Source organism: Dicentrarchus labrax, unplaced genomic scaffold (genome assembly GCF_905237075.1).
Source record: "Dicentrarchus labrax unplaced genomic scaffold, dlabrax2021, whole genome shotgun sequence".
Taxonomy (NCBI): Eukaryota; Metazoa; Chordata; class Actinopteri; family Moronidae; genus Dicentrarchus; species Dicentrarchus labrax.
The window spans coordinates 19258493-19392948 of record NW_026136703.1 but is presented as its reverse complement, the minus strand read 5'-3'; the positions used below and the strand labels follow the sequence as shown (position 1 = coordinate 19392948).

At 41.6% G+C, this 134456-nt stretch overlaps 1 protein-coding gene and 1 long non-coding RNA gene across 6 annotated transcripts; one reads left to right on the top strand and one right to left on the bottom strand.

Annotated features, from left to right (window-relative positions):
- Nucleotides 1-51879: 51879 nt before the first annotated feature.
- Nucleotides 51880-56666, top strand: zfp36l1a (zinc finger protein 36, C3H type-like 1a). The gene is made up of 2 exons (XM_051389486.1): nt 51880-52152; nt 53351-56666. The coding sequence occupies exons 1-2, from the start codon at nt 52102-52104 to the stop codon at nt 54404-54406; spliced, it is 1107 nt and encodes a 368-aa protein (XP_051245446.1). The 5' UTR covers nt 51880-52101; the 3' UTR covers nt 54407-56666.
- LOC127357405 (uncharacterized) lies at nt 55526-121315 on the bottom strand. 5 transcript variants are annotated; one of them, XR_007882254.1, is made up of 4 exons: nt 68697-69230; nt 61625-61703; nt 59133-59225; nt 55526-58225 (listed from the first exon to the last, which is right to left on the bottom strand). It is a non-coding gene; the product is annotated as an uncharacterized LOC127357405 (long non-coding RNA). The 5 variants fall into 5 exon arrangements; XR_007882253.1 differs by lacking the exons at nt 55526-58225; nt 68697-69230 and adding exons at nt 107894-107974; nt 121158-121315 and having other exon boundaries at nt 58715-59225; XR_007882255.1 differs by lacking the exons at nt 55526-58225; nt 68697-69230 and adding exons at nt 107894-107974; nt 118988-119112 and having other exon boundaries at nt 58715-59225.
- Between the last annotated feature and the right edge of the window lie 13141 nt (nt 121316-134456).

Below are 134456 nucleotides of genomic sequence, written 5' to 3'. Positions count from 1 at the left end.
GTTCCTGCACAGCTGTCCCGCTGCATTAATCACACATTCTCCACAGCAACCAAGACTAATATAAGAACAGAGGGGGCTAAGCAGGGATGGTGCTCTCTGTTCATAGTGATTTTTTAATTAGTCAGATCTACATGTGTTGGGTAGTTTGTAGAGGAAACATTTTAACTTGAATACTTTCTAATTCTATGAAAAGATAGTTCTTCAACTTCTTATCTTCTTTTAATACTTTTGGACATAATTTCTATCAATTACTTTAACACTGTGACTGAAAGTAAGTGTAGAGATCTGGGAACACAACATGACAGGTTGTGAAGACGCCAACAGTTTATATCTGGAGGTAAATCCAAAAGTAAAAAGTCAAAATAATGACAAATTAGAGAGACTACGATCAGTTTGGTAGGACAAAGTTGGGCATAAGGGTATGACAGATGTTTAAGTGTGGACATTTGGGTAATCATTTTGATATAACTATGAAAATAAGATGCAAGTTATAACAAACTTAGTTCTCACAACTTGTCAGCCATGTAAATTAACAAGATATTACAGTTTGGGCTTTGAAGTACAGTCCTTTGTTCTGTAGCTCAAAGACAAAAGTATAAAATGTCTTTTGGGGGCAAGTAAAGTATTAAAACTGTACGCACTCAGTTCATTCAATGGGCAACTATAGTACATCATAGAATATTTTTCTCCATATCAGATGTGACAAATGTGGGAGCAGAGAAGGTTAGGCTTGGAAGACTTCGTTCTGTAGGGCTGGGCCGCCACACAGGGCAGCCAGTGTCTCCCTCCCGCCAGGGCCGGAGTTTTCTCTCACCACCTGATTCAGCACCCGCACATCAGCCCTGAATTAGCATGCTAACAGTCGAACCCAAACCATTGGAGTCAGCCAACAAGGGGCCGAGGCAAACAGATCCCCATGACACACAGACTAATGCAGCCAGACGGACGGCCCACAGGAACGCTTCACATGTTCCACAGAGGGAATGCAAAACATCCTGTGCTCAGCAGCACCTCAGAGTACAGCGCAACATCTGGGCTGCAGATGTACCGTCAGCATTAAAAAGAGGCGAAAAAGGCTGCTGTATGGTTCTGCATGTGTGCTTGGATGCTGGTCTGTATGAGTGACTGTGTGTATCCATATTTACACAGCACACATTCGTTTTGTATATGGAGGCCGTGCACACACGTGTCTATGTATATAACCAAATGGGCCGTAGCCGAAGCAGCAGTTTTGTGGGTGGAAGGAGAGAGGGTCAGAGGCGTAACTTCACAGGAGCAGATACAATCAGCCATTGAGAGCTGGATTCTGTTTAGAAAGGCGTGGAGGCTTGACATCTATGAAGGAAGAGGAGTTGTTTCAGGTCAATGGAAGACAAACAGACAGATGGAGGCAGATGTTCTGACCACTACATACACTCTCTGTAAAACCCACCAAAAAAAGGGAAGCAAAAGGGAGGAGACGTGAACAGAAAAATATAAACAAATATTAATGTCTAATGAATAGTAGGCCCGCCCTGTGCCTTCACACAGTCTTGAAATATGCATGATGTTATATTGGACTGATCTTCAAGAAGGAAAGCTTCGAATTCGTGGAAATCTGATGTGTCAGGAGGCCATAGAGGGCATCTTACTTCATCGTAGTTCTTCATGGAACAAGTTTATAATTTGTTTTGCAACATTTATGAGGCCAATAGCATCTCACAACATCATGAGAGCAGAGCAGCGTTCGCGGCATTGGCTTCATCTGGAGTGACTGTTATATGACCATGAAGAAAAACAGGACCTAATAGCTCATGACTCATCTCATGACCCGAGTTGGCTGTCAGCAGCATCACTTTCATGTTTAAGAGTTGACACTGTTGGCTGAAGGGGACCACTCGTCTTTCTTTAAATGTAAATTCATCGTTACGTAAGGGGGGGGGTAAATGAGGGGTAATCAGACCACATTATGTCCTCTTGTTTGTGCTTCTTATGTCAGGTTGTGTCTCATCATTTCTGAATGGCAGCTTCGTCACATCAGAGCTCTACAGCACAAATTAAACAAATGAGATATAATGTGGTAATTAGCTAGCTTTAGATGTGCTGTAGGATTTTGTTACATTTGCACAGAGCCAAGCTACCTGTTTCCCCCTGTTTACAGTCTTTGTGCTAAGCTAAGCTAACGGACTGCTAGCTGCAGGTTCATATTTAGCAAACAACAATAGCCGTGGCATCAATCTTCTCATCTAAATAACTACTTGTAACAAACTAGATGTATTTCTTTAAACCTTCACTAGTGCAGTTTGTCTGTGATTGATTTTGATTGGTCAGTTTTAACATTATTCCCCCCGATATATTGGATAATTTTACAGCATATGTTTGGTTTTTTTACCTTTATTTGTGCTAAAAAATATTTACTTCCATATCTACATGGCTTTCAATAAAGCTATTATGGTTTACTATGATTATAACTCTTAAGTGCTTTACAACTGGGTGAACAACACACAGCAATTATATGCTACAGGCAGTCCTGCAGAAGAATAAAGGTCAACTAGAAAGTAATAAAACAAAAGAGAGTATGTTGCTCAGGTTTATGTCTTACCAAGTGAGGGAGTGAGAAAGCAAGCAACAAACAGTGCTAATGTCAGCGAGGGTGCAGTACTACTGATGTCCACTAGGTGCCACTTGTGCTCTGTCTCTGTGCTGGTTGAGAACAGATTCACTCATCCTCTCCAGATGAGTTTAAAATCTGGTGCTCTGTGAAAAATCAGATTTCTTCCTGAGACCGAGACCCATGACCTACACTAACACACACGATGTAAGCAAACACCAAATCACAACCGAGCACTGTCTGCTTCTCCTCTGTGACAAAATCTAAAAGTTATCTTTTGGGTATCTTTTAAGTTATTTTTAAGTAGAAATGTTACATAAAATTTTTTATATTATGTCTTATTTTATTGAAAGGAGCACATGCACGCCACAAACCACACACACTGTACATAAAACACCTAATACACACTTCTGCAAACATCCACACATGTATATGTATGTTTCTACTCAGTATCACGTGTTTTGTACTTTCCTATGCATCTACAGGATCATATTTCTAAATGAATGCTACAGGGTGCCTGAGGCTTATTTCCTGGCATGGATGAAAACACCTGTAGGTCTCATGAATGACTGGAAACAGCTTCGGCAGTAACCCCGGCAGACTCTGGCCTGCTAGGTGAACTTTCAAGGCATTGTTGTTGTTGTTGTCCTCAGATCACATTAGGCTACTGTTTCCCTTCCTCTTTCCAGCACGTTTGTTTCCCCGGAGGAACACCCAGGGCAGTGTTTAAGTAAGTCCTGAGGGACACGGAGATGAAAGTAAGGTAAACACATTGAGGGGTGGCTGTAAAAAGGCGAGGGGCTAGAAGCGGTGGTCACAAAGTGAGTCACCTTACTCCAGAAAATTGAGATGGAGAGATAGTTTAGGGATCTGTAAAACCAGCCTTCTTCTTAGTTATGTTTTTTCTGCAATGAGAGGTCAAAAAGGTTGACTGTGTATATCATTTGAAATTCAAGGGTACGAAAAAGGGGTCACATCTTCCTTTCTAATCAGTCACTTTGTTTATCGACTAAAAAATCAACAACTTGAAAAACATGCAAAAATCGATAGCACCCTCATATGTTAAATATAAAGCTAGTTAGCTTAACTTAGTATAAAGACTGGAATCAGAAATAAAGTGGCTCTACAGTATTAAACAAATGAGATTGAATAATTAGAGAGCTTTAGAGGTGCTACTAGCTGGATTTTGTTGCCCAGGTTCGCTCTTTACTGTTTTCCAGTCTTTGTGCTAAGCTAAGCTAAGTTAAGCTAACAGCTGATTTAAACTTGAAATAACTGATATTTTTTGGCTCTTCGGGCGAGCGAGAACAGCTGTGAACATCAACACATGACATTTCTTTTGAGTAAATATTGCTAACTTGCTAGCAAAAAAAAAAAAAAAACATCAAGGAGAATAGTAGCATTTATTTTGGTCGTGTTTCTGGCCAATAGTCCAATATTCACTCTTTTATCTCTGTTTTTGGTCTCTACCAACTCCTGCCAGCAATACCTGACTCTTTAGTTGCTAAATGCTTCACTATGCTACCCAGCTAGCCACTAACTAAACAACCGTATGAGAGCAATAAGTTGTGAACGGGAAAATCAAAATAATGAGCTAAAAGGAAGCTACAAAGCTTTGTTGAGCTCAGTCAGAAGATAATTCTCTGTAGCTTTACCACTAAGACTGCTGCCTTTCATATTACAAGTGGTTATTTGATACATTGTTATCATAAAAGTATTGATTACAGCTGCTTTAAAGCACAGATACGAGAGTAGGATCGGTCTTCTCATCACATCCTGGCAAGAAAGAAAATAAGTGCCTTTCCTAAAATGTTCCTTTCATTCCTGTAAGTGATCCAATAAGCTGTCCTGATTGAAACGCAAGGACAAAAACAACAAAGTAAGAAATGTTTATCTGGTAGTCAAACACTGTTCTGCTTTGGAGGTATAATGAGTAAAGCGAGGTGGAGAAGGACAGCATGACTCAGGGCAGGGAGGGAAAATAAATACCGTGATGAAGACACTTACGACAGGCCTGTCATAGCGCATTTCATTTACTGACACAAACTGCATCACTCTAACCGATTAAAGAACCCCCCTGCAATGTGTGTTGTGTGTGTTCTTCTCTATGAACGTGTTTATGTGTGTGTGTGAGTGCTTATTTGAAGGAAGAAACAGGACAAGTTATCTCCCAGCGTGTGGTAAACACCTCTGTGGGCAAGTTTAATCTCTCCTCTCCCTCCTTTCTTTTCTGCTCTCCTACCCGCTGAATGAAAGAGTAAGTGGGCTCAGGTTGTAATTACAGTAATGAATGATTTTGTTCTACCTTTCCACCCATGTTACATGTTCTCTGATCCCCCCACACCTCCCCTTTGCTTGAGCCCCTTTCACCCCTCCCTGTTCCGCTGGATGTGGGTTGGCTGCTCAGGCCTCTTTGTTTTTGGTAAGGAGATCCCCGTGTTTATGTGGAGGTGGGTGTCCCTGGGTGTTCTTTTTTAACCACATTCTCTTTGATCTGCTCCTCCCACTCTTGCCTCAACTGTGTGTGAGTGTGCGCATTTAGTTCTGATAAGAGCATCGGCCTAAAAAAATGAGTACTACACTGTCTCCACGTACGCACAACGTGTGGTTTTTTCGTGTGTCTGCGCTTGTGTGTGCTCAGGTTTGTGTCTTGCAATGGAGGTCCGGTATGTGAGCGGTTTTGGTGGCTCTGGGAGTCTGCAGGAGTGTAATAATGTGGTGTTGGACGACTTTATAATTGAAATGTCACTTGAAAAATCGACTTCAATCTGCCCCTACTCTCTTCACACACACATGATCACACAAGTCTGTACCTCTAAAACCTGGGAATAGCACTGTATCCACACACATATGGCAAAAGTCATGTTTGCATATGGTTATTATTACATGCAGACTTCACATTTTAACCCCTCAGCTCCCTCAAGGCGCTTTACAGCTGCTTTAAAGGTGCCATATGTAAGATACTGAAGCATTTTAAATATTATTTTTATGCATTCATCACTTTTTATTGCCAATTTGTGAGTGGGTAAAGGTGGGTAAAGTGAGTATGTAAAGGTTTCAGGGTGTATTTTCTGTGAAAATCCAAAGGATGTGACGTTTAGTTTGTATGTTAGCTTATAAATTGTGTCTGCTAACGTCTACAAACAACTGACTCCCACCAAAACACGCAAAGTCAAAGCTGACATTAATGCAATATTGCTGGTAATTCGACTGGCTGTTTGCAGGTTACCTTGTCGGCTGCTGTTGCGTGCAGCCAGCGCCGGATAATGTTTTTCAGCATGGCTGGGTTGCAGCTGCCTGGCTAACCTTAGCTTGCTTGCTAATCTTATCACTTGCAAAATGCTATCTAAATGAATTCTTCATTTGGGTCATGTAAGCTTGTAAAATTACAACAACAAAAAAATTCCTCTCCAACTTCTGTTTTCGGTTTCACACCAGGTGCTCAAAATCACAACGTTACAAATCATCACTAATTCATCTGATTCAGCAAATTAATTTTGCTATTAGCAAACCCCATGTTCTATTGGGGAAGTAAAAGTACACATTTAGCAAGTTTGCACAAAGAATGCAATAAAAAGTTCCTCTACAGAGCCCACTACTTGATTTTTTATTAGAGGAAGGAAGACAGAAGTTGCACAGTTGGACAGAGAAAAGGAAACTGTCTGCAAAAACAAATAATACTGAAAAATATTGAGTGGTGAAATACCACAACATTAGCATTATCGGGAGACATCTGTCGCAACTAAGCAGATAATTTATGTTTTTATTTTTCCCACAACCACTTTAATTATAAAATCTAAAACACAAGTGAACATGGCAGAGGTCTAATGCTTTACACCTAACTCTTGTCTGCCCTTTCGCCCTCACACCTCCTCACTCTCTGGGTCACAGCTGGGCCGCTCCTGCAGGCGTGTTGAGCGTTATCTGTCAGACAAAACGAGCAGTCAGACTCTGAGCTCTGCTGGGATCAGGAGCTGAGAGCCTTCCTGCTTCCCCGGCCCTCCTCGACTCACCCCCAGCAAAAACAGCCGAGTAGTGGGAGGGAAAAATGATATGAAACCCGGAGTTGTTGACCCCTAGTTCCACAAGCAGCTCACAGAGAGTTGAGTCAGAGGACAGCTAGTTAATTCCTCTCTTCCTCAGTGGGCTCCAGTGTGAGTTTGCATACAGTATTATCCTCTACAATTACAGTACACGAGGTAGAGCTGGAGTGAAAGCGGATATCCTGTTTAATTAAGAGTAAAGTTGACTTTTGGATACAAAATGTAAAGCTGTCACTGTGCAAATACATTATATCTTGTGTTTTCATTAAAGCAGTAGTTCTCAAACTATGGTACTTGTACCACTGGTGGTATCACTGACAGTATATATAATGGACAAAAATGATACCATGCACTCTTACGGAGAAATGACCAAACTTCTCACTTGATTTATGAGCTCAGTAAGCAGTTTCCTAATGAGTTTAAGGTCTCAATATCTTGTTTCAAGTCTTCTTCCATACAGCAAGATGTTCATTTTGTAAATTATGGTCCAATTCAGAGTAAAACAGATGATAAAGTAAGGTGGGCGTGGCTACCTCGTGACTGACAACTCATTCTCAGTGAGTCAGTCCAGGCAGTGCTGATAAAATATGAATCATGATTCTGTTACTGTGTTGTCTATTGCTCGCCTAAAATTGTTCCAGAAACATATAACAACTGTCATGGTATAATATATAATCATAACGCAACAACTTGAGGTTTCAAAATGGTACTCCACAAACCACTTGGGTGGTACGTGAGTTCCCCTGAAATAAATTCATTTAAAAACATATTACACTATCAAAATACAAAAATTTTGAATGAAAATACTTAAGCTATGATATCGCTGAAATGTCATTTGAAATAAGTTTTGCCTTTTCCTGTAACATTGTGTTTCAGTATGAGCCTCCTACATAGTCTAATCTACATCCAAGATTAGCTCTGGTTCTTGAAGAGCAGTCTACAATAAATAATCTTATTAGGAATAAACTGGTCAACCGGGAAACCTCAATCTGGTAGGTGAGGTGTGTACTTATGTTTGGTATCTGGAATGAGAAACCACCATGTTTACATGTTGCAGCCAATGTAGAAGTACCTTGGGTTGCAGTTCCTCTACTGGCCACTATAAAAACCACGGACTGTAGGGAAGTGCCTGGAAAAATGTCCAAATTATTATTATTATGAAAAACAATCTGATTCATTTTCACAAGAAATTATAGTGCAACTTCCTGAAAGAGTGTCTGTGGCTATTTTGAAATTGTTTGGCGTGTGGTGGCCTTTCTAGGCCTGTGTCTTACACAAAAGTGGCTATCACACCACATGGTTGTTATTTCCTCATCCCACTTCAGCTTTACTCAGAATCCATCTCATTGCCCTAAATTAGATTATCTGGCTCTAAGCAGCGAACAAAATGTCATGGGCGGTAAACCCATGGATGTATTATGAGAGCTGAATACCAGACTCCAAGATGGCACCCGTTCTTTCCAATGAAAGTTGCTCAATGTTGATCCGACATGATCCAAAAAAAGTTTGTTCTCCCTCTGATTTTGCATCTGCATGGTGCAGTCCAGTGAACATGAACATTACTGTCTCTGCCCGTCAGCCCATAATCCTTAGAGTGAGGTGACATCATTCATAAAAATAAAAATAAATTCTAGGCTCTGGGAAAGTTTCACAAATATTTAACCTTTATAGTTTAAAAAAAAGATTCATATTATCAAAATCAAGCTTGTTTGCAGTTGGAGGTGTCCTGTCAACAGTGTCACAGACGTCTGTTTTAATGGTTGTCTATGAGAAAAATGCCTTTTGAGCTCCAGGGGATTTTTTTGGTTGAAGGACTGTGGTTAGCCACCGAGGCACATTGACAGCAAGGCTGACTTGCTTTCTTAAAGGGCTACTCCAGTGATTCACCCTTCCACTTCCATAAAGTTGTGGAATTAACAAGAAACAGATTTTGGAGTCAAACTCCAATTTCCAATAAAGCAATGACCAGTGGCTTTCCTTAAATCCCCTACAAGGAACTTTCATTTTATGTTGATTATAAAGTGATAGTGTTTCTACTGCTTTGTTTCATTTATTTCAAGGGGAATCTGATCAAATTCGAGCCACTGGCAGACAAGAATACTTACATAGAAATAACCAGTCTTTTCGCTGATGGCTGATGTTTATGTAGTCCATTTAGAGCCGTTAGAGAGTATAGTATAACGTTTTTCTAACCCTTAGAAAGCTCCCGAAGATATTATACAAATGTTTTCACAGGCGATGTAAACGTCATGTGTGAAATTAGTGGAATGTCCCTTTAATACATCCATGGATAAACTCAATTCCAGGCTATAAAATGTTATATATAAAATCACAGATCCACGTTTTTTTGTCTTTGGTTTCACGACATTTCTCAAAATGCCTTTAAAAAAAGAACAGGCCTTGAATTTTGTTGCCATCTTTTGTTGGTGATACTGCAGCTTACGTGGAACACTTGGGACAATGATAGTGATACAGAGAGCAAAAGGTTTTCCAAAATAAGTGAATTATGACTCTTACAATAAACTCTGTCCTGTGGCTGTATTTCCCTCTTCTTTCTAACGAGCCTACCGTCAGCAGATAAAATGGCATCGCTTTATATTGCAATAGATTTCTGTCAGTCTGATTATTGAACACAGTTGAAACATGTCTGGAAAGAGGTCCAATGTGCTTTGACTGTAATATACTGTCAAAAAAGTCTGACATTTAATGGTGATGTTTTATATACATGGAAAATCCTCTGTTATTAAATACAGCATCTCATCATGGTGTCACATTGTTTCTGCTTGGCCAAATATCAATATTATCTGTCTATATAGGCCTATCGTAGATGTATCGTTATTGGAGTATATATCATTTGGTATATTTTACAAGAATATTTAACTTAAATATTCTTTAATAAAGTTATTTATTTAGGAAATCAGCCTTCTGAGTCCCTTTGCATAGTCAAATTGGTGCAAAATTGGCCTGTTTTCATTCCAGCTCAATGATTTACTATATTGGCTGTCATTAATTGGTGAATTTTTCCCCTCTAAAACTTTCAGACAGCAATAGAAGTTGACCACAGATAGAACTTTGGGTTCCCTCATGTTAACTGTAATATAAAGCCTGAGTTGGGTATGACTCCCTACTGTGTTTTGTGTACGTGTGTCTGTGCACGTCGATGTTTTTGTGTCTCTACGTGTGTGAGTACAGCACATTATGTTACTGCTTACATAAACCAGATCGGGTTAAAAAATTACATAACCTTCGCCGTATGTCATCACAGAAGATGCAGGGAGCGAGCTGTGAGAGCAGGGATCCATCGGCTCACACCAACCCTGTCAATAAGAACGACGGGGCTTAAAATGAAACACCCCAGTTAATGGAGGGACTGTTTCTAATTAGGATCGCAAGCTGGTAAGCAGGAATGCTCCACATGAAACTGAAGGCCACATAATGGACCAGAAGGTGGACTCCATGTGAAACCACCTTTCCTCTCCCGCTCTGTGTCGCCCCCATAGCCAGTGAAAATGCCTCCATCTCGTCCCCTCAGCCCACTTATCCCATCCTTCTCAGCTCCCTCTAGCCGAGCTTCACAGCAGCCCAGGGAGAGGAGAGGCATGTAAATCTGGCCCCCTTTGAGCGAGCAACAGGCTCCGGAGAAAATAAATCTGCAGAGGTTCACAGTGAGTTCAGCCAAGCCACAGCTCGAGGCTTTCTCTCTCTTATTCCCTCCTTCTCTCTCTCTCTCTCTCTCTCTCTCCAAAACTGCTGCTGTCTCTGTCAATGCATCCTTCTTCTTCCCATCTCCAACTTTCCCCCTCTCTCTTGCTCTCGGTCTCTCTTCTGCTCTTTTTTCCCCAATCCTCGCCACATATTTGGTAATGTCACAGACGGACAACACCACAGTGATGTCATTGTTCTGATAACGACCTCAGGGAGGAAGAGGGACAGTCCCCTCACATGTGTTGTGTCTGGTCTGGTTTGATTAAATGTCTGATTCAATCTAGTTTGGTCTAGTTTGGATCTAGTTTGATGCACCACTGTAGGCCTCGGTTTCCCGAACTTCAGACTGAAACCCAGGAGGTTCTCCATGGTGGGAGCCACATTACAAGAGTAATCATGTTTCTGTGACTCATCTAAAAAGGACAAGAGAATAAAGTTTGCATTTAGTGGCTTTGGAGGACTGCTTTGACATTTTAGAAAATAGGATCTGCATGTGACCGTACTTCCACAGCAGCTGTTTTGAGCTTATGTATGTAACAGTCCGGACTGAAAATCCAAAGTAGCAGCGGAACAACTGCTCAAAGCTCTTTTCATAGTGAAACAGTGTCTTTTAGTAAACATCTACAAAGTGGAACAAAGATTTTAGTCAAAAGGAATAGCTTGACATTTTGGGAAGTACTTGACATCGCTTTCTTGCTGAGAGTTTGATGAGAAGATAAATATGAAGCTATTGCCAGCAGCCGGTTTTCTTAACTTACCATAAAGACAGGAAACAGCTAGCCCAGCTCTGTCTGAAGGCAATAAAACCCACCTATATGCACTTTTGAAGATCACTAATTAGCATGTTACATCTTGTTTGCTTTTTATTATATTTGCTGAAACTTTCACTATATCCTGACAGTAGTGCAGGAGACAGATAATCTATGAAAAGCTCCTTTTCCTTCCAAGGTTTGTCAAATGCCGACACTTTAGGACCTGTGAACGAGACTCATGGATCAACTATCTTTGCTCTGACTGGTTGTCTTTGTTCAGATGTGGTGAATTCTTGCAAATGCTATTAGGAACACTGATTATTACAGTCAGGATAAAGCGAAAGTTTCAGCAAATATTACAAAAAGTTACCTACTGCAGCTTTAATCTATACAAGTATAACACAAATAAGTATAAGTGAGTGTTGGCAATTTGTGCTTTCATGGGAGGTTTTATTAGTGTTCTTATCTAACTCTCTGCAAGAAAGCAAAAAAGCTTTCAATGTTTCTCCAAATGTCCAACTATTCCTTGAACTTACTGAAAAAACCTTCAGATTATCCTATTTTGATCTATAGTGTGCAGTGATACACTGGTGTGCAGTTGTCAGCAAGTGATGTATTTTTTTGTTTATAATGCCAAACACATCCCACATGTCACCACATTGAGCAGCGCATGATTGTTTACTGTCTAATGTCACCAACAAAATGCAACAAACTGTAGTCACAAAGTCTGAGTTTCTTTCCAAAGTGTCTCTTTTTTGCAGAGCTTCCAAAACATTTTTGCTTGTGACCCCATAATGAAGCAAAGTCTCCCTGACTCCCTGACACAGGTGTGCAGTCAGCAGCTGGCTGAAGACTGAAGACTTTCGCTCTACTGCATTATTTGAGTCAGTTTCAGAGGACCAAAGAGGTAAAACTATCCAATATTAGAGAAATGTGAATTATGAACAAATTTTGTGTAGCAGGACTTAGATATTCTAATTTCTTACTCTAATTTCTTTCATAATCATCTTGTGGCCCCTTGTGGGGCTGCAAACCCTGGTTTGGAACCACTGGCTAAATGCTAAATGGCTCTATTTTTAACATTAATTTGTTTCTAAAATATTTCTTATTTGGTGTATGCATATGCACAGTTCACCTGTTCATGCTCAGGTTCCCACCCATGTCTGTGATATAGCAGCTGTTAGCAGTTCAGGTAGCAGATCTTTACCCAAATTTGCAGTCACATTTGTTTGTTGAAGAGTTATTTCATTTCAAAACGTGTGTAATAGAGCAGCATTTATATGATGTTTTAGTAAAACTTGTTGAGCTGCAAGACAGACAGGGACAAGAGCAGTTGTAAAAGTTTTTTATGTGTAAAATTTATAACACCCCATTATCGTTGTCTGTGCTAAATCACAAATTGTAGTCTGATGTGAAATAAAGAGAAAAAAAACTCACAGCTTGTGTCTCTTAAGGAAATCCTTTTCTACTTCTTAAGGAAGTCCTTTTCTACTTTTATAAGTTACACTACTGGTATTTAACTGACTCTTTTGAGCAGGCGGGCTCTGCTGATGGACAATTGGCTGGTTGCAGTGTATTAATTTCAGGGCTAAAACAAGGCTGAAATATGCTGTCATCACCATCTATCTCCAATAGTGTAAGCAATGCATCATCTAAACCTGCTCCCAGGCAAATATAAAGTAATTACAGATGAAAATCTGAGTGACTCATTTCATGAATTAAATCTTTTTTTCACCACAGAGATTGCATCTTGGAGCGAGTAAGTGTTGTTTACTGCAGAGTGAGTCTCACTGGTGGATCGTGTCAGGCAGCTCTGTGTTGACACTGCTAAGCCCTGCCGTCTGATGTAGCGGTTTATCAGAAATGGACAGATAGTTTCAAAAGAAAGAGGAGGAGGCGGAGACGGAGGAGGTCTGGTCACTGAGTACTTCCAGACCTCTAATGAAGACGGATGTGAGGACACAGTGTCCACTCTAACCCTGTAAACTTTGACCTGTGACACAGCATATCACAGAGGTCTAGCTATATAAAAAAAAAAATAGAGCTTTGGCAGGAGAAGATGGCTTCATGTTTGCTGCGTAATTATGTGACATCCATCCAACACATTTGCAGTTTCACTATCCCACTGGAAGAAACATTTTCACACCATAAACCAGCTCAAATTGTGGAAAATATCAGCTTGCAGTAAACAAGCAAGAAAACAAAGGTCTCATTGTAGCTCCCAGGCCCGTTTCAGATCAGATATATGAAGAGAGTCTCTGACCACGCATGTGCACAATGTCTCCACATTATACTGATATACAATACTGTTCATTATTTCAAATCACTGCTTCTCTGTTTATGCTTCCACGACAAATTGTGTGAGTAATTGTAGGTAACCCCTCTTTGTCTGTCATTAACTGCCCTGTCTCCTTATCTCTGGGTCTTAGACAAACCCCAATCCTCTGATATTATTGATGTCTCCCTGACTGAGTGTTAAGGGTGTCTCAGAGTAATGTGCAGCTCATTCAGCAAGGCCTCGTTCTTAATCCCTGACCCAGAAGAGGGAGGATTCTCAGTTTACACAGCGAGTGGTGGGAGTGTTAGATTACACTAAGACTGTAATTATAAGGCCCCAAGACTGATAAATAGAGGCAAACACTAAGGCACATTAATGCATGAATGTGCACGCTCATGCACACACATGAAAGAAGTGAGACCCCTGAGATTCTATAGCTCTGTCCTCTTTTCAGGGCTTTTTTAAACCTGTGTTGTTTAGTTGGGTTGAAATGGTTCGTTCTCCACTTTGGTGCAACTCTTTTGGGAAGATCTGAACACAGCAATCGAACCAAAGCAACCACACCAAGATCCTTTATACATAACCTTTATTTAACCTGGACTAACTACGGAGTATATTCCCGGCTAGATGTTTGTTTGCTTCTTCTGGGGCCTTCTTCCTATGCTTAATTCCCCGTCCCAACGTATCTAACCAATGAGCTGAGTTCCGACGTGGCTTTAAGTGATGCATTTTGGTTAAAAAATATTTTTTCTGTGTAAAACCGAACCAAAGGGAAAACAGCTTTTACAAAATCGGACCAGAGCAAAGAAGCTACAGGACTGAAAGTGTCTTTTGATCTGCGCTCAAAGTCACTGCAATTCTAATTCTAATTGTGTAATCTCTGGCTGCTGCTACCAGGATTTTCTTGATTAGATGATGATGCAACAAACTAATCAGCTGGACATGCTGTTGCTAATTGACCTTATAAATAATATCCAGGGGATAACGATTAGAATGAGTTGGCGTTATCAATGTCAAAAGCGGAGAAGGATGGATGGTGATACTGTAGTTTGATGAACATGAAGGTCAGACATTACAATTATTAATGTCAAAGACAATAAATGTTTGTTCTAATCACAGAACATTCTTAAGCTGTAATTGATATTTTGGTTATTCTTAAAGGACCAGTGTGTAGAATTTAGTGCCACCTAGTGGTGTAATTGCAGATTGCAACACCGTAGCTGCAAAGTAAAAAAGTATGGTGGCTGTGAAACACACAAAAAACGGAAAACACCCCTATGTGGAGCCCGTGTTTGGTTTGTCCTCTCTGGGCTACTGTAGACACATGGCAGTTCAACATGGAAGGCGTCCCGCGGTGTCTGTAGATATAAACAGCTAATTTTAAGGTAACAAAAACCTAACAATTCCTATATTCAGGTGATTATACACTAATAAAAACATTCCTGATTAATATTATATTCAATCTTTGCCAATAGATCCTCCTAAATGTTACACACTGGACCTTTAAAAAGCACCTAACATACTCAATGTTTTGGTCTTTTTGTGCATTTGTGTAACGTTACACTAATTGTACTGGTTCATGGTAAAGGCTGATTGATGTTAGTTATATCCAGTGCAGAAATAATTTGTAGTTCTATAATGTTTGAATCATTTAAATTAAATACCAACTGCTTCATATTCACCACTGTTGATTCATCTCATACAGATCATCAGGTCAGCTTTGTCCACAGTTTCTGCAGAAAACACAGAGACCTGCATAGACCCCACCAGTAACATTACATGGGATTAAAGTAAGCAGGACGTCTGTGATCAGTAAAAATATTGGTAGAAACATTCAAGCAGCACATTTACATTAGTCCTACGCCTGTGGTAGATGTGCATGAACTCAACAAATCCCCTTAAGCTTCATGGCTACAAAAGGAAAATGACCTGCACATTAGCTTTAAAAGAAGCTTACAAGCAAAAAGACAAAGTGAAAGGGGTCTGAGGGGTCTATGATGTCCATTAGTGAAAATCAAAGAGAGCGCTGTCAGAGACAACGCTGATCTGAGCGCTGCAGCATCACCAAAGCCACAGGGGTTGAAACTGACATAACAAACAGAACCATACGGACTTGATCCAATCCTCTTCAAACAACCACTGATTTCATGTTGCATCTTTGAGCGTGAATGCCCAACTGTGTTTGCTCTGTGTGCACTCTGACCCCTGTCCCTCATCCTCATAACCCCCTCCTCATCCTGCCGAGCTCAGCCCAGCTTAGGCCGGCCCAGTCAACAGGACAAACTGCAGGCCCCCTAATCAGCTCATTTGGGGCAGATCAATGGCACTGATGACAAGAGCCTAAGCGGAGACTGTGGACCAAATGAGGGCTGAACAAAACACCCTTCTTAAACGATGGCCTCGCAGCAAATAACCCCCGGGTGAGGGGGTCAGGGGGTTGGTGACCTGTGTGGGTGCGGCGGTGGAGGTGTCCGACTGGGCCCGAGTGGGGGGGTTTTGAGTCCCTGGTGTCCCCGCTGGTGGGCCAGCTGAACAAACAGCTGGGAACAAGGCTGGGCTTCACCGTGCAGAAACACAGAGCTCCAGCCATACAGGCCCGGTCTCAGACCGGACTAGGCCAGACTTTAGACCCAGGACAGGGTGAGGACAGTGAGCTGCTTTCTTCTCCAGAGAAAAGGCCACATCTGATCGGCACACATACCAAAATGGACACATGCACATGCTATTGAACCCACGCACATGCACAGAAATGCAGGCACACATCCACATTAACACATACAATGTTTGCACGCAGGCATTCATGCATGTGCACACACAGAAGTAGATACACACACACACCATCTCATGCAAACTCCATGAATTCACACAGCCTCAGTTGCTCTCTCATCTTTAACACAAAAGGCCTGTGTCTATCTGCCTCAAAATAACACTACTCTATCTCCAAGCTATTGATCTCTGTTCCTCCATAGGACATCCATTGTTTCTACTCACTCTACTGTTCTCCAGCAACTCCTAAAAATCTGGCCCTGTTGACATCACCCCAAGGGTAGTCACATTCCAGGAACTGTTCCATATCTGCACAGCGTTTTTCAGGACGTACGTGCTTTTGCAACACTGATATGTAAAAGCTTGGAGCACAGACAGCTGGAAATAGCTGAAAAGATGCTAACTGTGGTTATTATAGGCTTGGGAAAGCAAGAGTAAAACTACGGCGAGTGATTGAGGCTGTCCAGATAAAACAGACGAGGACATTCATTTTGCCGTTCCTGCTGCCCCTCTTTGATGCCAAACAAAACACAGTCGAGCTTCGATCAGCTCAGGTCGACCTGAGACGGATTCCCAATTGTATGCGCTCCAGTTCTGGCAAAACAGGGTCACTGGAAGATATAAAGAGGTTTTTTTGGTAAATTACACACACTCACACACTCACAACCGTACACAGACAGCCTTGTTTGGGGCAGCGGGGGGCACAAGCTCTGATAATGAGTGGCACACATGAAAGGGTGGCTCTTCACTAGAAAACAAACTTCACTAGTGGAGCCGTTATTAGCGGGCTGACCTCTGAGCCTCTGAGTGGGCACATTGTCCCCCGATGGATCCCCTCTGACAGCCCGTCACTCAACTCAACTGGCTCCATCAACCAATCAGGGCCCAGCTTTGGCAACCCTCTGGGAAAACTCCGCCCACCAAGTGGATTTAAGAACTTGGTGTGACGCCATGTTTAGACGGCAGTGGAAAAATGTTGCTCCGTGGCTATTACTGAAGTGCAATCATGAGAGTGATGACCCTCTGCAATAAGTAACGTAACATAAACAGATTCAGTCAGTGAACTAATTATAGGATTACACTATGATTTATATTCTATAACTTAAAATAACTTAACTTTAAAAGGTCAGTTCACAAATGTTACGAAAAAACAACATTTCTCAGTTACTGTTTGTGGTATCTTGCCATTTCTGGTTTGTGGCTCAAAGCCTTGAAAGGTGAGATTTGAATAAGCAAACTGGGGTTCGAGGACCAAAAGGGGTCCTTCAGGGATTTGTAAGGGTTCTCAGCAAAAGAAGAATACTTTTATTTAATTTTTTGGAAGTAAAAATTATCTTCAAACTTACTTACTTACCTACTTCAAATTGGGGGTCTGTGGTCTAATGGGCATCTGTTAGGGTCCTTGACATGAACGAGTTTGAGAACATTATTATTATTCGTATGATCAAGTCCTGCCAGAGCAGTGTGATAAAACCTGTCTCAAGTTTAATTCCAACAGGTTAATATAATCTTTTTCTCATATTTTTAAAGCAACAATAACTGATTTTGTGGCCACTTGGTCGCAGGGCAGTAAACTGTAAACACAACACTCACATATTATCATCTTATAAAGATGATAGAGTGAATGTGAAAACAGCTGTCTGCAACATGCAACACTAGCAATAATTTGAGGTTTGTTGTTGCAAACAAACAAATGTCAAATACTCACTCTTTAACCTTCAGCTTAACCTTTAAGGGAAATAATTGGATATGTAACTGCTAAATTCTCCACTATGTTCACCAGGTAGTCACTAAAATAGCAACAAGTAGAAAAAAAGCTGTGAAACAACAAGATAAAAGACATTTCACACACATATAGCTGAGGGGAACTGCAGAGTTGTGTGATTATTTTCTGTGGGCACGTCACCTTTCACATTACAGACACAATTGTTTGACAAGATGCAGATTCTTTTTTAAGGGTCAGCATTTTTCAGGTATTACTTTCTACTGAAGACAAAGACCTAATTAAAAGAGTGTTTTTTACTTCACTACCCTTCACATCTGCACTTTATATAGGAAGAAAATGTGTCATGGCCAGTGTGACTTATGAAAAGTCAAACAAAAAGAGGTTGAATGCAGGTAAAAAAAACAAACACTGCCAGACAGACACACACGCACACACACACACACACACACACACACACACACACACACACCCAGAGCTCCAAAAGCTCTAGCCTTTCCCTGAGGATCTATGCAAAGAATCTGTTCACTGTTCACTCACTGTACTCGCTCCACATTGTGAGGAGACAAAGGACAGGGAGTGGGGATGACGGGGTAGAGGTTCACTCCTGCTGACTGCGTCTCCAGTTACAGGTCCTCTGAGGGTGGCCGTGGGCGCACGGCGTAGGAGGAGATGGAGGTAGATTGTATCTCGTGAGCTGGGAGGGGGAGTGTGCGGCCTGGGCACTGCATTCAGGATTTTCACGTGTCATGAACAGTATTTCGAGAATTCCGTGTGGATGGCGTGGTACGCGGCGCCAGTGCCCCCTTCCTCCCCGATGCACACACACACTCAGCTCCTCTTTCGCCTGTCATCACCCCGATGCCTCAGAGATGGATGAGAGGAACCCTCTGTGCTGCTAAGTGTACCAGTAAGATTTCTGTTTCTGCTTGCTAGAAGACCACAACAAAGATAAGTCTGACTCTAAAGTCGATATAATCAATATATAAATTGCTCGTCTGAACCTACAGAGAATTATCACTCCCAAAACTGCACTAAAACCACACTGTACAGTACTTGCTCAACACCAAATGGCAGACAGACACAGTTAGTGACTAGCTGGTGAGCACAGTGGAGCATTTAGTGATTAAAGACATAAACAGAGCTAAAAGAGAGTGAATATTGGACAGTAAAGCTTTGGCCTGTGACACTGAAACCAGCTAAAGAACTTCACACACAGAGCTGAGGGGAACTGCAGGGCTGAGTGATGATTTTCAGTGGGTGTGTCACTACAAGTCACACCTTTCAAACTGCAAACACAATTGTTTGACAAGATGCAGCTTTGAAGTGTGTCAGCATTCAAATAAGACCTAAATAAAACTGTTGACAAGAGTGTTTTTTACTTGTAATCTGGGTGAAATCACCCTTCGCGTCAGCAAATGTCATAAAAAGTAAAATAAATATAGGTTAAAAAACTGCAGCTTCAAAAAAAATGCCCTAAAAACCACAGTGGACACTACTTGCTCAACACCAAATGGCAGACACAGTTAGTGACTAGCTGGTGAGCACAGTGGCACAGTTAGCTATTAAAGAGCCAGATATTTCCCTCAGAAGTTGGTAGAGACCAAAAACAGACCTAAAAGAAAGGGAATATTGGACTTACTTTCACCACGCCAAAGGAATGATAATCTTTCTACAGTTCCCACTGCCCCCAAGTGGCCAGATTGAAAGAAGTATCGCAAAATGCAGTATTAATATTGGTATATAATCATAAATCAATTCATCATGAAGCATAAATTAACACATATGATCTCAGTGTAGTCTCAGTGGCGTGGCAAAGCAACAATTTGAAAGGCCTTGTGTTAAAATCCACACCAGAAGGGAGTGACTATGAACCAGATGCATGTAGATAACAGCTATATTTTATCATTTCAGCTCTGTATACACTGTCTACATATCACAGCACTTTCAAACTGGGAGTTTTTTTCTTTTACACTCCTTGATTGATTACATCTGTGTGACTTTTTCCCTACACACGCCTCCTCCTACAATCACAAACTGATCATATACAGTGCATTATTATCAAAAATGAAAATGAAAACAAAAAAACATCCACCAACAAAAACAGGATGTGTTTTGAAATCTTGCAAATGTCCTCAAAAGCTTGTTTAATACAAAGAGACGTGAGGAGTTTCACACTAAGACTATTAGTAAGTCGACCAGACGCCGATTGTGAAACATGATGAAATGGACAACAGCCTCCTCAATCCCTGATCAAGCTGTACTTCACCCCGAACTTCCCTTTCCATAAGTGGGGACTTCCTACATTTCACAACAACTTGTGCTTCACTCCTCTATCTTCAATCAGCACAACAAAATATGTCCTCCTGTAGAGCCACTAACATCTGATTCAGCTGTGTGAGAGCACCTAATCTGTGCTGCATGGATGAGAAAACTGAAAGGATTAAAAGGGAAATATTTTTCTCCATGGCTGCAGCGGGGGGAACTGGCCCTTTAAGTGTTGATGGTAGATAGGAGCTTTTTGTGTCTGCCTCCCATTGTCTTGTTACCTTATAAATCTTCCACACCGACACCTGATACCTGATATCAGGGCCCATTTGTCACCTGTGTTTACGTCTGGGATGTTGAGTGCTGTCGGGATGGGATGCTCCCTCCCACCCACCCGTGCAGCCCCCAAGGGTGTGGGTGCTGCTGGGACAGGCAACACTGTGAGCTGGGGGAGGGGGGAGGGGGTCAGCTTCAGGGTGGAGGAGGGCAGGGAGAGAGGGCCGGAGAAGTTAGGCCGACCCTTCTGAACCGCCCTCGGGAACTACAGGTCTTATCATGTCCCAGAAAGACAAGAAAAAAGATGCAGAGCAAGTTAATGAGTCACTAGATAGTGACAGATAGTGAGTCAGAATAAGTAAAGGAAAGGAAGTTTACCAAAATTAGAAAAAGAAATGAACTTCTATTGTATTTAACAGCACGCACATAGGTGTGGATTTGTTTGTCTAAGTTCAGCGATATGTGCCTTCACTGCAATATAATGCACAGGATTTAATTTGTGCATTGAAACAACCGCATTTTAAGAATTCACCAGCAAAGTCTCTGATGAAATCCCCTCCTCTATCCAATGTCAGAAAACTCATGTAGTGATTGGCCAGGTGTGTCTCAAACTCTCTCCTGTCATTCTTCACAAAACAACTTCGTTTGTACAACCAAGTGCAGCACCATGAATGACTTTAAGGAGAGGCTATTCGAAAGTGTGTGCCATTATCAAGTCACGATTGCAGAAATATAACCGTTGTCTAAACTTACACTGCTATGATTAAGGTTTATGATTAAGGGGACCTTCAAGTTGTCATCAGAAAACACAGCAATTCTTATTTTCAGGTGATTATACACTAATGAAAACAAACCTATCAAAATGATATTCCATTTCTGCCAATAGATCCTCTAAAATGTTACACACTGGACCTTTGCTGAAACATCTTAGGCATGAGTCACATTTCTTAAGAGCTTGTCTCATCTGTATGATTCACCTGCTCCTTTATGATATAGTGGTATCTAGCTGTGAAATTACAGATTGCAACTAACTCAATACAGCATGCCTTTCAAGCGTGAAGGAGAGACTATGGTGGCTGCAAAACTGAAACCTCTAAAAGGACTAGCACTGTCAAAGACTGACAGAAAAGAGGGAGAGAGAGAGAGCAGAAGACACGCAACAAAGGTCCACAGGTCAGATTTAAAACCAGCGGCCGCTGCAGTAAGGACTCAGCCTTGGTATATTGGGAAACACCTCTATCAGATGAGCCACCAGGGCGCCCAGTATGACGGGCAGTATGACGCAGCCAGGAGGAGTTTATGACTTCGAGTGTGACCATTAAGAACTGATATAGACACTCTTGCCTTAGGTGTGGTTGGATGACATATTTTACAAACTAATTAGCTTCAAGCATACTTACACAGGATACGCTAAAGATCTTGTCTTAGGGAGCATTTCTTCAGTAGAGTGTTCAGTATTCAGTGAGGTCTGGGGAATACCCAGAGTAGCAGGGATTTGATTTCGGAAAGAGATTTTGCTCACCACAAAAAAGAAATTAACCTCGATTGTATTAGGCCTTGGGCAAATAAAAGCAAAACTTTCTGCTTCACTAGAAACCACTGGAGGTACGTGACAAGGTAAAGGTTTTTTTGTTATTTGGCCAGCTTACTTTACTAAAAAGTAATGACCATATCTCAGATCTCTACTGTACAATATGCATGTCCTTGTTTATTCAGCAGCCTCAGCACCACCCCTCCACTCCGCCTCTTGCGTCACCATCCAGTCCCGCACACACAATAACCCTCAATGCCAGCGCATCGGTAAATACTCGCAGGCTCTCTGGCATAAAGAAAATAGCCGAGCAGGGAGAAGAAAAGAAAGAATGGAGGAGGGAGGGGAGCAAGAAAAGAAGCGCAGCAAAGAAAAGATTAGACTCCGGTGAAGTACAACTTTTCCAAAGCTGGCTCGGTTCTTGGCAGAAGGCCAGGCAAGGGAGACAATGCAACGCTGTACGGATCCAGGAATCTATAGACGCTCACTGGAGCATTGGGCTATTGGTAGGAGGGTTAGGGAGGGAAAGGGGGGGGACGTTAAGCGCTCTGTTTTCCAAAGCTAAGCACAGAGGACATGATGGGGCACTGTGGTGGCTGAAGCCAGTAGGGGTGCATGGTTGAATTGGTGCAGCAGAATTAGCAATGCAGTCGCAACATATAGAAAATATTGACCTGACAGACTCCATAAGGGGGTGTATAGAGCTCTAACCCCCTCCCCACCCCCAATCAAACTCCCATCCCTTAGACCTTAGAGCAAACCAAACCCTTCCATCACTGAGCCTCCATATCCCCGGCTCAAGTCTCACCCTGGCAGCACCTGCTCCGTGTAAGCAGAGATGAGGGGGCTGAACAATATACCACAAACAATCTGTCAAAGGGCCATCTCAGTACGTCCCTCGGGCCTTTTAATAAGGAGGAACAAGAGGAATATAACAACTGATTTTTGTTTTCCCTCCTCGCTTTGTATTCCGTCCTTCAGCCCTCTCTTCACTTCATTACATTTTCATTCATTTCAATCAGTGTTTCATTTCCTTTTTCTCCTCTCAGCCCTCTTGGCGGTACGTGGAGGGTCAAGGCTAATACTGGAGGGGAAAAAAAGTGAAAGAAACAAAGAAACAGAAGAGAGAAGAAGAGGAGAAGAGCGGAGTAGGAGGAGGAGGAGGAGGAAAGAGCGGAGGAGGAGGGATGGAAGAGACAGAGAGGAGAGAGGTGCACCCCTCTAAGATCAAAGGCTTGGTCCCATTGTGAGGACTGTACAATGGAGCAGTGCATGGAATATGCTCAGACAATCCAGCCGCTGCTCTGAACCACCACCACAAGCCCCCCCCCCGCGCGGGCCAACTGACAACATAGCTGGGAGGGGGCATCAGGGGTAATTGGAGGAATGAGTGGGACTGTGTACAGTAAAGTACAGTTATTTCAAATAGGCCACACACAGTTAGACTGTCTGAGGTATATATACACACACACACACATTTGTGCATACACACCAGGACAACTGATTAGGATTCAGGTCAAAAATGCACATTAAAGATAGAAAAAACTGCCTATAGGGCCAAAAGATGATGTTTAAATGCAAATAATATGCAAAAACTCAACTCACTCACAATGTTTTTTAATTAGTTTTCCCCTAAATCAGTCGCCCCTGACAACTTTAAACATTTTTATGGTCAACCTAACCCTATTTACACACCCAGCAGACACGGAGCAACATTATCACTCATATGGGGGCTGTGTTTCTGACCACCTGGTTGAATGCAAGTCCAATATTCCTGCTCTGTTCAGCTCTGTTTTGGTCTCCACCAACCCCCAGTGGGAAATAATTTGGCTCTTTAACTACTAAATGCTTCATTATGTTCACCAGCTAGTGTCTAACTTTGCCTGTCTGAGACGAATACTGTGGGTTTTTAAAACGTGGAAACAAGGTTGATGAGAGCCGTGAGACTGAAATAAAACAGCAAAGTTGCACACCGTAAACCTAAAACACTGAGCTGACATTAAAATGCATCCTAGAGCTGAAGTAGTGGAAATTCTCTGTGAATTAAATTCCGCCGGTGACACCTTTAACATCTGATCAATGTCTGATCAGTTGTAAATTTAAAAAATCTTGAATTGGGCAGATCAGGTAAAGATCATGGCCTTGGTTAAATATTGAAAAGTGACTCAGGACTTTAAACATGAGATGTGACACAATTAGTGAATTTGTAGTATATAAATGATGTATATGATGATGAAGGAAATTGTATTCAATTAATGATGTGAAGAGGCATTTTATTACTTAAAATAACACAAATAGGCCTATTCCTGTGTTATCTGCCAATAAATTAATAAAACATACCTTCTAAAACAAAAAACAAAAAGAATAAAACCACCAAAAATGATGTATCATGTAAATGGAAAAATACCACACTCTTAAAAAAGCCAAACCACAAGATTATTAATACATGAAGTAATTAAAGATGATTTTTTTTTAAGATAAGACCCCTCATATCTTTATACTTCTCTCTCTCTGTCGCATGCTGTGGTGAGAGTGTAACCACAATCTAGAGCACTGCAGTGACATGACATACAATATCCTGCCTTGACACAAGCTGCAGACGAAGTGGTTGGGAGCCGCCCCCATCGAATGTAAGATGCAATGACAGATAAACCATAGTGTCAAGGCTTGCATACGCTTCATGAAAATAAAAAGTCCCCAAAGATCCCCCACAGAGGAGGGCCGTGCTCTTACAGCTGTAACCAGTGAATGACCTGGGGGGTGGGAGAGTTTTTACATCCACACAATAGGAAGAGACAAAAACTTCTACAGTGCCTTAAAAGGTCCCATTGCTTTTAAATGTTACTCACTTTTCTCTTAACTTTTCAAGTGCTCAAGTGCACTTGTGGTTATTGCCCTCTTGTAAGTTTCTCTATTCTGAGTTAACTCCTTTTTTCTACCTTTTGCTTCCCTCTTCTCCAGTCCTCCTCCTCCTCCTCCTCCTCCCCCCTTCCTCCCCTCCTTCCCTAAGCCTGTGAGGCTTATCTGTGGGCATGAGGGAGAGAGGAGAATGGGGAAGACAGGCACTTTCATGGCTGAGTTGGGAGCCATTAGCCCCCTGTGTGCTCGGCCCTGTTCTACCTCCTCTCAGTATTAATCTGCAGTGACAGCTTCACTGTTTACCAAATCCACCCAGGATCCTGGGGGATGACTGCCCGGCGCCACTCTGCTCCATTAACCTCTGACCTCCAGCGTTACGGCACCAGAGCCAGGCCCGGGGCTCGGGGTTAACCCGGCCCGAGCAACCGGTTGGACACCTGTCTGATCTCCGAGACAGAGCCCCTGTTGCACAGAGACAATCTGTTCACAAAGATGTACCTCAGCTGGACTTTAAAGGATGGTGTCCATTATAGTTACACCTCATTCACCCTTTGTCTACATTTAGTTTACATTTGCCCCAAATAAGAAGATAGATGTGGAGTTGGTAAGAGGTTTTGGTGGTTTGAACATGGCAGAGATTGTGACACAAGATTGTGACTCTGTTAGATTAATCATTCTGTTTTTATATTAATCCTGCTATGTCTTTTGTATTCTGTAATATTATGGTTTTTTTAAAAAAAGATAAAACACAAAAAATGTAGACTGTTATAGCTGCTTATGTGACCCAGCAGCCTATTTGTCACACCTGTGAGCGCTCATGCGTTTTGTTACCTTGACAGAGTCAGGCTTTTGGTTTCCTCCAGTTTCCAGTCTTAATGCTAAGCTAAGCTACTGCAACTGGCTGCTGGCTGTAGTTACATATTTACCATCCAGCCTTGATGGTGGTATCAGTTTATTCATCAAATTCTTGCCAAGAAAGAAGAAATGCTTATTTCCCCAAATCACTAACTCTTCCTTGAATCTTTATTTCTGGGGATTTTGCGAACTGACCAAGACTGAATGGGAGCAAATGGCCTCGTATGGAAGACGTAAAATGACCTGAGGTGCCTGTACCATGACTGATCATGTCCAGACACCAGCGGGTATAATGTAAACAACAGAGTGACCCAAAGAGGCTAAAACAAACAACAGACTGACCCAAAGAGACTAAAATAAACTAAAGAGTGACCCAAAGAGGATAAAATAAAAAAAGAAAACATAATCAACTCAAGAAATCCAGAAGAAGTCAGCCAAACTCTGCATGGAGGCTGTAGTGCTGCTCCTTCTTTTGATTATAGCCATCCTTCTGACTTTCTTCTGACTTCCTTCTGATCCTCTTGCCGGGCTGAGCGCTGCGTGCGAGGAGTATTACATTCCCCTCCTTTGAAGAATCTGCTACAATCAATCTCGCCTAAGATCAATCTTATGTGCTACAGTAGTTGAGATAAAGAGTCTTGTTATAGGTTTGTCTCAAAGCTAGACTGCTGTATGTAACTTATGAAATTGCTCAATTCAGTGTTTTTTTGGTCCATAGATGGCAAATTAAGCCAACATGGATGTAACAAAACATGCAGTTTCGTCCACATGAGGCTGGCTACAAAAGTGAATCTCCATAAGGCCCCAGAGTAAAAAGCCCAACTTTACAGCAGAAAAAAACATGTTTACAACCCGGTAAAGGTATCTATGGCTATGTATCCAGTTCATGACAACTGTACAGGGGGAATTTTTTATATAACTCACCTGTTTAAATTATTTGAAGGCTTAAAGTTGCATCACCAAGGGAATGGCCACGTCCACATTCGCTCCACGTCTTTGCCCATTTTAGATCAGCCAACAAATGTCAAGATGGTCATGGTTATTTTCTAATTGATTAAAATCAATTTAAATGACCCCTTCATACACAATTAAAATAAAAACACAATTCTATTTTAAAAATGTATTTAGTGTGGTGTAAAATAATGTCAAAGGTTGCTTGGATATAAAAATATACAGAAACTGCTGTTTGCATGCTGTTTGCATGCTGTAATGGAAATATTTGATGAAATATTGCACTTTTCTTGTAGTACTTGAATGTGAGATGACACATCAGTGGCCACAGCCAACGTGAGTTTGAGACGCCTGATGTATGGGTATGACCGGTACCTTATGATGACTAATGTTAGAAAATTCTGGTTGGTTGCTGCTGTGTAAGCTGTACCTTCATTTAACTGTGAAGCAGATGTCACTTTGACACAGATAACACATGTTCTTCACACGTTTTTTCTTCACCACATGCTCTTGTAAAGCACAAGAGCTCTGACTAAGCCGCCCCAGTTGATCTTATAATGTTTACCTTGTGGTTTTTACATGGGTTCACTCTGGGCCAAACCAGGTCTCCGGACAACTGACTAAGCAGTAGTTCAACAGCGCCACACTGCAGTGTGAATGCAAAGCTTTTTACTGCTATTGTAAATAGAGCAAGTGTGCTCAGCAGAGTAAGAAATGTGCTGAGGTTCAGTTAAAGGCAAAACATATTTAAATAGAAGAGTAAAACTTTACCTTATCAAAAAAAACTCTTTAATAGGTAAAAGAGAAGAATTATTATTTTGTAAGCACTTCATTTCTACAGTATGATCTAAGAATGACATTGTTTCTGCTATCTAAGATGCAGCAGTGGTGGTTTAAGCTGAGAATTTAAGGCGAATTCGTTCAGAAACTTTAAAAAACAGTGTGATAAACTAATAAAATCACTAACTTATATTAGACCAAACATGGAGGTTTGAATGCTGAGGGTGCAGATCTGTGAGTGTGCACAATGTCACACTGTACAGTCATAACATACAAACACATTTCCCAGCAGTGTGTTGACTTGCAAAGCAACACAAGCACACACACTCAGAGGCACACGCAAACACACACACACACACACACACACACACTCATCAAGCCAAGCCAAACACACTCAGTCTTCCAACCAGACATGAGGAGTGACAAAGCACCACGTCCTTCCATCAGCAGTCCGCAGACTCACTCCCCCTCCTCATCTGACCTCTGACCTTGATGACAACAGACTGTCATCACCGTCACTCCTGCTAGGTAAACAGAGCGTCTTACAAAAACTAGCAGACAGACATGACGGTGTACTAAAGCTGTGTGTACGTATGCGTATGCTCACTTTTATGTGTATGTTCAGTCCATCCTCTTTAAACATTTGGTTTGATTTTGGTTTGTCCTCTACCCTGCTTTTTTGTTTAATTGTCATGTGCTTCGGGTTAAACGTACTCTGCCCTTTAAATAACTAATTCACAAATCCAGCCCACCTGCCGCCTCGACCAAAGCTCAGCTTGAGCCAACACTCTTTTTTGATTTTTCTGCTGAATGTTCAGGAAAAAGCGAGGGTTAGAGCACACAACTGTTGCCAAAAAGAGAAATATTTACCCCAAGGTGACGCAAGCAGTGCCCCGCTATTGAACCGCTCTCTGCTATATTTAGAAGTTCCTCACCAACAGACCAAAGTGCTGCACTCATCAAGATAACATGAAAGACACAAAATGAGTCTTAAGTATATAACCCCCCCCCAAACCCACTTTAAGTTAACCCTCTCAGCAGATTCCCAGTGGCAACCACTGACGTGTCACCACACACATTTTGAGGGCCAAAACCGCCCCACGCTAGCTAAGCTAACAGCTCATGTATTTGCCTTTATACCTCATAACCTCACCTTATCATTAAATACATTGGACGTAATCAGCATGTGAAATTTGAACTACAAATACTAACACATACACAGTCCTTCTGCTTGCACACTCCCCGTCAGTCGCTTTTCCACCATCCACAAATTAAACAAATAAGTAGTGGGGTGGGTCAGGGGAGCAGAAGGGAGAGGGTGGGGTGGGGGGGGGAGTTGAGCAAGGCTCTTTGACAATGTGCGAGTCAGATCCTGGAGCCAGCTGAGCGCTCCTCCTCTCCCAGGAGAACCGCCACGCCACGGCCAGCTGGAAACCATTGACAGGAGTTTGGGGCTAGTGAGCAAGAGAGGAGAGGGGCTTGATGGGGAACATCACGGGGTCTGTCTGTCTTGATGAATCCACTTTCCACAACCAAAGTCAGACCAGAAACCAAGGAGGAGAAGTACAAATATGTGTGTCATATATTTGTGTCATATATTTTTATGCAGGGAGTGAGGGAAAGGGAGAGAGAGACACAGAGAGACAGAGAGAGAGAGAGAGAGAGAGAGAGAGAGAGAGAGAGTTTAAAAATCATGAATCATCAGCTTCATTTCCCGAAAAAGGGCCCAAAGAAAAGCAAAAGGATTTTCTCCAAATGGGATGTATTGGTCATTCATGAAAATCCAAAGTTTACATGACTTTATGAGCTCCAGTCACAAGAAAACAATAAAATGTGCTCAAGTTCTTATAACATTTTTCATTAAACGACTTCTTTCGCACAAAAACCACCTCTGCAGACGTGTAGGACGAAGACATTATGCTGATCTGAGTCATGCAGCACTTGACACTTTGGCGCAATACATGAGCAACTCAAGCCTGTGTTGAATTATTGCCATTTTTGCACAAAAAAGAAATGGGGAAGTGGTTTTTGAAACTTTCTCAATACTCAATTCTTGATGGCTGCAAGGAGTATGTGGGTGTACCCTGGTGTTTTGAATTTATCTTTGACATTTTTAAGGTTGGAACCAAGAACCACTTCATCTTGCGTTTTGTCTCAAACTCTGTGGAAGAGGTGGGGAAAAATAAAGAGAGAAAGAAAGAAAGAGAGAGAGAGAGAAAGAGGCAGACCAGAACCATTTAACATCCCAACGATGAAGACATAGAGGTTTTACACAAAACATGACACAAACATCCTCCATCTGTAACACCTCAAACCAACACCACAACAGGCTGAGCAGTATGCAGCTTTATCCAGTCAGCTTTGTGATTACTAGATAAACAGAAGACAACTGCAACATCTACTCCCATGACGTCAGGCCTTTGCCATGCCGTACACTCGAACAACAATACTCAACACTTACAACATGCAAATTGGTTCCGTGTATCTTCTGGTCATCCAATTTTACTTCCAGAAACAGATTTTAAAAAACAAATGTAATGGGTGAATCACCAGTTTGAATAGAAGAAGTTGATGCTGCCTTGACGTAAATACAAGCTCCAAATAAATAAAGACCAGATAAGGTTACGTTCATTTAGTTTAAAAGGACAGAAGTTCCTCCTCAAGCACCTCTTTGTATGCTTTAGGTGTTAAAATGTTAAAAGTCAACCTCAAATGAAACTTTTCATATATTGAATAAAGTATTTAATTTTCTCCTGGACTGTAGGTGCACGTGTCTATTTTTACTGGTTTATCTGCACTTGAACAATGTGGACAGCTGGTTTTCATTTCCATTGGTCAAAGGGAGAAGGAGAACACAACTTTCCACCAACATAAGTGTTTCTTACAGAAAGTTAATTGTGAACTGTGTTTAAAACTATCAAGCGCAATCTAGGAGGAGAGTTGGGTGCGCTATAAGTTCATATAGCATGTGTAGCTTCAAAGATACAGGCTTATATAGACTAATCCTTACTTAGATTTGTACATGGACTTTTAAAATCTACTATAACTTAAACACAACTTTGATGTTTGATCCTTCATAGCAGATATATTATACATTTTTATATACACCTTAAAACAGACACAAGTTGTATCAAACATGTAAACACAAGTTTCACAGGGAAATGTGTCAAATGTGTTCAGTCAATTAAAGAAATAGTTTAACATTTTGGGAAATAATCCTTTTTGCTTTCTTGCAAAAAGTTATTGAGAAGAAGAACTCTTAGCTTAGTTTAGCTTAGCACAAAGTCTCTGGCTCTGTCTGAAGCCAACAAGAAAAAACATCCACCTGCCACCAACTTATTTTTCCACTTTAGTTTAAATTGTCAGAGGCAAACAGACTTAGTGCCGACAATCTTTTTGCTAAGCTTATGGTTTGAGCTTCATATTTATAGCCACTGGACAGAGCCAGGCTAGCTGTTTTCCTCCTGTATCCAGTCTTTACACTAAGCTAAGCTAAACGGCTGCTGGCTGTAGCCTTAAATTTAATAGGCAGATATCAGAGTGGTTTCAATAACAGTCACTAACTGGGCCTTTTGTCTACACAAATAGCAGAAGTACAAAACTACACCACAGGTAATGCATTAACCATCATTGTTAAAGCTTGGAGTGTCAATGAACTACTTAGGTTTTCTCTGATTTCGTTCTCCTTAAGCTGGGAGACTGACAGTCAACGATCGCATCACTTTTAGAAGCTCATTTCTTATTTTCCTTGCAAAATTGTAACTGCGTCTCTTCCTTAAGCCATCAGGCATTACAGTGACATTTATATTGTTTCCATCCACCGTTGTTCTTCTTCAAGGGGATATTCAATTCCTGAGTTCTCAAGACACACTAATCCCACAGCACAGCAAACACAGCTAACAAATGATTACAAGAATATAATCACAGCGTTTGGGTTTTCTACAGCCATGCCCCTGGGACAGTGGTCACAGCTTGGTGGGAGTCTAGTCATGTTTTAATTCCAACTGGCTTCCTCTCTTCGAGGCTGATTAGAAAGTCTGTTGTCCATTACAGATGTTTTTTGACGGGAAAACAAAGTGATCCTCCAACTGACTATTATGGTTTGCACACGACTGCAGCAACAACACAAAGATGTAAATCATCTCTATATGTCATGCTACACTGTGAGCGCACGTGTGCGCTTGCATGTGCACCTGAAATCAGATATGGCATTCAGTGTGAGTGGAAAAATACCCAACAGCAATGGCATCAAAAGGAAGTGCATGAGGAAGCTTGTCATGTTTTTTTTGTTGTTTTTTTTAGAGTTATTGCAACAGAACTTCAAACTGCTTAATCACCAGTGTCTATTCAGTCGTTTAGTAACATTATACATTCATAAAGCTCACCTTCATGACATCACCTGTTAGCACAAAAGGTGACTTCTTCAGGAATTCAGAGGAAATTACAAGGAAACCTGAGTTACTGCGACATCCTTAAGTATTAAGGGTATACCCGGTATCACACCATGCAGCAGCTGATGACATCAGGCTTTCAGAAGAATAAATAGGACTGACACACCTCAGCAGCGAGAAAAACATCTGGGGCAGGGTGTCGGTGTCCTGCACTCCTTCCCATAATGCCCTCATTCCTTTATATAATCATTAAATCACTGACGGATGTGCGAGAGGAGCAGCAGGGGGCTGGGAAAGAAAAGAGAGCAAGATGAAGACAGAAAAAGAAATAAACAGGAAGGTGCAAGGTGTTTTTCTGGCATCGCAGGCTTAGAGCGTAAGTCAGCACAAGTCTGACCTGCAGATAATGACGTGAGGTCTTGTAAAAGGCAGATGTTGCTTTAACATCACAAATATGGTCTGTTATGACTGTGTGTCTCCATGTGTTTGTGCTTCATAATTAAAACATTTACAGACCGTGAGAGCTGTGCTTCTAATTCAGCGTCATCCCTTCCAAAAATTACTCATCTAGCACTTGTTGAGTGCATGAGTAAAATATTCAAACACTCAAAGGGTTGCATATCTAAATCTGTAGGTGATGTTCTTGAAACAGGCAAACATGAGTTACATGTTTTGCTCACAGTCAAATATTCTAACTGTGATTAATTTATTTGTTGAGGTAAGAAAACCATACAATTGTTTTTTTTTTTATCACATCATTACATCGTCTCACACCAGATAAAATACTGTTTCAGTTTGATGCTGGTTGAGAAACTACTCTATGGCAGTGCTAAAAGTATAGATAGTTGACATTGGTTGACAGATTTCTTTGTTTAATGTAGTGATAAATGAACTCGACGTAAGGATTTTGTTTTGACAAGAGAAACAATGCACTTTTTATGAGACTAATATTCAACTTCCTGTGTAGTCCCTGAACTCAAGTCTATTGTCACGAGTCTAACTCGAGATGTTGTGACATAGTTTCCTTTGCTGAGCCAATTCAGCCCTTTTAAACTTGGGCGAGTGGCGAGCTGTGTCCACAGACGCGCAGCCCGCCACTAGAACCTGAAGTGCAGCACGTATGGAGGAAACCGCTCCAGTTGGAGAAATTGGATCCATCTATGGGGAATATCCCAAAATAAACCCCTCTGTTCTCCCATATCAGGTCTTGTATAAATAAGATAGCACTGCAGGCACACTGCACCATGGGAATTAGCCAATCCAGTCCTGTAAACATCAGCCAATGACTTCTGGCAGGCTGGCCGGCTCTCAGGAGGGGAGGTTCTGCACTGGAATTCATAAATAAATCACTTTTCTGGGAGGATTATGTGTCCACAGTCCCCGTCCTCCCCGTCCTCCCGGCCGCCTCCCCCCAAAAATAAACAGGGCCAAGCAGAAATAGCAAAGTTTAAGCACCACTACAGGAAATTATCTGGGCTTGTTGCTATAATTTGGGGACATTATTTTCATAGCATTTGCATTTTAGTAAGACCCAAACTTTGTAAGACCATGTTACACAATCTCCTCCACTCCCCTCTTCACTATGTGACTGTACATTCCTCTGAACATGAACAGAAACAAATATAACAAGTCACCGGAGCAGAATAAAGGATCCTCTGTTACATTTTGATGACATAAGATTTGATAAGTAGCACACACACTTTTTCCAATTCTTCAAATAGTTTCCAAAACAAAACTGAGGTCAAGTGACCTTTAACTGTGTTGCTTGTGCTGCTATCCAGTGGTTGTTTTCGGGGGCTGTTTATGCCATTAACAGCTTCCCGGAGGAAGTAATGCAACACTATTAAAACCAGTATTTAGCCTGGTCCTTCCTGGACAAACACAGGGACCAAGTGACAGACACTGAATAAAGTTTCGGGTTGGAGTCTGTGGTCTAGTAGAAATTGCGAAATGCTTGCAATTCAGCTATGAATAAATGAATGTAACAAATAAAGTAGGAACTGATTTGGTGATTTTCAACAAAAGGACGTGTGAACTTCTAGGTTGACACTGGGCTAACTTTTTGAGGTGGAAAGCAAAGATGTGGACATTGGGAGTTCACATCCTGACACAGACCAGAAATTAATGGCCTTTAATTATTTAACCTAACCTTAACACCCTCCTGAAAATCATTTTTTGCAAACCCTTAAGAGGTTTAACTTCTCAGCTTGCTGTGGTGATGTACAGGCATACTCCAGGACCCTGTGACATGACTGCTGGGTGTGGTTACAGGTGCAATAAAGCAGAGAGAGAGAACAGACTCTGATCTTTCAACCAGAGAGGGCAGTAAAACACTCATTTTCAGCCTGGTGTTAAGTTACTCTTTGTTTTAGTTGTCTAACCCCAATCATACCTTAACTATAGTTTATTCATTTTCCATGAATAACATGTACCATACTGAAGTAAATGTGCTTGTTTGCTTGTAGCTGCACATTTTTGAATATTGTAGAAAGTGAGAATTTAACAAATGTTGGCATTTGAATGTTCTTGTCTATCAATTAAGTTATTTTCACAATTTAGTTGGGGCCTGCTTCTCATTTGAATATAGTAACTGAAATGGTCTTGAACCAACAAGTTATATTTGATTTGCCTTTACTTTTCAACAAAATTCAGCCAGGTTTTAACATTTTAACTTTGACTTTGAGAGAACTTGTGTTTATTGGGTCATTTAACATGGAAAAATTGATCAAGGTTCATTTGTATTCTGTTTTGTTTATAGGTTAGGGCATTGACTCCTATATCTTAGGAAAAACATGGGCTTCCATTGCTATGTTGTCTTACAGAACAACAAATTCTCTGACCTAAATAACAAGATTATTCGTCCGAATGATGGTCCATGGACATCATGGAAATGATAATGAAGCATATATATTAAATAAGTGAAAGCAAATAATGGGGGGGATTTTCCAAATGGAGGAGGTTGTTCTTGTTGCTCTTTCATGCCACTAACTTATTCTTGTGTGGGCCTGAATGGGTTAAACGGCTGAGCGGTGAGACGCTTCATGCCTTCAAATGTACACACAGGCATCAACGAGTGGAGCGCTCTTTGCCTCCTCTGCATGTTCCATACAGTCTGCAGCACAACTTTTACTCATACAGTACAAGGCGCAGAGAAGCCTGGTGGGTGGTACAAATGCCTGCAAAAGGAGACAACCCTCAACATCCTGTTCGATACCTCTGCACACAGGTGCTGCAGCACCGCAGCATGCTTAAAAAAACACGGCCTAACACACATGTGCTGTATGTTGATGGTTATGAATTGAGAAATAAAGTTAATTCTAACATTTGCTCAGTGGTTACTAAGTAAGAAAATCAGCTTTTTTCAGCTCTGAAATAGCATTATCACACTTTTGTGGTACTGTGATAAGTAGGTCTGGGGAAAGTAAGGGGGCTTCCTCTTTCCACATCAATAAGATAACAAAGGAAGTGACATAAGTTCCTGCAGTGGCACGAGGCTGATAGTGAGCACTGCATGTGTTACGTTCACAGAAAACACTTGGCTAACATTAACTGGTTCAAATCTGTACTTTTTAATCTGAACAAAACCTCTGCACTTAATTCTTCGACACTTTCCTGTAATAAATTCCTTGAACTGCTTTAACTGTGTGAGAACCAAGATGTCAATTATGTCTAACTTTTATCTTAGTTTATAACTATGTTTGTAGGTGAGACATGATTGCCAGCTGATCATAACAGATAATAAATGTCATGCACTAAAGTCTCTGAACCTCTCTGCTACGATATTATAACAGCGGATCTCTCATTTTAGAACAAAAACTCAACTTTTAATATGTGATCACACACATCTCAATGGATATACAGTAGCCAGAGGAGATTTACTACAGTGATTCAGTAAATGACAGACATAAAAAGTGATCTTTAGAGTCTGATCTCAAAAAGCACAGCAGAGCGACAAGTGTGACCGTGGCTTAGAGAGGACACATTGTGCAACATTGTTTGTAAACTGAACCCTGAACCACCGACTGCCGGGTTCACGGCGTGAGTCACAGTCTGTGGTGTTGCCAGGGTTTAGCAGTTCGGTAAACAAGGCAATAGATTGCCAAACAGGAGAAAGTGCTCTGGAAAGTACCCAAGAAGCTATGCTGTGCAGATGGGGGAAAATCATCTTCAGCTTCAATCAATTGATAAGAGGGGACAGTCTCAGCTCTGACTTAATCTCTCTACGCTGAGGAAGAAACTAGAGATCGAGAGTTAAAATGGTTGTCTGCAGGCTGAGTGTGTTTTTGTTTTTGTGTGTTGAAAGACAACAAGCAGGACTCAAAGAGAAAGAGAATATAAGGAATGAATGTGATGCAGAAAAGAAGGAAAAACAAATGAGAGAGGCATGTAAAGAATCTAAAACTACAGATCAAGTTTCACAAAAAAAAAAAGGCCCATATTGTCAGTCTGTGTTAAATGCAAGTCAACAAAACAATGTTTGATTCAAAGCGACCCTTCATCATCTGAGGTTTTTTTTTGGAAACTATCCAACCCAGACATGGTCTCACCTTTTGTTCCGTGGGCGATGAAGTAATGACTCATGGCAGACACGGCGCTTTTCACAAAATCTGGGTTGGTGAGGGTCAGTGTGCCCCTTTAGTCCTGATAATGGACCAGCCGGGCCACATGAAGACACAAAGTCAAAGTCAAAAGTCCAGAGTTTGAACCCGTTCCACTTTGGACTTGGCTGCAACTCAGAGAGGCTACAGGCCGCATGCTCCCAGACTGATAAACAACCTCCGGGCAGAGAAACAGGCCGACTGAGAGGGAGCTGAGCCAAATGTAACCACAGCTTATATACAGAAAAAGTTTAATTAGTATGAAATTAAGCATTACATATAGGAAATAAATACTCAGTTGAAGTATGCTTACATTATTTTACACAACTGGAAACTTACAGGCCTTTGGGTGTCTCATTCATTCAATCTTCCACCTCCGACTTTTAAATATGTAGTGATGAACTTTAGTTACTCAAAGATGTCTTAAGGAATATTAAAATATGATTTTTGAGTACACTGTTGATAATAACTGTCTCACAATACACAGCTACAAACAAACAGCGACAGTTTATTTAACATCTGCTGGCACAACTTCCCTGTGAGGCCCTCCAGACCACCAGGACCCATCTAACTTCCATGTTTCTGACTTCTGACAGCGTGATACTGGAGTTTGTAACCTAATGGGCGATTAGACTAAACGACTTCATTCCAACGATCGAAGCTGAACAAAGGTAAATCACAGCAAAACAGGAAACTCACTCATGAATTAATCCAGTTTGAACACAAGCAAATAGGCGATGTCTGGTGTGACCTTACGTTTGCTGTGTCTCCTGTGTTCAATGTAACATAAACACTGGTGTGGGGAATGTGAAGCTTTAAATTATTAACCAATCTTGAGTTCTTGGCTACCTGTGTCAAAATCTGGTTTCAAAACTTTGCGTAGGCCAGTTTCACACCAGCGATTTTTACTTGTCAAAGTAGGAAAAGCCATGATAGTGTGAAAGTGAGTCATAATGCACAGTACCGGGATGATAAAACTGAAGCAATTACATGGAATTATTAATGTTATTATTAACACTAGTGCTCTAAATGTTTCTTTCAAAAGGATTATTGTTTCAGTTACGAACTCACATGAATGAAGGTCCAGTGTGTAACGTTGAGGAGGTAGAAATGGAGTATTATATTCATATTCGTGTTTTCATTAATGTATAATCACCTGAGCTGTTTTTAATCTACAGAGGGAGCTGGTCCTCGTCCGTGGAGTTGGCCATGTTGAACTGCCATGTTTCTACAGTAGCCCCGAACGGACAAACCAAACACTGGCTCTAATGCAGGCCTTTAATGGGAGTTTCACATACATGTGCAGGGAAGGTTGAGCTATACTGAGTTGGTGACAATCTGCTTTCATACATACTTATTAATCCAACACGCTGGTTCTTTAAATCAATATTCAATAATCCATCACAGAATGAGTGAACACACTGCACAGAGAGTGAGAGGAGCTGGGGGTTTATGGGTTAATCCAGCATGTTTTGTATCATTTCCTGTTATTATAAAAGGGAAAGCAGTGTACAATGGCGCATATTAACTGCAAAAAAACCCAGTATACTATTAAACTAGAATAGACCGGACACAATTTGTATTTAGAATTGGGACACACCCCCGGAAAGTCTCACCTACGGCGGCCCACCGAGGACAGAAATGACCTTTTTAACTTGATAATTAATACTTGAGATGCCAGCGACAGCCTCAATACCATGGGCTTTTACCACTCGTCACATTACAGGCGTTTTAAGGTTCATGGGCATTTTTAAAAGAACTGTCAGGGGCATTTTTTGTTTAATTTCTGAGCCTGTCGTGTTTGCACATCCTCACATTACATCAAAACCTCAGCACAGGAAGTGGGCAGAAAGGGGAGTTCTGTCAGAGGCCTAAAATAACTTCTCAGACACCAAGATCTATCTTTCTAAAGGTTTCTGTTTGGGTACGTCCTCAATTGTGCTTCAGTGACAGCTTTTTGTAATAGAGGAGATATTTTTGAAAACAAAAAGAGGTGAGGACAGGCCTTTGCACTGAAAACGACCAGTTCTTGAAGAAAACTGTAGTTTACAGCCCAAGTAGAGCCTTATGCAACCAACAAGGTAATTTATTGTAACCCACTTAGGGAAAGAAAGAGATCAGTGTAGTGGCTGCAAAGTTCATTAGCCAGTGACACTATTTCTTGGAAGCCTCGAGGGTACTCTGTGTTGGAGGCTTGTGGGGTTGACGTGAAAAGTCGGCACTCCAACTTCGAGGAGGTCACCTCTTTAACGGCCATGAATCACCCAAAAATCAACAAGCCAAGCCGTTCCCACTAGAGCTTTTTTCCACCAAACTACCGAGGGTCATATAAAGTACGTGGCACTCTGACTGTACACCGTGTAAGGGAGTGCGGGGCTAAGAGATAGGTCATAAAAATATCTCGCCACAGTATATGAACCTTAATACCTTAACGTACTTCAGGAAACAGCCGTGCAATAATTCACCTCAGATTTATTCGTTGTTTTTTTCCCCTGCTGAGGGAGTGAAACTGTCATCATTGCTGCCATAAGGATTTCTTCTCTTTTTTATCTTTTCACGATTCCTCAAATTAGGGTGCAATGAGTTCATTAATTTGACCTACAATCAGTGTTGATGTTTTACAGGACAGAGGATGAACACGCTCGTCGCAAGACAAAACATAACACAGCCTCGCATATAGTGGAAGGAAGATGTACCGTGTGACTGTAGACTAAACATAAACACACCAGGAGTTTACATTCAGCACTGTGGGACTGTAACAGCACTGGCATGGCTGGTAGCAGCAGCATTACCGCAGCCACAGATGTACAAAGTACAACCACGGCGCTGTAAACCGATCCTTAGTCAAAAGATGCATCTGTTCCTGATCTGTGATAATGCTCTGAAAATCTGAAAATTACAAGTCATAATATTATTTCATTACGTTTTATGTGGGTTTTCGGTCTTTGTTCTTTATATCCATGCTCTATACATGTACCAAAGGGATTGTACCCTCCCATGCAGACGCCGTATGGAGTGTGTAAGAGCTTCTGCTTTGTCAGTCTTCACTGCAGAGGTCCCAGAAGCAGCAGGAAGGCAGGAAGCTCCACCTCGCTTCCTCCCCCCCCTCCTCCTTTAACCTGGCTCCGGCTGCAGCCAGGCCGAGTCAAGGCCACAGTCCGATTCTCTCCTCCTTTCTAAACGTTATCATGCATTCACAAGAGCGTCTTTACACAAGCACACAGATTCTTTTTCTCTTTCTTTTACACAACTCTTACACATGGAGAGGGAATAAATTACAACTCAATCTCTACCAGCTTCTCCTACTTATTCCTTGCCTTCTAACTTGTTCCAAAAACCAAAGTACTCCCACTCCTACCCTCCCCTCTCTATCCCTTGTCCTCCCCCCCTCTCGTCCCTCCACCATCCTCTTCCCCCCCCCTTCATCTTATGGGCTCTCTCACTGACAGCTGGCTCTGATTATGGCTGTGAAAAATGGGGCAGTCACGCCAGCAATCCCCCCCTCCAGCATTCCTGCAGCATGACTCCGCACTTTCTCCCTATACTGGTGCTAGGCCTGTCTCTGCCTCCCTCCCTCTGCATCCCTCTGCTTCTCTCTGTCTTTCTTCAGCTGTCTTTATGTCTTTCGCTCTTGTTGTTTTCTCATTTAAATACTGTATACCAGCAGAGAAAGAGCCAAAGTTTTCGCAAGCGGCTGTTTGTTTGAGGGGATTTGCGTCCCGCAGTAATAGATGTTTTAAAAAAAGGAGCTGGACTGAGGTTGCAAGAGGAGAAAAAAAAAAAACTGAATGTGGGATTATGCTGAAGTCAGTCATACAACAAAGATAGATGGAAGAGATATTGAAGCAGCAGTCAACAGCTTCTTCACAAACGGAGCACAACTCGAAAACACAGCCCGCACAAGAGCAAACACACTCCATCACTGCCTCGTGCTATGACATTTAGGGTACATTACATGACTACATAATGATTACAGCATGTCCAAGAGCACATTGTTTTGGCAGATTTTTCCCATACATACTTATTTATTTGTCTAATCTGAAAAAGACAAAAACCGCTCTGTTGGCACAAGCATAAACAGTGAATGCTGGTTGGGTTTTGTTACATGATTTGGCTCAGTCGAAGCATTTCAGACCATAAATAGCTGGGGTTTTAGCACATCTATCCGCACCTGCACTAGTTTGCCAAACTTTTCACCTTGGTTGCGTCCACTCTCTCTCCTGCTTGATATACTGGAAAACAGTAAAACTTGCCCAGAATTCAACAGAATCTTGACACCATAAAAGTAGTTGGCTGGTAATTTATTTTCTTCATGAAGAAAAATGATCAGGGGATTAATAGATGGGATTTCACAATCTGAACAATAAACCTAAATGTTACAGTTGAATAATAGAGTGCACTATAACATCTAATGAAACATTTTACAATATCTGCGCAGTCCTGGATTTACTGTGAAGATCCACAATGCCTCTGCCAGCAGGGTATGGTGACGTGGCCACATGACAGATTCATCTGTGCTTGTGCAACCTAGTACTACATCACTGAAATGCCTCGTCTTTTAGCAAGGTGTTTGTTAGCGAAAACATGTGGCGTGAAGAGAGATAATTAATTCAGGTCAGTCCTTTGTTGAAAGGTTTATTGTACTGTAACGTCTTCACACTGTTCAACTTTTCTACTTTTAGCCACATACAGTATTTAAGATAGGTGTTGCTTAAAGCTAATTGTCATAAATCCACTATCCAAGAACATCCAATGAATTTAAAGTATTTGAGCTAACTGTAATTTCCCTACACCGTAAACTGTATCTCCTGCATTTGAAATACCTTGATAATCTCTGTTATCCATCTTAAAAAATGCCAAATGCTAATGTTTGGATACAGACATGCTCACAATAGCAACGCTTACATGCCTATGTTTTAACAGATGTAATGTGTACAGCGTTGACCGTGTTAGTTCAGTATGTCAGCATGCAAACATTAGCACTAAATACAGTATAGGGGCTGATAGGAATCTCATTAGTAACCAAAGTATTGGACAAATAAAACATGTGACCTAATAATGATGCAAGATGAAAGGTCGAGCCAGCCAAAGTCTATCCAACAGTTGTCAAAATATTTCACTCAAAAGGTCACGTCTCAGACGTGACCTTTTGTTAAAGTTTTGATGTGCTGTAACCTGAAGATCAGATATGAACTCTACCTTGAAACTCAACAACATACCATTCATAATTTTATTCAGATTACATTAAAGCTAGCTAAATATTAGATTTAAGCTTGGTGTTATTCATTGCTAAGTAAAAAAAAATCCAAAAATACAGAAATAATTTGTCCTTAAGCTTTTAGTACTTTTTCCTACATCGTCCACTGTATCGCCTACATCTTAAATGCCTTGGTAATCTCTGTTTGACTGTCTGGTAGCGAGCGGACAGGGTTGTTACAGCATGAAGTGAGCGCTTCAGAGGCCAGCAGATGCCTTGTGTCAGGTTGCATAAACAAGATAGAACACTTTCATCCATCATGCTGCTGAACTGGGAGCTTTAGGCCCTCTTATCCGGCTCAAGGCATCTTGTTGAAGCAAAGACATTTTCAGGGCGCCAACCTTGATATTACCTCAGTGGAGATAAATCATGACTGAATACCAAGCTCTACAAATACCCACTTTATGGCTGTCTCTCTCTCTCTGTGATCTCAGGTTTCAACATTATTATTTCACAACATCTTCATCCTCTATTTGTGTCAAAAGTATTCAACCCTTATTTATTCAGAAAATTCTTATAATAACAGAAGTCAGCAATGTGATTGAAGCTTTTGATTCAGAGGCTTGTCAACAGGACGAACTCATATCCTGTGTGTGGGGACTGTCAAAAAAAAACACAACAGCCTCGGGCTCAATTCGATTTAGGCACTCTCTCGAAATCAGACACAATTTCTAATGTAAGCACCAAAGGCGCAAATCCTGCGTCAATATTGATGTCATCAATCAATGTGAGAGTTTGTTGAGGAAAGCGCGTTCATGACAAGTCTGTGACAGCTTTCGATGGTATTTTAATTGTGCACCTATTTCATGTGGTGAGTCATGCAGCGAGAAAGTTGCCCACAGTGGAAGCTCCAGTACTGTACGATACCGAGATCCCACCTACACATCAGCCTTATGTCTAAACTCTGTTCCATTCTGTCTCTCCATTTACAAAGTAGACTACATTAAAGACTGTTTGAACTTCCGGTGGATGAGCAGGTCAAGATGAACTCCCAAGGTGTCTGGAAAAAAGCCGTGCAGGACAAGATTGCGCGGCCAGAGACTGAAGTTTTATTAAAATAAGGTAAATGATTGAGGTCACCATATTAAATGTATTAACAGGTTTTTGTCCCGTAGGGACGGTGCTCATGTGGAACACATTTCATCCTCCTGTTCATAATATCTTTGATTTTACTGGATCATGCGTTGGCGTTCTCAGAAAATCTCAATGAGCGTCTCACACGGAAATGGACTACATCCTTCTGTTATGTGTACGTGTGAGCGTAAGCCAGAAGAGGAAAAAGGATTTTCTTCTAGTTTAAAAAGCACTAACTTGAAAAAGAGAAAAAAAAAGAAAGCGTAATTAGCATCAAAAGCTCATTTTGTGACCCACTTACTGTAATACAATCCATTTCTAGCTGCGAAGCCTGTACTGTTTTATTAAACTTGGATCAAACTTACTGTAACTGGTGCAACACAGTTTTTAGTCAAATGTACGTGTACGCCTGCTAAAATACTTAAAGCGCTTTATTATGATAAGGAAGGTTAAAAATGAAGAATGGAGTTTAATGGTGTACATACAGTTCCCACCGACAGCATTTGGACTGTTCTCTCCTCTGAGTGTCGAGTTGGAGGGCTTTCACGGAGTAAACACTGTTAACAGACAGTTGGAAGGTTTCAATGAGGAGAAAGGGGGATTGTTTGGGTGTATTTTGGCAGCGGTTTTGGCGTATAGTGGTACTGGTAATGGTATGAAGGTGGGGGCTGTCGGCTTGGGATTTTTGGTAAATGTGCCATTATTTACGAGTCGGGTGGGCTGAGGGGGACAATAAACTTTCATTTCTGGGAAAGTCATTCAATTTTACTAGACTTTGTAGAACCTATAAGAGTGCAAGGCAAGAAAAAAAAAAGAAGGGGGCAAACCAGAAAGTATTTAACAAGCGCAAAAAGTGTTTCCATATTCAGCTGTCACACAACACAGCAATAATGTGAGTACTCCCCAGGGTTGACGGAGTCACGTGGGCTGCCATTTGGGCCTGATGTGACACTAATAGTGCTTACTGGAAACATACACAAGCAGTGCTGTGTATGTTTCTGAGGGCATGCTAATGACATTAAACCACTCACAAAAACTAAAACCAAACTCAATGCATTATTCATGCAAGTTTTGTTGTTTTTGGTTTTTTTTATCCTTAAGGCTCTATATCACAAATGGGGAGACTTGCTGACACACATGTTACTGGTCAAATTACAATAAACATCTGCCTTGACAAGTACTTAATACTTAATGCTGTTTAGATCAAGAGAAAAACTATGCCAATGGGGTAAAGTAATTCCACTTGTTCTCAGTTGAGTTTCTTTTGTTTGAGAGAGTCTAGTTCTAGAAATGAGTGTCAATACCTTGAAATGAGACATAATCCAACAGTAGCATGAAGAAAATCACATTTGGTTCTCATAATTCTTAGAACACAAGTAGCTTTTGTGTCAGAAACAAGTGGACCGAGCAATTTTAAAGGCTCAAAAATTGACTAATTGACTTGTTGAGAATGTAGTGTTTAGGTCTGGACCCGTAGTTGCTTCCACATTTTGGCAGACAGGCAATTGGACCCCTGTGTGGTATATGGCTGTAGGACAATCCCCATTGTCCTGTTGGATACAAGTGGCTGGAGCCCAGGAACTGCTCTGGACTGGATGTTAGGCCCTGGCAGCAGAAAATTATAGCTTTGGCCAGGAAAGTCAACCAAATGGGCTGATTCTTCTCATTCAACCCAAAGGACTCCACACAGCTGCACTTTCTTTCACTGCCAGGGAAGAAGATAGTCTGAAAGAGGGAGAGGAGAAAGAGAGGCGGAGTGGGGAACAGTTGGGGGCATTTGGACTGGACAGGCCTCAAAGACCCAGAGGGTTGTTTTCTTTACAAAAAAAAAGAAGAAAACGAAAGCAGCGTAGACTCATCTTGGACATCAAACTCTATTTTAGGCTGCGCTGTGTTTGGACTGTGGGCAATCACACAAAATCCCTTGTTGAGTTGTTTTAGTTGAGTGATTGTGGAAGCTTTTGCAAAATTACAATCAAAGAGGTAAGATGGTGATGTAATCTGGCCCCGTTCAGAACATGCAATGCAAATGCAGTTCAAGCCTTTTGCCAGTTTTCCCTCTGAGGCAATCTCTCTGCCATAGGCTCCTTGATCTTTATCCACATACCTTGAGTTTTGCTCATTTCCTCGTCATTTTCCATTTAAGTGAGGACGGATATGCTTCACAAGCTCATGTGACTCTCTGGGAGTCACAGCAGGTCACAGAGAAGAAAAGAGCAGACGTTACAAGAACTTTTCATCTCAGGAGGACAGGCAAAGGTGCACTTTAACAGATGAATAACCCTGCTGCTGACGGTGAAACACCTGTAGCTCTCAAGATAGTGCTCTAGTTAACGGCACAGTTCAGTACACCCACCTACAGCTTTTCTTGAGCTACACTACACTGTTGTCTCCTCGTAAACCAAAGTGGCTCTGAGTGCTCAACACGTTGAAACAGACAAATCACAAACAAAACATAGCACATACATGGCAGACACTGTCCCAGTGGCAGCATTATACGGTGTCATACCACACAGGCAAAAGGAAAACAATAGTGATAAACAATGCTACACAGCACCAACCTGGACTTTTTATATAAATACAACAAGTGCGAAAAATCTATAGCATAAGAAAGCATGCTGCAAATACCATTACTGCAATAAATAAACACAGAAAACAAGCATAATTGCACAAATAATACAGACAATACAACCAAAAACAGAAAATGTGCTGCAAATAAAAAAACACAACAACCACTGTGTTTCTGGATTTGGTTATGTTTTCGGTATTTGCAGCACATGTCTTTAGGCTACATGCGTTGTCAAATTGGTGAATGTGTTTTCCAGCTTGCCTGTGTTTTGTTTCTTTCCAGCATTTTCTCTCTAAATGTGTTGTCAAGTGTGTTTTTTTTCTATTTGTGAGTTGTAGCTGAACTCTCAGGGCCCCCATAATAAGCACCAATCAGAAGTTTACTATCTACATGGAGAGTAGTGATGTAACAAAAAAATAGTCCTGCAGTGGTGTATTCATCAAGCAGTGATGCAGATATCTATAATTTGTAGCATTCTACTGGCAATGAAGACAAACACTGAAACAGGTTCAAATTAGAGCTGCAGCAACAATAAAAGCACAGTCTTTCACAATAAATCATCACACGCCTACAACAAGAAGGAATTTGACATCACCATATGTCTTGGGTCGAGTGAGGACGGCTCGCAAACAAATGATCCTATTCTCACAGCTCAACATCATTTAATCAAAAACACGCTCCCCTTCGATTCACACATCATTAAAAGATAATTTCCAATGTCCCATTTATGATAGGCGAGCTGTTGTCGAACACAAAATGCAACAATGTCAGAAGTGCGTCCTCGTCAACAGCATCTGGAGGAATATCAATAACTCGAAGAGAGAATGACGCGTCCAATTCAATAAATCTGCAGGGATAAAGTGTGAGAAAAGTGGGCAGGGTCACACGGGCGGTTGGTTTTGTGTATTGTCCAGAGCTGGACACATGGACTGTGTAATTCTAGTCCAGGAGTGACCACACAGGGCCGGTTGTGAGGTCTGGGAGTGCTGGAGAATGGAGACAGATGGGACAGGGGCAGGATTTTTTTGGTGAGAGAATGCTTTCCACTGTTCCTATGCGATACAAAGCCCATTGATTTTTCCCTGCGTTGAGTGAGGAGGCTGAGGAATATCTCATTTCAGCGTCCGCCGCATGGTCATGACACCTGGACCAGGGTCAGGTCTGTCCAGTCCCTAGTGGAAGGCACGCTGAGCCCGAGGGGGAACTGGACACAACAAGCGAGGCCAAAAAACTGCTCTCCACTTCTGCCCCTAAGTGTGTCTCGCACATGCATTATCATCTGCCATCTCTGCGCTGTGAAGCTGCGGTCATCATCTCATTTCTATAGCTTGATGACTTTGACCTATGCTTCTTCCTTTGCGACCCCTAATGCGCGAGTGGAAAACCAAATTCTCCCTTCCCATGAGCCCTCTGCACAGACAGAAAGATTGTTCCTCAGGAAACACGGGTCAGGAAGTCGGAGGAGGAAGCTGGCCTTTCATTCTAAATACAACCCTCCTCTAGAGACCGGCGTGTCAGCAGAGAATTGGACAGTAAATCTCCTTTAAACGCTGACCCCCTCACTCTCTTGTTTTGTTGCTATTTTTGCGACCTCGAAAACATCATTATTCTTCTTCTGTTTCGCTTGCGAATTGGCAACCGACGGGGCAGAAGACTTTCATTTCCAAGATGGCGTTTTTGTTTTGAAACTCTGGTTTATGATTGTAATGATGTGACGTGTCAGAGCCATCCAAATGAGCCAAGCCTCGCATTGATGCCGCATCCCACCCAGTGTGAGACGAAGGGCAGTGGAAGCGAGTGGATGGGCATGTTGGAGCGAATCATGGGAACAACATCAGCAAGAGCAGCTGGTGGTTCACCACTAACAATGCTGTGGCTACTCTTATGGACAATTAATCGCTGCTAGTTCTTATTTTCCCTCCCTCCCTCTTTCTCTCTCTCCCTCACCCTTCTTCCTCTGAGGCTGGTTTCACCCTGCACGATGACCACAGTCCTCCCATATGAATTTGGCAAACATACCATGAGACATGAAAGGAGGCAATCACGGTGTCCCCGGCTGTCAAAAGTTTAATCGGATCACACAAATTGGGATGTGGAGAAGAGAATATATACAGAAACTGAACCCACGCAGTGTCGCAGCGGACGTGGGCTGACACATGACAGCGAGAGATCAAACCCTGTTTTGGCTCAAATTTGGCTGATTCGTCAGTGTTTGTAAAGATGAGCTCGCATGCTGGGGGAAAAAATGGGAAGTCAGGAGTGTTAAGTAATCTTTAATGGGAGCTGAAACATTACTGACAGCTTCATGCATCATACTTCCAGTAAACGTACATGTCAAGTGCTGTAATCACAATTTTGGGGTTATTTTTTCTATTTTATGCTATTTTATTTTATTTTTTTGTACTTTACTTGTAGTGTACGTTTATTACGCTACATGTATTTGACAGCTTTAGTTACTTTGTATATAAATATATTTATTTTTTAATAGAAATATCAACTTAATTTCAACATAAACATGAAAAATGGTGCATTATAGGTTGAACAACCAGTGCATAAAGTAGTTAAAATTATCTCCACTTCAGCTGCAACAGCAAAAATTCTTCATACACATTAAAGGACAAGAAAAGTTGTTGTTGCAAAAGGCCATTGTTTCTGTATATATGTAGTATTTTAACTTTTTTTTTTAAATTATGGTAATGCTACTTCTGTTTAAGTAAACGATCAGATTTTCCAACCACTGCATTGCCTTGTCTGTAATTGACACAAATAATTAGGTAATATTTTCACCAAATAAGACGCAGAACACATTTCTAGTGAAGAGGTGATGTTCCATTTGAAGTTTGCCATAAAACCTTTCAGCTTTATGGAACTGAAAATGCAACAGTGTTTGTTTGTGTGTGTGTGTGTGTGGGGGGGAGAGACCAAAACTGATACTTCAGCTGGAAAATGAACTTTATAAGAAATCATAAACACCAGTATGCGGCAAACAGCTAAGTCACTGGTATTTATCAACAACCCTATCAATCCCCAGAATATACATGATGTACCGTGAGGCAGTAAAATGTCTTCTTATTTCTCCTTTAATACGTCGTTAAAGGAGACTGTGGTTGCACTAAGTGGGATGTGGTGCGGCACAGCATGAGATTACCGCACAACTGGTGTGAGCATTTGTGTTTTGTAGCTGATAAGTCTTCTGTGCTTCATATAAGGCCAGTAAGTTAGTGTGTCAGTGGAAAGGCTGATTACACTACACAGGCTTGTGCTGAGTCCTAATTCACCCCAAAGCCACACAAGGAAAGAGCTGTGTTTGACTGCGCTGACCTGCTTGTCTAATCTTAGAAAGTCTCACACATGGTGTAACCATTCTGATAATCTAAATTCATGATTTAGGTAAACATGGAAACACTTTAAATACTGTACAAAGAAAAGGGGGAGTAAGTAGGAAAGGCTGCAAGTAGAGGCAAGAGAAAAGGAAGAAACTCTGCCCTCTGTTGGGTGTGAGGCGGAACTACAGCAAACTGTTGCTATTACAGACAGTTTATTGTGTTTGTCCATGACTTCTTTCATCTCCTGCTTGGTGAGATAAAAATTTAACATCCAGTCATCCCACTTAAACTCTATCAGTGACCTCAAGCCTCATCCCCATCCTCCCTTCTGGGGAGGGGGCGAGGGGGGGCGGGGTCATCAGAGTTGGCAGCACAGGAGGCAGAAATCAAACCGTGCAGCAAAAGGCCGAGGAGTGACTTAACTGCAGTTCCAGCAGAGACTGATAAGGCCTTACAAGTCAGGAGGAGGATAGCCTTGACCTCGAGGAGCACAAGTCCTCAGAAATCAACTCGACTCTTGTCAGCAGTGAGTGGAAAATCCTGCCCAAGGAGCTGAGATCAGTTCGTTCCTTTGGTGCTTGTTCACTTTGGAAGTCGGTGGAATGATTGGACAGGAAAAACCTCATAAATATTCCACCCTTCACTTTTTTACAAGCTGCGATGGAAACAATTAGTCCGTTTATCGATCAGTGCATTGAAGATGTGACTGTTGGTCAAACAAAAACGAGACATTTTTCACTAGTTTCTGACAAAAAATATATATAGAAAAATATATATATAGAAAAAAGCTACAGTAGTTTCTCACACTAAATTTCAGCACTACTGTCAAATGTCACCTTTGAGTGAATACTGCATATCCTGTTTTGTAAGTATTCTCATGCGGAGTCCAGCCCACACCCTAGAGTCTAGACTGTCACCAAATGCCATTTAAAGATCCTGTATTGATCCCCCCTGGTGGAGAAATTCAGGCACTTTTCACAACTTCTAATGGAAAAACACAGTCGAAAACTTCTAAATATACCCTAAATAGGACAAATGTAAGAAGTATTAAGCATGTTTTTTGCCTGTGTGTGAAGTCACACAAACTGTTTACACTGTCGGACTGGAAGGAGTTGCTTGGAAATAAATGCATTTCAACTAACATAACTTCTTAATAAAAGAGTAAAAAAAAGTAAGCCTATATGTGCAAACAACTGCAAGATACCGTGTCAAAGTGACGTCTGTAGTCGTTTACTGTGTGTGTGTGCATGTTTAAAACACATCTGACACTATCCCCTGAGAGAGCAGCCTGGCTACATTTTCTTTTTCTTTTTTATCTAGATTTTCATTTTGGCAGGAAACAGGTGCCTCCTCCTAAACCTGGAAGGTTAACTGCATCGCACAATATCAAACAGGCCTCTGAGAGAGTATTAAAGTAAACAACTGAGCATGAGGCTTCTTGAGGCCAGTAAAATAAGGACATTTCCATCAGAGTCAGTGGCTTGTTGCTGACACCCGCTGACCTCGTAGAGTTCAACCCTGATCTACGTGCTCCGACAATCACAGCCGCTGGTGGATTTACTGTACTGAAAAGAGTAGAGCTTTTATATGTATGTATATATATACATATATATATATAACACTCCTACTTCCCTGCTGTAGTTATTCCTCAAAGGGAGGGACAATCGAACTGATCTACTTAATCAATCGGTGACAGGGCCCTTTGAACTGCAGACGTGATTTCCAGCAAGTCTGTCATCCCACCCTGTCGTCTGTGAAAACACTCCAGGGGGAGATTACTCCACACAGCCCGGGCTCGTAAAAACTCTTTTTATGTTAAAACACACACACACACACACACACACACACACACACACACACACACACACACACACTCGTTCCCTGACTGGGTCCAGAAAATCTCAGTGATTGCATGCAAGTTGTATTTACTTTTCCTAATGCATGCAGGAGGTTTGTAGCTTCCTTAAAAGCTCAGAAAAAAGGAATGAAACTTTAGATCAGAAGTCTTGTATCTGGTCTTTCGTACTAAATACAACTAAAATTCAACATTTGAGTGCAGAAAAACAACTTCCCCTGCCTCCTTTAACGGCTGCTAGCAGTGAGACAAAGCTCTCCACCCCCCTGTGTGGCTTCTGTATAGGCAAAAGTAGAGGAAGGGGAAAGGGAATGTTTTGCCTCTCTTTCTCTCTCCCTACCCCTCTTCCCACCTCCCTGGGGCAGCACTGTGTAGTAATAAACGTCCCCCATAAATCTCCCTCCCCCCCCTCACGCCATCATCCCCCCTCTCCTCCAACTTTTTTTTTGTTAACAGCTTCTTTTCTTCTCTCCCAACCCTGCTGCCTTTCTTTACCCTCCCTCCTCCTCCTCCTCCTCCTCCCCTCTTCTTCTTCACCTCTTTTTCTATTGCAACCCAACCCTGACATTGACTCTGCACATGGCCGATGGCTGCTCTGTCATGGATGCAGAGGGCGGGAGGAGGAACGATGGACCACAAAAGATTTGTATAGGTTTCACTCTCTCTTGCAAGCACGGCTCTTTCATATGTGGCTGTGAGCGTCATTGTTACTGGCTGTAGTTGAATCTGGTGAGATCACTCGTATATCAGGTTATATACTGTGCACACCTGATTGGAGTGACACATATGCATCCATGCACATATTCAACCTTGGCTGGTATAAGGAGGAGGAGAGGAGAGAGAGAGAGAGAGAGAGAGAAAATAAAGGGTTTTAAAGTGGATATAACTGTGGCGGGGAAAGAGTTACTGGCTGCCTTGAATTCACCGGAAAGTCCCACAAGTGACGTTACAGTCCAGCAATTAAGAGTAAATTAATTACAGAGTAGTGGATGGTAGCTGAAACCCTGAGGGACAGTGTAGCGCCTCCCAGTAAACAACTCCAGAGTAGTTTTCTTTAAGGAAATAAAGTTGTCACTGCGCTTTAAAGTTTGTGCTCATACATTAAAGTGAACTCATTATGTATAATAAACAGAAAATGTACAAAACGAAGTGTAAAAACTCACTTTTTGTATGTATAATAATAATAACTTTGTTTTGGTTCTGAATTAAATAAGTAATAATAATATTTTTTTTTAAAAAGCCCTGTCTGTTTAGTATTCATACTGCGTGCAACTTGTGTAGTAATCTCAAACAAACTGACAAACCCACTGCAAGTTCGTCCCCGGAGAAAAGGAAGAAAGAAAAAAAAAAAAGTTAAATAAAAAAAAAAAAAAAGTTAACAGAAAGTTGACGCCCAGCTCGAGGCTCCTCCTGCCACTGGATTTATAAGCAATGTCTTGCCTGCACAGGACAGAGGGGGAGTACTGCTGGGTCAAAAATACAACAGGAGCTGCAAATCAGAGAACTCAGCAGACCTGCGCAACTTTTCTAACAAGCACAGTTTGGGGTTGTTGTTGTTTTATATATATATATATATACACAGATATATATATATATACTACTTTTTCCTGTTGTTGTTTTTTTTTTTTTTTTTTTTTTTTGGGTCGCTGCAAAAATGACCACAGCCGTGGTGTCGCCTTTCTTCGACTTCGAAGTAATGAACAAGGTAGCGTTATAACTTTTTATATCTTCCCTCCTCTAACTATCTCTCTGTGTGTGTCTCTCTCTCTCCCTCTCTCTCTCTCTGGTGTTTTCTGTTTAAAAGTGTGCGAACTCAGTGTGTTAGCCTCTGTTAGCATCGGTGAGTTAGCATCGCTGTGGAGGAATGATGAGCTGCATGCCCGCGCGGCCCTGTGCCGTGACGCGCCTGTGTGGAAGGGCTGCGGTTGTTGTTTGTTTTGTTTGTTTTTTTTTCTCTCTCGCTGTTTTGATTTTGTTTTGTTTGTTTGTTTGTTTTATTTTCGTATTTTGTATGTGTAACCACGTCTAAAAACTTTCACGCCCCCCTCCCATGGCGTTGTACACCATAAGTGTAACTTTTAACGGTTACTTTTGTTGTTGTTTGTTGGTGCCACATCAGCTGTCGGTTTAACGGTTATGTAGTCGTACTCACCGGCTACAGCGCAGTTTCTATGGCGAACGGCCGTTAGTTTCAGTTAATTCATGCTATCTTTCTTTAAATGAGGGCAGATTTGCGCCACTTTTTTTCCCTTTTTTTTTTTTTTAATGCTCCTCACAAAGCAGCCACATGCTCGCTAATCATTGACCAGAGTTCGCCTTGCTTGTACTTTTTTTTTTTTTTTTTTTTTTTACTGTTGCTCCTATAAACCCGTTTTATTTAAACGATTTAACCGTTTGGAAATAACTTCTCAACGGCTGTACGGTTAGCTAACGCCACGCGCTGTTGCCGTTTGCATACACGTCCATGTTTTCAGTGTCAAGATTTCTTTTAGTAGAAACAGTTAGATTTGACTCTCTGGCAGCTTTTGTAATACTCATGTTAATCAGTGACTAAACCCGCCATCTCCTCCACACTCTTTTGGACGTGGACTGAAATAGCAGATCAGTTTTTCCCTTGTAATTTTCAGCAGGATGCTTTTGCCACTTTCATTATCTTTCAAATGATGCAGCCTCTTTTGTAGCCACTAGCAGCCCGCTGGCCTCTCATGTGCTGCTGCTCCATTTACTAAACAGGCACACATTCCTCACCAGGGCAACTTGCCAAACCAGCTGCTGTTCTATAGGCCTGTATCCGCTTATGTTGTCAGAGCCAAAAAGAACACAGTCATGCAAGAGGAGGCTGTGGGTTTGCTCTATGCTCTATGCTATGTGTTAATGATATGTATTTCTTTGTGTCTTTGCAGAACAACAAACTGCTCAGCTACAACAACAACCTGGGTGCTCCCCATCCCATGTCTGTCCCTTGCACTGGCACCAATGTGCCCCTCTCCAGCCCCACCGGAGCCCTGCTGGACAGGAAGGCGGTGGGATCTCCCTCCGTGGGAGGCGTGTACCAGCGGCGGCACTCTGTCAGCAGCACAAAGTTCAGCCAGAACCAGTTTCTGAACAGCCTGAAGGCAGCGGACCACTCCTCACTCATCTCAGGTGTTGGCAACGCCAGCAACAACAAGGAGAACCGCCTGCGAGACCGCTCCTTCTCTGAGACTGGCGAGAGGCTCCTCAACAAGTGCCTGGGCCCCGCCAGTCCCACCAGCGGTCAAGTGAACTCCAGCCGTTACAAGACGGAGCTTTGCAGGCCCTTCGAGGAGAACGGTTCCTGCAAGTACGGCGACAAATGCCAGTTTGCTCACGGAATCCATGAACTGCGCAGCCTGAGCCGCCATCCCAAATACAAAACTGAGCTGTGCCGCACCTTCCACACCATCGGATTCTGCCCGTACGGGCCTCGCTGCCATTTCATCCACAATGCCGAGGAGCGTCGTGGACCTCCCCAGCAGTCCTCCCCTCTTAACTCTTCCAACAAGATGGAAAGGCCTCGACTGCAGCACAGCTACAGCTTCGCGGGCTTCTCCAGCTCAGCTGGGCTGAGGGACAGCCCCACCTCCGTCACCCCTCCACCCATGTTCTTCCCCGATGAGGTCCCTGACTGGCCCAGCAGTAACCCCTTCACCTACTCCAGCCAGGAGCTGGCCAACCTGTTTGGGCCCAGCCTCAGTGCCGGTCCTGTAGGCACAGAGCCCAACACCCCTGCACCCCCCTCTCCAACGCCTTACTATTTCAGACCCATGTTGGAGTCCCCTCAGATGTTCGAGTCTCCCTCCAGCCCTCCCGACTCTCTGTCAGACCAAGAGGGCTACCAGAGCAGCTCTGGAGGCAGCCTGAGTGGCTCTGAGTCCCCCACGCTGGACACCACCCGCCGCCTCCCTATCTTCAGCCGCCTCTCCATCTCTGATGATTAGACTGCACGTATCCACCAGTGACTTAAAGTTCGATGACGCAAAGAGAACACGGCACTCCCCTCTACCTCTGCCCCCCAGTTGTCCTGAAGCTTCCCCCGTCTTCCCTTTACACAAGACACCGTGTTTAGTTCCACGTTAGCATTGTAAGGATGTAGTCAATTAAGGGAACTGTCAACTCAAATGATCATTTCACCCCTGCCTGTCCGCACAGCGAGATTTAAAAATAACGTACCCTGCCATGTGTCATAGTGCCAAAAAAAGGAGAGGAAATTGAACAATGAAAATCATGAGAACAAGAATTGACTGTTTTGCCAGGTGCCACTTGTTTATTTTTTATTTTTCTTTTCTTTCTTCTTCATTTTGTTCTTTGAATGTGTAGCAGCACAAGTGGCCTTGGAAAGGGGAGTGCATTGCACTATCCCCCCACCCCCCTTCTTCCCTCCCTCTTCCACCCACCCGCCCCCCTTTTCCTGACGATACCACTTCCCCTGAGCTAGCTAGAGGGTGCTCACTAACGTAACTGTAGATCTACCGCAGCCGTTTTTTTTTTTTTACAGACTGAGTTTAAGGAAAAAAATTAATAAAAATAAAGACCCTGAAAAGATATGAATAGTTTTTAAAAAAGAGGAAAAAAAAGTGCCTGGGGCGGTTTCTGCATGTGTTTAAGGGTGAATGGACTACTGTTTGTTGTTTTTGGTTCTTTCTCATTTGCCCCCTCCCCTTGTCACGGTTCTTCTCAAGCCTCGTCTTATGTAATTGTGGACTGGGTGAGTCTGCAGGAAGGACTTTGAACTGGAAGTTGGTTGTGTTCCCCTCCTCCACCTCCTCCTGAGTTTTCTCCTCCTGTTGCTGGTCACTGGCTCTGGTTTTTTTTTTTGTTGTTGGGAAGGAAGTCTTGATATCAAACTGATCATTAAACCTGTAAGACTTTGTCCCGCCTCTCAACCCCGCCTCCCTCCCTTCATCCCGGACGGTCTGGGGAATTCCAGCATTCCCATGGTGCAGTTGTACATCCTGCAACTTGAGAAGATCTCCAAGCTATTTTACTTTACTTCTCCCCCCTCCCCACCTCCACTTTAGTACCTGCTCCAATGAGCACTCTGTACTCATTACATCCTCTTTTTTTTTTTTTGCTTTCTTTATTTGATAATTATTTTTTATTAATGTTATTATTACGGTTTATTATTGTTTGAAAAAACTTTGCAGACAGAAGGTTTGCTTGTCACTGCTTATTTAACTTATCAGAACATATTTATTGGTGATCATATGCATTTTTTTGTTAATTTTGTTTTGTATTTATCTGGATAATGAACAATAGAATATATTTTCTTTTATGTTAAATTATGATCTTCCATATTAATCTAAAGATTGTGAAGACGTTTTTGTCAGTTTTCCTTTTTTTTCACAGTTAATATATTGTACTTCAATGACTTTTTGTTCTGCAACTACACTTTGTCAAAATGAAACTTAATTTAAAGCAAAAAAAAAAATGCAAAAAAGACGTTTTGCGTTTTGATTATTTATTGTACTTTATTTTTTTCTTACTCCCTCTTATTGGACTGCAATTCCATCTAAACTAGATTTGCTTGTATTCATTCCTGATGGGTTTTTTTCCCTCCCCCCTCGCTCTCTCTTCTTCACATCACAATAATCCTGACAGTAACAGTAGCTAACTGTTATTACATTAATTCAACCCTGTGCTAAAAGACCCTTCTCACATCACCGGTTTCAGGAGGGTCTCCCAAGTTAGAAGACAATGTTGATGACGAAAGGGGGGGTCTTCTGTCAGTAACGTTCTTACACCCAGTCTGTTATTACAAGCAATAGCTGTGACCAAATGGGTTGAGGAAAGTTTCTTTTCTTTTTTTAAATTGATTGGATGCTTGATGCACTTGCTTGCCCCCCCGCCGCCACACACCCCTCTCTCGACCATTGGAAGTGCCTCATCGAATACATTCCAGGTAGCTAAGGCGTCTCTGCCTTTTTATATTTGATAATGGAGGACAGTTAATTATTATTTTTTTGTTTTGTTTTAAAGTCACTTGTTCTGTGTTGCCTTCACGTGTTTTTGGAAGAGGTGAACAGATTTTGACACAAAGAAAGTAAAAACAGTTGAATGTATTTTTTTCAGCCATGTTTTTTTTCACTACAGTAATTTTTTCTGTGAGTTTATATGAAAAAAACCTGTTTCTTGCCCCCTCTTTTTGTAAGTATTGATTGCAGTTAAGTCAATAAACCCCATATTTTTTGAAAAGTTAAACGGTGTTATGAGTTGTGTACGTTGGTTATTAGATGCTCCTGCACCTTTATGCAGTGATACACACAATACACATGCATGATGGTACAAAATCTGTTATATATTTAGGTTAAAATCATGTCTGCACATTAAAGATAACTCCTATTGTATGAATTAGATCAGGATACTTAATATTCCAACTTCAAACTATTCAGATGACTTCATTTGAAGAGGCTGGCTACTTTAATATTAGTGTGTGTGTATATAAGCCTTCAGGGAATAAAGTGTCACACATCATAAATCCACTTAGAAATCATGGAAAACAGATGCTCCTTTATAACTTGAGAACTTGCCCGAGAATAATCTAATTTATAAGTTTTCTTCAGTATAAAAGTAATCCAGTGATAGTTGTCCATACATCCATGGTTACGTTGCAAACAAGAACAGTTAATAACTAATTTGGCATGTTTACAATGGTGCCAATTTGCCAAAATGTGAACAAATACAGGCTCAATTTGTAGCCCTCTAATTAACAGACTCCACGGTAACACACTGCTTCACTGTCAAACCAAACCTCTGCTTTATATAAACGGACTAAATATGTTTACAAATGTTTAAAAGGTAGAATCATACAAGGAGGAAACTGGGAATGAAAGAAACCCTCTGGCTGTGTTTCTCTGTGCATGCATGCAGAAGTAAAGGGAGTTTCACTGTGGTGGAAGTTGATTGGTGAACTGCACAAGAGGGTAAGTCAGGGGTATTGACCTGGGGGATGATCAAACTCTTGATTGAGCAGGTTTGGTTACGCAAAAAAGACACAATACTCCTGGTTTCAGCAGAAATATTGATTGGGGGTGTGGTGGGGTAAACTGCTACGTTTCCAAGAATAAAAAAACTGATTTACTGAGGTTATCACTTGATCAGTGATCCTGAGGTTACAAGTAAGCTTGATCGATACGTGTCCGAGGATATTCCAGGTAAGTATGGGATGAACAATTTTGGTCATAGATTGTTAGGGCTGATATGACTTTAAAAATATATAGCATATGTGGTCAATTTTCAATATTTTTTTGTTACATGAATAAATAATCATAACATGAATAGATAATGATCTCTGTTTTACCTTTAATACAAGCAGAGTGGTATTGGATTTCAGAAACAACATACTGTAGCTTCCCCTTCATACACTCCACTCAACATCTCCACTGCTTCTGCTTTTGCTCGCTGTCTGGACACTTCCGTCTCTCCGTGTTTATATTCTCTCAGATTGCAAAAAAACGAGCCGGAACAGGAACTCCCTTCCCTCCATACAATGGTGGGTGCTGACCCGTCACAGCTGACCCGTGGAGGCCCTCCTTGTTGCTTTATTCCAGTGAACCTGGGCCTGTTAGATTCTTGTCTTGTTCCTTTTACTCCCTTCCCCACCACTCACCCTCACCACCACCACCACCACCACCAACATCTGTTGCTTTATTCCAGTGAACCTGGGCCTGTTAGATTCTTGTCTTGTTCCTTTTACTCCCTTTCCCACCACTCACCACCACCACCAACATCTCTGGAGAAGCTGCCTGCCAACTGAGAGCCTGTAAGTCAAAACAGGGAAACAGCATACGAAACCGTTTTTTTTATATTCACAGGTGCTAGTCTCAGTGTTGTGTTGATTAGTCACTGTCACTGCAAAAGCGGAGAAAGTGACAAATCTCACAACACGTAGTCGCGACATACTGCGAATGAACTCCTCACTAAAAGCACTGATCAACAACTAACTTGGAAGATGCAACCATGTGCTTAACAAGTGGGTTGTTTACTTTTAAAAGAGATTAATACAATATGTAACTTTTTAATGCTCAAATTCCTGGTACTACATGTACCTGCAAAAGTAAAGAAAAAGGCCTTATTGTTCCAGGTTGAGGCCCTCTTTAACAGCTCAAAAACATACTTAACATTGTTTTATCACCTTTAAACTTCATGACTTTTATGAGAATTGCTAATAACATGGCATGTTTTAGACGTCTGCTACAGAGAAGAACCAAAACCTGGTTAAAAATAATGTGATTCATATGCTCTCTATCTGTTATTGGTGTTGTCAATTAAGTTTATTAGGTAAAATCCCTATAAAGAATATCAAGCACTATAATTCTTCAAAACATTTGTTCATGCAGAACCCATTTAACATACAAAACCAAAAATATTTCCTTATTTGGTGTATTAACAATGCTTATGGTCATGCTCATCAAACGTGCAAGCCTAGTTCATGGCAAAACTAAAGGTCACCACTTCAAAACATTATTACATTTTGGGTTTTCATTACATATTTCTATTTAAAAGATGAAAAAAAGATGTTTCCATATCTCAAAGTTAACCAGGTGAGTATGACTCATGCACACCATCCTTTCCTGCTGCAGCCTCTTAAAGAACTTAAACTACATGCAGATTGAGGGACATGAAAAAGGGCTGTTTCCTGTTTGTGTGGTGTGCGTATAGAGGCACCTTGAGACGAAGTACCAGGAAGTGGGTTTCTGAACCTCCAGCACCAGGTCTGAGGGTGGCGGAGGGAGGGAGGAGGGGGTCGACTGCTCTTCACTGTGTGGCAAAAAAAAAAGAACTTCCATTACTTCATCGCATTTAACAGCAGGTTATTTTCCAATATGGAAACAGTACAGTGGCACAGATCAAGAGTGCGGTTCATTCATTGCTTCCTGCACAACAGAATAAAGCAGGTGTGTAGTTTTACTCTCAGTACTCAATCTTCATTCACCTTTAACCCGCACAGTTGAGCAAGAGAATGTGGCGGCATGTACACTTTGTAATTGTGTTATCAGAGGAAGGTTTACCTCTTTGTTTGAGAAAGAGGTGAGCAAATAGTGGTGGATGTGCTAACTGTGCTATTTCCTTATCTGCACTCACAGCTGAGAGCAGTGTAGCTGCAACCCTGCCTGCATGCATGTGTGCATGAGCCTGTGTCTCTGCAGTGTGACAGGTGATGTGGGAGGGATAATTAATCACCAAACAAGGGCTGAGGTCAACACTGAGTGATGAGGTTAGGTAAGGGGCTATTCACAGGCTGCTTTGTCTGTAGAAAAACAGAGAGGCACGATTAACCTCCTTCAGACACACATACCAGAGCTCACAAACCTGCTTTAAAAACATCCACCTGAGGAAAACAAAATGCACTTTTAATGTCAGTGGAGGGATTAGATGTTCTTCATTGACACAAGGTGAGAATATAAACCAGAATGGAGCAAACGTTTCTCAACATTTTGGGAAAATACACTATACTCATTTACTAGGCAGAAGATTGATACCACTCTCATGTCTGTATGGTAAATATGGATCTACAGCCAGCAGCTGGTTAGCTTAGCTTAGCACAAAGACTGAAAACAGGGGGATATAGCTAGCCTTTCTCTGTCCAAAGGTAACAATCTGTTTTGAAAAGTCCACTAATCAACATTATATCTTGTTTGTTTAATCCAAAAAACAAACTGTAAAAATGACTGTTCACAGTTTTACCAGGGATTATTGGCCGGGCTATTTCTAGGACTGGACCAGTTGCCAAGCAAGCAGGCAAAACCCTGTATAGTCCTGTATCGTTTGCTTCTTGTATAGATTCCTGTTTCCAGTCTTTATGCTAAGCTAAGCTAAGTGGTAGCTGGCCGCAGCTTGTCCTTGCCTACATGTAAAGTGTAATTTAGCTCATCAGTATTCATCAACCCTTTACAAGAAAGCAAATAAGCAAATAGCTATTGCTTTAAAGGACCAGTGTGTGGGATTTAGTGGCATCTAGCGGTGAAGTTGCAGATCACAGCTAACTGAACACCACTCGCATCTGTATTTGACGACATGGGAATGACGACAGGCTGTGAAGTGTGTAAGAGAAACTACGGTGAAACTCCCAAAAGGCCCCATCTACAGCCAGTGTTTGTTTTGTCTGTGCTGTAGAAACATCTGGTGATTTATACATGAATGAATGAATATTATCTTCCATTTCAGCCAATAGATCCTCCTAAATGTTACACACTGGACCTTTAAAGCAAAAAAATGTCCTATCTTTTAAGAATTGGATTTTGGAAATAAGTTTTCACCCAACTAAAATGATATTGTGTGTTGTCCTAGAACATACAAGCAGAAATATGTGTAGTAATTGCAGCAACATAATCACCATGCACGTATGGGTTCAGTGTCTAGCTAAAATACACCTCAAGAAGACATGTCAGTCACAGTGATCAAACCTTTGACCTCGCTGCTACATGACAAACCTTTAAACCTGCCACTGCCTATAATGGGCCCTTCTTGCTAAGTGAAAGTACGCCTTTATCTTCTCTGTCTGCATTCCCTTCTAACGCTGCTCTTGTGGTTGATTTGTCTATGGCTTCACAGCAGGGATTGTGGGGAGTTAGAGTCTTGTTTCCCCAAATATTGAAATCCTTAGTCCTTAATTATGGGGATGTGTTTTATAATTTGTGTTAACAAGGGGCCTTCTCATCCCATCTCTAATCCCTTCCTGACTATTATCACCCTATTTCACTGTTTGGGAAGTTTACCTTCTGAATACAAAACAATACTGACTTTGAGTGACAGAGAAAGTTGCATTGCAGTCATGATTTACAGAAGCTATTTCATTATCAGGATTGTCCTATTTTCAGCCTCACAATGTTTCTGGGTAATCACATATTTCCTAAAATATCTCATCTGATAATGACGCTTAAGCAGTAACTTCAGGCTTTACAGTTTTGGTAATCACTTTCCTCTAATCTCTGAGCATGTAACACTTTACTTACCAGCCATGCAGTTTTCTCTGCAGCCTGCAGCAAAAGGCAGTTTTTTTTTTTATCTTTGTAGGTCTATGGCTATATGTGTCACAATGAGACTGATTGCAGATCAACAAAGACAACAGTCACAACCACTCCTTGATCCTGTGGGTTTAACCCAGGCACTCCGCAGCCCTATTATCTACACGACTGAGACTATGACACACTGCTTACCAAGTAATGACCATTAGCCCTGCCAGGATCCAGTGTCACATGTGCTTTTCTTCCTCCGGGCTAAGTGGCAACCCTTGACCTGTAAAAGAAAGGAAGAGAAAACACATATGTGTTGAGCAGAGGAGCAGAGAGGTGAGGAGGTTACAGAGGAGAGCACCGGTGATGGCCGTCTGACAGGTTGTGGAAACACACCCTTCCACTCCTTAGTGTGACAGAAAAACAAACACACAGCCACTAAACTCTCGGTGAGCCTCGCGCTAATGGACAAGCGATGACTTTTTCCCAACCAGACATAGTGGCCCAGTGGAAACAGGAGACGAGGAATGGCCAATGGGACAGTCCTTCCAGAACCTGACACTGTTGTGCTTAGGGTTTCTGGTCCACTGGGTCGAGTGAGTCACTCCCTCAGCTCTTCTGAGTGCTGAACCACTTAACTCTTCCTGTCTCATGACTCCCATCATCGTGGTCCGATGGGAGGAAAGTAGCCTCTGGTAGCCGATCAAAACCTGCTCTGCCTTTTCACATATTCCCTGCTCTGAGCTGGGACCCTACAGGATTCAAATTCAAACAACTATGATCTTATTTTTGTAGTTTTAGGCCATTGCTTCCATTGCTAATAAGAACATAAGGTCATTGCAGAGATCTGGGAAAGCGGCAACGTTATTACAACACAGTGACGTTTACCATGACCCCTTAATACAAAGCAATGTCTATTTCTGACCCATTGTCACAGCATGCATGAGCAGTGCACTCAAAGAGGGATTTTCCATCTCTGGATACTTTTTAGAGGCCTGAAGAGGCAAACTACACAGTATTTTAAAAGAAACACGGCAAATCTTGTAGAAAATACCAAAAATAAACATAATTTTGTATAGCAGAATTTAGCTTTTTCTCATTTTCTACCCCAGTAATCATCTCGTAACCCATTCTCATTGGGGTCCAGACTCCTAGTTTGGGAACCACTAATCCTTACCCCTTTATTAGGCCTGAAATGTTGCTTGAGGCAACTGTGAGCACAACTAAAGCAAGTATGTAAGCTCAAACCAAAAATCTGGTCTGTAAATCATAGTTTGGGTTTTATTTTTATCTTTAGTGCTCTCTTTTAAAGAAGTTTGGCTAACCTGGACACAAATTTAAAACCAATATGATTGTCTGACTGCTCTTCTTTTCATTTTAATAATGTTGCTGCGTTATTACTTCCCAAAGATATGGTGGCAAAATATACGACTACAGCTGTGTAACAGTTGTTTGTAAGCTTTTCACACCATGACATGAAACAAAAGGTGCATTACAGTACATGACACATGGAGGAGAGACTTCACAGCTCCCTAACGGCTCACGTAAATATTAAGTGATATTGAATGAGGTTAGCTTTAAGCCACTGAACCATGTAAAACTAAAAAAAGCATGTTTCCTCACACATGATTTTCAGTTTTGTTTTGCAGCATCTGTTTCCTCTGGTGGCAGCAGTGCTAGAAAAAAACCTCATTCTCACTCAACAGTTTTCAGTTTCTCCCCGGTTCAATACTGATTTACACAAACTGAAAGCGCACACAGATCCAGACTCCTAGAAATAAATACACCCACACCCACCCACAGATATGCACTGGTCCATGATTGACCCGCATAGTTAACTAACCAGCCACCCTGAGTCACTCAGGCCTTTTAGAGGTACAGAAAATGACATCAGTGATAGTTTACAGGAAGTCTGTGCTGCGTCTTGTACCAAGACTGTGTGAAGTGCGTCTCTCCTGGATCCCACACTCAAACGACACAGTGGCATGATGTTGACTGAAGGGCAAAATTACAAAATGGTGAAAATGTGCTTCAAGGCCACAATTTAAAAAAAAGGGTGACACTGGGTGCTTGAGAGACCGAAAAGGAGAGATAGTGAGACAGAGGTAATGTAACCATGGCTGTATCATTTTCTTGTTTGAGTTGTAAACAAGGCCTAGATATCTGGCCTTGGGAGGTTAGGGAATAGTTAAAAGTGAACTCTGTCTCTCTCTCTCTCTCTCTCTCTCTCTCTCTCTCTCTCTCTCTCTCTATGTGTGTGTGTGTGTGTGTGTGTGTATATTTCACAATGATCTGCTGGCTGAGACTCAGAGAGACGAAGATAAGAACTGACTGTGAGAAACCGCAGATCTCACACCCACTCACTAAGAAAGAGAGCACACAAAAACACAGGAGTACGCGCAGAAAGCACACACTGGAACATGCACACTTACACACACACACACACACACACACACACACAGACATATATACAAGGCGTATGTGCATGCCTGCTCCAGCTGGTATGTTCGGTCCGAACACACAACTCTGCGTCCTCACACGTCGCTGCACATTTAACAGTTGACACTAGGTTCCCTCAGGGACGTACGTGGGGCTCCTCTTGATTGAGGAATTTAGCTGTAAAAACACAACAGAGATTATTTGGAAGTGTCTGACTGCTTGCTCAAATCTTTCAAGGCACGTCTTCCATTGAGATAACGCCTGAAACCTGTCCTACGCTCACCCTCGAGCCTCACCTGCTAACCTGCCGCGACATGCACCCACAGGTACGCAGGAAAAAAGGATTAGATAGTAACTTTACATTAAAGTCTTTTGTAATGGTTGTGTTAGGCTATTACTAACCGACAATCACACTCTCTGAGTCAGAGTGCCCACACAGTGTACTGTTTTTATCAGAGACTTTCTGTAAACTTTATCAAAGGGTGGTAGACAGTTTACTCAAATGAATACTATTATCGTTAGACCTGAGCTGTAAGTTGGGTCCAGAGTTGTAGATCTGAGAGTTTAAACTTAAACCACAACTACAATGCACTCCTGCTGCTAAAGTGCTTAATCTGTTATGACAGCTAGATAGCTTATTGTTGCTAATGTTAGCAAACTTTACATACATAATGCTGTGTAACTGAGCCAGTTTACTAATTTTATTATAGCTTTTCTCTACTTTACATTATGTTTTAGCATGCAGCAGATACATTTCAACACCTTTTTATCACAGAAGTATGTCCGCTAGCAAGCTTATGGGATGGAGACGTTGAATGTGTATATAAAAGTATATAAAAAATGTTTTAAAGCAGCTTTGAAAGGTAAATATTCTATTTTAATGGCCATTTTACACCTGAAAGAATTGTTATTGAGTTGTAATTTCCCTATGATCTAAGATGTTCCTTCAAAAGATTCGCACAGACAAGATGTGACTTTGAGTTGCCCCAAAAGACCTAAAAACAGCTTTGCTCGGGTCTGCATCTAACCAAGAACAAAACCTAAACCACCTACACAATAGCTCTATGCGGGGAAACAATAAATTTGTTCTCAGGGAGGAACTCATCTGGGCATCATTGTTATCGGAGACACGGAATAGCAGGAGAGAAGGGGAACATGATGTGTGAGAGCAGACCGAGGCCCAGAGGAAGGCCGCAGCACAATGCGAGGCAAAGGAGATTGTCTATAAATCACAGCGCTAACCGATTCCCCACCTGTGTCCGCTGTCTTCCCAGAAACACACAGTCACACAAACAGCTGCCCCTGCTCTGGAAAACCCTGATGACCGCGATACACACAAAAATCACACAATCAAGAGTTTTGGATATCAAACGCCAGGAATGTGTAGAACAAACTACCCTCTTTAAGGCACCAATTGTTGTTTTGGCGTAGGATTTTGGTACAATGTTCCACAGTGGCACACACACACACACACACACACACACACAGCTGTGCAAATTCATGCTTTGCACACACGCGATCAAACAACACAGCCATTAATTTGATTAGAAGGCTCTCAACAATTTCCAGTTTTTGGTCTTGAAAGGGCATTGTGGTCGCAGCCAAGCCTGAAATAAATTAAACGTCATCCATAAACCACGATATTAACAGTAAGACATCCAGATTTACAGTATTTCCCAGTAAAAGGTCGTCAGTGTTTTGAGGAGGTGACGCATCAAGCGTGTGTGTGTGTGTGTATATGTACAAGTCCGCCGCATATGTAAACACATCCGAATGTGTATGAGCATACAAACACATACGAATGTGTATGAGCATGTGTGCTAAAGGGGGAGGGTTGTTTACTTGGGCAGCCTCTCAGAGTGTCTCCTGGCCGGCTCCCACTTCCTGCCCCTGCGCCTGGAGCAGCAGCCTGTCTAGTCAGCCACCTCGGGCTGACAGGGAGACCACATGCTAAAAGACTTATTGGCCTACTTTAGAAGACCTATGGGAGGGAAGGGGGGACTATATGCCTGCTCTGGGTGGGGCTGGGACTGTTTTGAAGGGAGATTGGGGGGTCTACAGGGTGTCTGATTTTTTTTTTTTTTTTTTTTTTAATAAAGCACTCTAACTCCCTCCCCTCTCTCCCTGCTTTTCCTCTGAGTGCTTACAGCTGCAGGGATGGAGAAGGGGGGCATAGCGGAACAGAGCGAACAGGCTCAGCATAGAGAGGGCCCTTCATGAAGTCACATCTGGACCTTTCCCAGAGAACTCAATGGAGCAGAGAGGCTAATGAAAGTCTTAAGTTATGTAATTGAGCTCTTCCATGTGCACCAGACGGTAATGTTGGCTTGATCCGTGGCACAGGATGTTAGAGAAATCCTATGGACATTAATGTCCCTCACAAAGGTCTGACAACCAGGCTCATGTCGCTACTGTCATGTCTGTAGCAGCTTGCTAACCCAGACTCTGGATATAGTGGAGCTCCAGGCCCATACATGGAGTCGCTGCAGTGAGAGACTTGGCCTGTGAGGCATAACAAACAGGGTTTGGCATTTACTGCTACTAACAGGCCTACTTAGGTTGATTGGCTCATGTTGTTTTGCTGCAGTTAGGCTTCCACTGTCCGGCAGCAGTGGAAAAACACGAGAGAATTATGAACATTAAGTACAGCGCATGATTAAATGTGGTGTACAATGATTCTTTTTGAACCTCGTTCAAAGTGTAAACGATTGTAATGTAATTTTGAGCCTTGCCGTTTATGACAAACATATGTCTACTGGTGTATTGTTATGCTTAGCAGTGACTTGAGCAGGGAGGCTGTAAAATAAGCCGCCCGGCTGGTTATGGGAGGGAGAGGGAAAGAAAAAAACCTGCACTGTCGGATAACACGGTGAGAGGTGGAGTGACGAATGGTAGAGAACACGCATACAGTATGTGTGGATGCAAACAAGCCTGTAGTCACAGTGTATGTGTCCATATGTATGTAACAACTGGGTGTAGGTTGTAACCACAATCAGATTGAATAAGGTCTCCGGTATCAGCTCCAGCTTTGATTTACGCTCCACGGCCGAGGGGAGACGAAAAGAGAAGCAGCAGAAGCAGCGGAGACGCTCCTGAAATGAACACCTTGGTAAAACCTGCCGCTGTATAAAGTGTCAGCGTTGGGCCCCTCTGTGGCACGGAGCCAAGCCCAGAGCCACTATCACCTTCGCCACCGTCACCACCACACCACTGCGCCTTCCATTAATAAAGGAGAAGAATAACAGTGACGGCGGGGGAAGATAGGCTAGAGCAACGATACATTACCTGCCAATTAGACGAAGGGCGGAGGCAATGAGGGGAAATGCAGACCATATGGGAGGCTATGTGAGAGGCCACCTGACCCAAGGGGCCCACAACTCTCACATCAACACTCCTCGCCAGACTGGACCTGTTTGAAGTCTTACATAATGCTCTGAATACCACCCTCTTCTCCTTCTCTCTCCCCAGTCTTTCCAGCCTCCGCCTCCTCCTACTCCCCTCTTGCCCTCTGCTTTCCACTCTGAGACCACAACCACAAAGACAGGCCCCAGCCAAGACAAACACAGCCCAGAATCAAATCAATTTTGAGAAGTTATGGTGCGACTATTACAGCTTAACACGCCGCTGACAAGCCGCATGAGATGGTCCCCTCATGAGTGTGTGAAGAATGAAGGCCGTTACGTCTGTAACTTAAATGATCAGACACACAAGAGACATAACAGAAGTTGCCACTGACAAAGTCCTTCTTCATGCATCCTTTATATAACATGCATTAGTAATCCTGATGATTATTCCTTGGACGTTGCACAGTGGAATGAAGCATACCTTGACACAAATTTCCTTGTGTTTTCCAGAGCTTGAAAAAAAGGGAATTTTCCACACGCTTCCTTTTGATGAAGTCAAGTTCAGCATTATTTCACATGCAATAAAAACGCTTAAAGGAATAGTTTGACATTCTGGGAAATTTGCTTTCTTGCGGCAAGTTAGAAGATCAATATCACTTTCATATACCGGTAAATTTAAGACCACAGCCAGATCAAACCTCTGTGGTTCATTAATTAGCATATTATCTCTTGTTTATTTAATCTGTTGTGGGTTTTTGGGGGGGGGAGCAGACTGTTTCTCTGTGACTTCCTGGAGTCTCTGCTGGTTTCCCAGCAAACCTCAGGTGATAACAAGACTTCCAGCTATGAAATAACCTAGGACAACCCCCCCCCCTCCCCGCCCGCCCGCCCCCCATACAACCAAAACTTTTAATTTTTAAGCTTCAGTTTCTGTTTGGATTACGCAAACATGATATCACATGTTTATTAGTGAGCTTTAGAGTTGCTTGCAGGTTGAATTTTGTACGTTGGACAGAGCCAGGCTTGCTCTCTCCCCGTTTCCAGTCTCTGAGCTAAGCTAAGCTAATGGGCTGTTGGCTGTAGATTGATATATGGCATGCAGATACGAGAGTGGCATCCAACTCCTCATCTAACTCTTTCCCAAAATGTCAAAACTATGTCTTTAATCTGCGCACACATAAACATACAGTGTGCAGTGGCTGTTCTGCTACCTCAGTCTGGCTAGTGTATAAGAGAGGCTCGTGGCCAGGTCTAGTCAGAACCAGAAGGGCCAGCAGCAGCTCTGTGGAAACACTGACTCACCAGCCAGGGGCCTTAACTCAACTCTACCTCCTCACAGCTGGCTGACGGGGGGGAAAAAAATATTTTATTTCTAAAACACCTTCATTGTTACAACACAAAATACAACAGAGCTAAAACAAACTCACGAGAAAACGCAGTCCAAAAGAATAAATCTCACACCTTGCACAAACAAGCCCCAGAAACGTACTCACATTAAAACTCAAGCAGCACTGCACCACGACTCCTGATCCACCATAAAAGAGAAAAAGGGGAGAGAGGGTAAGAGACAGAGAGCTGTATCATTAACGTGGTTGGACCCCTGGGAGACTGTTGGCCCATCATAAGCTTCTTATTAGACGACTCTCCACAGAGAATTTGTGGTCTAATCTTATAAAACTTTGAACACCCGCTCCCTGCATGCTCTACCCCTGGCTTATTAGTCACAGTTCTGTTTTCGGTGCTCCAGTGTGGTAAATGGACTTGTTATACTTATGGCTCACAACGCTTTAACAAAGCCCCGTCTGAATTATGGCGGAAAAGCACGGGGCGAAAAGGTGTTGAGGTGTCGTTAGAGTGACACAGGTTTTTTTTCACACAGTTCTGTGCTGTTGCTGAAAGCTGAATCTTTCAACAGCCAACCTGCTCAAACCTAACTCACATGCACAGGGCCCAGCCCATATGCCGCAGCACTTAAAGTGAAGTCATACTCAAAATAGAGGAACAGTTCAACACATTGCAGTTTTGCAAAATTTGTGTGTAAATTCTGTGGTTTCATATTTACTGTATCTTGGTGACGTGGTGGGACAAAAGTCAGCAGGTTTCAATTCTAATTAGGTGACCGTATCTTCAAACAGAGGAGACAAATGTATCACTTGAGCATCATCATGATTGTCAAACTTAATTTCGACCCAACCTGGGGAAACAGGAAACAGCAGTGTCAAAGGAAGTCAGAGAATAACAACAACAGCAATAGCTGTGGTGAAAGAGGTAGCTCAGAAAATATGAGAAATATGATTGCTTAAAAAGTTCCACTTGAGCAGATAAAAGCAAAGAAGACACCACAAAGATCATCTATAGCCAGTAAACAAGTGTTAATGTTAGCATCAAGATGTTAAGGCAAAGAAGTACAGAAGGAAATATGATATTTTAGACCATTTGCAGACAACCTGTAGCAGCATTGTTGAAGCATTGTTTTCTGCAAATGGGACTGTTTGTCTCAAGTATGAGCAACAGTCACTGAAAGGAGGAGGAAAGGGCTTTGCAGGACCACAGAGGTACAGATTTATTTAGTGTTATGTTGTGGAATAGTTTTGGAAATCCATTTTAGTTTTGTTCTGAGAGTTAGCTGAGAAGATTGATACCACTGTCATGTCTGTGCGTTAAGTATGGAGCTGGAGCTGGGAAAATGATTAGCCTAGCTTAGCATAAAGACTGGAAACGGGGGACAAAAGCTAGCCTGGGTCTCTCCAAAGTTCCAAAATCTACCAACCAACACATCTGCAGCTCACTAAATAACACGCCGTACTCATATATCTATAAATATACAGATATATATATATATATATATATATATATATATATATATATCATATCTATATCATATCTATCTTTGTACTTAATCTATTTATAAACAGAAGTGTTAAAATGTGTCGTTAAACAGCACTGTGATTTCCCAGAGTATTGGTGCTGCAGTGAGGTTGCCAGGAAACTAGCGGAGACAATAAACAGTTACAGCAAATAAACCCCTCTAAAACCAGACATTTTTATTTTTACATCACTAACAAACAATATCCAACTTCAGAGGGTGATTAAATCTTAGCTACCTGTTTCTCCCTGCTTCTGGTATTTATGCTAAGCTAAGCTAAGCGTCTCCTGTCTCTAGCTCCATACCTAACACACAGACATGAGAATGTTTGAATCTTAACTGTTTGAAAGAAAGTGAATATCTCCCACGTTCTTTAACTATAAGCTACATTTTGCACATAATACTCTTATAGATATATACATAGAATATAAGCTTTAAAGGTTCAGTTCACCCAAATTTCAATAGTTTACATAGGGACTATTTGTCTGGTATAAAGTAAATCTGTTCATGCCAAGGCCTGTGAATTATTAACACTGACTAGGACACTCTTTCTGGAATTGTTGGAGATTTTTTCACATGTCATTTTTCTATGCTGCAAGCCCAGAAAACAATATTTTATCAACCTATATTGTATCATACTGTGGGAGGCAGTATTCCCAGAGATGATATCTCAAAACTTGAAACATTGGCACCACTGAGAGAAAATGTGTTTTTTGTAATCTAGGTGAACCCAGACCGAGTTTGGCTTTAGACCAAACTCCAGCTCAAACACAAATAAACTAATCATTAAACTCTAGACCCCGTATCCCCTTTGGTCACTCTCTAGTTCAGGATTTGGTGTGTCCAAGGCTGCAGAGACCTCTTGGTCTCCAGGCCAAGTTCCATGTCCGCTCTGATTATAGCACTAGAACAATGCAACCCATTGTGGCGCAGCAAGCGTGGAGTCTGTGCAGTTTTCTCCATCATCTCTCTCAAACGCTCTCATTCACCATACACACATGTGCACAAATGTGGCATAATGGACTACAGAGTTGAGTAAACCACATAAAGGTAAAAATGTATGGTGTTTTTTTTTTTTGTTTTTTTTTCTCGAGTGAGCATGAAATATGGTTGACTGGGTCCCTGGTGCTCAGGCAGCCTGCCAAGACTTGAAGCAGGCAGTTGAAATTCATCACATTTAGACACACATATGCAGTCACACACACATTCCCCTGCAGGAGACCTCAGGCCACAGGGGAAGAACAATCTGACATGCCACACAGTGAGGCTCTCCGCAATTAGACAGTCACTTTATCACACTACAAACTTCTCTCTTTCCATCTCTCTCTCTCTCTCTCTCTCCCTCTCTCTCTCTCTCACACACACACACACACACACTCCCAAACAAACACACAAAGGTGTAATCACTCACAAACACACTGCCAAACTCAAAACTGCTATTATCTGTCATTAGGGACACACACACACACACACACACACACACACACACACTCTGAAACACATTTCACAGCCCCACATTCTCTATAAGCAAACACAGTCGGCCTCATGCAATAAGCCAGTGGGTTCCAGAGAAGTGCAGTAATACATGGACCCTCGCAAAGAGAGTTATAAATAGTTATAAATAGAGATGTGTTATGTTGTGCCTGTCCCTCTGGGGGAAGACTAGGAGGATCAGTCATAACCCCTGCGACCCATGACCTCTAACCCCTTACCCTCGGGGTTCAGTGGACATGCTGTGAGTCAATGACGTCCAGAGCGGTACACAGGAGTATTAGCTTTTATATGGTCTGTGTTCATGTCCCCCCTTCACCCCTTCATTTCCTGAACACATCTTGAGTTGCACTATTCTGCATGTGTCCCCATTTGAACATGCAAACTGATACGCCTAAGTAGATTTTTAACACATGCTTACAGGAATGTAGTGTTTATGTATGTATACAAACTCATATTTGAACCTTATATCCCCATCAACAAGTCTCCGGAAGACTGTTTAAGACCTGTAGATATCCAGTCACTGAATGTGTGGATGGTCAGAAACCTTCTTGGCCTTGAAAGTGCAACTTACACTATGATTAAAGTGTTTTTCCCAAAGCTGTAATATGTAACATTTCCACATTAAAATGTCTTAAAACACTTGGCCTATATATTTGTATGTTATATATGTTGTTGAGTTGTGTACTTACATTATCCCAAGTGTTTCCAACAACATTCGAACATATCATCCTTTGTGCATGCATCAGTGTTGTCGTTGTCTGCCAGAAGCTGTCACAAATTCACTTTATATCCAGTTTTAAGGCACATTTTTATGTTTTTAACTATAAATTTTAACCAGAAGGAGGATTTTAGTCATCAGGTGTCTGGATCTTAAGTTATCAGAGCTAAGTTATTGGCTGGCAGGCCCTCTGGGATGTCCTTTGTCTGCCAAACAGCACCAAAAACACAGATTTTTAAGGTGAAATTGCTTTGTTCAGTGTTTTAACCACTGGGTCTGTTTGTTTTGGAGAGGAGTCGACCTCTGCAGGTGATTTAGTAGAAACCTCCTGAACACGAACACAGGAGGAAGCTGACAGCAATGACGGCGATTGTGCTGAAGACAACAACTCCCATGATCTAACGCTACTTCACGATGTCTGCAAACTTTATCTTTTGTTATTGTTTTGATGTGAGACACTGATGTGAGGCTAGCTGTTTCCCCCCTGTTTGCAGTCATTATGCTAAGCTAATCGCTCAATCTTCACATCTCACTTTCAGAAAGATAGAGATCAAGCATCGAACATTGTCAGTTTATCTAAATTGACACGGTTCATGGTTTGAACTGAACTTTGTGTCCCCTCACAGACCAAAATGTTGTTGAATGAAGTTTCAGACGTCTTTGAGATAAACGCAACCTATGTATCACAAACTATAATGTCATGCACCATTGTGAAAACTTTGTAGCTCCACAGACGCAATACTGGAGCCTCTCACCCACCATCCACATGTGGTCACAACAGAGCAACCCATCAACCATGAGGCTCACAGTGTGAGAGCAGGGTCAGGGGTCACGCAGTGATTGGCCAATAAAGGGAACATAATATGCAGGAGCAAAGCATGGCTGAAGATTTGTCACCCTTCATTTCACTGCATCGCATATCCCTGCTCTGCAGTGTGGTTAAAAGAGCTAACAAGGAGTTAAATCCTCAGAGAATTATTATTATTTCACTGATTCAATATCAAGAGGAAATATGTTTAACGAATGGCACAGAAAGGCAGGGTGTGGAGCAGGTAGGGCAGGGCGACCTGAACTGGCATGGAATAAACAAAACAAAGTTGACCAAAACTGTGTAAGTGAATTTCACCACTAATTGGATGGTAAGACTTGATTAGCTACGGAAAATGTCATACTGTATTTCCACCCGGAGCAGTTTATAGAAATATGTGCATCATCGATCATGAGATAGCATGACATTTCTTGGAAGTAATGGGGATAATTGAGGCAGGGGTAATTGCCAGGTATCTTGAAGTGGGAAAACCTGGTTTAAAACACATCTTAAGTGACCTTATCAAATGCTTTTATTCTTGCATAATATTGGACACTTTTACCTCAGTAGACTTCCTTTAAACCCTTTAAACGAAAGAATCTGAGACAAAATAATCCGTCTATGGTTGAACTTTTCATATTTGACGTTGACGGTAACGCCACAATCCATAATCAGGGGTCACAAGTAGATATTCATTCATGTTAAGGGGTCACCAGAGTATAATGTCCACACTTACTGCTGTATTGAAACTAGTTCAGTTGGACTGTCCCCTGAAATACTGTTTAGTTGTATGTTTAAGCTTCATCATGTAGTGGAGTAAAAAGCACAATGTTTCCTACAGAAACGTAGTGGAGTACAAGTGTAAAGTAGCATAAAAATGGGGCGTCCTGGTAGCTCATCTGGTAGAGCTGGTGCCCCAAGTACCAAGGCTGAGTCCTTGATGCTAGGCCCTCGGGTTCAAGCCCTCTGCTGGGTGTCATCCCCTTACACTCCCCCTCTTTCCAGCCCATCTCTCAAGCTGTCCTGTCTAATAAAGGAAAAAGTAGTTAATTTCAACCACTGTTAATAATTCAGCGTTTGTTTGTCGACTCCTTCTGTGGTGCTTTGATGTTTTTTAAAAGGTTGTTGCATGAATACAGTCGTAAAATTATAAAACCACCTAAAGTCTCTGGAAAAGTTCCATCTTGGCAAAACGTCTCTGCCAAAGTCAACACCTTATTTGTTTGAAGGAGTCGAGCGGTGCCAGCAGCAGTTTTTACATCTCATGCGAATGCAGCACAACATCGCACCTGTGTCTTTGTCTCATTCGGGTAACGGTAACTGTAAAGCACAATGCAGAGCGGTATATATGTGAAGGATGTTGTCTGTCAGAGGTTATTCAGGCTATTCTGACATTTAAGTCCCTACCGACAGATCACAACTCCCGACTGCATGTGGGAGGTGTAAAATTGAAGTTATTTCTTAACTCTATGATGTAGCTTTCGTGGTGCAACCCACCTGTTTTAAGTTACAGCTTAACTCCCACGCTGCATTAAAACTGGACTTCTTTTAAACTTTCGAGTACTGGTACTCTGACTCATTCAAATTCTCATTTGAAAATAATCTCTCATCCTAACAGGCTACAATACAGCTCTCCTCAGATGTTTTGCTCATCTGTTTCTTGGCCACTAAACCCCCTGTCTCAAAACAAACCCTCTGAGTAGAATGTAAGCAAAGCAAAGGAGTGAAGTCAAAGGAAGACGCCAGGAAATATAAACAAATGCAATTCAACTTGACATCAGTTCTTATGTGTAAACATGCAAACCTCAAGACAAAGATGGACCGACTTGCAGGCCGAGAGAGCTAGAACAAGGTGTGAACGCCTGCAATGTAGGAGTGTGTGTGGCTGTACATCTGAGTGTGTGTGTGTGTGTGTGTGTGTGTGTGTGTGTGTGTGTGTGTGTGTTTACTCAGAAGAACATTATGTTCAGGACTTGCAGCCAGGCGGTGAGTCAAGGTTGTACGAGCAAGTTTGTGTTTCTAACCTTGACACTACACGATGTACCGCTGTATGCTTTTTGTACACATTGTTTCGCACATAAACTTTCCAACGTCCTCTGCTCTGAAATAGCATAAAAGGAAGTGACTGCCGGGTTTAACCTGCCTGTGGGGTGTTCTCCTCAACAACACCTTAGATCAGTGTCTCCTTTCACTCTTCTGATCTGTGTAGCTGCCATCAAAGACACCAGAGCTGTTTGGCTGAGGTTGAGATGGGCCCAGCCCTGCCTGCAGTGCATATACACCCTGAGCTATTTCTCTTGCCCTGTAAAGGTGGTTTGGTTTCAGACAGGCTGCTACAGGCCTGCATCTGGGATCAGGATGGGGAAACATGGAGAGACTCCTGCCTGCTGGCTCCCTGCCTCCAGCTTTCCTGAGTCTGTGTGTGTGTGTGTGTGTGTGTGTGTGTGTGTGTCATTGTATGTTTGCATAGAGTGAAACAGATTTGCTGGAAAAAGGCCTGACGGGTTGCTGCACGCTGAGAGGGGGAGTGCGTAATACTGTAACATAATCTTTATATAACGCCTTTCAAAAGAGAACCGTATTTTACATAGAATAAGTATTAATAGAAATACAATCAAAAAGTAAAACATCGGATCACGATACACAAATAATAAAATAAAACCAAAATCATGATCAATGCGAACATTGTAGGTTAAAATAAAATGTATCTATCTAAACTATATTCTTAGCAAGTTAGCGTATTGACTACTAGTAGGGTTTAACACCTAACACCAGCTAGACCTTTTTCAGTTATTTTGACAATAAACAGTAGGGTAAACACAGTAGGGTGTAATAAATGATACTTATTAAGTTTTTGTGTGATTAAGTGTAGCCAACAGGCAAAACAGCAGCGTCCTGACTCTGACCTGAACAGTAAAGAACATTAGTTAGTATCACTGGTTACACCTGTGTTTACCCTACTATTGTGAAACAACTGACACAGATTGACTTTGCCTTACACAAACGTAGGCACTGATTTTATTGGAGTTATTGGATTTAATCTAATCAATCACATGTTGTTTTATAAGACCCTCACGAAGGGTTAAAGTGTCAGGAACAGTTCCAGGTGTGCTTTTATAAAGTAATCGGCAAAACCTTTTTCTAACAGACAAAGGTTGACAGATATTTCAAAACTGGAGTGATGTTTCCTTCTTGTGGATTGATTTTCTACAAACTGAAGGCCTTCTTGCCTCAGACAGGAATAGCTACAGTGAATTACACTGAGGAGGTGATTTACACGAGGGAGGAATTGGGTCAAAAGATTCAGAGATACAGAGGAGTGTTTTCTTGTTTAAATAATTTTAAGAATTCCTTTCAACAGGATGATCCATCGATGTGACACAGAGTAACCTCTGCTAATAACAATGGAAAGCACTATTAGATTTGCCCAAACAATCTTAGGTCCATTTAGTAGCTTGTCAAGTGCTTTCGATTGTATCACATGATCTTCCGCAGCACATGTTTGTTTTTCTGAAGGACTTGCTGGCTTAAAATTTGAGCTCATTCCTGAAACAGACCCACCACATGGTTCATTTAGTAGCTCTGCAGGAACATTTAATCGTACCACACAGTTAGCTTGTTAGCAGACAAAGTTTTACTTTCAAATCCCAAAGTAATGAAAATAGTGTCTTTATTTTCAAACACAAACAAATAAATCAGTCTTTTTCTGTGTGGTGGGACCATTAAGAGACTGTATGAATGTCTGTGAATAAGCCTTTTTTTTGATAATGATATACTGTCAGGGTCAAACCCTCCTACCGCACTCATCTGTCAGGAGACGATTGTGCAAAGCAGCCTTGCGTCAGACACCCTGTGACAGGTTTGATAAGAGTTGATGGACGTGATTGCACTTCACGCCTCAGGTCCTCTCATTGTGGCGGGGCTACAGTCAGGCAGGACCAAACACGCCGAACCTCACAAAAAAAAGAGAACACGATCATTACTTTACTGGCCATTATGTTGTGCACACAGGCTGGAGATACGTAAAATTATATACAAAACGTAGCTATTTTTTTCCAAAGGGGTCAGAAAACAGAGTCATCCGACTGCAGCTGTCTAAAGTATTTCAGTGTTGAGTTCAAGTGCACAACGGCAGAAATCAACCTATTTAAAAACAATAATCAGAAGTACAATCACGTGAAAAGGTGTCTATCTGCTTTTGTTGCCAAGTTTGTGTCAGACTCTTCTTTCAATGTGTAGACCTTTGAAATGAGAAACTGATACAATAATGTAAGATTGAAAACAGAAAGATAATTAAAAGTCTGAAATTCAAAACAAATGAAGGTCCTTAAAGGCTGGTAGATATCTAATAGTGGGTCCTCTTTAACAGAGAGATTTCTAGCACCACTTTAACTCCAGACTTAAATATCTATACAACTGTTGGATGGATTGCTATGACATTTGATCATGCCTCCCTCAGGATGAACTCCTCTTAACTGTTGCTGATCTCTGACTTTCCATTTAGTGCAGTCATCAGGTTAAAAGTCACCTGCAGATATGTCGACCAAAATACCTGAAAAATTACATTCCTGTAAGCCTCAGCTGTACTTTGTGTTTAGTGCGAATTAGCAAATGTTAGCATGCTAACATTCTAAACTAGGATGGTAAAGATTACACCTGCTAAACATCAGCATATTAGTATTGTGTGTTAGTGTTAGCTCGAAGCACTGTTGTGTCTACAGCCTCACAGAGCCACTAGCATGGCTGTAGAGTGATTTTATTGTCATTCGTTTATTACATTAATGTTGTCATTACTGGGTTAATAACCCCAAACTCATGATGTTTAAACATTTGAAATGATCGTATCATAAAATACATATGGGGATTAAACTTGCAGGGGGTCACCTACATGGACTATTTAGTGGCCACAGACCAGCATCAGCTTATTTCCTCACTCGAAAAGTCCATTGTGTTATATTTTATAAGCAGTCGCTCCAATACAGTTACAGTAAATTATCTTTTTCATGTTCAGTTTTGAGTGGGCGTTGTATTTTTCAAAGGAAAGACAACTCAATCCATTACCAGGCTGCTTCAGTGCAGAAACATGCCTGTGTACGCTTCCTTTATTTTGACATAATAGAGAAATCAATCAACAGGTGAAGGCCGCCAGGTTTTAGATGAGGAGGAGCCTGTGAGGTTTTCTCCCAGGAGAACATGTTCAAACCGGGGAAATTTTATAAGCTTGTCACATATGACCTGATTGCTAAACAAAATACACAGTTTCCACGCCCAAGGGCTCGCACTAACCTACCAGATGTGGCTCACGCACACCTGGTAGGTTAGTGCGTGTTGAGTATCTATCTGGTGTCTAAATATTTTCAGTCAGGGTGGAGGGGTTTGGAGCGAAAGAGAGAAAGACCAGGACCCCCTCCTTCCACACCCCATTCCAGTTTCTTACCGTAAATGTGTGGTTAACCAGAAAAAGCTGTTGGTGGGGGCAGAGCAAATCTTCAGGGAAGTGCACTTTGAGAAATCCCTTTTTTTTGGTGTTTTTTTTTTAGGGCAGTGTGGATCTGTTTAAGCCGAGCCTGCGACTTGAATGCAATGATTATCATGATTGAGTTTATGTATTTGTGTTTGTTGGGGGGGGGGTAATGTACCTCCGCCTGTACTCAAGCTCAGCTGCTAAAAAGTTATCCTCAGACAGAAGACAGAAGAAAAAGGTACAGAGATAGGAGTGGGAGGGGGAAATAGAACACCAGAACGGGGCTGTGAATGAAAGAAACAGATAGCAAGAGAAGAGGAGTGAGAGAGAGCGAGAGAGAGCGAGGAGAATGACAGAAACAGCACGAGAGCGAGAGAACGGCGAGGGAGAGGAGGGGAGGAGGAGGAGGAGGGAGTGACTGAGCATTGCTTTTCAAGAGCAGGGAGAACAAAAGGCTCCTTTGTGTGCAGTGCTGAGAGAGTGAAGTGGAGCCAGGGCTTAGGGAGTGTTTAACAGTGTACACCGACTGCATTCCTGCAATGTGATTACAAGACGCTTTTAATTTATACTCAGGAAATGGACTTAACTCTTCCCTCTCCTCGCATTCCCTTACTCTCTACCTGTCTCTGTTTTGCCTCTGGCCGTGCTTCTTTTAGTGTTTTTAATGAGGTCAGTTGTACCCAGTCAGCTTAAATTACAGTACAGTATGTGTGCCTTTCATTTGTTTTGTTTTTTTTTTGTTGAATTTGTACTGTACAATTCACTTCTGTGCCGTTTAGCTCACTACCTGCCTGTGGGCCAATCATTACAGACTCATTCAGTCTGACTCACATAGCTTCATTTTAGATTCTAGTGGATATCCTAAAGTGCCCAAAGATATCTGATACTGTATCTGAACTTTTGGAAAATATGTATAAAATACTTTTTGTTTTAAATATTTTACTCAGAAGAGCTGAACAAGTTGATATTCCACACTGATTCAGAGTGAAATAAGATGACTTTTTACAAACTTAAAGCTACGTAAGTTATGTTGACATTCAGTGTTACTCACCAAACCAAAATGTGTGTATTCTTGAGGTCTAACAAGTGTGTTGAATGCACTTTATTCCCTGATAACACATTTGTGAAGCCAAAAAACAACAACGATACAGACGTTTGCATTACTGTCCCTGAATTCATGTGTGTTTCTGGTCACCAGATGAGTGCAGGTCTGATATTCACTCTCCTTTTAGCTGTTTCAGCCTCCACCAACTCCTGAGGGAAATATCTGGCTCTTTAAGCTGCTAAATGCTCCACTATTTCCACCGGCTACTTGCTAACTTTACTGTTTGGTGCTGAGCAAGAACCATACAGTGGGTTTATTGCAGCTTTTTAGCTGAATGCAGCTTATTAAGATTGGTGAGATTGAGCCATAACAGTTAGGGTTTGGGCCATAAAGCCAAAACAAATAGCTTAAAAACTCTCTGTAGGGAACTGCAGAGTCGGGGTGGGGGGTGGGAGTAATCATATGTGAGTTTGTCTCTATAAACCCCTTTTCACTGCACACATAGTCATTTGATCCACTGGGAATACACATATATTGATTAGAGCAGCATTAAACTTGCTTTAATTGATTGTTGGCCAATTGTGGGCAATAAAAACAAGCTGTAAACACAATTATAAAGTTGATAATCTAATATTCACCTTCTTTTAGCTCTATTTTTGTCTCCACCAACTCCTGAGGGAAATCTCTGGCTCTTTAGTGGCTAAATGCTCCACTATGTCCACCAGCTAATGTTGCAAAATTGGTTTGGTGCTGGGCAGGAAGCGTTTTTAGAGCTCTTGACAACAGCTGCCTGGTGCAACTGGAAATTAGGCTGATAAGAGGTGTGAGCCTGAACCAAATATTAAACATGCCGTATAAAAACCAAAACAATGAGCTCAAAGATGCTAAAATGCTTGATAGCTATGAGGGGAACTGCACAGTTGGATGATAATGATGATGATCCACTGTTAATATAAGAGTGCAGCTTTAAGAGGTTAAATAAAGACATAGAACACATAGATATGTAGAAGATAGAATGTCAAATCGTCTGATAAACAACAACTTCTTCCCCTGCCCTCCAAAAACACTACAGCATTGTTTACCAACTAGAGTGCCATTACATGGACAGCCTCCATTATCTAATTTAGCAAATAACATTTGGGCCTCACAGTCTCCTGACTTGGCTGTCCAAGTCAGAAAGGACTGCTAGAAAGGTGGAACGAAAGGGTTGGGGGGGAGCAGAGAGAGGAGAGATGTGGAGGGTCTGGAGGCCAGGGTCAGGGCACATGGACGTCAACCTCTGGCCTCGCTGCTGAAAAAAAACCACAAAAAAACCCTGGTCTGTGTCTGGAAGTGATCGTCACAGCTGCTTGTTATCAGGAGGAAACATCTGATCTCAGATCATCGGCTCCCCTCCTCCAGCTTCTCCCTCTCCTTCCCCGTCTCCTGAGAATGAAGACAAAAGTGCAGTCTCAGTGTGTCCTCCTTACATGAGATAGGCCACTAACTGCTTCTTTTACAGCACACTTCCTTTCCTTTTTCCTTTTTTTTTGTTGTTGTTATTCCTCCCCCTCACCCCCTCACCCCCTCACACATCTCCTCCACAACCACCACCCACCGTATTCATACATTCAAATGTAAGATTAAACTCTGGAGCCTTTGCATTTCTCCCTTTGCTCTAAATCCTCCTCCTTTGCTGTGTGATTTACTTTTTTCCTGTTCCTTTTTCGCTCTCGACATCTCTGCTCAGACCTCGTTCCAGTAATGAGGCTCCGCATTGTCCACCTCGCTCTCAATCTTCCATCAAACGCAAAAAAAGGGAGAAGAAATTTCACTAAAGCTAAAGAAAACCAGGGGTGGGCTGAGAAATAAAATGCATGAAACAAGAAAAAGTTTTTTGAAAACTCTTTTAGAAAGCAGGACAGGCCGGCTCCCACCCACCAGATTAGCTTCTCCTCAGAAAGACGGTATAAAGATTTAATTAGCCAACCGTTTCTTGCATGGCCCACTATTCACTCTCCTTTTTTCTTTTATCTGTATTTCAATATGCCCACTCTGCATTTTCCAGACCACCTCAAAAACCTGAACTCTGGGTATTGGTGTGTGTGTGTGTGTGTGTGTGTGTGTGTGTGTGTGTGTGTGTGTGTGTGTGTTCTTTTCTTTTCCCTAATCAGAAATGCTGGTCTGCGGTGAAAGGAAGGGCTAAAGGGTGCGATGAGCGAGGAGGGAAAGCGTTTCGAATCGGGACAGAGGGTGAGGGGTGTTACAGTATATTGTCCATTAAAAACAATACAAGGTTTTATATTCAACCTGGATTAAGCGCCCCAATCAACAGGTCTTGAGTGCATGAAGAACCACATGAGGAGCTTACGTGTGTGTGCAGTTAGGCAACTAAGCAAATTTGTGTGTTTGTGTATGTGTAGCTTGTGTAACCTGGCTGTGTCCCAGTAGTGCTGATATATTGGAAACTGCATCTGTTTCTTTCAATTTTTGCTATTTCATCCACACTAAGCTACTGTTTCTGATCACCAAAAGCAGATGTTTGTTGAAAATCGCTACCCTGGGCGAATGCATTTGAAAATGTTGTGATATGGTGTTGATTAAATGGGAAGTCCACCAATTTTACACATTAAAAAAAAGTTGTGTGAAGCCTTTTGTGGCTCCAGAAGGAGCTAATAAATTGTAATTTGAGTCAGCGTTGATTGGGGTTGAAGTCTTCAAGTTTTAAAATGGAAAGAAATTGAGGGTGTGGAGCTCAGGGTTCAACAATAAGGATTGCTCACTTGCCCGGTGGCTCGTAAAATGCCACATCGGGCTAGTAAATCTATAATTAAACACATTGTTTTGTTCGGGAGCTGACAATGGAAGTAGCCAAGGAGTTAGCCATCTCACTTCCTTCTCATCTCTGTTGAGAGTTGCACATGCTCAGTGCTGATCGGGCATTCGTGAGAAAAGGGTGGCGAGTAAAAAAGAACATTAATGAGCTGAAGTGCAAGCAAGATTTTAAATTATCTCTGGTACAGGAATTTAGTTGGGTGGCGTAAGATGATGTCAGTTTAGTTTGAAAGCGGATAAAATGGGGTTTGTTTTTTCAAAGGCACGTCAAGTTTCTGAAAAATGAGAGCCAACAACATCTCATCTTCCTGGCAACTAAGAGAGTCTTTGTTGCTATTTAAATACCGATAATAAAAGAATTTGTATTGGGACAAGTAAAAATGTACTCTGGGCAAGTAGATTTCAGACCCACAAGTGAAAAATAACATGAACATCAACCCTGGAGCTTACCGGACCTCTTCAGCCTGCTCCTCATCTCTGCTTGAGGCTACATTATATATATATATATATATATATACTATAACACACCTGAATCTCCAACCAAACTGTCAGTGCTTGAGTGGCATTGTGGGTAATGTAGGCTCAATGTTTGGTGGATTGCTCTTTTATGAAACCTTCCTAAAAACCACCGATCGTTGGCACATTCCCCCCCCCCAAAAAAAAAGAGTTTTAAGTGTTTACTTACAGTTTTGGTGGTTTGGTGTCGAAGCTAAATAACGTTGAAACTGATGAAGTGCATGAAAAATAAATAAGTTCTCCAACTTATACAATAACACAAGTAATTTCCTTACAAAACGACCCATATGAGTGTCTTCTCAACTTCCTCCTCCCTGACTGAAGGTTTGGTTAAGTTTAAGTGACTAATATTATTTGGTTAAAGTTAGGGAAACACTGTGGTCATGGTTAATATAAACATTAAATATTGGTAGGAAATGGGATGTGAATGGTAAGCCCAAGTCATCCTCCCCTTACTTCCACCCTAAGGCCACGTTCAGACCGCAACGTCATTGAGCAAGGCACATTCCTGGAAGATTACTTTGTAACATGAACACTTCTACTGTTCATTTTTATTTATTTTCATTTTTACCTTTATTTAACCGACAGATGAGTCAATTGAGAGCCAATTCTCATTTCCATTGACGACCTGGCCAAGAGGCAACGTCTTGCTAATGCAAGAAAGAAATACTAGTCAGAGTTAAAACAGCATAATGTTAACAGTATATACACAATAGAGATCTAAGTACTCAATCTGACTGACAGCCAAAAGAGGTACAAACTTTACGAGTTTTATAACTGAACTGATACCGTAGCTCACAGGCTTTACCTAATGATACAACTTCCCATAGTTATAAAATTCTTCCTCATCACATTATAAACCACTTTACAGTGTTTTGGCATCTGATAAGCTTTCAAGTTTCATAATTTCACCCGTACCTGAAACAACATGCCCCCACCCACGCAAGCCTCAATGTCCTTGCAGAGGTTCGTACCCAAATGGCCCCAAGAGGGAGCTTGTTTTTTGACCAAGTGAGTGAATATTGAAGTTTTCTTTCTTGGGAGGAAAGTGTGAAATAAATTACATTAAAAGAAAAATTAGGCTATAGACTTTTGGTGCCAACACGGTAGCTCAAAAACCTTCCCAGCTAAATGTAAAACGCAGCTGAGGTTAGAGGGGATGGAGGAGAAAAGAGTGGAGGAGTGCAAAGAAAAGCGAAGAGCAAAGAGAGAGAGAGCTGGGTACATTTTGGAGGAGGCAGCTCAGTGTGCCCGAGGGTCTGTTTTGTCAGTTGAAGAGACAGAGCGAGGCAGAAGAGAGAAGCAGTGGGGGACTAAAGGCGGGAGGAGGCAGGAGAGAGGGGAGGAGGGGAGGCATGGTGAAAGTTAGTCTGTATGAAATCCCTCTCTTTTTTTTTTCACTTTACATCAAAGCTCAGCCTGGCAATAGAATTCAAAGAGGCAATCTGCATTTCCATGGGCTCCTCCTGACCCTGCCTGCCCCCCAGCTCCACCACCACCTCCTCCACCTTCCTTATCCTCCCAAACCTCTCCGCCAACCACAAACCACTCTCCCATCCCACCCACACCTTTCTCCTCCACTCACACAGCAGGACCATTGTCATCCACTCACATTAACCCCCCCCCCATCCCCAAACTGTAACCCCGTCCAGACCGCTTGCCCCCACATCTCCCTCCACCTTCACCTCCTCTAACACCCTTCCCATGTTCAAGCTGCCCAGTGGATCAACAGTAAGACCAATAAGGCCGTAATACAAAAGAACTACACATAAAAACTTAATGTTACTGTCTTCCTTGCATTCTCCAGTAAGGTCAAAGGTCAAGTTCAGCTACAGAACAGCATCTCTGTGACTCTGCTCAAGGGCACATCAGCAGGGCAGAAGCTTGCTATCACATATTATATATCAAGGTCATTCCTCCACCACTGTTTACAGTTAGTTACAGGACGTTTCTGACAGCTCGTATAAACACGCGTCTGCTACTCCACGGGTTCGATCCTGTCAGTCATTCATATCTAAAACATTAGCCATGATAGCCGAGGAGCTTAAGGGATTACAATGTTAGTCAGCTGGTCGGCCCACCACTTTGTTCCAGACTGAAACATCTCTACTAATATTGGATGGACTGAGATGGATCACACACACACACACACACACACACACACACACACACATTCTCAAAGTGAACGATTTTAAATCTTTTTGACAACAAATTTGTCCAATACTTTGATTTATGAGTAAATAGCTGCAAAACCAACTACATTCCCATCAGTCCGAGCTTTGGCGTGGCGTTTAGTGCTAATGAGCTAATGTTAGCCTGCTTGCAACAAAGCAGCGATCTGTGTGGCTGGGCACTTCCTCAAATGGCCACTAGAGGCTGGCTACAGAAGTGAGACCCCATATTAAAACAAGAAGCAGTTTACAGCCTGGTAGCCTGGTTTTATATAACTCACCCGCCTGAGCTCCACGCACGCTCCACCGTCTTTGCTCCTTTTTGGATTAGCCATGAGCCGGTGGAGTCGGGACTGCGCTTCACAACAGCTCCTCAGAAACCTCTGTGGGTGCCATCCCATAGACTACGTCCACTTTTAATTACCCTCTCTATGCTGCTTACATACTAAACTAAGATTGTGAACATGATAAATATTATACCAGCTAAACATCAGCATGTTAGCCTCTTCATTGTGAGCATGTCAGGAGACTCTTGTTCTAGATCAACAACTCTCTGCTGTAATTTATTTTACATGAACTGAATGCGTTCCACTGAACCGTCTCACCTTAAAGCCATTCTTTGTAATATCCTGTCCTACCTAAACGCTACCACCCTATCATATTAGATAATCTAGCTGTTTTATATAGTCGAAACTCTCCTTCAAGCCTTTCAGCTCTTATCTTACTGTGCTATGTGTGAATCCTGTAAATGTGTTGTGTGGGACTATGTGTTAACTCCTCTACGCTGTGATTTTGGCGAGGTCATTCTCGTTAAAGATTTTTTTTTTTTTCCAAGTGACTTAAATAAATAAAGATTAAGTTATTAAGTCGCTGCCACTGTCTCAGTGTCAGCAGAAGGTCGGACAGTGATTTCATTTATTGAGGTAATGGAGTGAGATGGTATTGGCATTGTCAAACAGACAGGTGCAACCTGACAAACCTGATCATTATTGTTCAATAGAAGCTGTCAACAACTAAAGATGAACTCACTCCTCAATACAGTTGGATATAATAACAATATTCATGTTAATCTAAAAAACATGACAGACTTAAATCTCAATCGATATCAACGGTTATGAAATAATATCAGGCTATAAAATGATATGTTTGCTTGTTTATCGCAAATACATGGTAAATGTGTTTGTTTTGACTACAGCTGGATAGTATTGGTTTTTTGTTTCTTTTGTTTTTGTTGATGCAGTGGTTTCTGTGGGTGTGGATTGACATTTCGTTCCACTGCTGGCGGCTCGATGCCAGCATTTTCTGTTGGTTTAGTTGCATGCTCAGTGGTTTTCTGATCAAAATCAGCTCCAGTTTTCTGGGTCAAAACGCACCGAGAAGAATCTCCAGCCACATATTTACCTATGAGATATCTCTGGTGGCTCACGGGGGGGGCAGATAAATGAATGTGAAACTGTAGGGAAAAAAACAGAGTTGCTCTATATGAAATATACAGGCTATATTTGGAGTTTGCATGAACTTTGCATTCAACCTTTAACAATTGCTTATTTAAAACAGCATATGCTACATATAAACACTACTACTGTTACTATCTTTGTCTGTCTAATTGTGTTCCTGTGCAATGGGCCTCCTACACACTCATCACTGTCTGGTCTGTTGTCTGTGGGTGAAGAAGACGCGTTGACGTGTCTGAAAAGGTTAAACCACAAACAGAACTCAGAGGCCGATGGTCATGGCCAAAAAAAATGTAGGTTTCCATACCCACTAATCGGGAGCTTGGACCATCAAAGGACTTCCTCCGGAAGACTTAAGGGCGGGGCCAGAGTAACCGTGATGCATCGGGTACCGCGCGCTGTGGTTGGCTAGCGTGATGTGGTCGGAAAACAGACACACAGGAGATGGCAAATGACAGAAGAGAAAGTGTGAACGATGAAATAGAGCCAGAGAGATAAAGACAGAGACAGATGAGATGCTGATTTGCAAGAGAGACACTTCAGTCGAAACCACAACATCACTGTTATAAGATAACGTTCATATAAGTTGGCCAAGAAGTAGTTTTTAGAAGAAGAATTGTGCTTTACTTCAGAGTTTGTGATGTAGAAAAGGATCAGCCAATCAAAGGAATGTGTAAGTCAGTTATTTTACCTTTTATTGTTGCAGGATTCAGAGTTATAACGGATGATATGATGCAGTGATTCCCAACCTTTTTCCTTAAGGGACGCCTTTTTTATATAATTGAGTAAACTGATGACCCCTGACTAACTGACATATTTTATGGATATTACTGTACAATAAACCCAAATAGTGCAAGATATGTTTGTAAAACAAGTGATTTAGATGAATTTTAAGTAGATTATTTTCTGTTTAGGGAACTTTAACTTTATACAATTCTCATTTTTAACATTCATTCACTCATACTATGCTTCTTTTCTGATAAACTCAGTGCTTTCTTATCCCTGTTCATTGTTCTGTTAGACAATTTACTTAACATTATTTTTTCTTTCACAGAAGTGAACCGAATGCTGATATATAGGCCTACTGTTTATATTTTTAAAGTGTTCTTACACGCCTTAAAATCAAGAAGGCCTCACGACCCCCCACGAAGCTTTGGCGGCCCCTAGTGGGGGCCCCAACCCCCAGGGTGAACAATCTAGTTAGGAAAACAATTAAGTCTTAATAAATGTCTGCTGTGAAAAAGGTCTATTGTTGTTTCACCTTTTTAAAATGACAAGGTTCTTACATTTTACCGGGAAGAACAGTAGTAGACATTGAACTTAGTGGCAACATGCCAGAGCGGCTTTAGTAAGATTTAAATCTTTAATTTTTGTTTTTTGGCCACTTGGGGGCAACAAGTTTGATATAACTGACATATTCTCACATTGAAGTTCAAAATGTCTGCAAACAGCCTATTTGCACGTCTAAGAGCAACATTCACATTAATTTCAAGTTGTGTTCAGTCCAATATTTACTCTCTTTGTAGCTGTATTTTTGGTCTCAAACTCCTGAGAGACATTTCTGGCTCTTTAGCTGCTAAATGCTTCACTATGTTCCCAAGCTAGTTGTTGTTGACTGTGTCTGTCTGCTGTTTGGAGCTCGACATGTAGCATACAGTGGGTTACTACAGATTTTGCTCTGAAAACAGTTAAGTTGGTGTAAACCTAAAGAAAGACCTATCATAAAAGATACTAAATGACTCACCAAGAGCGTCTCCTTTCACATTACACATATTTAGCCTTTGGTTACACAAAAATATTAATTATTCTAATGACATGTTGCTAGGACAAACCAGCAAGTCAAGTTTAAATGCTTATTAAATGTCAGATTTAAAACCTCTAGATCTAGTAACTGCGTCCTCCACCTTGATGCTGCCAAGGTAAGCAACTGATTAGTACATTGCTACTGTGCAGGGTTTTTTTTATAAGGTATGGGACTATTTACTTATTTAATTAGTGGAAGCCAGGTGACATTGCATCAGAGAAAAAGGGAAAAACTAACATCTTTGCTGTGCTATTCGCCTTGTTTTTGTTGTTTTGCCAAAGCCTTATGCCTCATTATGTCTTTATCACTAACGCAATTTTCCAGCCGTGTTTGCTGAAGTTTTGATCTCTATGCCAATCTTAAATTAATTGGCTATTTAATGTATACTGTGTGATGAAACAAAGGCAATTTTCCAACATTGTGGACAATACAGCTCCTTATTGGTAGCAGGACAGTCTGGAAAACCTCAGTAAAAAGTCCCTTTTTCACGTTGGAGTTTCAGTTTCATTATTACATCTTAAAGTCTCCTCTGTCCCACACTCAAAATATAAAACACACACACACACTCAAACACCCCCACAACCACCTCTCTGTTTAGACAATAGCAGGATTGGGAGATACAGGTGCACTCATCCAGATTTCACGCTCTATCGGTCACAGCGGAGAAGCGCTGACCCCGGCCGTGCTGCGCTAGCACTCAAGACACTGGGTTCAATTCAACTGGGGCCCTAAAATATGGAACATCCCACTGTGTACAAGACTTCTCTGTCCTCTTTCGTCTTTCTCTTCCCCCACTTCCCTTTCTGCCCTTTCTCTCTGTCTATTCTATTACTCATGCTACTGACACTGGAATGTGTTGGTTGGCATCATTTCAACTTCGCCCGAGGGAGCGTTCTGGGCGAAACACTCGATTCAAATTTATCTAGGTGCAGTTTTAATTTGGCACTGATTATACGTCTGTCTGTTGTAGTCATCAATAGCTCTTAACGGTTAACTGAATTTATTTTCTCATATGTAATAACTAATTGGAAATATTTACTTTGCATGTGTCTACCAGAGCAGTTTACCACAAGAGCGGGCACGACGGAGGGTAAAAAAAACCCGACTCAAAATCACATGGATGTCTGGTTTTTACAATAAAAGCAGTTGTATTGTAGTTGTTTAGTTGCCTGATGGTGATTCAGCAGTTGGCGTCTTTGTTTGTCAACCACAACAACACTGATCACAGCGCTAATGGTGAAAGAAATCAAGCGCGGCAGAGGTTTTACCACCAGAGTAAAACAGGGTTTGCCAACGCTCAGATAAACCAAAAAGTCTTTGTAACATTAGACTCAAAGCTCTTGTTTACTTCTTCTTCATAACTATAGCCCAAAACACAAATTGTCCCTTTCCAGAAAGGACACAAGAGCCACATTTTATTTAGGAAAAAGCTTAGCGAAATGGAAACAAATAATGGATATTTTTCTAACTATCCTTGTGTGACCCTGTTGTGGGGAAAAAAAGATTCTGGCTAAAAAGAGACAGCATCTAAACAACAAGAGGTTAAGAGGTGCTAAGCAAGCTCTAAGAATAGATACTCATCTCAATAAATACTAGAGGGCATTATGGGTGTGTCGCATTTCACCTTGGAACTGATTCTATTGGCTGAGGTGTGCTAATCCCCTGGATCGTACGAGCACAGACTGAGGCGGGAAGTCAAAGGGTGGTTTCAATGTTCAGATCAAGACTGTGCTTGAACATCCAATTCACTCCTCCCTCGATTCACCACATATTTATTGTTTCGCTCAAGTAAAGGAGGACGTAATAATATTCTCTTTGTTTACTCTAATGTGTGTCTACTATTATGTAGTCATAGCAATTTGCTGGATGTTTGTGTGCCAGTAGAGATATTATATAATAAACTAATGAACTGCTAAATTGAAAGAATATGAGCCACGTGCATTCAAAATTTGAATTTAAATTCTTAATAAAGTTAAAGCATACCTGCAAAGTGTGACGTTTAATTACTTTAAAGCTGAGATAATCAACATTTTTATATTAAAAATCGATGAAATTACTGTCTAATGTGAAATGGGTTACTAATAGAATCCACAGAAAATTATAACCCGTCTTTAGTTTCAGCTACAAGGAGAGTGAATATAAGACCCACATTCAACAGATGGCCAGAGACATGACTGCAAATGAATCCCAATGTTGCTCTGTGTTAGCTGGATGTGTAAATAGACCACTGTTTGCTCATAAATGTACATGTCGGTGTTGTGTTAACAGCTTGTTAAGATGCCCCCAAGTTGCAAAAAAAACTGATTTAAAGCAGGTTTAATGCTGCTATAATGAATATTGTTTTATCAATGAGACCTTTATCTCAAGTTTTCTCAGCTCTGCAGAGCAACTTTACCGTCACCTCTCTCATATCGTCATTTTCAGCAGCAGCAAACAGATGTGCTCGGCCCTATACAACAGATAGCCCCAGTTAGCAACTAGCTAGTGAACAAAATAAAGCTTTTAGCAGCTAAAGAGACATATATTTCCCTTAGGAGTTGATGGAGACCAAAAAAAGAGCTAAAAAGAGAGTGAATATTGGACTTAAGTTTACTATGTGTCCAGAAACATGACTCCAAATGAACAACAACTTTTTGTATGCATCTTTCCTTCGTTGTTGTTGTCTGGCTATGCCTTTTTTTTTTCTTCTCTCTGCTGTCTCTCTTGCAAAAGACATCTTGATCCCTAAGCCTCAGAGAGATTACCTGATTAAATAAAGGTTATATGTATAATATTCAGTCCCACAGCATTTAGAGAAGGTACTGAAACCACTACTACTCCCACTCTTCTTTCACTTAAGTTTTGGCCTTTTCTCATTTCTCAGTTTCACAAAGCACCTTTTCATCCAAAGACCACGCCACATTAAACCATATTGAACCCAGAGATAACCACCACAGCAGTCCCACCAGTATATCAGTACATAGCCTTCCGATACTATCGCCACTTCAGGTGCTCAGACTTGGCATTAACCTGACAGCTGCCTGACAACCGAATGACAAATGCGTGAGTTTATAGGACTGTTTGTTTTGTTTTATCAGCTCATCTGAAAAGGTTTCACAAACTCAACCCAACCCAGAAGTTTCTCAATACACCAGGGAGCAAAAAAAACATCCACTTGGAGTGAGTTTTACCAGGCGGCAACATTTTATAACTCATTATTCATAACTAACTACTTCAGGCGGTACAACAGTGCGTGATTGCATCCATAAGCGGCGGCGCTGCTGGTTCGTGTTCTCGTCTCCACGCACAGCAATGTCCTCGGCACACCTGGGAGCAATTTACGAGCAATGCGAGCTCTGATGAATCCGGAACACAGATTTAGATTTAATAATCCAAATTGGAGGGATTACAGGAGTGGAAAGACAAGTGCGCCTCCTCGCCTGGCTTCACCACATCTTCATTTTAACCCCCCCCCCACCCTCCTCCGGTACCACCTACCTCATCATCACCCCTCTGCTCCCCTTCCTCCCCACACTCTCCGCTGACCCTGTGACCCTTCCCCCACATCACTCACGGGTCATCAGTAAGAAGAAAGGGGGATTTAACGGCTAACTTGGCCCGGGAAGGCCCGTGGAGGTCGGGGCCAAGCATGTCTCAGAGAATTCCAGTCTTCAGCTGACTCCCTCCCCACACACACACGCACACACCCACACACACACACACACACACACACACATACACAACCTCCTCCTTCCCTTCCCACTGCGCTTTTCTGTTCCCACTGAGCAGCAGAGAGAAAACATCTCCCCTCATTTTTGGGGTTGATTATTGGGGCTGGAGAGCACGTCTGTCAGGAGTCCACTGATGAGGAACAGAGACGCCGACTCTCTCAACGCACGATCTTGAAGACACATGGAGAATGATCTGTGGGGGGAAAAAATAACTCGAAGCAACAGTTTGCCCCTTTGGGAAATCCGCTTTATTCACTTTCTTCCTGAGAGTTAGCTGTGAGGACATTGATATTACTTTCATATATGTACGGTAAATATGTTGCCAGAGCCAGGAAACAGTTAGCTTGGAATAGCATTAAGACAGCTAACCTGGCTCGGTCCAGAGGTACTAAAATCCACCTTTCAGCCCCTCTAAAGCCCTCGCTAAATTAGCAAATTATATCTTGAGCGTTTAATCCATACAAATACCTCTGGAGAGATCCAAGCCGTGTGTCTCCCTGTTTCCAGTCTTTATGCTATGGCAACCTGACCATCTTCAGCTACATGCTGACAGTGTTAACCATCAAAATCAAAATGACAATTTGCCCATTTATAGGGCATTATGTGTGATTGTTACACCCTGTTCTCTGACCTGATTACCAAACATGGTGCCAGTATTTAGATCATTTTTATTTCTGTATCCTAAAATGTTTGACCCACCGCACAACTACAGGATCAACTACATGAAAAACACCAACACATCGACCAAATATGTGAGACGTTTATGCTCTACAGACGGACATATACTAGCATGCATACCATAGTATGCTATCACAGCTATTGCTATGTGTTGCTAGGCAACAAGCAGACTCCAGGAAGTTACTGGTGCCACCAAGAAATAGTCCAGTACACAAACCTGCGTAAAACCCAAATTTTTACGTCCAAACTTTTGTACAGATTAAACAAATGAGATATAACATGTTCTTTTGTGAACTTTAGAGATGCTGGTGGTGGTTTTTGTTACCTTTTAACACACTGCTTCACTCTGTTTACAGTCTTAATGCTAAGCTAAGCCAACCAGCGCCTGTCTCCGGCTGTGCAGACACAAGAGTGATATAAATTGCCTCATCTAACTCGTAGCAAGACCACAAATAAGCATAAATCCCAAAATGTAGTAGTGGTCTAACTGCCCAGTTCAAGATGCCTCCTTCAAATCAACAAGTGGCTCTACAACGCTGGCTGGCCAAAATAAGGATTTAAGGGATGATTTATGTTTTGTTGTCTAAGAAAAGAGACTAAAGGATTAAAGGATCAAGCAGGAAATCACAAATGCAATCCCCACCTTTTTCTCTAAAGAACCCCATATCACCCATTGAGAGGGAAAGTCATTGGAGGGTATTTGTTCCTTCCAGGACTCCTCAACTCACTGCTCCACTTCTGAGGCAGCGCTGGCAAGGGCCCGAGGTGGGGGGTTTAGCCTCGAGGCGGGGAAGAATTGAGAGAGGGGCTTGTAGAATTATTCTAGCCTGATCAATAACGCTATTAAACACTAATGCATTCAGTGGAGGCAGACTCAATTTGATTGTGAAGCGTTATTTGAACATGGCAGGAAGCAGCAGCAGCAGAAGCACATCAAAGGGAGGCTTTGTGTGGAGAGGACCAGATTAGGGCCTCTGACGCAAGGATGGACCCAGCCAAGACGAGGCCATGAATACACACACACACACACACACACACACACACACACACACACACACACACATCAAGGAAAAGTGCTTCAACACAGGCCAACACACTGCAAAGGCATTCAATCTAATTCCACATTTTCCGTTCGCTTTCATTGGATGTCTACACGCACAGCTATGCAGAGGCATACGCGCGCGCACACATTCGACTGCACACAGAAGCGCGCACAAATACTCAAGTGTGCTCGAGTATGAAAGATGAGTAATGGAGTAATAAATCACTCTGTTCGAGGAATAGTTCATTTTGGGGGGAAATATGCCTTCTTGCTGAGGGCTTAGATGAGAAGACGGGTACCTCTCATGTCTGTCTGTTAAATATGAGGCTACGTGCTAGCAGCCGGCTAGCTTGCTTTCGTGCAAAGGTAAAACAATCCTGTAAAGCAGGAGTTCTCAACCTTTTGTTACTTAAGGCCCACTTGTGATTATTAAAGAAAAACATACCACCTTTCCAAATAAATGAGAAAAATAAAGATAACATGACAAAAAAGGAGACAGAGGCTACCTGTCTCTCTCTGTTTCCAGTCTTTATGCTAAGCTAACCGTCCCCAGCCTCACACACACACTGATATAGAAGTGGTATCCATCTTCTTATCCTTTCTCTCCTTATGTTTGTTTCTTCCACACAACCCCTCCTTTGATTTTTTAAGGCCCTATTTTTGATGCCCAGTATTATTTCCTGGAGAGTCAGCTATGGTGTGGCGAGGTCCGCCAGAAACACTAATAACATCGTGTGTTCAGGAAAATATTTTGGTGGATTTTTTTGGCACATTGTCCAATTTCTAACAGCTGAAGGACTTTTTGAAGCAGTAGACCCCAAAAACCTTTTGGCTTGGCACCATATGTCTACATAGATTTACTTTTTTTACGTATTATTTCAAACAATAATTATTTTTTTCCTCTTTCCTGTCTTATTAATCATCTTGGAGGACCACTGACTAAAGGATAGGGTGTGTAATATTCTATTGTTGTCCGTGGCACTCAGCCCATTAGGTCCCACTGAAGATGTAAATCTTTCAAAACTGGCCACAATTATGAACGTTAATCAAACAGAAGTAATTATTTCCTTTGTTGGGGACTATTTTTAGCTGAGAATTGATACAAATGTGGAGTCTGTGAGTATTTACAGTAGGAGGAGGGTTTATGAGTAGTAGTAAAGGAACATGTCAACTAGTAGGGCTCACTCATGTGTTTTTAATCCATAACAATGGAGCTCTGTGGCACAAAAGAATAAGCTACTGCACATATCAAGCTTTGGATACACAGACAGCACTTATTCAGATCATTTCATTGTTTGTTTTGGTGTTTTCACAGGACTTGCTGACGATAAGAAAAATAAAGAGGACTTAAACCTAAACTTCCCTTTATTCCAAGAATTACGTAACTTTTAGATACACAAACTCACAGAATTGGGAAATTCCACTTTTTGAGTATAATATTTTGAATCAGTGACATTGCAACATTCTGTGGTCTAGGAAACAGAGTCATCTACGTCTAAAAAGGCATCTATCTATGTATAACATTTGATTTGCATCCGTCATTTGCATTCGTCAGGAAACTGTGTAGGATTAAAAAGAAGAAAGCTAAAAAAAGTCTTTAAAAAAAAGCACCTGGCTGTGCTAAAAATACACCTCTGGTCATTTAGACAAAGCAGGTTAATGTTAATTTCCTGCAGCAGTTGGGAGTAAAAATTAATATTCTGCAAAAACAAAACAGAAACTATCCCCTCTCCCACACTCACACTCCCCTCCTCCTCTCCTACTTACCCTAAACCCCCACCTCCTACTTTTACGATGCCCTGCTTCCTAATAAACTTTTGTGGTGTTTGGAATCCATTAGGAGCAATATCCCACTTCTCAAAACATCCTGGCTCATTCTGGGGGAGTGGAGCAAGGAGACGGGGAGCCGCGGGAGGGGAGGGCCTCAAATTTCCATTTCTATTGAAGGCAGACTGAGGGGGATTTGAGCAGGGAGAGCTGGGCTGCAGGGACGCTGAGCGTACAGTCCGATGGTGAGGAGAAAGAATGTCATAGGAGAGGATTTCAGGGAGGGAGAGGAGAGAGGAGGGGAGAGGGGGACGACGACACACTGCTAGCAAGAAATGTACATGAAAAGGATATTTTGTACAATAGAATAGTTTTTTTAATAAACTGGTGCCACATGAATGTAGTTTTTGTTGAATTTTTTTTGCCTAAAAACACACTAAAATGTCTGATTTAAATTGTCCCACCGCTGTAAAGAATCAAACTGAAGAAAACATATCAAATGTTATGAATTAGCCGTATTAGAGGATCATATTGAGCACAGACACAAGCGAGTAGCTTGTTTCAAAGACACTTGGGGCATTTTAACACCAAACTGTGAGAAGTCTTTTGGAGTTAAAAAACCTAAGTTGAAACTAACAGGAGCCACATGGAACAATGAAATGTTCCTCAAATAAAACAAATGAACCATGTAGGTGTTGAACCAGTCCTTCAGTTAGTGGTCATAAATCTATTTAGCACCCGTTAGCCAGGGAACTTTTGTTTTTTAAGTGATGGGGTTGTTGTGTTTCTCGGTAAAAGGACAATGAAAAGTGTCTGATTTCTTTCCTCACTGGACGATTTGGTTAATCAGAACAAAAACAAGATATAAGCACAACTTCAATGACAAGGTCAGAGCTTTAAATACTGCTTTTAAGGATCTGAGATTGCACGCTTGAAAGAACTTTTACTTTCTATTCTTCCCTTTATTATCTGCCTCTCATTTCCCCCGCTTCCTCCCCTTAAATTCACAGGTATTGTCACAGGCCTGCTTTTTACTCATATGTATTCCCACCATATCAGTTCTAGTGGGTGTTATCCGGCTCCAAACAAACCTTTAATCCAATTCAGATAGCAGGCACTCAAGTGTCGCAACAATTGTTCCCACAGTGTGAAAGTAAGCCACTATCTGGAAAACACAAGAGCTGCAAGACAAATGTGTGGCATAGTGCCAGTGGTGGGAGGTACAGGAGCGAGGGGCCTGAGATTACAGACAAAGCAGGAGTAAACAGTGCCTTGAGATAAAAAACACGGTACCTTTAACAATAGTTCTTTCCTGGAAGGGAGCAACAACAAAGCGCCTTCCTGTATGCGCGCCCCCTTGCATGCGCCCTCACTTCCTGTGGACGCTCAGACATGTGGTTCACCGCAGACGCATCCGCGCTGACCGACCCCACGAGCCATCAACCTCTGACCCTCTGCACCGCTCTTTCGCACACAAAGGTGGCGGAAGAGAGGATCATTTAACTTAAGTAAATGGAGCAATACAGCATAAGAAAAAAACTCCATTATAAATTATTATGTATCATAAAAGTCCTACACGAGCAAAAGCATGTTAGTATCATCAGCAACATGTAAAGTATTGAAAGTACTCATTCTGGACAAAAATGCCCCCTGTGATTGATTATTATATCAATCCGTCTCCTAAATTACGTTTATAAAGTACTTAAAAGTTTTCCTATATATGTTGTGGTGACAAACATACTGTCACTACCTGGATTTTATTCAGAGTAAATGAAGCGTTATATATTAATGTACATTAATGTGGATGGTGGACATACAAAGTGCAGGACTTTGACTCCAGAGGCAACTAAAGCACTGGTTTTGATCAAATGTCACTGAACACGTTGCGTCTCGTGTCTTTTTCTTAAAAAAAAATAACGTAACATGGATTAATTGTCAATAATGTGTTGTATATTACAAGCTTCTCATACATTTTTTTAATATAAAATCTTAATTTCAACAACTAACTGCAGCTGTTAGACAAGTATTGTGCAGGTTAAAGTGCGATATTTATAAATGAAATGTGGTGGACTGGATGTATAAAGTAGCAAAAAATGGAAACGCTCAAGTAAAGTACAAGTACCCTCAAACGTGAACTTGAATAAAAGTACTTCCACAGCTGGAAAACACACACACTGTCCCATAAGACATCTATATCACTGGAAATTTTCCTCATTCCCACTCCCACTTGTTGAATCTCACTTTAGTCGGCTGCTTCAAAACAGCGCAAACATCTCAAGGGGCAAACAACTATCTAGAGAAGAAATTACAGTTCAAACTGGGTAACTGATTCATTATGTTTGTCTTGCTTTTATAAGTTCTGGCAACGCACGCTGAGGAAAAAGCATATTTTTGGATGGCACATCTCTGCGGACACCAGAAAGCCTCTTTCCTTCTAAATCATGACTATAAATGACGTTTGTGCGCTCCACGCTTTTATGATTTCGGCCGAGGAGGGGGCTGAGGATCATAAAAAGAAAAGAGAAAAGGAGAACACAGGGCTTGCGGGTAATTACGGCGCAGAGTGGTAGGAGAGGGAGCGTTTGGGAAAGACTCGGGGGCCAGATGTGTGAGGAATGTTCTGGCTGCTGCAGCGAGCAGAGAGGTGGGTGGATGGATGGATGGGTGGGGGGAGCAAAGACCAGTCAAATAACACAGCCTGCAGATCGTTAAAGAGCTGTCAAGCCTCCAGCGTTCTACTGTGTCTTTCACATCATCTCGCTGAGCAGCTACAGCCTCACCTTTCTCCCTGGAAGAGGTGGAAATTAACTTTAAGTACATTTAGTCAAGTACGGCATTTAAGCACAGTTTTGAGGTACTTGTACGTTACATTTTATACTACTTTATACTACTTTAGAGGGGAAATACTGTACTTTACAGAAGTATTGAATGGATTAATAAGAAATGTTGTCCTAAAGATGTCGGTGATCCCCTGACCTTTCCTCTAACGCCACCATGATGTCAACATTTTAATTTGTCTAAAACTTATGACCACACACCTGCAAAACGAATGGCATTCCCATCAGCCTCAGCTGTACTGCTTTGTGATAATAAGCACATGTTAGTTTAGTGTGTTAGCAATGCTAAGATGGTGAACATGGAAAACAATATACCTGCTAAACATCATCATGTTAGCGTTATTATTGTGGTTATTTTAGCATTTAGCTCACAGCACAGTGCCAGAGTACAGTCTCACAGAGCAGACAGCATGGCTGTAGACTCTCTGTCTTGTTACTCCACTACATTGATTTGACAGTTGTAGTTACTAGCTATTCTTGAGAGTAAGATATACATTTTTTTTGGCTGTTTTGACACATTTCAGATGTCTCAGTTTTTAGCTGTTTCACCAAAAAGAAAACATTTCACCTTTAAACTTCTCAGATGGTTTCATTTAAATAATTAAAATGACAAATCACCCAGTAGATCATAAAACACTAACAAAAAAAGAAGATAAAAATCTAACAGAAAATACAAATTTGTGTAGCAAAACTTTTGGTCTTTCTTCTTTCTTTCTCCATTAATCATCTCATGACAGCTCAGATTTATCTGATGACCCTCTGGTGGAGGCCCACAGTTGGGAACCACTGAACTATACTACCTCACTGTAGTTAAACGAGCTCCACCTCGACTTACACATCGATGCATCGGTATTAATCTAAAAATGTCATATATAATAATGTATCACTTACACGGGACATTTTACATGTTTACAAATTATACTTAAAGTACATTGTACTGATAATACATCTGTACCTTTCCTTAAGTAGGATTTTGGTACTCTTACTTAAGTAAATCATCTGAATACTTCTTCCACCGCTGCAGACAGCTGCATCACCGCAGCCAGTCCTCCTTGATCAATTTGGAGCCGCAAGAAGCTGGGCATCTATTCACACAGGCTACCCACAATGCACCTGGAGAGCTCAACCTGCGTCACAGGCAGATAGTCTCTTAAGAAAAAAGGAAAAAAAACACGCCCTCCATCTGCTTCTCATCATTCTCATCCATCTCCTCTTCCACCCCCCACCCCTGTCATACAGACTCCCTCTCTCGGTTTCGTGCTCTGCCTCGCTAACTCATCCAACCCTCCACCACAACCTCTGGTGCTGTGGCATGGATAAATAGGCCACAACAGCTGGGTCTGACTTCTGACCAGGACCACCCCTCCAGACCTGACCAGCAACACTCCCTTTCCTTCCCCCCACGACCACCACCACCACCACCACCTCTCTGAGTCTGTGCCCACATGTTTCAAAGACAGAGCTGAGAGACGTTTTCCCCATTACTGGCTTTGTTTATGTAATGATTTATTTGGGTGTGGAGGGTTTTTTTTATTCATTAAAATTCATTACTTGAGTTTTGATAAATGAGTGTGCAACTGCTTAGTCGGAGCTCGTAAAAGGTTTGTTTACAGTTGTCGAGTTTGTAAGAAAAAAATCCAGGTTTTGAGTTATGACAGCTCTACAAAAATCTATTTTCCATGTTCCTTCTCGAGCGCTTCAGGCCATACACAAATATACCCGAAACGTACATGGTTCAAATAAATTCCTGATTGCGCCTTTAAGTTGAGAGCGTGTTGTTTGTTCAGCTGCTGAGGGCCTCAGAGAGAAACCCAGGGAGGCCGCGGAGAATTCATACCTTCCATTCATCACAGAGGAGAGGGGGGGCGGGAGGCAGGGAGGAGGGAGAAGGATGTGGAGGGTAAAGAAAGAGCGAGGAAATGAAGAGACAAGAGTGTGTGTTTTTTTTCTGCTCTGCTGAGTAAGGAGAGAGGTAAGCTCAGCTTTCTGACAGCTGGGCTGTGAAACCTCTGCTCCAGTGATTGACTGCTCATGCCTCATTCATGTGACCGTTTTGTACAAGTCACCTTAGATTTGCAGCAGCTTGGTTTAAAGTTATGTCAGTCGAACACTCCTACTGGAATAAATGCACAAAAATACGATGGTGTCCAAGGTGGTGATACATTTGGATATGGACAAATACTGTGCATAGATCTTTCCAGATACAGGTCCTTTTTGTCCAGTGGGATGTGTCCTCTTTATTTTTAGGACACTATTCAGCTTGAGTCACATTGTACATGCAACAAAAGTTTGGTTTCAATATGTCTTTACATGTCTTTTAAATTAAAAAAAAGAAATACACAAAAGATTGATACCATTTTCATGGGGTTAGAGCTGGAACTGGACAGCGATTAGCTTAGCTTAGCACAAAGACTGGAAGCAGGGGGAAACAGCTAGCCTGGCTCAGTCCAATTTTTTAAAAATATAAACAACACATTTATAGCTATCTCATTTAAAAGGTCCAGTGTGTAGGATTTATTTGCATCTAGTGGTGAAGTTGTAGATTTGAAAACACTTCACGCTTTCAAATGTGTAGGAGAAACTATGTTGGCAGTCCGACTCTGGCCTGCAGTCGGTGTATGGTTTGTTCTTGTTCTACTTCAGAAACATGGCGGTTCGACATGAAGAGAAGAGAATCAGCTCCTTCTGTAGATAAAAACTGTGAATATTGTATTGCTGTTCTGCCAATAGATCCTCCTAAATGTTACACAGTAGACCTTTAATCCAGAAAACTCAAAGAAACTTACTTTTGTGCTTTTAGGAGTTACGTAACAGGAGTTACTGGGGTCATTGCAGTGAGGTTGCCAGGCAACCACCACATAGCCAGAGCCGCTCTGATCATTTCCTCCCAGCTCCACCTCCATACTCCATGAGGTTTTCTTGTAAACAAAAGTTCTGTATACATCCAGAGTTACTCACAAAACACATTCTACTGTATTCTTGAGATCTAACAAATCAGTTTCCTTCTTTGTAAAACATCCGCAAAGCCAGATATTTGAAAACTTTACATCCACGTTCCTCTTCCCTTACTTTGTTGGCACATTACTGCTAACTGTAGATCATTGTAATGCATGTGTCACACAAACAAAAATGGGAACCAGGTCATAAAAACACTGCTCAATAACACTAGTTGTGGAACTCGACAGGGTACCTTTAATGCAAAGATATGAGAGCGGAATCGATCTTCTCATCTAACCCAAAAGGTTAAACTACTGTTTTGAGGTGAACAATGTTGTGTCATTCCAAACTTCCACTTTCCTCATTGTTGTTCTTGTTTTGAGACAAGTTGTTGATTGTATTTAAAGACAGATTTATAACTAAAGATTAGTTCATTATCTATGAATCTGTCAATTATCTCTTTAATCTATAAAATGTAACAAATGTTTAGTTTTTTGTTGCAAAAAGTTTTTGTTTGATAAATAATTAATAATAATGTTTATTAACCACCTAATAAAGTAACTGATATTTCAGCTCTAACTGAACCTTATGTTAAATGAAAATGCCCAAAACATTGCACCAGAATCAACAAGATAGAGAAACCTATAAGTCTGGTTATGGAGCTAATGTGAAGACATACATGGACCATCTGGGTATTTATGGGAAACATTAGTTTCTCTTACAGCTGTTATCAGCACAAAGAAGTGATGGTATGTTCAATTATGTTGAAAACAGAAGTTACCAAACACATATACGGTTGCTATAGGGCTACAAAATACACTGAAAATGCACCCAAGTAGTGGTCTGACTAAACCTGGTGTGTTCATGTCAAAGCTCAACTGACAGGGAAGTGGGAACAGAGTGACAGTAAAGATACAGTCATGTCCAAGGTCACGGCAGAACCTTGCTTCATCCTGTTGTTATTCACTTCAGTTGCACCAGTGCTGCTCCACAACTGTCTCATCAGCACTTCCCACTTCCTCAAAACCTTTACGCCCCGAAAAACACTGGCTGGATGGCTGACTTCAGATCAGGACGAGCGCCGCCGCTGCGGTCAAGGAATAATCCTAACCACGTGAACCACGCTGTGCCCAGAACAGCTGTGAGCCCTGCTGATTCAACATAATACTAACGCTGTGGAGGGATTTTTTTTTTTTTACCATTTGACCATGTTTGGAGTAAAATATTTTGACATAATCACATTTGCTATCATACCAGAGCCGGTTTGAGCCGAGCTGAGGCCGGGGCGAAGGAACTGGGACAGGAAAAATAAGGAAAGGGCGGGAAAAAAAAAAAAAAAAGCCACACGGAGAGGTTGTTTTGAGAGCCCCAATCGTTTATTACCCTCGATTTTCAGGGGCTGAAATTTCAGCCTCGCTGTGAGGAGAAACTCGAACCCGCGGTCCAGCTGTCCACAGCCTGCCAGATTTGAGAAAAACCTCCACCGCACACGCTCTCCCAGACCTACTCTCCCACCCTTCCCCTCCTGTCTCATCTCTCCCAGCCAGGTAATCAATGGGAATCGCACACACCCAAACACAACACGCCTGTGAGGGGGATCAGAACGAGCTGTTGTGACATGTAGGCCCCTACAAACAAATCTGTCACTTGGCTGGATGACCATGTTCTCGCTTGTATGTTTTATGTTCCTTTGCTTGTTCTCACTCCACAGCTAGAAAACACTGATAAGAGGTCAAACATTTTCAAGTATAGAAAAAAAAGAAGAAGCCCTGTGGTACCTTCAAGTGCATCCAAGCAGCATTGAATAAAGAACATTTCAAGAACATGTCTTGTTTTCCAGAGAATTGTTTTACATAGGACACAGTGAACACAAACATTTAATAAAAAAGATAAATTACACAACTGACATCTATCATAAAACAACTGTTTGTGCACACTCATTCAGAAAAATACTTTTTGGATTTTCGGTTTTGACGCAACAGTTTTTTCAGGCCTAAATAAAGGAACTGATTTCATATTTCAATGTTTTATTATTTTTGATTTTGGGATTAACTGTCCTTTTGAAATCACAATCTGCTGGCCCAGAAACTCTCTTTTTCTCTTCTGTATCTAGCACAGAAGGAAAGAAGGCCACTCTGACCGCACAGTGACTCATTATCAATGCCTCTGTCACACACAGGGAATTAGTAACCTTGGGCACCGGACAACGAGGAGCTGTCTAAACTTGCTTGTCTTATCAGTCTCCTTTGGCAGTCAGTCTGTATCTGGGGCACTTATCAACAGGTCTTCTCAGGCTAACTCTCCCACAGTCTCCTAACTCTCCTAGCTTTGATCTGGCATCTTTAATTCGTGGTACAGTAGATCAAATCAAGTAGACTCTTTTTTCGTGTCATTTAATTTATCTTCCTACACGTTTCACATAAGAGAATTACTCAGAACGACACCTGGATGCACTCAGTCTTTTTAATTTGCTGATACATTTTGTTATGATTTTTTTTTTTTCTTCTTGTAAATACAGATGTTATTTTGGTCTAGCTGAGTACAGTCTGTACTTTCCTTCAGACTAACATTGCATAGATGCAGGACAAATGTGCAGCTTGTTCATGAGTGTGAATATGACAGAGTTTAAACCCGCATTTATTGATTTTTGGCCTCTTGGGGGCAGCACATATTGCTGTACACACAACTCTGACATATTATTAGCTTGTTACGAGAATGTCAGTCAGCCTGATGAGTTGTAGTTAAATATTCTATCTCTTGTTTTGGTCTCTAGCCACTACTGAGTGAAATATTTGGCCTTTTAGCTGCTAAATGCTCCATTATGCTCACGAGCTGGTCCCAATCTTTGTCCATCTACTGTTTGGTGCAGGGCAGGTAGTGTACAGTCTATTTATCTGAGTTTCTTTTGCTAAAAACACCAAACACCTGCTGGACACGGCTTTAAACTACGCTCATATTACATTATACAATATTAAGGTGCACTTTGGCATATTTGAGCACTAGAGGCTGTGTGTAGCAATGTTTTGATGCATGTTTCCACTTGTAGCTACTCGCTTATGACAAAAAGGAACCACGTAACAATACACATCCAACCACACAACAGTGATGGTTTTGTGTTATTCAGCAGTTGGTGACAAAAACACAGAGAAAGGCAGGAAAGAAGAAGACTGCTGAGGTAAACAATGAAGGTATGAAAATATTTTTAAAAACTGCTTCGCAAATGTTTTTATGAGGAAGGAAATACATTCACTAACTTTGTTAGGCCTTTAGGATACACAATCTTGGAAAGAAACATACACTCAGTGTCCATTTTATTAGGTACACCTGTGCTGTAAATGCAATTTAATACAACTGTTCTGCCATAAAGTCTGCTTTTATGATACCTATAATGTTCAGTCTTTGTTGACAATATCATAGATGTGTTGATGGTGTTGTATTCAGAGGTGTTTCTAATTTTCTGACCCTTGCTTATGTGTATAAATATGGACCTATGACCTCAATAATTTACATATAATTGAATTTACACATTCAAAACAATGTGACCAGAAACTGAACATCGTGAGACCATAAACATAGATATTATAGTGGGGGCTGTAATGGACTGCATTGTACAGGTGTACCTAATAAACCACTGAGTGTATGTAAACATAACTGTGTTTGTTTGGTTACCTTTTAGACACACAATCAAGGTGTCCTCACACAAATATGTTGCTTTCAACTAACAATATTTGATTTAACCTCAAGAATATAATCACATTACAGTAATATAATCAAAATTATGGTATTTAATTGGACTTTAATCTCCTCTGCTATTATGGTTTTCATTCCCTTAATCACACTACTTTTAGACCAATGACGTGCTAATCTGCTGCATATGTTATACCACAAATATACATGTATTGTTCTGCTCTGGATGCTGTTGTTATGGAAGTAAGGTTATGATGGTGGTAAGGAGTGATCAACAAGTGCCAGAGCAGAATGAAGGGGCGGAAGAGGGTACATGGGAGGAGGAACGGGGTTCGTGGGCCAGCAGATGTTTCAGCTTTTGGGTTTTGGCTAGAAAAGGGCAATTAAGAGCTGCTCTTAATGAGGCTGGCAGCCACCCCATAAACTGTCTGGTTCGGTGAAAGACTTGCTCATTAGACGGAGCTCCACTCCACCACCCATCGCCTCCACCCTCACTGGAACAGGAAGTAATGGATCAGACATTTAAAAAAGTGTATGCTAGCATTGAACAAAGTTACTTTACGTTATGTCTGGCTTTGCGGACATCGAATCCTGTGTGTGTGTGTGTGTGTGTGTGTGTGTGCGTGCTTGAATGTGTGTCCTTGTGTGCCGACATGTTTGTTGTGCGCCAGGCCAAGTGTGGTAATGATGCACATTTTCCATGAGGTAGCTTGCTGTGTACCTCCAGCATTAAAGCCTTGAAACAGCCAACTGAACATTACTGATGAGAATGGCAACATTAACATACCAAAACGACCAAAATAGATCCCGCTGTGATCCGCAGATCTTGTTTTCCCACCCTCAATTTCTGTGCACCATAAATTTCTAATTTAACTCACAAAGAACAAGAAGCAGAGCGGGGACTCTGCAGAGCTGGCTTAAGCAGTCAGACATTGATTTTCTTTACTCTAAAAGTAAACTCTAGTCTTCCCCATGCCTCCAAATTAAGTGCAAGAACTCCAGTGGTTGAAAATAACAAAGTACATTTACAAATTTGTATTTTCATCTCCAGTTCTCCAGTTCTCAAAAGTCATATATTACAGTAAACTAAATTATTTTGAGGTTTGATTATTGGTCAGATACAATAAGCAGTTTAAAGGTGGCTCTTGGTAACTGATTAATCCCTAAAGGAAATAGTCATTAGTTGCAGTCAGTAAAATGCTGCTTATACGTTAATGCATGAGTAATAATGATCTAATGATATAACAGTCAGAGGGTCCATTTTCTGCATTTTTACTGGTATACTTTTAAGTACACATTCCGGATTATACTTAAAATACTTTTAATTAAAGGTCCAGTGTGTAGGATTTAATAGTATCTAGCACTGAGGTTGTGGGATACAACCAACTGAATACCCCTCGTCCTCTCTCCCTCTCCTTCCTGAGTGTGTAGGAGAAACTATGGTGGCTTTGAAAAATGCAAAAAGGCCCTATCTAGAGCCAGTGTTTGTCCTCTCTGGGCTACTGTAGAACCATGGGGGTCCAACATGGTGGAGGAGGACCCGCTCCCTCTGTAGATAAAAAGGACTCATTCTAAGACACAATTATTATTGTCAGGTGATTGTACACTAATAAAAATGTACTCTAACTCTAAATATAATCTCACACTGGTCCTTTAAGTAACATTTTCATCCAGGACTTTTACTTGTAAAGGAGTATCTTTACAGTCTGGTATTAGTACTTTCAATGAAGTAAAAGGATCTGGATACTTCCTCCACCACTGAGGGATTCTCAACTCTCACGCTATCTGGCGTGGCCTGTCCCTGGACCTGTCTGGCATCAGGAGTGCTTGGCACAACGCTCCCTATTGAGTTTTGACAAAAAAACTAGGTCATTTGCAAAGCTCTCACTGGACACGCGCAGTGGAAAGAAAATAAACGGGGGGGAGATGAATAGAGCTCAACTGGAGGTGGACGAGCTTCCTGCGAGGGCCACAGAGGGATGCTGAGAGGGAGGTTAAGATAACGTAAAGCTGAGATAATGTATTGCCGTCTCTGTTATTTGCTATAGCTGTGGAGCAAATCATGTCTCTGATATCTAAATCTTCTTTTCATTGTTCTGTATTGTGCGTGTGATGTGGCTCTCCAAGTTTCCTCCTGGTGGGTTCAATAACATTTATCTCATCTTATAAATCATGCAGGAATTCCAAATCCCATCTCTCCTTCATAATGCAACCCCCACTCCTCTTTATCTCTGCAGTCCTTGCAAGCAGGCCCTGGATAAAGTCTGATAGCAATTAGGCTTCTGAGGACTTTATAAACAAGTCAGTCACACATATGACCTATTGTTCACATCACACTGAAGCCTAAAACAAGTTTGCAGCACACATGTTGTTGTCATCACCACTAAGACGGGGCTTCTAGAAATATCTGGTGGAAACAAGCCGTGCAGGAAGTGAGAATAAAAAAGCTCACAAGAGACAGGAAATCAGGTGACTACGAGGGGAAAAAAACAATAAAACTCTAGTGTTACAGTAGAAATAGATTCTGGCTCAGAAATCGTTTACTTGTGCCAAATAAAACGGCACAAAAATGCTCTCGCTCACACCTGAAAAGAGCCATATTTCTCTTAACGAAAATACCGAAGTTCTCAGTCAACAGTCCATAGAGTTATGGAATCGATCCCTGCCCCCACATCCTCCCTTCGCCATGGGCCTGAGGCGTATGTCTGCCAGATGTCCAAAGCAAAGAGGGGGATATGAAAGGTCTGAAGGGTGCCAGAGGTGTCTTATATCGGAGGAATTATTATCCTAATGATATAACATAACACATGCCGTCAGTCCCTCCAGAAGTAACAAGCCCTGATCTATATTAGAGCCACATCCCTTTCATTTAGCTGACCTTTCTGGAAAAGCAGGAGGAGGAAGATGACGACGAGGATTTTCCTTTTCCATCCCGGACTGATCCACCGTCCGTCTGTACCTGAAAGTACAAAGAGATCAAACCTTCATCTGACTTTTCTATATAAAAAGTGGCATTTTCAACAAGAAGTGTGCAAATGTGTTAAACTGAACCTCATTTTTTACGTCCATATAGTGAACATGTTAGCAAACAGCTGCCATTTGACACATCTAACCTTAGCATTCATTCATGCTGGCCACCTGATGAATGCAGTTCCAATATTCACTGTTCTTTTGGCTTTATTTTGGAAATATCTTCCTCTTTAGCTGCTAAGTGCTTCACTATGTTCAAGTAGCTAAAGTTGCTAACTTAGTATGTCTGCTGTTTGGTGCTGCACAGGTACAGTAGTATACATTCAGTTATATCAGAGCTGTGTAACTGGAAAATGAGGTTGATTATGAGCGCTGAGCCTGAACTTCAACAGTTGTATAAAGGTTTAACCAACATGAGATGTCTTAGCAAATCTGTTTGGCTCTGAGCAAAGAGCTCATCAATTAACTGACTAATCATTTCATTTAAATGAGAATGTTTAAGGTTTATGAGTGCCCCAAGATTATAATTTCAGTGAGTGGTTGGCCTGATAATTTACCAATAAAGAAATGTGTGTTGGCCTGAGAAAAAGCTCCATAATTCGTAGCTACACCGCTACTTATTTAGCTAACACACACTGATATAATTAAATAAAGATGCCTGAAATCTGTCCTTGAGTTTGTGTAAGTTCTTGTAAACTATATACATGTAGGGAAACTCTATCCAGTGACTTGACTGGAGTTGTACCATGTAGCACACATGTATACAGACCCCAGTAGATGGATATCTACCCCTCAGCCCCTGGAGCATTTCAGTGAATAGATGAGGAGGAGGGTAGACAGTACCTGACATTTACTTAGTACCACAGGATAGACAGGCCATTGTCTTTGCTGAAATGAGAAACTCTGCCGCAGAAGGGCGAAAGGGGGAGAAAGAGGGTGGTGTCAGACAACCTGATATCAATCTAATGAAATAATAGCATGCGCTCTGATGTGGATATCTGGGATATCTAGACTTCATACCCCATTGACAAGAGTCTTTCTCGACCTTGGGAAGCGTAGCGACACAAAGAGGGTGAAACAGTAAAACGATGCAGTGAACTCTTGTGCACACACTCACTTTCACTGCCTGAAAAGGAGATGACACATGTCAAATAAAAAACAAAAATCCCCTTGAACCTGAAACGTCTATAGACGTGACCACAGATACAGACTTCAAAGGTCTGATTGAGGTGGCACTGATTAGCCTTACGGGCCTAAAATGTCACTCTCTCTGGGTATTGTTTATTTGATTGTCTGGTGATAACTAATGGAGAAAGTAAACAACCAGAGAGAGCTCAGGGACAAAAAAAACAGCACATATGGCAGGCAGAGACAAACATATAAGGTAAAGCTCAAGCCAACAGCACAAGCTGTCTCCTGATCCGTCCCTGCAGTGTCAACAGCCTGGATTACTTTCCCGCGTCTGTGCAGTCGGGCCAGACCAACGGGCTTCCACAAAAACAGCACAAACCACTCAGCATCCATCAGAGTAAAAAGAGGAAGGGAAAGAAGAAGTCGAGAGCCGCTGAAAGGAAGTGAGACTGAGGCCAACGAAACATCTGCTCCAGATCCCTCCAGAGTCCGTCCCCTTTCTCGCAGACCGTTTTGTTTGTCCGTGGGTCGGGAACACAAGCCAAACACACAAACACACACACAAAAGAGACGCTCAGAGATGTGTGCACACCAAGGGAGAAGTTAATAAGTCAATAGGACACAGCTCCGTGATCTTACTGGGCCTTGTCTTAGCGGGCTCGTCCGGGAAAATAATAAAACAGGACTGACACAAATCTATGTTATCTTTTCACTCATGAGGGGAGAAGGAGCGAGCCAAAGAGCCAAAAAAGAACAAAAGGAACAAAAAAAAGGAGGAGAAAAAAGGAGGGAAGAAGAGAATGAAAAGACCCCTTCTGACTCGCAGTGACCCACATACATTTGCCCAGCTTTTCTGGGGCTCGATCTCTCTTGGCAACGGCAGCCTCTGTGAAAGAATCCCAGCGTTCAGCCAAAGGCAAAGCCCATGTGAGGGGGAAAGCGGAGGGAGGGGAGGGAAGGATGGCAGGGAGGGAGAGAGAGAGAGAGAGGGAGAGGGAGGGAGGTGTGGACGGGTGGACACCAAACCCCTCCTCCTCCGCCGCCTCCTCCTCCTCCTGAAGGCCCGTTGCTCCTGGCGACGGGCACTCAATAGATTCCTCCAGATCCAAGAAGCCGAACACGCACAGCATGCAGCAGTGGAGGAAGTAATAAGATTCTCCATTTCTGGTCAAAGTACTAATAAAACTGTGTTAAAAGTCTTGCGTTCGAAATCTGACTTGAGTAAAAGGACAGAAGCATTATCAGCACTGTACTCAATAAGCATCAAAAGTGTAACTTCAAAAGTTGTGCAGCAAAATGGCCACTGGGATGTATCATTATATATCACAATATATTTAAGGGTTTCATGGGGTCACAAGGTATATTTGGGGGTTAGTTAGATCAGTGGTCCCCAACCTCTACAAGGGTTGCCAAAGCTTCATGGGGAGGGTCCTTTCTTGATTTTAAGGTGTGTAAGAAAAATTTTAAAACTATGTACAGTAGGCCTATATATCAGCATTTAGTTCACTTCTATGAAGAAAAAGTAAATGTAAAGTAAATGGTTAAGAAAATTGTCCAACAATGGCCATTCTAAATGTATCATAAAAAAAAATGACAAAAAAAATACATAATACAGACATGGAACTGTACAAAAAGTTCCATAAACAGGAAATAATCTGCTCAAAATGAATCTAAATCACTCGTTTTACACAAAGCGCTTTGAATATAATATGAAATATCCATAAAATGTGTCGTATGTCACTTAGTCAGGGGTTGCGAGTTTATTAAATGACAGTAAAGGGGTCCCTTAAGGAAAAAGGTTGGCAACCACTGAGTTAGATGATTGGTGGGGAGGTATGAATGGTGCCCTCACTATGCATGTACAGTAGGTGCATAGCTATGAATTAGCTAAAACCAGACTGCCTTTGAGGTTTCTACTGGAAACAATTATGAAACTGTGAAAACAACACTGTGCAACAAATTTAATGATAGTGATGTTACAAAAGGAAACCATGAGAATCCATTCCAGGAATAGTCAGACCGAGGGTACAGAAAAAACAACACAGAAGATAACAAGAAAAAGAGACTCACAAAAGTTGACATTTACAAATTCTCAAAAAATCTGTTATATTGTGCTTCGTGTCAGGAAGACGCAAAGTCATCAGTGAAAGACCAACATTAAGTCCTGATAGGAAGGATAACACTGTAAATCTTCTTATTATCCCAACAGTCATTCAACAGTTACAACAAATGCACATTAGCATTAGCTACAGACAGATAGTATAGTCACTAGTTAACTAACTAACTCACTAACCCTGCATTGTGTCTGCGGCTGCTTTTTTGTAATTGTTGGGAACCACTTTCAGATTTTTGTCACATATTGTAAGATTATTATAGTAGTAGTAGTCGTACAACAGTAGAAGTACTTCAAAATTGTACTCAAGTACTTTACTTGGTCATTGACAGAAAAGATGACACTCAGTGAACTCCTGGGTGCTGATCTCAGAAGAGTATAAATGTGATGGCACTCTTCTATTTTCCTTACTTATATAGGTGTTAATTTCTACACTTCACCTTTATTTGAAAAGAGATAAAACTGAATTATCCTGGCACACTGGTTTTCTTGGTACAGAGCGGCAGCTGCAATCAGCGAACCAACTGAAAGAGACCAGTAGAAGGTTTTAATAGGGCATTTGATTGGGGTGTCCAGACTTGTAGCCTAATGATGGATGAATGCGGGGCCTTCTAAGCGACAGTGACATAATCAGAGAGCTGTAGGTCAGCTAGTGACAGCTGAGTGGCTGGAGAAAGAGCCCTTTCAGCCCCAACGCTCACGGACGCCCATCCAAGTTCATTAGCAGTCAGACTGGCTACAAGGACCCCGCTGCAGGCTTCACCGAGCTACACACAACACACACACACACACACACACACATATGAGCATGCACAGACACACACACCGAAACATCACATAACAAGCAGCTTTTTCTTCTTAAAGTGAATCAGTTTTTGTTCTTAATGGTCCAAGGCTGTGATTTTTCTCCCCTTTTTCGCTCGCCTTTTAATGGCTCTGGCAAAGCGTTTTATCTATAAACAATAAAAGGTTGGGGCTAAAACATTTTTCTCTGGTTTGGCCCCTTCACTGCTAATCATCTATACACTCTCCCCTCTTTTCCTGCCATTAAGCCATGATGGAGCCAAACCCGCAGCCCAGCCAAAGAACCTGATAGTCGTGGAACCCATGCAGCTCTCCCCCCACCTTGGAATGCATTTCTGCTGCGCTGCACTTTTCACCATCCAGCAGGGAATGGATGCAACACCCCCCCTCCCCCCCAAAAAACCCTCCACCTCACCCCGCACCCACCGTCCCATCCCACCCTCCCACCCACTCAGACACAAACACCACCACTTGCTTTTGAGCAATTGCCCTCCAAAACCTCATCGGTCCTACAGTACGTGCCTACACAAACAGTAAGTGAGTAAATGTACTCAAGTACTGCACTTCATCACAATTTTTATTGTACTTCATGTAACTATTATCATTTAATGACACTTCTCATATGGAAATACTGTACTTTTGACTAAACCATAGCTATCTGACAGCAGTTACTTTGCATTAGAAGCAATAAATGCATCATGATCGTGTAAAATATATAAAAAGATTGAACCTTTTTGACCTGTCTAGTTGTGGATCTGTGTCATTTTTCAGCTTCTCAGGTGGTTTTCTTCAATTATCCAAATATTCAACAAAGAGCAAAGATTAAAAAAGCCTAAATTTGTGTGACAAAATGTTATTTTTCCCCTTTCCTGCCCCATTAATCTCCTCATGACCCTTCAGGTATATCTGGTGACCCTTTGGAAGAAGCCTGACCCCTGGGTTGGAAACCACTTGACTGAAGTAACTGAACCTAAAACTAGACAGTAAAATGCTGTTTACACATTGTTGAATCATCACAAACAAGTCTAATAACATATTACACCAGTCACAGGCTCAATTTTACTTTTACTTTTGATACTTAAAGTACATTTTAGCTGATAATATTTCAGTACTTTTACTTTCTGACACTTAACTTAACTTATATTAACTTTGCTGTATTAAGTGTTTCTTCCACTATACTGCTGACACCAAATTTCAGGGTTTAATAGCACATATTACACATCAACAGTCTCACACACACACATACACACATACACACAACGAGCCACAAACACTAACACCCTTTGCCTCATAAATGACCACAACTCTACACAAGACAAATTCCTAGCCCATCACACTTTTTTCAGCTTCCCTAAAACCGCAAGCGGTGCTCATGGAGCAAAAACGAGAGCTTTTGGCCAGACGTTTGTTCTAGCCGTTTCATCCCAGCCACAAGATCTTGCATTTCAAAGTCAACACAATGTGAAGACCACCTCACTTCACCTACAACCCACACTTCTGGCTCTTACCGAAAATACAGCACATCCTCTCTGGTGCATCTCACTCAACCACCCCACCACCCACCCACCTAACTGTACTCAACTCACTTCTTCCATCACGCCGGCCTCACATCTCTCGTGAGTGGGCCTACAAACGTGAACAGTAAGTCTGGTTAGTAGTCGAGAACTCAGAGGTGTTTTGAGCTGAAAATAACTGTGAGAGCGGACTGTCTGTGCTTTGAGACTGAAACTGGTAAAACAGGGAGTGAAGGAGGAAGAGGGTGAGTAGAATTAGAGATGAGAGGAAGAAAAAGAAGGAAACAAGGGGAGATAACTAAGAGTGTGACCTGCATCCCGACAGTGGAGCCCCACGGTTCTTGTGGGAACTATTCTACTGCCCCCTGGTGGTGCATCACGCAATCCTCCCCACTTTTGACCCCTCAAACACACCTCTTTCTTTCCCACACTACAGTAACACCGTGCCCTCCATACACTCTTCATTCACTCTCTCTGTGATGACTCAAATTATACACCACCACTCGTTCTGTAATTACATAAACCCTAATGTGTACACTTCACATAAAAAGACAACTCGCCCTCGCTCAGGTTTTTGAGTCGGAGGATCTGCGGTGTTTGCCGCCGTGTGTGTGTGTGTGTGTGTGTGTGTGACGCCCTGCCACTCTATACTCTTCACATGTACTCGCCTGCAGTGCAGCAGTTTATTTCATAAAGACTTCAACTAGGTTGTGACCTGATTAGAGATGTAATGAATGTGGAGGCAGAAGAAAAAAAAAAGACACCCAATCTACCTGAGACTGTTCCCCCACCCTGGGGCCTGCCATTGTGCCATGGGTGTGTGTATTGTACAGTCATTTGTGGTTATTGTTCCGCGCAGCATCTCTTCTCAGTTTTGAGATTAATGTTTTGTGTCCATTGTCCTTGTTTAATAATAATAATAATAATAATAATAATCGTGGGGGGGAGTGAAACTTGAATAACCCGAATATGAACTTTATCTTACACCTTTGTCTTGGCAGAACCCAACATCATTGCAATAAATGGGGCATAATAGTCTAATAGTCAGCGCTCTAAAGCCAGGTAAAATATTAGAGGAATATTTTGAACATGGCAAATAAAACATGCAGCTATTCCCTTTGGATAGCTAATTTCTTTAGCTAGACTAGTGGTCCAACACTTTGGGCCAGAGTAAAATATCTTTGCCAACTATTGGATCCATTACCCATAAATTTGCTACAGACATTCCTGCCACCCAGAGGATGAAAAGCTAATAACTTTGCTGTCTAACTGTGTACATGTTAACAACTACAAGTCAATAAAATCCAGCTTGAGGATTAGCCCTTTTTGGTAGACAGGCTCAAATGCGTCGCACAGAAAATAGTAGGAGAGCAGGTGTGCTCTGCTCTTTATCTTAAGTGGAAAAGTCAACCAGATGATACGTTTGCCAAACCAACCAGTTAGTCCTTATCACTGAAGTCGTCTCTGTTGTAAAACTAACACACAGATTGAAATCACTTAAAGATAAAAAGCATTGTTCTCATCTTTGTGTGGCTTGTCAAAATGAGGTATGAGGAAAAACTGGTTGCTTTGGCAAACGTACGTCTCGTCACCGATAAACAGCAGTACACGGAGAGCACGCTGGAAGATGGGGACAAACTCGCACTGTGCCTTGAGCTGAACGCTAACGTGCTACATGTTAATAAATATTATATAAGGAATGAACGAGTGAAGCTGAGGCTGCTAAAGAGTATGAATAGAGAGCTGAACCTGAAGTCCAAGATGTCCTAAAAATGGCACCAAGGTTAACCCTGGCTTTTCCTCTGGTGCCACCCTCAAGCCAGACTTAGTATCTAACTTGCGAAAGGAAGTTGTCTTTCATTTTTTTCCTGATCTGTAACAACCATCGCAGCCTTACAGGCACCCCAGCGTGACTGTGTACTGTTTGACGAAACCCACAAAAACCCAGAAAACTTGTGTGTTTATGTCTCTGCTTATTTGTGACTGTTGTGTCTAGATGTAAAAGCGTGTCTGTCTACATCTGTCTGCACATCTGTCCACATGCCAACGCTGGTGAGCTTAAACAAGCGTGTATGTGCTTACGCAACTGTAATATGTATGTACGTGTGTTTCCTATGGGCCCATAAGCACCGTGGGGTCTTTCTCCCGGCCTGCAGTTGAGCAGGTTATGGGCTCTGGCTGCAGTAGGGGGAACATAATGGTCTCATTGACTCAATCACAAGCTCTGACCTGCCAGCCTGCCAGCTTTGTGAGCAAGCTGCGGAGTGAGCATTATTGTAAAAAGGCTTTTAAAACCGCTATTAAGCCACATTAGGTGTGTGTGTGTGTGTGTGTGTGTGTGTGTGTGTGTGTGTGTGTGTGTGTGTGTGTGTGTGTGTGTGTGTGTGTGGTGGTGATGGGGTATTTGTACAGGAGGGTGGTTGTTTTTACATCTTTTCTAAGAAGTAAACACTGGAAAAAGCTCAGAATATATTGTGTGGTATTTCGCTTGTTCTGTAAAACCAAGACAAAAGAATTCTGCTGACAAGCTTAATGGAAAAATAAATGAATCACAGTTTTTATGACTTTTTTCCCCCCGTGTGGTTGCTTGATTGGCTACTACTGATATGTAACTCTCAGAGCTATGCAGAGATCAGAGAAAAACACATCTCTCTTTAAAGCTGATCAATAATTTTATACAGTTGCTGTGTGCTCACACGTTGGGTGTGTTTTGTATGTGTATGTGCACTATGTAAACACTGACAAGCACATATTTTATTACCGGTTTGTGTTTAGATAATTACAGTGAAAGTAGGAAAGCTTATCAATTAAACGTCCTTTAAATATGATGTAATGTAAGTATATCACTGTATAAATTAAAATGAAGGTACACCACACCCATCTTATACGACCCTGACGCACCGAGCCAAAGGAAAAGGAGTACCTAATCTGATCAAAAGCTTTGTGTCGTCTCATGTTTTCTACTAAAAGTTACACTTTGGGGTAGTTGACCTGGTAGCGCCCCCCGTGTGAGGCTGAGTCGTTACCTGCGGCCCTTTGCTGCATGTCATCCCCCCGTCTCCCTTAAAGGCATAAAAAGCCAACAAGGCTTAGTGGCCGAATAAATATGTACAAATGTGTGATATTGGGCTACATAAAACTTAACTTGACTTTACTTGACTGTTATTAGAAACTGCTGTTTAGTTTTTTTTCCAATCTGATAAGCCTTTAAACTCACAGGTCTACTACTCAACCTGGACTTCCTGGTTGTGTTTCACCGTCACCTGAAACAACACAGGCCCACAAACACAATCCCTTTGTGTTGTTTGAACACAGGGCTGTTTTCATTCTGAACGCCAGGAAGCTTGGCTCAAAGTTTGCCACAGCGCGGTCCAAAGTCACTTGGCAAAGTGCAGCATCGGCTAATAAAATACATCCAACCACAGATTCCTTGTAGATTACTACCTCTGTGTACTGTCCTGTTTACCTGGAAATCACTGCGATGAAAAGATAAAAGGACTGTCACCAATGATTACTTCCCAGAATTGCAGAAACCTGTCTCACTGTCACATCGCCACCAGTGCAGCACCTATTCTTAACACGTTTACAAATGTGTCATCTGCTTGCTTGAACGCCTTAGATACTTAGGAAAAACAAGTACATTATTGGGTAATAGCACTTATTTTTGTGTGTGTAAGTGTAAGATACTGAGAAAGAGACATAAGATGATATGATACTCTTTACCGTGATGACTCAAAAGCACAGCCACAACAAACCAATAATGACAGACGCTTCAGCAGTGTTCAGAGCAATTGACCTCTGACTCATACTGTCACATAAAGTGTCTATGTGAGATAATAATTCATTGTTCCTCCCACAATAGCTGAAGATCTAAGAAATGAAGACCAAAACCAGGAGTGATACTTTTAGATTAAAAAAAAAGTTAATTTCCAAGTATTTTGGTGGATTGAAATATGCATTTTGACTACATTTAAGGAAAGAGAAGACAGAAAAACAAAGGCAGATTGAATTCGAAGAAATAGAGAGACATGCGTACACATTAAAGGGAACTTACAAAAAGGCAGCTTTGAGTGTGTGAGTATATCGTTATATATATATATATATATATATATACTGATTGGCTAGAAGGGAACAATTACAATTGTATAACCTATTCACACACTTCAGCTTTCACACAGGTCACCCTTTACTGGGGGGTTAACATGATGTAACTCGTTGCTTTACTAGTGGTTAATCAATCATTTACAGATGTTTTACAGGTCAGATATAAAGCATTACTGATAACAATGTCTGGGTTGTCAGGTTGTTACAAATATCCGTTCTTGCTCTTGAATCGTCATGTACACTCCTCCAATGGACCTCTAATATAATCTAATCTGATCTTCTGGAAAAGCAATCCATATGTTTACTACTGAAGTCTTTACAATAACTCATTCACATTATAAACATTTATAATTAAAGGGTCCCTTCATTGATTCCTTTGTTAACATGCATACTTCTAGAAAACTAGGCTTATTAAAAAGTAAGAAACTTATTTAATTAATTTATTAATGACTTGACTATTCTTTTACATAATTTTATAGGTTTTTCTCAACCTGGCAACCAAAACGTTGCTCTAAATAATGGCTTATCTTAACCTATCAAGCATTAGTCAATTAATAATTTACCATAATCAATCATACTGGATTTCAACAGCTGTTCATCAGTGAGCAAGGTCTATGAAACTGCAGGTAACATGGTACTAATGCTAAGTTACCAGTTAACTCACTGGTGTGAATAAAGAAAGTTAAAAATAACTGATTAATTAAGGGACTAATCAAAACATAAGTCAATAATGATCTTTAGTTGAGGTACTAGATGGTTTTAACCACATATCAAATAAGTGTATTCAACACTGCCTCTCTTTTCCTCTTAGAAAGTGTCTTATGGTGAAATAACATACTCTGGACTTTGCTCTTCTCCCATATTCATCATTTTGTACAGAAATGTCCATGCAGAGCTACAGGCTTTCTTTACCAGACAAACCTCACGAAAACTGTCATATCATGTCCCACTGGTAATCATACACACACACACACACACACACACACACACACAGAGTACACACAGTGACACAGGTGCAGCTTTAGTCTCCAGATCCAAACAGTCAAGTTAGTTGTGTCAGACAACCGTCTTCCCTCTCTTCTTCCTCTCTGCCTTATCTGCTCAAACAGGCACTTAACCTTTTATCTGCGTCTTTAACAGCCCTTAACATTTCACATCTGCTCCGACAAGCTCCCATAAACACTATCAAACGTTTTCCATATCAAAGCCAATCGCCTTGCCGTTGGTCTGGATAAACAACAGCCCGAGAAGACTTTGGCCTGAATGAGTATCTGTGAACTGGGGTTAAAGTAATCCAAACTAATTACCAGGAAAATGCAGAGGAAAGTACCTTTACCTTGCCGGAAATAATCTATCACCAATCTTTGTTGTAAGGGTGTATGTGGCAATTTTGAAAACGAGGAAAAAAGAAATCCTTGATCTTATTGTTCAAGCGAGCATGTATCTCGAGTGCATTCCTTGTCACACTAGACGAGCGTAAGTTAATCTCCGAAGAATTTATCGACTTCACAAAGCTCAGCGCAAGTGAGCACATGTGAATTTCTTTAGATGAAATCGAGACTTTGGAATTAACTTACAAAGGCTGTCAACTGTCCCCAATGATGAGGCCACACACCAAAAATGTGTACAGACTACAATTATTGCAGGGTTTCCCAGGTTAAGAGGGGTCCAGATGGGCCGGGGGATGCTCAGATGGGCCACATTCTTGAGAAAACCTAAACCTGGCGGGACATTTTTTCAGATATGGGTGGTCCGCCCAGTGTAATATGGGACCGGCGAGGACGCAGAGAAGGACCAACTGTCGGCGAACAGACATCAAAGGCGTTGGGCGTCCAGTGGAAAGTGACCCACGGTCCAGTCTGTCTAAGTCTGTCACCCTCGGTACCCCCAGCCTGCCAAGATCACAGCCGCGCTGTCACAGATCCTCCTCGCGTCGTCCCACAGGACCAGCGCTCGGACGCTCACATTCCCAGCATCCCAGATTCCCAGTCAAGGTCACATTGTGGCACCTGCTGGACAGGACCGGGAGGGAGGGTAAGGGGCAGTTGGGTGTGTGTGTGTGTGTGTGTGTGTGTGTGTGTGTGTGTGTGTTTGTGTGTGTGTGAAGCCCTAACCCAGTGACCCTGGGACCTTTGTAGCACCAGTCTCGCCCTGTCCGTCAACAGTTACAGGGGACCAACCATGTCTTCTTCCAAGCAGAGTTATTATAGTTTTAGTTTTCAGTTTAGTTTCAGTTAGTCGGATTCAGTTTAGCCTTTATTGTTTAAAATGTTCAGTTTTACTTTCCTTTTATTAGTTTCAGTTTTAGTTTTTTTCTGTATAAATAGGGGATTTGGGGGGATTTAAGTGTAGGTGTTACTATACAAACAACCTGACCGACAGTCCCACAGTCTCCATAAACATAAGCACCAATGTCTCCTCAAGCCTGACAGGACCAGGACCAGGACAAGTTTAGTTTTAAGTTAATAATCTTGAAATAGTTGTTGGTATCTGTAATTGATTCTGTCCACAATCTCCTAACACAACTCCAATGTAAGTGACAGAAAAGAAAATCCACAGTCCTCATTCTGTGTAAAAATGCATCTGACTGATCAATTTGAGTCGGTAGCAGACAGTCGGTCCTATAAAGTTCTGTCTTTGCGTTGGAGTTAAGTTCGGAAGGGATCTATTCCTGAAAATGATGATTAGTGAAACAGTCCTAAAAGTGATTTACGCTTGTTTTTGAGTCCTCAACACAGCGACCCAAGTTTGAGTCTGGCCCGAAGCCTCTCTCACCCCTGCCTTTCCTATCTCTCTACTGTCCTGTCAAATAAAGCGAAATGCCAAACATATATATATAAATATATAAAAAAATAAGTGATTTAGGGTGTGTTTAAGTTGGCGTAACGTGCTGTAAGATGCTAGCATGTCCTTGCTACCTACAGTAGTAACATAGCACTACTTCCAAGGCCAAGGAGCATTTTATTAACTAAATGCGTTATGGGGGGGGAGATCATTAGGTTTAGAAAATCCCCTCACAAGTAGCATTCCCCCACTGCTAATTGGACTTGAGGAAGTTAGAGTTGACCTGAGATAGCCAGACACATATTGTAGATGTAGATTACTCATTGGATATTACTGTAAGAGTGAAAACATACCGTCTGAAATAACAAACAAGTATATGAGATGAGGAGTCAGCTAACGTTAGTTTAAGTAGCTATCTGAATCTGCTAGCAGCAGTTGTCATTTCAGCCTCTTCTCTACTTCCCTGTAAATGGGACTCCTACCCACTGCTGAGGACTTCAGGGAAAGTTAGCGTTCAATTTCTTTAAATCAAAGTTTGTGGCTGACACCAAAACAAGATTCTCTGCAATCAGCATTCCCAGTTGGCCCTGCTGGTTTCACAGTCATTGTCTAGACCTGGTAATGTTGGCTCCATGTGAGCCTGACCAAGTTGTTTTCCAGGGAAATTAAAGAATGAGGTCAGTGATGAACTCACAGACAATGAGACAGACCTGCTTACTCACCCAACCCTTGGACAGCCATTCACACAACTCACTGCTGAAAGCCCAAAACCTGCAATTCCAGTTTGCATAGCCTATTTTCCACCTCTGTCACTTGTCAAAGTCTAGGTGTGTGTGTGTGCGTGTGTGTGTGTGTGTGTGTGTGTGTGTGTGTGTGTGTGTGTGTGGTGTTTGTCTGTGTGTACGTGCCTCCCAGCCTGTGTGATTGACAAGTCAGGACAGCCAAAGCAAACATTAAAGGAGCCTTGTGAGCGCTAATGAAAGGTTGAAGGGTGTGTGTTTGTGCAGATAATATCAATCACTAACGTAAAGCATGCTGACTAACAGAGGTCAAAAGCATTTCAGGTGAGACAAAAGGGGAGCCCTCAGGTAAGAGTTCCCAGTGTTACATCACAATGGCTGTGAACTCTGTGTACTGTCTGGCCACTGGATCTCAGCCAACCAGTGCACTGGATGGAGGGAAGGGCCTGCCAAGATGATAGATGAGGTTTAAAGACTATTAGGAACTCGCATGGATTTAGAAAAACACACACACACCATGCTCACCTAACAGGTTAGATCATGCTTCTGCTATTACTGTCTCCTATGAGGGAGATTTTGTGGTATTTTCCAGTTGTCCTCTGCGGCGTGAGAGGATTTGACAGATAAAGTGTCGTTAGTCCTAAAATGGGTCAAATACTATTACTAAATAACTTTCCCTAGCCTGCTACGAAATACGTTTTTATTATTATTATTATTATTATTATTATTATTATTATGTTTTAGACAGTTTTGGACATTTAAGTTTTATGTTTATAATGTCACCAGCAGTAGTAAAAGAATTAAAGTTGTGAGTATCATTGTTATGCTTTCACGTTATACCAGTAAACTTGCTAGGCAGCTGGACTCGCAAGATCAGGAAATCACAAAATGACATGAGAATCCATCTTGCAAAGCTTCAAGTTATCCACTTGGTGTCCGAACCATTGGTTCAGACCAATCAGCAGACTTTAAGAACCTACTGGAGGCTATGAATGTGGTTAAAACTAGGTGTGTGAGAAGTGACTGTTTGCAGTTCTCAGCTTCAGCTTGTTTTCTGACAGAGTATTTTTTCATTGAAAGAAGAGCAAAGATAGGCACTGGAGGCTTTTCTCAGTAGACAGCTTCTGTAAGAGTTTGACTACGTTATATGGTTCATTGATCTGATTGGTTGAAGATGAGAAAGAAGCAATATTTTTTGAAAGTGCCTGCCTTTTTCCAGGGTAATAAATCATCTGGCACAGTCAGCTTAGTAAACCTGGGTCTGGACCACTAAATATAACAAAATTAATACGTACAATTATAAGTAATAAAGTACTAAAAGTTGTCCAACCATCAACTAAACTGCAGCAGTGAGTCTTATTAATAATAATGGAAAAATATCCTGTTCTTATTCCTATCCTACAGGCTAACAAGATCCAACTGTAGTGTTAGACTCTAATGGGACACTAAGGACATTCTCATCAGCCTCAACTACACTTTAGTGATAATTAGCTAATGTTAGCATGCTTACACACTAAACTGTGCCTCACAGAGCTGCTAGCGTGGCTGCAGACACTTTGTCCTGTTCCTACATTCATGTTCATTTATGAGCTGCAGTACAGTAAACAGCTGAACATTATTTCGTTTACTGTTGCAACATATTTCATCTGTTTTGCTTCAGTACAAACAACCTGAGCTATTGTCTTGATATGGATTTCCACAGAAAGGTTTTCGGTATCTGTACTTGCATTTACATTGATTTGCACTACCCATTTCAGGGTTTTTACTAGAACACCTGAGCTATGACCCCGGTCATTTGTCATAATTACACCTGACGGTGGAAACCTCCCCCCGTCACACTCAAAACGACTCCTATCGAGCAACTTGTGCTGCAGTCACCTGCGAGCAATCACTCATCTCCCTTCTCCGATTCCATGAAACACACACTTTAAAATGCACCGTACCCAAAGTCCACGTCCACAGAGGGGCCATTCTATCTCCAGACGCTGGCGTGCAAAGGCTGCGGCAGAGCACTATTTTCATAATGACAAGAGAGATTTGTAGAAAGGAGGAGGGTTGTTGTGTGGAGTAGACATGATGTAAAATAACTTAACTGCTTCATGAAGTGCAATGGGGGAGGAGGGGGTAAAAGGAAGCTCCCATGAGGGGAACAGGCGAGCTGAGGACCACAGTCGGACTACACAAACCACGCTGAGGTCTGCGCCAAAATCAACATGAGGGAACCGAGCACATGTTGTTTTTGTTGCTGCCAAATTACGCTTTTTTTTGCTACTTGACCCTTTTCGTAGGCGGGCCAACGTGACCAACCATCCATTCTTTTACCCTGAGGATGTTGCTATTGGTTGCGTTTTACATTAAGCCCTACATTTAACATGTATAGGCAGTATAACAATATTTAATGAATGGTTTATAACACATTATAATGCACAAGTTCTGTTTCATGCAAATATGCTGTGAAATGACAAAAAAGACCAAAGCCCAAAAGGCTGATTCTGATTCTAAAGGTTCTTAAAATAAAGCGTTACCCTTTTATTTTACTATTCAAGAACACAGTAAACAGTTTCCAGCAGCTATTGGCTGGCTGGTACCTGTGGGAGGGTAATCATACAAAGTGTTATATCCCACAGCGTAACAGCATGCGTGTCAAATAAAGACGTTTCCCTCTATGATGAACATATTGAGTGACAGCTCAGCACTGGCCTGTTTCCAGCTACAGTACACAGTACAGTACAGTATCTCTCTCTCTCTCTCTCTCTCTCTCTCTCTCTCTCTCTCCCCCTACACATCTCCATCACTGTGAGAGGAGGAATAACCAGCTCACAGGTGGCTCTCTGCAGAGTTCAGAGGTTGCCTACAGCTTGATGTTGGAAATATCAGCTGTCAGTCCACACATCAAAGTAGCCTCTATAAATAAACGCTGACTGTGCCCCTCCGCTTTCAGCTTCAGCACCTTGAGAGGGGTGAAGGAGGTATAGTGGTTGTAGGGGGGGAGGAGGTTAAACCACAGAATAGACCCACGGCGGAAATCACACTGTTTTCCTTGACTCTCAAATGGGGGCTTTTTTTCTTTCTTTTTTTTTAACAGCCCAAATGGTTGAAAAAATAAAGGCTCTGGATGTCCAGCATACTTCATAATCTGACGTCATACTGCAGCACACCTGCACAAACAGCAGCCGCACTGTAGCCTCCTGTAGAGCGGCTGCCATGCTCACAGCAACAAGCCCCTTGGAGGTTCATGTAGCAGGCAGTACCATGTTTGGGCTGAGGCACGTTTTGCATATAAAACTGAAGTTTAAACACTGAGAGGAAACTAAAAGAAGCAGTTGACCTGGCAACAAGCTGCAGCGCTCGCCCACCTAGATAAAGGTACGAGCTGAAATGGCTGGAGTGGTGTGGTTAAGATGTTGACATAAAGTCTCGACTACACGTGTTCCTGCACTCGGTGGTGAAAGAAGTATTCATTCTTTTTGCTTAGAAGTAAAAGTACTAATACCACAATTTAAAAACACACCATTACAAGAAAAAGTCCAGCTTTTAATCTCTGCTTAAGTAAAAATGAACACAGGATTATTAGCTTTGCTTTAAATGTTAAAAGTAAAAGTAGTCATTACGCAGAATAATGTCCCCTGTGACTGATATATTATCTTAAAATGAGTGTAACATCCCAAAAGGACTTGGAACCATTGGTTTAATCTATAACAAAGCATTGCATTAAATAAGCTTATATGTTTTTTTATGTAAGATATGAAAGGTTGTTGTTGTTTCTTTCTCTTCATCTTCTTATTTTACAATTTCTTTAATTTTCTTTTCTTTTCTCTTTGGTGGCTTAACACCAGGAATCTCTGTCTCCACATCTCTAATAAAATATAACACAGATGTTTCTTATGGCAAAAATATAGACATACAATTGTGTAGAAAAGCACCAAATAGTAAGCTGTGTTCACTCAATTCGCTGAGGTCAAGCTAGGTATGGCATACAGTGAGGGTCACATTAGTCTCAGTGGGTACACATAAAAACACAACGACGTTAACCTGGCCCTGTGTCCACACCATTTATATCAACTGGGTTAGGCTAAAACACAGAAAAGCCCCTCTCTTAAAACTTTTACTTAAAAAAGGTGAATGATATGTCAATGTTGTGTTCACATCTTGCTTCTACTGCCCCCAAGTGGTCAAACAAATCAGTTACTGCAGGTTTAATTACAGTACTTGAGGAAATGTTACCACTGAGCCTCTACTGTCTCCACAGTTGATGTGACACAGCTGTAGGTCTATTTCTATATCAAAAGACTCCGTCAGGTGTTGCTGCACCTGGGTAAAAAAAAATGGCTGCTCAGAGAGTGGTAGGTACGGAGGCAATAAGCCAATAAGAGCAAACAGAAACCCAAAGACAGCAACCTGACACACACACACACACACACACACACACAGCCACAGTCACTCAACCTAATGGCATCCTGGAGTTCCTCAAGAGACCTGTGTCAGACTCGGCCACCGCTGCTACAGCCGGCGGCTTGGAAGCTTCACATGGAAAACACAAACACTTGCCTCTCTACAGGCGAGTCATTCTCCCACAGTTGGAAAACATGACGGGCAGAGGCTTATGCAACAAGGAGCCCCTGCAGTTAAGCTCGGGGGTGGGCGGGATGGGGAGGGAGAAGTACTGTTTGATTCTTATCTTTGCTTGTTTGGATCATGAAGTGTTGTGTGTGCAGACACACGTGAGCACCCGCAGCTGTCATTAGTGTCAACACGCAGGCAGTGTGACAGTGATACCGTTAAATACAGTTGAATAATAACTTGGAGACGACGGTTTGCTTGTACCTGAAGCTAATTTGTTCCCAGTGCTCCTGGCGGACCTTAGTTACACACAGAGACGCAGGAATGAGCAGGAACATTGCGCAAGTGAACTGTACACGTCTTCCACCACTCCACTCAGTCCGTACTTTTAAAATCACATATAGCCTCGACACATTTTATTTCAAAGACTTGCACCACTTTATGAGTAACATTTTTATTGAAACCTGTCTATAAACAAACAGTCCACATCCACAATATGTGCTGCTTTGTGATTCACTTTGTGTTTTTCTTCTTAATGTTGACGATCATTCAAAATTAAAGGTTCCCACACAGGGGTAGAAAACAAGGCTAAGAGGCTTAAATCTGGAGTCTACAGCCACGCTAGCAGTTCTCTGAGGATGTGAGGCTAAGTGCTAACAGCAGCTTCCAATGTTTCCAATGACAATGCAAATATACTGAGTTCAGCCTGTGTAACATTTGTTAATTTAAGACAAAAGCTAGACAATAAAAACTTTAGGAGCAACGTTTTGCAGGTATTTGCTCATAAATCAAAGTATTAGACAAATTAAATGTTGGACCTGATAGTTGTGAGGTTATTACACGGCAATTAATCCAATTAAAAATGCTGTTCCTACTGTTACCCACAATGCAAATGGTCTGCAAATACCTCCAAGTACTTTTTAGGACAGCAAAACACAAAAACAAGAAAATACTTAACATAAACATTACTAACTGAGTTCATGTTGTCTGGTTATCTGACCTTTATACATGAATTAAATAATATCTAATCAAAAAACAGGATGACTTAAGTGTGGGCTTTATATTGTGAAATGATTTCCCTACTATCTGAGGCAGCAGATAATTAAAGTGGGGGAGCCCTATAGCTCACCTGGTAGAGCTGGCGCCCCATGTACCACGGCTGAGTCCCCAATGCAGAGGCGATGAGTTTAAATCCAACCTGTGGCCCTTTGCTGCACAGTCATCCTCTCTCTCTTTCTCTTTTCTGTTCAGTCTTCAGCTGTCCTATCCAATAAAGTCAAAAAAATATACTTTAAAAAAATGAATTAAAAAAACATATGGGACTAAGTGCAACCTTTTCAATGCTACCAATGTTCAAGACACACTGGTAGCATCACAAGCCAGTGCAGCTTAGGTGGCCAAATGAGTGTCTAAGGTCATGTTTACTGAAGAATTAAACGTGTAGTTCAGAAGGAGCCAGTACAACAGAGCCAGCCTCGGCATTTGGATCCCATCAAAACCGAACTATGATGACGTTAGAATGTGCTAAGTGCAAGGATTCCCACTTCAAAGTAAGGAACGAGGACGGGCCCAGGCTCCAGTACAGTGTGGCGTCTGTTTGAAGCTTAGCGGACCATGTTAAGACACAACGCAGACTGGGGCCCTCGGGCCTGCTGGACTGAGGGGAAGCTGGCATCAGCTGTGTTGGACAAATAAGACACTCTGATCAGTGCCCAAAAACTTGCATCTGAAAAGGCCAAATGGAAAGGAAGCTGGACTTGAAATTAAGCAGGGATGACACATGTGCACGCAAAACAAAAAAACACACACGTACACACTGAAGCCTTCTGAAGGAGAGGAAGGACATATGTTGAATGGGCCCAGTCCGCCCCAAAACCCAGCTCAAGCTCCTTCTTGCAGCACACATCATTTTAATAACTGCTCTTATTTTCTCTCCTGCCAACAGCTATTACCATAATTCATGCTCTGCTGCATACCTGGAGAGCAGAAATGTGGTTAATAGTCCTGGACACCTCAGACAGAGGAACAAGAGGGGGGGGGGGGGGGGGCAGGAAGAATAATCAGTGCAGCAAGAAGTACCCCGATCCTTCAGTCAAGTAAAAGTACCAAAACAACGCAGTAAAAGTACTCAGTTACAAGTTAAAGTCTGACATTTTTTTGCATGTTATTCCAATTTAAGTAATAGAATTATCACCTAAATGGACAAAAAGTATCAAAAGTAAAAGTACTCGTTCTGCAGTGAAATGCCTCCTGTGACGGATATATTATTATATTTTATATGATCAGATTGTTAATACTGGTGTGTGAAAGTGTAAGCAGGATTTTATTAGCTGGTTGAGGTGGAGATAACTTCTTTTTCCAAATATACTTTATACTATGTATAAGCTGAGGGGTCAAAGCCCCTGCAAAGGTTTACAAGTTAAACTTGAGGGATCCTGAAATGCTCAACAATGTGCATTTCCATCGATTACAGTTATGTTTACAAACAGTGAGTGTTGCTAAATCTCCAGTCAGATACTATTAAACCTAATTAAAATAGTGCTGGTAAAACTCCAAATAATGTAAAACTATGTAGAAAACATGATGGAAATATTGTATTTAGGTTTATTTTACATGTTAATTTAAGGAACATTCTCCTCATCGCACCACACAGATTCGACGTTTGTTATGTGCCGTGTTTTTGTCTCTTGAGTGACATTTAAGTCACATGGTTCATGGACATTATGATATATTTTGTTTTTGATTCACAAATTGAAAATAAACATAAAAATAAGTGTATGGGAATTCACATGTAGATATCTGAAACGTGACAAAGGGCCTAACTATACATCGCTTTTTGTACAATAGGTCTCTTGGGGTCAAAAAAGGTTATAAACCACGTACAATTATAATCTGAAGTAACACCTGGACAGGAAAAAAGAACAATATGTCCCTTTTAAAGTACAGTACCTGCTGCTTTCCACCAACAACAATAACACAGAAAAGAAAGTATCAGAAACATTTGCCTATTATCTGATATACTCAAATGAAGTCCAAGATGTTATAAATTAATCAAAGTGGAAACAACACATTTGAATATGGAAAACAATGAGCATTAAAAAAGGGGCATGGCTGTAGTACGTTGGCTCTTGGCAGGTTCCTAGATCCGTTGTTCTTAAACGCTGCGTGGTTATGAAAGCTCTTTTCACCAGAACTCTTAATTGACATTAGATTGCCTGTTAAAAAAAACAAAGGCTTTGTATCTGTGAAGTTGTTTATGTTGCACTCTCCCTATTAAAAAGTCAGTTGAACTTAATATTCAATAATACCTCAATCAAGAGTTTGGTAATAACACTTAATCTCCAGGGGTTATCTCTGTAGATTTTATGATACACTACTTACAGCTGTGATAGCTCCTCCTCAACACACTTCTATTTCAAACAATCACTCCTGAAATAAAATACACGTAAAGCAGCGTGGGAAAGTGCTGTTCCTTCTCGTTATGCAAAGCCTTGCAGGAGATAAGCCGTGACCGTTAACAAAACGGCAGGTTTTCTAGAGCGCTACAGCTGGCCACAGGTTCAAACTGTCAACATCAAATATGCACAAACCTGCTGCTCGTTGTTGCAACTTTACATAGGAGCCCTGCCAAAATATGAAGTGTAATTTTCACTAACTGGCGGGCCGAGAGGCAGAGTGACTACCATCGCAAATATGGACGACTTTCACTCAGGATCTGTCGTCACTGTCTCATTTCACATGCCTTGAGACAGGAAATGGATAGTGAGTGGTCGTGTTTTAAAAGCGACCTCAGGGAATACACCTGGGCAGACGGAGAGGTCGCTCTCGGAGTTTGTAGAAAATCCACAAATCAGTTCTACTCAGTTGTAACACAGGCAATGAAAACAGCCTCATAAAAGAAGAGTTGTTACAGGATTTTAACTTCTATATTTATTCCTAGTTTCCTTAACGACTTCTATGCTGCATGACCACAAAGTGTTGCTCCTGGTAAACAATCTTCAGGCAGTGGCATGTTTTCCTGGTGAGATACAATCAGTGTCACACTTACCGCCATATAAGAAGTGAAATTCACCTTGGGGCACCCAGCTTGGCCAGGGTTGTTACTTCTCGTCTCTCTCTCATCCCTTATATTATATTCTGTCACATCTCTGCTCTTGCTGTCAAAATAAAAGCATAAAAGCACTCACAGTTAAACTCAGATTGAAGGTGAACACAGAGAAACTTTCCCCCATCAGCACATTAACGTGAAAACAGCCTTCTAGTGTCAGACTCTCAAATAAGTGAGCAAACTCCATTCTGGAAAAGTAATTGGCCAAAAGTTGGTTTGGGTGCGTTCAAATTCTTTGGCGTCCGCGGTGGTGCAAAGGAGGGGTTGTCAATGAACAGTTTGATGTTTGGTGGCTATTACAGAGGATTTGTTTGGCCTCCCCGGAACAATACAAGGACATACAGTACAGTAGGTCAAGAGGAAGACGAGCGCATTGATCAACAAGCCATTTTCCCTCCGCTGCTAGTCCGACCCTGACTGCATGAGGGCCCTGACTGCCAAGCAGCCTACATGGGAGGGAAAAAGTGACTAAAAAAGGCCCTGAGTTTTCCAGCAGGATCTGTGCAAAAGACCCAGACTCTGTCCAAAGCTGTGAAGGCATGAATGTGTTTCGGCAAAGGCCTGACGCATTCGCTCATTCACACGTCAAAGAAGTTTTCCCCTCAATGGAGGGCTCTTTCTTCGCCGGCTCTGATTCAGTGGAAATGCAAATGTTAAGGTCTTGCCCTGATTTGATGGAACTATTCATTTTGTCAGCTCGCCCTCCCCTAAAAATCTTACTGACGCTCACAAATGCACCATGACGCCGTCACTCGCCCCACCGCTCTCCAACGCCAACCTGACATTCAACTGTCCGACAGACTTTTAAAACACACTATCGTCCCCTCGCACCTGCACACACACACACACACACACACACACACACACACACACACACACAGCGTTGTTCACTGACTTAAATGTGACAATACAAATATATAAAATAACCTTTATGTGTCCAAATCTTTCAGTACTCTGTCCCTATAAACACTGAACTAATATTATTTCCAAATTTTACTCTGATTTCGTGACTTCGAGGACATTATAGCACATGTCTTTTATTCTGTATTTCACGAGCACAGCTGTTGTTCAGCTGGTGTGCGACCCCATCTTCCAACATTAGTAGTTTAATATGCAACCTGTGAGCTGATGTATGAGCTTTGTATATATAGATGGATGGACATATGGCATATGATTGTGCAATATGTCTCGTCTTTACTCGTGTGACACACAGCAACGTATGTCAGAATGCCACAACTACGGCTAGGTAGTAGCTGAACAAGGTGTTTTATACTATACGTCATCTTTGTCATGTCTTGTTTTTAAGGCTCCCTCATGATGTTGTACATGTGCTGAGGCTACTGTTCCACCTCATACGCTGTACGGTTAAGTAGGTGTTGTGTAGATGTACATATCTAGCATATATTTTAAGTTTGTTGGTCATTTTTCTTATGGGGCTTCCCATTGTAGTGATATGTTGTTAGCATTATGCTAAACAGGAATAAGTGTCCTTTCAGCCAGCCTACACAGAAAGTTTTTTTTTAAAATTATTTTGGAGATTGTGTGATTTAGTTTATGAGAAAGAACAAGAAAGTGCACAATGCAGTTAAAGTGCAGTATCAATACATAACATACATGTATATAAAGTTTATTAGGAGTGAGAGAAGAAAACAGGCTACCAGATGTTATTTACCTTGTTTTTTATCAGACACAATATAATATGGCTACAGGCTGGTTTTTTAAAAGATATTATTTGGGGCTTTTATGTCTTTATTTTGATAGGACAGGTGAAGATAGACAGGAAAGTTAAAAACACAGACAGAACAATAAGTAATTAAATGAATTAAAATAGTAATTAAAGCACCATAAAACAACCACAGACCATTGCAAAGGAACTTGGCTAGTTTGTCTCTGACTACAGTCTGTACTGATGAGAGCCCTGACTCTAATGGTGGTCCTCACTCTCTCCATGTGAAGGGTCTCAGTGGGTTTTGGACACTTTAAGCCTCACATCCATACAGAACAGCAAAAGGGAAGCAAGCTTCAAACACTCTGGTGATAAAAGGGAGATAATAATTTGCAGCTAAGAAGATTATTAGTTCATTAAAGTGTTTTGTTTTTTTCATCAACATGAAGTTTCAACGAGGTCAGGGCTCAAGCTGTTTCATATTAATCCCTTGACTTCTATCCATCTCTACTTCCTGTTAAGCACACTGAGAAACCTGACACTGAGAACAATGAAGTCACACAAGAAAAGGCACCATGAAACTCGACACACATCACAGGACGCACACATGTGAGCACACCATACGCTCACAGAACAGGCCCTAAAACTGCCCCAGGGAGGACACTTGTCATCTCCACTGCACAGATTACATGTTGTGAAACTCCATATTTGGACTGTGAGTGACTTGATTGGAGGAGGCGCGATGAAGCCACATGTTGACAGAGCCAAATGAGGCAGGGCCACGGCAGGTTCATGCCATTAGTGCAGCAGAGTGTGTGAAGTGGACACACCCTCGTGCCGGTAGGTAAGCATTGCTTTGGTGTAGGGCCCCCGGGGCCCGCAGAGGACTCGCAGCCAATTAAAGGATTTGCCAGGACAGGTAGATGACCCAGATTCTCACTACCTGACGCAAGGTGCGGCAGAAAGAAGGAGGAGATGGAAATTTTTTGCTCCAGGCCTCCACTAAACAAAAAATATGTCATCGCAGCATTATTTAAGTAAATGAGTTGTTGTTTTTTATTGTGCTAAGGCTATATAATGCTGAACTCGCAGCCTGTCATAAAGGATGAAAGGTTAAAAACAAAAGTTTTAATACTGACTGAAATGAGGAGGTGTGTTGGTTCATATAAAAACTGTACAAATGTACTGCAGACCAAGTTACATTTTAAGCCAGCCTTAGTCCCATTGCTTAGAAAGTTCCTTGACAAAGTAATCATAAAATCCAGACTGATAACTCAGGAGCAACCTGTGTCCTCAAGCTGTATGAACACGGCTGCTTTGTTTTGTTTTTGGTGAAAAAGAGCCATCAAGTGGCCACATGAAGGTACTGCAGCTTTAGATATCTTTAGATATATATTTCTTTCTGTAGGAGGGGAGTTTGATTATGACCCTTTAACAGCCAGTAAGTGGACATAAAGAAAGTTTCATGCAGATATCAAATGCACAATGTGTTTATATTTAATGTGTATGTTAATAGTAAGGGGTGTGTGTGGTAATATAACTTAACATAGCAGAGAAAGAAGAGGCATCTTGTAGTTGCAGTATTGATGCTCTTATCTGATTTCTGAGAAGTACAAGCAAAAATGTGTCTATGATACAAATCTAATCCGATCTTCTTTCCCAGAAACATTTTACCAGCCTTTTAAACTGAATGCTGACTTTTAATGTTATATAATGTTCGACCGTCGGATGCATAGATCACTGAAACCTCCACTCTTCCATAAATGGGTTCAAAATTACCTGTGTTAGAATCTATGTTTACACGACATGGCTCAGACTTAGAGGCTATATGAGATTAAAACATTAATTTAGCAGCAAACAAACTATTCGCTATGTAAAAGAAGATATAGTGGAGTCACGGCATCCTGAGCAGATAATAGCGTCACCCTGCTTTTATCTGTGTTGCTATCCCAACCTGTCGGGCCACACTTGCATGTTAGTGAATCTGAGCAAACTGCAAATCTCCGTCTGTGAATTAAAGATTTATTTCAACAAAACCAGAGTTGGTGATTGTTGGAACGGTGGCAAGACCAACAACAGCCTCTCTTGTTTAGTTTTATTTTGTTTCTGTCCATTTTAAATTAAGTTACGATGTTTTGATGACATGACAGGTAAAATTAACATTTTCTTGTCTACGGAGTCTGGTGCAGAGCGATAGCGGTATTACAGCTGTTTCTAGTTAAAACCTCTATCTCCGTAGGGATCCTTTACATAATATATTCAGACATTCGAATAACAATCTGAGCAAGTAAGTGCCAAGAACAAGTACTGTTGGTGGATGTCACACAGCAGCCATTGTAGCCCCCGTTTCACAGTTATTTTCTTATCTAACTCTGTGAATTAAGGTTTGTGGTTAAGGTTAAAGAGTTTGTAATTGTTGGACAGACTCTGCAAAGACAAACAAAGACAGTGAGTGAGAGTTTTATTTTGTTTCTGTCCAGTTTGAAGAGTGTTTTTTATGATTGTTTTGGTTTACGATGGTGAAGCTTTAATGACATCTAGTGGCAAGTTAATTTATATCCTATATGTATCCTTTAAATATCAAACTATAACCATTGAAGGGAGTTAAACTGTGTCCAGACATTCATACTCTAGCCTGTACATACGCTACTTTGGTGATCCACTGATTTTTCATCTTATATTTCTTACTTTTAAAATATGAACATCTACCAGCCCCATACAGGAAAATGTTCAAATTCACCCACCACTCAATAGTAAATCATTATTTTATGTCTGAAATCTGACATCTGGTGCCACTTTTTTACAACTTATTTATTAGTTATAAAGACATAGAGCTAACCAGCAGTGTTTGAAGGTTATTTAAAAACACTTACCTTACTCTTCCAACCATCTGTGTGAGAAATCTTCCATCCACTGACTGACAACAAAGACCTTTAACCCCAAAGTT

Excerpts from the sequence above, each read along its gene's own strand:
- zfp36l1a (XM_051389486.1), top strand. The coding sequence starts at position 52,102 with ATGACCACAGCCGTGGTGTCGCCTTTCTTCGACTTCGAAGTAATGAAC. Across the intron at positions 52,153-53,350 it reads ACTTCGAAGTAATGAACAAG|AACAACAAACTGCTCAGCTA; the intron begins GTAGCGTTATAA and ends GTGTCTTTGCAG.